This window comes from Engystomops pustulosus, chromosome 8, assembly GCF_040894005.1.
Source record: "Engystomops pustulosus chromosome 8, aEngPut4.maternal, whole genome shotgun sequence".
Classification (NCBI taxonomy): Eukaryota; Metazoa; Chordata; class Amphibia; order Anura; family Leptodactylidae; genus Engystomops; species Engystomops pustulosus.
Window position 1 is genome coordinate 9,817,990 of NC_092418.1, and position 144,179 is coordinate 9,962,168.

General features: G+C 47.7%; 6 protein-coding genes across 12 annotated transcripts; 3 read left to right on the forward strand and 3 right to left on the reverse strand.

Moving 5' to 3' along the window:
- Window positions 1-1,838: 1,838 nt before the first annotated feature.
- On the forward strand, window positions 1,839-19,229 carry LOC140074610 (uncharacterized). The gene is made up of 11 exons (XM_072119629.1): window positions 1,839-1,906; window positions 4,568-4,624; window positions 7,659-7,860; window positions 8,686-8,795; window positions 10,022-10,232; window positions 10,386-10,495; window positions 12,705-12,927; window positions 13,353-13,457; window positions 14,813-14,897; window positions 14,981-15,085; window positions 16,959-19,229. Exons 3-11 carry the CDS (start codon window positions 7,665-7,667, stop codon window positions 17,107-17,109), a joined length of 1,296 nt encoding a protein of 431 aa, XP_071975730.1. The 5' UTR covers window positions 1,839-1,906; window positions 4,568-4,624; window positions 7,659-7,664; the 3' UTR covers window positions 17,110-19,229.
- A 7,249-nt stretch (window positions 19,230-26,478) lies between these two features.
- On the reverse strand, window positions 26,479-70,277 carry LOC140074614 (uncharacterized). Of its 3 annotated transcripts, XM_072119638.1 has the most exons (6): window positions 70,067-70,277; window positions 51,611-51,708; window positions 37,670-38,021; window positions 36,151-36,271; window positions 31,821-31,894; window positions 26,479-27,061 (listed from the first exon to the last, which is right to left on the reverse strand). In XM_072119638.1, exons 2-6 carry the CDS (start codon window positions 51,695-51,697, stop codon window positions 26,652-26,654), a joined length of 1,044 nt encoding a protein of 347 aa, XP_071975739.1. In that variant the 5' UTR covers window positions 51,698-51,708; window positions 70,067-70,277; the 3' UTR covers window positions 26,479-26,651. The 3 variants fall into 3 exon arrangements, with proteins under 3 accessions (XP_071975739.1, XP_071975738.1, XP_071975740.1); XM_072119637.1 differs by lacking the exons at window positions 51,611-51,708; window positions 70,067-70,277 and adding an exon at window positions 41,622-41,716 and having other exon boundaries at window positions 26,480-27,061; XM_072119639.1 differs by lacking the exon at window positions 51,611-51,708 and having other exon boundaries at window positions 26,482-27,061; window positions 70,067-70,275.
- A 15,743-nt stretch (window positions 70,278-86,020) lies between these two features.
- Window positions 86,021-96,519, reverse strand: LOC140076017 (uncharacterized). Its single transcript, XM_072122549.1, has 5 exons — window positions 96,432-96,519; window positions 95,964-96,294; window positions 94,551-94,671; window positions 86,690-86,763; window positions 86,021-86,533 (listed from the first exon to the last, which is right to left on the reverse strand). Exons 2-5 carry the CDS (start codon window positions 96,268-96,270, stop codon window positions 86,082-86,084), a joined length of 954 nt encoding a protein of 317 aa, XP_071978650.1. The 5' UTR covers window positions 96,271-96,294; window positions 96,432-96,519; the 3' UTR covers window positions 86,021-86,081.
- A 1,575-nt stretch (window positions 96,520-98,094) lies between these two features.
- RABEP2 (rabaptin, RAB GTPase binding effector protein 2) lies at window positions 98,095-103,392 on the reverse strand. Its single transcript, XM_072119640.1, has 11 exons — window positions 103,084-103,392; window positions 102,294-102,568; window positions 101,882-101,998; window positions 101,705-101,803; window positions 101,389-101,520; window positions 100,535-100,673; window positions 99,879-99,890; window positions 99,752-99,807; window positions 99,389-99,487; window positions 99,150-99,266; window positions 98,095-98,394 (listed from the first exon to the last, which is right to left on the reverse strand). Exons 2-11 carry the CDS (start codon window positions 102,549-102,551, stop codon window positions 98,293-98,295), a joined length of 1,131 nt encoding a protein of 376 aa, XP_071975741.1. The 5' UTR covers window positions 102,552-102,568; window positions 103,084-103,392; the 3' UTR covers window positions 98,095-98,292.
- Window positions 103,393-105,894: 2,502 nt separating this feature from the next.
- Window positions 105,895-115,163, forward strand: CD19 (CD19 molecule). 2 transcript variants are annotated; one of them, XM_072119641.1, is made up of 13 exons: window positions 105,895-106,192; window positions 107,697-107,930; window positions 110,097-110,360; window positions 110,991-111,098; window positions 111,624-111,654; window positions 111,961-112,022; window positions 112,575-112,676; window positions 113,406-113,459; window positions 113,539-113,595; window positions 113,669-113,719; window positions 113,800-113,889; window positions 114,332-114,499; window positions 114,837-115,163. In XM_072119641.1, exons 1-13 carry the CDS (start codon window positions 106,105-106,107, stop codon window positions 114,875-114,877), a joined length of 1,350 nt encoding a protein of 449 aa, XP_071975742.1. In that variant the 5' UTR covers window positions 105,895-106,104; the 3' UTR covers window positions 114,878-115,163. The 2 variants fall into 2 exon arrangements, with proteins under 2 accessions (XP_071975742.1, XP_071975743.1); XM_072119642.1 differs by having other exon boundaries at window positions 113,542-113,595.
- A 2,836-nt stretch (window positions 115,164-117,999) lies between these two features.
- On the forward strand, window positions 118,000-141,717 carry TCTN3 (tectonic family member 3). Of its 4 annotated transcripts, none has more exons than XM_072119644.1 (14): window positions 118,001-118,161; window positions 118,594-118,717; window positions 120,060-120,175; window positions 120,272-120,402; window positions 120,486-120,591; window positions 125,603-125,718; window positions 125,802-125,837; window positions 125,915-125,986; window positions 126,187-126,309; window positions 135,060-135,152; window positions 135,325-135,413; window positions 135,487-135,643; window positions 140,252-140,386; window positions 140,456-141,710. In XM_072119644.1, the coding sequence occupies exons 1-14, from the start codon at window positions 118,071-118,073 to the stop codon at window positions 140,651-140,653; spliced, it is 1,587 nt and encodes a 528-aa protein (XP_071975745.1). In that variant the 5' UTR covers window positions 118,001-118,070; the 3' UTR covers window positions 140,654-141,710. The 4 variants fall into 4 exon arrangements, with proteins under 4 accessions (XP_071975746.1, XP_071975745.1, XP_071975748.1 ...); XM_072119647.1 differs by lacking the exon at window positions 118,001-118,161 and adding an exon at window positions 118,193-118,415 and having other exon boundaries at window positions 120,013-120,175; window positions 140,456-141,712; XM_072119646.1 differs by lacking the exon at window positions 118,001-118,161 and adding an exon at window positions 118,194-118,415 and having other exon boundaries at window positions 140,456-141,711.
- The last annotated feature ends 2,462 nt before the right edge of the window (window positions 141,718-144,179 follow it).

The window sequence follows — 144,179 nt, forward strand, 5'->3', positions numbered from 1 at the left end:
GCTTTGTCTGCGCTTGCAAACGCAAACAAAGTCGCGCCCACCTGGGCGGGCCTCGGCCCGATCGCACCGGCGTTTCTATGGAAACGCCTGTGATCGGGAACGAGCCGCCGGTGTTTTGCGTTAATTTAGGCCGTATTTGGGCCGTTTTAAGTTATTGCGTTTTCAGATCGTTAAAAATGCATGCGTTTTTGGCAGGTTTGACCAATTATCTTAATTCAAACTGGTCAAAAACGCATGCGTTTTTTACTATCTGAGAACGCACTAACAAAAAACGGCCCAAAAACGGCCTAAAAACGCCACGTGTGTCTTCACCCTTAAAACGCCATGTGTGACATGACCCTTAGGGTGCAATAACACGTGGCGTTTTGGCCCACTTTTAAGCCGTCCGTGCGTTTTTTTAACGGACTGCTTAAAAAACGGGTTCAAAATGCCATGTGTGATCGCACCCTAAGGGTGGAGTCACACGTTCGCGTTCAGATTCTGTTTTGTAACGCGATCAAAACGCACTGGGCCGGCTGAGAGCTGATTGTAGATTGCATGCGGGTATAGGACTGTCCGCGCCCCGGCGCAGTGCGTTTTGGTTCTGTTACATAACGTGTGACAGCTCCCTGGATATGTAAAGATGTTTATAAGTTATAACCACATAAATGACATCTGTAGGAATTGAAAAAAAAATGGCCGGCGTGAGGCTGCGGTCACACGTGCCGTTTTGAACCAGTTTTTGGCCCGTTTTTAAGCAGTCCGTTAAAAAACGCATGCTTTTAGAACAGTTTTAATTAAGATAATTGGTAAAACCTGTGAAAAACGCATGCGTTTTTTAACGGACTGCTTAAAAACAGGCCAAAAACGTGTTCACCACCCTGAAGCTGCGTTCTGTCAGGGTGATGTCACACATGGCGTTTTTAGGATGTTTTTAGGCCGATTTAGTTAGTGCGTTTTCAGATTGTAAAAAAAGCATGCGTTTTTGTCTGGTTTTCCAAATTTGCGCAATTAAAAACGGACAAAAACGGATGCGTTTTTTAAGATCTGAAAACGCACTAGCTAAAAATGGACCAAAAACGGCCTAAAGACGCCACGTGTGATATCACACCCTCAGTTTTGCATTCTTTATGTGACAAACAACGTGAGCTTATTACCGATTGTAACGCGTTTCTGTTTACACGGCCCGATCTCCTCCTCGTTTCATCTGGATTGTGTTTTGAAACGCAATCTAGACGGAACGTGTGAACACAGCCTAAGAGGTTAATAAAACATTTAAAAATATATATATATATTTATTATTGACAAAATGAATTAATGATCAATTAACAATCACCTCCTAACTCATAATTACTTTTTTTTTAATGAAGGTGTAGAGGATTAATATGAGGGACTGATCTAGCAGCATTATCGTACAAGGGGGGTGCACTGCCGCCATTTTGCTGAATAACTGAGGTGATGATTCCTCTGAGGAGACTTGTACTCGTCCTTGTCAGGAGAACAAGTCTCAGGATAAGGACATGATGGTAAAACAACAACCTCCAGCCAAGCGCTGGATGTAAATTACCTCAGGATGTGGCGCGCAGTGGCCGGAAGTAGATGTTCCCGCCTCACAGAGCCCTCCTCAGAGGAGCGGGACACAGCGGCGCGGCTCTCCTCTCCGGGACGGAGGTGAACGGCTTCCACCTCTGAGGTGACTGTGATTTACCATTGTAGACATATATATGACTCTAAGGGGCTGCGGGATGTGTGACAGGAGGGCGAGGATTCCCGCGCGGTGCCGGTGGGCGGGGCTTAGCGTCCATGTTGTGTGACTGTGAATGTGCCACCTAAGATGGCGGCCAGTCTGCTGTGCTATACTGTATATATGTCCCCTATGCAGCCCAAGACCTGGCCTGTGCCTGGTTATCACATATTATTATCTGTGGTAGGAGGCAGCACACTGTATGGACTCTTCAGCACCAGTATTTATCAGTGCACATACTGTAGGGAGTATAAGTACATTTTCTTGGCCACGGTTTCCTACTCAGGCTGAGGGACGAGTATTGCCACGTGCATTGTCACTTCTGTAACTAAAAGCAGTCCATTAAAAAAACGTGTGCGTTTTTGACCAGTTTTGATTAAGATAATTGCTAAAACCAGTCAAAAAAACATGCATTTTTTTTTAACGGACAGCTTAAATACGGGCCAAAAACAGGTTCAAAATGCCAGGTGTGACTGTAGCCTAAGGGTGATGCCACACATGGCTTTTTGAACCCGTTTTTGGTCCGTTTTTAAGCAGTCTGTTAAAAAAATGCATCTGTTTTTTTACCATAATTTTGAAGATAATTGGTAAGACCTATCAAAACCGCATCCGTTTTTTAACGGACAGCTTAAAAACGGACCAAAAACGTGTTCAGAACGGACAGCTTAGGGTGTGGCATCACCCTAAGGCCAGCGCCACACGTGGCGCTTTGTCTGCGCTTGCAAACGCAGTCAAAGTCGTGCCCACCGGGGCGGGCCTCGGCCCGATCGCATCGGCGTTTCTATGGAAACGCCTGCGATCGGGAATGAGCCGCCGGTGTTTTGCGTTCCCGTTGCATTTGCATTCAGTTTAGAAACTCAATGTAAATCTACGTGGGTGGATCTCGGTCAGTCGCATATTGGTTTCCATAGAAACACATTTGACTGGTAGCACGGACCCGCTGCCAAAACATTGGGTGCTTATTACCCATCACGTTCATTTCTATGAAACCGCATGTGCACTGCCCGTTGCAAGGTAAACGCCATGTGGAGTAACATAATGTAAATGTACGAGGGCAGAGCTCAGCCCAATCGCATATATATGATATGCATGGGATCGGTAAGTAGCACCCGAGAGACATTCATCTTAAAAGGACATCTCCCACCAGGATGAAGGATTGTAAACCAAGCACTGACATACTGGTGTGCTCCCCTCTCTGGTAGGATCTGATCTTCTTTGAGCTTCTTATACCCTTGGCTTTAAGAAAAAGAGGCTTTCAAAATTATGCAAATAAGGCTGAGGGACTTCTAAAAGAAGAGCGGATCCTGCCAGAGGGGGGCACACACCAGTACATCAGTGTGCTTGGTTTACAATCCTTCATCCTGGTGGTAGATGTCCTTAAATTCTGGAAACTTTTGTCTATTTTTGGGGATTTTTTTAAGGTTATAGGCCTGTGTTATCTTCAGGCTGCTTTCAAACTGAAGGTATGGGCCTGTTGGTTGGTTGTTAACGCCACACGTGAAGGCTCCCCTACATTGTAAAGAGCCAGCATGGGCGCTGCCAGCTTGGAGTAGATTGTCGCTCCTCGCGACTCCATCGGGGAGCGGCGATCAGTCGCCATGACAGCCTGGGGTCTTCCGAAGACCCGAGGCTCTCGTTTTAACCCATTGATTATATTGTGCGATTCACACTTTGTAATGAATGAGGAGGAAAATCCACATATACTGTATATATTGTGGTATGGCAGTATATGGTAGAATCAATCAGACAACGTAGGGTTAAAGTACCCTAGGGGGTCTGAAAAATAGTAGTAAAAAAAAAAAAAATTTTAAAAGTTAAAAAATATATCAAAAATTCAAATCACCCCCCTTTCCGTAGAACTGATATTAATATTAATAAACAGTAAAAATCATAAACACATCAGGTATTGCCGCGTCCGAAAATGCCCGGTCGATCAAAATATAATAAGGTTTTTCCACTGTGTTTTACCCCGTAACAAAAAATAGTCCTAAAAAATAATAGCATTGAAAACGTAATCAAAAGTCTCAAAATAAGACCCCCACCCACAGCTCCGGGCACCTAAGTATGAAAAAGCTATTAGCGCCAGAAGACGGCAAAATAAAAAAATATGTTTTTGTACAGGAGGTTATAATTTTTGTAAATGTCCAAAAACATTATAAATGTGACATCCCCGTGACAGCGCCGACCCAAAGTATAAAGCAGACCTGTGATTTGTGGCGCACAGGGAAAGCCGTAAAATCCAAGCCCACAAGAAAACGCCGCAAATGCGTTTTCTTTTCTACAATTTCACTGCATTTGGAATGTTTTTCCCGGTTCCCAGTACACGGCATGGAATATAGGAAGTGCAATTTGTTACACAGAAAACAAGCCCTCGCACCGCTCTGTACATGTAAGAATAATAAAGTTATAGATTTTTGAAGGTGGGGCGTGAAAAATGGAAATGAATAAACAAAAAAGGGCCAAACCTTTAAAGGGTTAACAAACTCTGCATGTGTACCCAGCCCCAAACATATGGAGGGGGGGTTGTATTGAGCATGCACTGTGTGTAGCGGTGTCATTTTGTGTAGGTCCAAAAAAATCCATCACCAGACATCAGACCAGACGTAAAAACCAAACCCATGGAAAGCGATGCCCCCTCCCGATAAGCCAAGTCCCTGCCACGTAGAGAAGAACAAAGCACTTTGGGTTTTTTTGCACAGACTTTTGTGACTTGTCTCCCCGGTTGAGGCGTGTGACTATAGGAGATAATATTGGGCACGCAGTCGTGTGGCTGCACACAGTGACGTCTCTCGGAGGCGCGGTCTCACTGACTCAATAAGGAAGTGACTGTATTTTCATTTTCAGGAACCTCGTCTGTGACTGAAGAAGCAGAAGCTGCCGCTCTTCTCGTCTACAGAACTTGTGAGTATTCATATTACATTCCTTACATAATCACCGCACACTATCAGGACGGGATCAGTAGATCACTGGTTGATATGTCTGATCCGTCCTGGCAGTAGCATGCAGGGGCTAAGCTCTCCCCACATACCCACAGCTGCAGAAGCTGCCCACACATTTCTCATTTTATGTTTAGCCCCAGTCCTGGTTTAGTAGTATTTATCCCTATCGTTACAATGTGAGGAAGGGACTCCTTGCATCATCTGTCAATATGATTCAAGGAGTCCCATCCCTCGCAGCAGTCAAGAACCGACTACATCTGGTGTGTGGGAGCCTTAAAGCAGGACGAAGGACTGTATGCAAATGAGCCTGAGGGGCATTAACACCTATGGAGCCTGGAGCCCCTGAGGCTCATTTGCATACAGTCATTCATCCTGGTGGTAGATGCCCTTTAAGGCTTCCTGCACACAAACACTTTGGGGCAGATTTATCAAGCAGTCTGAAAGTCAGAATATTTCCAATTGCCCATGGCAACCAATCACAGCTCCCCTTTAAAATATTCATGAGCACTGGTGAAATGAAAGCTGAGCTGTGATTGGTTGCCATGGGCAACTGGAAATATTCTGACTTTCAGACTGCTTGATAAATCTGCCCCTTTATCTTGACTGTGTGTCTCCCGTTACTTCCACAGATAGCACACGGTCGTGTGAATGGTTAAAGGGGTCGTCCACTTCCTTCCAATGTTAAAGGGGTCGTCCACTTTTAGCAAATAATTGATATGGTTTGTGTAGGGAAAAGTTATACAGTTTTCCAATACACTTTCTGTATCAATTCTTCACTGTTTTCTACATCTCTGCTTGCTGTCCTGCTATAGAAGCTTCTGTGTTTATTTTCAGTGGATAGAAATCTGTCCCTGGTTATGTGATAGACACTTGGGTGCAGGAGCCATGAGTATAACTCGGCTCTGATTATTCTGTGTGATATCACGGCTGGTGCACCTGTGTGACATCACATGACCAGGGATACAATGTATTGTGCACCTGTGTGACATCACATGACCAGGGATATCATGTATTGTGCACCTGTGTGACATCACACGACCAGGGATATCATGTATTGTGCACCTGTGTGACATCACACGACCAGGGATATCATGTATTGTGCACCTGTGTGACATCACATGACCAGAGATATAACGTACTGTGAACCTGTGTGACATCACACGACCAGGGATATCATGTATTGTGCATCTGTGTGACATCACATGACCAGGGATATCATGTATTGTGCACCTGTGTGACATCACATGACCAGGGATATAATGTATTGTGCACCTGTGTGACATCACATGACCAGGGATATAATGTATTGTGCACCTGTGTGACATCACACGACCAGGGATATCATGTATTGTGCACCTGTGTGACATAACACGACCAGGGATATCATGTATTGTGCACCTGTGTGACATCACATGACCAGGGATATAATGTATTGTGCACCTGTGTGACATCACATGACCAGGGATACAATGTATTGTGCACCTGTGTGACATCACATGACCAGGGACAGATTTCTATCCACTGGAAGTAGCATAGAAGCTTTCTATAGAATAACAGCAAGCAGAGATCTAGAAAAACTGTGATGAATTGATACAGAAAGTGTATTGGAAAAGTGGAAAACTTTTCCTTACACAAACCACATCAATTATTTGCTGAAAGTGGACGACCCCTTTAAGGCAATGGTATCACATTGTAATTGGGTTTACAAGGCTTTCACAGACACGGGGTGTGCTCAGCCTCAGCCACGTGCAACCAAACAGATGGGGGTCCGACCCCGAAGGCTGGCACCTATCACCAGGAACCTATGAAGAAGCATCTGCCTCCACACAAAGTATAGTGGCCGCCCCAGGGAACTGCAGCTCCTCAGCAGCTAAAATCAGGAAATGAAATTCATGGGATAAGAGGAGGAAACGAAAGCCCGGAGCTACACCGGAGAGAGAGAAAGCAAAAGCAACAGGACGGGGGAAAAACATCCCGGGGATTTCTTATTCCGTCATCTGTGACAAGTTTCCCATCTCCTAGGGAAGAATATGTCTGATCCTGTGTACACTCCCCTGTATCCTGTGTATACTGGGCTTTTATTACACTACAATCTAACAGTTGTAACCAGTATATAAGTATATTACATGTGCTGGAGCCCATTCACACATGGGGCCACCTGACTGCACCCGTATTCTCTCTCTTTTAATAGCAGGAGCCTCCCGGAGGTGACAGCTACATGTATCAGACAGTTATGTCATACCTGTAAATATGTAGTAATAAAATACACACTTGGGCTATATTCACACACACGGCGGCGCACGGGAGAGGGGGATGGGGTGAGCACGGCGCCATATTACAGGAAAAGACAGGACATGTACTATCTTTTCCCGGACACGGTACGGTACCACGCCGCGTGGCCATTGCCGGCCTATGGGGGACGTATATATATACGTCTCCAAGCGCCCGTGTGAATGTAGCCTTAAAGGGAAATTTTCACTTGGGATTCACATTGAATTTCATTCATCTGCCATGTATACACATTTCTTTAATTGAATGTTTTGTTTTTTTTAAATGTCCCTGTGTGAAGATAATTTCCCATAAATGTCGCTATGTTGTCCCTTAGAAATGAGATGGCCGTCCTTGGATACAACCACCACCATTTTTCAGTTTTCTTAACCACAGGACGACATAAGTAAATAGTGGATCTTGACCCCCCTCTCGCAGCCTTTGCGTTGCGTTTCAGAACACAACACGCCCCATCACCTCTTGCGGTTAGACCTAAACGATTGCAGCCGGTAACAAGCACCACGTGTCGTGTATCGTTTACATGCAAAACAGGAGGTGCTTGTTCCTGATCACATGCGCTATTCAATCGACACGTGTGAACGTGACCTTAGGCTCCATGCCCCTGGCTGTGTGACAGGGAAATCCTCTGACTGTACATGACGTGTCTGGAGCGTTTGTGATGCTTCCGCTGCTTCCTTTTCATGTGTAACTTTTGGTTACTTTTGTAGAAAGTGATGGCGTCCTCCGAATCCATGAAGCGTGTGTGCAGACTCCTCTACGAGCGTCTGGTCATCCTGTTTCACAATCATAAATGTGAGAAATGTTACAGTACAGAAGGCATCACCCAGTACAGCGCAGTGCCCCTGTGCCACGGCGTGGATGCCATTCTCAGCCACATGAAGTATTGCCGAGCCGGGATGTCCTGTCAATGTAAGGTCACTTATGGATGTGTTATATAGTGAATATAACATGACACATAATGCAGGGGCATCCGTTATATCAACACTAATTGTGCTGGGACTCTACTATTATAATATGCTGGAGACATTGTTAGTAATAACGTCCTGGAATACCCCTCTTAGGACACAGAGCAGCATTAAGGTAAGCATGAAAGTGAGAAATCCTGCAAGCCCCTGCAGTGAGTTTTCAGATTGGACTCAATTGTGGGCAACTGGACTTGGGGCTCTTGCACACAAACCTGTGCACCCTGCGTATGTGTGCCATATGGTTACACGATCCTGTGAGCTGCACACAGAGCAGAGGACCGGAGTACCTGCGTTATACAGAAATTATACAAGAACGTTCCCTGAACAACAGCACCAGAACTGTAATAGTTAGTATAGTCTTGGTGCTTCTGTTCGGCTGGCAGAGGGAACGCCATGCATTATATTTCTATATAACGCAGGGACCCCTGACCACTGCTCTGTGTGCAGCCTGTGGGATCGTGCCACCATACGGTATGTATACACAGGCCGCACTCGTTTGTACTGATACCTTCCTAGTTCTGCGGCTCCCAGGACCTGCAAAGTGGGTGAAGAAAGCTGGAGTCCTACTCCCTGGCTTCATGTGCGTGAATTCAGGCACAAAGATAAGTGACGCTAAGGTTTACTTGCCCAACTATACTGAGTTACCCTGAAGGTGTCAGGAGCACCAGAGAGCAGGTCAGATGCGACTCACTAGAACAGTATAGGACAGTAAGTATATAGGTAGATAAGGACCTATCTACCTGACAGGTTCCCTGTGTTTTCTCTATAGTTCCTGCATGTCCTTCTGTAAGAGTAATTATGTCACACGGGAAGATCTGCAGAAATAAAGACTGTCCTGTTGTCATCAATCTAAGTAAGGATCGCAAGAGAAAGATCCAGGTGAGATGTAAATCCAGGCTCGCACCGTGGCTCATGCACAATTTAACACGGCCCCTTTACATTTACATACAGTTTTTTTGCGGTGCAGCCGTGAACACAACTTCATGTGTTCCCAAGTCAGTTGTAGATTCCAGAGAACCATCAGTGGGGGTGCGTTCACTCGTCTCACTAGAGTGGCCGTCAGTAACCAGCACCCAGCGTCTTGCATTTCAAGGGTGCTGGTTACCGAACACATGAGTTTCACTGAAAACGCATATGCAAACCGCGGCCTGCCCAACCCCCCCCCCCTACCCCCCGGGCACTAGCGCTGTGTTGGTAAACACAATTCTAGTGCAACGTACCCTGAGGGCGCGTTCACACGTTGCGTTTTGACCTGCGTTTTCATTGCGTTTGAAACGCATATACAACAGCTGAGGAGAGGTGATTTGCCTAATTACATCACTGTTAACGTTTCCGTTTACAAAACGCATCATAAACGCGATGTTAACACATGTGTTAACATTGCGTTAACAAACGTAAACGGTAATTAGGCAAATCAGCTGTTGTAATGCGTTTCAAACGCAATGAAAACGCAACCAAAACGCACCGTGTGAACGCGCCCTGAGAGGTGTGAGCATCCGATGTACACAATCTAAAATCCCTGTGAACAATGCAAAACACATGCTCCCCGTTCAGAATAAACGCATGTACGGTTGGCTGTAAATTGCGTTTCAAAACATCATTAAAAAGCAGCGTTAAGGGTGGTGGCACACGTGGCGTTTTGAACCCGTTTTTAGTCATGCGTTTTCAGTTCGTTAAAAACCGCATCCGTTTTTGTTATCTTAACTAAAACTAGTGTTTTAACAGACTGAAATTGCATGACTAAAAAACAAGTTCAAAACGCCACGTGTGCCACCACCCTAGGGCGACTGATGTTGCAGCCGTACAGTCTTAGAGCTCATTTACTCCCTGATGAGAATTCTGGGAAAAGGAATATGCAGAAAATGTATTTCTGGGTGGGAAAAGAGAAATGAGACATTGTTTTTCTACCTTATAGATGATGTCTCACTATAGATCATTGCCTGACTTTTCAGAAGCCTTGGGACATGACCTGTGACTAGTTTCCCTTTCCACATCCCTGAAACCTTTTCTGCATATTCATTCCTTTTACTGTCATCTGATGAAATCCTTGTGAGAGGGGATCGTGTTGTCTGCTTTCTGTAAACGAGTTTCCTGTCGTTATTCAGTTGCACTTACAATCAGAGGTGAAATCCTTCTTGTCTGTGGAAAGCCCCTGCCAAAACCTCTATCGCCAGCTGATACATCAGTTCCACAAACACAAATGTGAGCTGTGCATGAAGACGCCATTGCAGCAGTACAGCGACCTGCCCCTGTGCCGCAGTGTGGACACCGTGCTCAGCCACATGAAGTACTGCAGAGCCGGCATGTCCTGCCAGAGTAAGTGCTACACACGTAGGAACATGTGGACTCCAGGACCACCAGCCTTGGGGTTGTTGCAGGTCACTTTAGAGTCATATTTCCAGTATATGGTTATGTTAAATACTTTCACTTTGGTTTCCATTATGATGTAATGGTCTTTCGTATTCGTAGTTCCTGGATGTGCTGCCTCTCGTGCTATCATTTCCCATTGGAAGGTCTGCAGTAATAAGGATTGTCTTCTGGTCCAGAATCTGAGAGAAGATCGCAAGCAAAAGACTTTGGTAAAAAGTTCCTCCCCTCCCCAGTCTCCAAAGGAAGCTGCGCGGCCGGGCTGCAAATCTGGGCTGGGATAGGACCTGCCCTACATTTTGTGGCACGGCCGTCTGCTCGGTCACAGAGCTCCATGTCTGAGTATAATGGACCTCTATTGGGGCTTTGTTCTGGGCACAATATGTGCTCCAGATTACGGCCCCAGTTAGGGTTGTGATCATGTGGCCGTACCCATAGTGAGTTGTGGGGCAGCTGGTATAATTCGTGCAAGGGTTTTTAGTCCCTGGAGACGTAATGGTGCTTTATCTGGACGGATGCACTGCAAATATCTTTGTTGGGAAGAGGAGGTGAGAGAAGGGATAAGGAGGAGAATGGGGAGATTTGGTGATCTCTCTGCAACGCTGCGTAATCTGTGTGCACTATATAAATAAAGGAATTATTATTAATTATTATTATTAGGGAGGGTAGTCATAAGGAGAAGCAGTGGTTTTTGGTTCTCCAGAAAATTAAATACATTTTAATTAAAAGTCACACAAGTTAAATAAAACCCCTATGAGGTGGAGGCCAATCATCCCATAATAGATAATAAAAGCTTTACCTGGTGGAATGATTTACCTTGAAGAGCCCGGGTATGAATGAGGCTTGGAAGGATTTCCAATGAAGCCAACAGTGTCTTTTTCATAGTTTCCCAGGTCATCTCTTGATATATTCTTCATTTTTAGCACCCAGTCCCCATAGAGCATAGTACATACACTGCCAAAGAGTTATTGTATACAAAATAGGTTTTACAGCCTAGTCACACAGCACATGGCATTGGAAGGTACTATATATCTTTTTTTTCTGTAAAACCTATTTTTTATACATTAACTCTTTGGCAGTGTATGTACTATGCTCTATGGGTACTGGGGGAGTGCTTAAAATGGTTCTCCTGGTGACAGGTTCCCTTTAAAATCATAAATATAAAACACACTGTGAACCCCACGGGTATTCATAGCGTGGTTTCTATTTATGATTTTACATTTTTAGATATATGTATATTTATTATATATAATTTTTAATCGAGTAAAGTAATTACCGTATTTTCCGGACTATAAGGCACTTAAAAGCCTTGGATTTCCTTGGAAATCCAAAGTGCGCCTTATAGTCCGGTGCGCCCTATGTATGGCGCTGGGCAGCGGACCATACCGGAGACAGCAGATCTCCAGCGGGAACTGCAGACCACGCGGCACGAACAACTTCTGCCGCGTGGTCTGCAGTTCCCGCTGGAGATCTGCTGTCTCCGGTAGCGGGGACCTATGTAAGTATGGTCCGCTGCCCTCCTCCACCTCCCCCTCACCTTCCCCACTCACCTTCCCCGCGTCTCCGCGTCGCTCCGCCCCCGGACCTCCGCCACGCCCCCGGACCCCGCGACTTATAGTCCGATGCGCCTTATATATGGAATTATTACATATATAAGGCGCATCGGACTAATGCGCCTTATATTCCGGTGCGCCTAATGGCCCGGAAAATACGGTATTATCCACGGTCGAGCACTGGATAGTATTTTATGTGAGCCAAGCATTGCTCGTTTTCTGTATTGGATATATGAAAACACCCTCCGGATTCTGGCGATTGGGTCACCAAGGGGCTGCCCCGTGGATGGGATGAATAAGCGAGATTAGTTGGTTGTAGCTACTACACAACCACAGAAGCTGAGCCTCCACCTACAACTATACAACAAATGACATAAAAATACTACACCATATCAGAGCTTTTCTCCTTGTATGTGTATACAGGCGGTCCCCTACTTAAGAACAGCCGACTTACAGACGACCCCAAGTTACAGACGCTCCTCTGGATGTTGGTTATTACCGTACTTTAGCCTTCGGCTACAATAAACCGCTATACATCAGTTATCACAGGTGTCTGCAATTAAGCTTTATTGTAATTCCTGGTTCTTATGGCAATCCTACATTTTAAAATTCCAGTTGGGATTACTTTTACTAAAATCCAATTCTGCCTGGGGTTACTTTTATAAAATATACAGTTCCGACTTGCATACAAATTCAACTTAAGAACAAACCTACAGAACCTATCCTGTACCTAACCCGGGGGCTGCCTGTATATCTTTCTCTAAAGGGGCACAGCAACAGGCGGGGTGCTGCTGCTTCTTGTGGAGGTCCCTATCGGAGATCCTTGTATCTCCTATTGTGTTTGATAATCTTCTGACATTCTTCACAGGAGCGGATACACCAGAAGAACATGTTGCCATCCGTCATGCGTGTAAATCGTCAGACCGCCAAGAAATTCCGCCAGATGCTGTTTGTGTTGTTCCACACCTGGAGCTGCATGAATCGCCAAAAGTCCAACGAAAATTCTCATCAATGTGACCTGACCCAGTGCCAGACAGTGCAGAAACGTATCAAACACACCGTGTCGTGTACAAGGGGACGTCACTGCCAGTGTAAGAAACATGGTCACATATGTTTACTGTAATGTATGCATAACAGCAGACAGTGGTATGAACTAGCTACATATGTACAAAGCTTCTGCAGGTGCACAGGGGAACATCCTCGCACTGCTGTGCTCTGTGCTTTCTGCATTACACCACAGTGAGGTGTGTCTGCATGTATACAGACATATCCCATCCTTTATGTAAAACATTTCTAAAGCAAAGGCCCGGACTGCAAAATAGAAGCTGAGTAGAAGTCACTGCGGTGTTCCACCCTCGTATCTCTGCGATTCCTTTACGAGGGTGTGACCATCGGGACTCCCTTTATCAGATCATGGATAGAGAAAAAGTTGTGATCCCAGCGAAAACCTTCTAGTGCTGTCCACAAATTTTATGTGTAACCCCTTAATTTGTGACCTTTAACTTGTATCTTCCAGATCCGGATTGTGCCATTACAAGACTCATCTTTATACATTACATGGCCTGCATACGACATGACTGTGAGATATGTTGGCCTGTGAGGAGCGTCATAAGGCAGCTCTGTGAGTGGTACATTTATGTAAGGCTGGGTTCACATCACGTTTATGGTATATACGCTCAGCCTATACATCGGGATTGCTTCCAAAGTATCTGCTCAGTGTACCCATTGACATATACTGGCAGACATAGTTGTTACCTTTGTCTTCTCGGCACTGTATGTAAGGTATCTGCTGTAAAAGACAGGATGGAAAGACGTCGCAAACTTACGGAGCTCATCAAGAGGGAGGACGCCCTCACTGTCCATATATCTGTCTATACATTTCTGCCTATATTGATTTCTCTAGTTCTGTATTTCTGTGCCATGTGAATCTGTATGTATTTCATCCGTATGTGCACATGTCACTGTATCCGTACAATAACTTGCACTGGTTCTTGTCTCCCAGGATACTGCCCGTATATACGGCAGCATACGGTGCACAAACCATATTTTAATCGTCCCATAGACTTTACGGAACGGAAATACTGTAGCAAATAGGACATGTTCAATATTATGTCTTGCTCCCAGTATGGAGGACAATACGGCCATGTAAGTGGATGGCTGTATTTCTTATTGAAATGAATGTGGCGGCATGCTACCCGTGTGATAACGGTGCGAGTAGCATACATCCGCTTTCATAGGTGTGTGGGAAAGAGGCCTAACAGATAGCGGTCACTCACTTATTTCTTCAGTTCACTCCCCCTAGTGGTCAGGTTACGCTGCAAAGTGTTGATTTAGCAAATCTGTGCACATAATAAATACTAAGCTCCAGATTTACCTATCCAGTATAACTTGTAGACAGAGTAAACAAAGAGTGATCACAGTACAGGCAGTCCCCGGGTTACATACAAGATAGGTTCTGCAGGTTTGTGCTTAAGTTGAATTTGTATGTAAGTCGGGACTGTATATTTTATAATTGTAACTCTAGACAAATATTTTTTGGTCTCTGTGACAATTGGATTTTAAAAATGTTGTATAGTCATAAGAACCAGGAGTAATAATAAAGCTTCATTGCTGACAATTTGAAAACTGTTACAGCTTTAGGGTTAAAGTACAGTAAATGACCAACATTTACTGTAACTAGGGGTCGTCTGTAAGTCGGGTGTTTTTAAGTAGGGGACCGCCTGTAACTGATGTTGGATGATATATTGGGCCAATCTTTAGACTCCTCTCATATCATCTCATAAATCGCGCCAATTTGTGGTCTTGGTTTGTACAAAAAAATTATTGCTGGTTCAATCTGCATCACTTTTTGCACCAGAATTCAGCTTCATAAGTGTTTCTAAATACGGGCAGATGTTGCCAAAAGAGAACAGAAAAGAAGACAGAAAAAAATTAGGATTGGTTTGTTGTGATGCATAAACGTGTTTGATATTGCAGGTGGCACAGAGGAGCGCTCCACCAGCTGCCCCTCTTACAGGATCTGGGAGGGGATACCCCTGACCCCCGCTACTACCTCTGATGAGTAAGTGACAGACAGCAGCTTTATGTATGGCATCATGTCCACTACACAGAATCTCTGTACTGATATTTGTCTTTCTTCATCAGGGTAACAGAGCCGTGGTTTACTGCCCAGATCTACAGATGGATCCTAACTCAGGATAAACCAATGATCGGACCACCTCTGTTCCAGAGAAGAAGTCTGGCTAAGAGGTCAGTGGAGAATGTAGGGTCACCCACTGCTTAAAGGAAGTCATCTCATCACATCTGATTGGTTGGATTATATCTTGTGCAGGGCCTGAAGGGAGGAGCAGGACTTTAGGGTCTAAGAATACAAAGAAAATAAGCCCTGCTCCTCCCTCGGGGCCCCACACCAGGTAATATTCACTGAAGTAGCTCTGACTTTGAATTTAGCTTTGATCCTTTAAATTGAATAGTTTTTTGGCCGCCACTTTCTCAGGTTTCCTGATGTTGACCACTTAATCATTGCAATGTATCTTATTTTTTTTCCGCTTTGTAATACATGCGATGAGTTGCCTGTTTAGTCTCGTTTTTTGCGACTTTTTGTTGTGGTGACTTTTAAATCCCAAATAGTAGCTCCCAAAAGTAAGTCTGGGTCTAGTGTGCTCTGTTTTGTACATGGTCCCCGGGTTACGTACAAGATATGTTCCATAAGTTTGTTCTTAAAGGACACCTGTCATCAGGTCTCTGCCACTAGTCCTGTCACTACTACCTGATGGAGCAGCTCACAAGGATCCCACCCCAGCCTTTATCTAGTTATTTCATACATTAATCATTGTAAAATCATCTATTCTTTATCATGTAAATGAGGCTGGTCACATGGTCAGAGAGGCAGTGATGTCACCCCTGTTACCCCTCCCCTCTCCTCCCCCTGCTCATGTCTGTGTGTAATGTATAGTAAAGCATTGCTAGTGTGTGTGCTGCATCTGCTGACATGCTGCATCCTCCTAATATACAGGTGAGAGACACAGACATCAGCTACACATGAATCTGACATGTTCTGCTATAACATGGCTGCAGCCTGGAGCTGCTGTATCTCTCCTAAACACACACACATGCACACACAGGCTGCAGGGGGCGTGGCCACCAGCACCAGGAAGCACATCATTATACAGCCTCACATCATTATACAGGCTGTCAGTCAAGCACTGGGGGTGTGGCTGTGCCTCCCACTCATGAATAAGGTGGACAGCTTGAATATGCTAATGACTCATTGGACATTTCACAGGTCATTTGCATACAGCTTTAGGACCTCATTGCTTAGGATTACAGGCATGTAGAGGGACAATGAAGGGATAGAGGCAATGCTCTCTAATGGCAGTTTATGAAAATAGATTTAGTTTAGGGGGGTTATTTTGCATGACGGGTTCTCTTTAAGTTGAATTTGTATGTACGTTGAAACTGTATATTTTATAATTGTAGATCCAGACAAAAAAATTTTTTGCCCTCTGTGACAATTGGAGTTTCAAAATTTTATGCTGTAATTGGACCAAGGATTATCAGTAAAGCTTCATTATAGACACCTTACAGCCTGGGACTATAGTAACATCCAGAGAGGTCACAGGGGGCAGAGGGGCCTATCTGTAACTAGGGGTCGTCTGTAAGTCGGGTGTCCTTAAGTGGGAAGCGCCTGTAATAGGCAAAAGAATGGGACCATTTCAGGGCCCACAAGTTGAACAAACATCCGGGCTACAGAGATAAATACGGCAACTGCATTAAATCCATGAGGCAGATAACTGTGGTACGCTGCTAAATTCTTCGCCTAAAAAGTCTCAAACTGCGAAAAGTCTCACAAAAAGAAAGCAATAGGAGTGATACCTGACCCCCATGTGTGTACGTGGTATTAGGACAGATAGAGGTGAAGCCCCCTCTCCACTAAGTCTCCTATACCATAAACAGGTCTGATTAAAGATACTTATTAATATTTTGTGTGCCGCCCCCTCCCCCCCCCCCGTTACATTTTTGATTCATGTGTGTTCACATAGATCTGCGCTCTCACCCGATGTAAAGTCTGATTTTGTTATTACTGTAATAGATATCTGATTGTTGCATTACTTTGTTCTAGGGTCTCCACTTCTAGGAGGTGGAAGAAGAAATCCAGACTCGTCTGCAGCTATGTGAGGAAGCATCCATACAAACGGAGACAATACTCGTCCCCACGTCTGCAGCTCCGGACCAGAGGGAAAGACCCCGGCGCCGTCCCTTCCCCTCTGTAAGAGGGAGTCAGCCAGGATGTTGTATTGGCAGGGAATCAGGTCATGTAATTGTTAGGACGCGGTCACACGGTGCGTTTTCATTGCATTTTGTAACGCATTACAACAGCTGAGGAGGGGGGATCTGCCTAATTACATTGCTATTAACATTTGCGTTTACAAAACGCAGAATAAATGAGATGTTAACACATGTTAACAAACCGTACAGGTGTTAATGCTGCGTTTCCTTTATTTTTTGTAAACACAAATGTTAACAGTAATGTAATTCGGCAAATCACCTCCCCTCAGCTGTTGTAATGCGTTTCAAAACCCACCGTGTGACCGTGTCCTCAGGATATTCTGTTTCATGATTACTGAAGGATAAAGATTTCCAGAGTCTTCAGAAAAAGTCAAGGAATTAAGTTGTTTAATTTGCAAGTTAATCAGTAAGTTTATGTGAGCAAATGAGGAGACCATGACACCCAGTATAGAGATGTAGCTGGCACCATACAATGTATCACACGCCTCAGATCAATGTAGCTCTGCGGAAATGGTTCTGTTGGGTTTGGAGTTTATATAACAATTGTACTAAAATGAAGGGACTGATGAGGGAGCTCTCTTTAGCGACTCCCTGTGCCATGCACCTTTCAAACTGACCGTGGATGGTTACCAGGATCATACATCCTTTGCTTAAAGGTCTTAAAGGAGTTTCCAAGTTATCCCCAATCCTGTGAATGGGGAGCAGCATGCTGATCAGGGGAGGTCTGACTGCTCGCATGCGCCATGTTACTCTTTTCAGTGGTATGGGAGTGAGGGAATTGTGGAGCACAGCGCTCGGGTAGCTCCAGCACTCTCTTTCACGGTCTGGAAATAGTATTAGGGTGATGCCACGCATGGCGTTTTTAGTTAGTGCGTTTTCAGATCGTAAAAAGCGCATGCGGTTATTACGATCTGAAAACTAAAAGCGGCCTAAAAACGCCGTGGCATCACCCTTGGGGCGCAGTCACTTGGTGCATTTTGGTTGTGTTTTCATAGCTGAGGATTTGCCTAATTACATTGCTGTTAACATTTGCATTTACAAACGCAATGCTGACATGCGTGTTAATGTGTTAACAAAAAGTAAATGTAAACGCATTGTTAACACATGCATTAACATCGTGTTTACATTGTGTTTTGTAAGCGCAAATGTTATCAGATATGTTTATCAGATAAATCAGCTCTCCTCATCTGTTTTAATGCGTTTCAAAATTCAACCAAAAGGCCACGCGTGCCACCACCCTAAGGATGGTGGCACATGTGGAATTTTGAACCCGTTTTTGGCCCGTTTTTAAGTAGTCCATTAAAAACCGCATCCATTTTTGACCGGTTTTAATTAAGATAATTGGGAAAACTGGACAAAAACGGACGCGGTTTTTAATGGACTGCTTAAAAGCGGGCCAAAACCCGAGTTCAAAACGTCACATGTGTCACCGGCCTTAGGGCGCCTTCCCATGTGCCGTTTTTGTCACGTTTTTAAACGCATCCAAAACGTCTATCAAATGGAGAAGCAAGATGCAATGCTCGACCTGCTGCTCCACTCATTAGTGAGAACAGGACCCCTGTACCCTGGATCACTGGGGGTCTGGTAGTCAGACCCTCACGGATTAGCTTGTCATCCCCAATCCACAGGATATGAAACAACTTGCAAACTTAATACAAATCCTTTAAGAAAACTATTTACAGCTTTGTGCTCAAATACATTCAAATACATACCCTGAAACACTGTTAGACACCTTTGTTGCTTCCCTGACGGTTCCTATAGAGATCTCTACTGCAGCCACAGCTAAAACATGCAGTAGTAGCTTTATCAAGGCCCTGGACTACACCTTTAAGGAGTCATTTCCACTCCCTCAAGAATTGGGATTAAAGGGTCACATGTAATCTAGGAGTCCACAAGCTCGGATAGTCCTGGGAATCCCAGAGCCCCATTTCTGCAAAACCAGCGCCAGCATCTATACCCAGTATATAGAGGATTGTGTGGATACACCATGTACAGCTCTGATGGATATAAACTCCTTTAGGCTCAGTCCACTGTTACGTTGCCTTTTGGAGCCCTCTGATTCTCTATTTCTCCAGAGGATAGAACAGTTGTGTTTACATTGTTTTTTGTTACTGTTATTTGTTCACTGTGAACAAATTAAACCTGTTCTTTACAGTTGTTGTGGCTAAGTATCCGGTGTGGATTTTGCATAAGAGTACCTAATATAAGAGATGATCGATAAAATCCCACCCACAATCCCCCATGATGTCCTGCACGTTCTTTACCTTTCACTGTCGGTTCTAAATACCTATTGGGGGGGGTTATTCTTTTGCCATCATGTCCTGGACTGAGAGCAAGAGCTAAAGTTATTGGAGCAATGATGATTGAGCAGAATGGGGGTCATTTACTAAGGGCTCGATTCACGTTTTTCCGATGTGTTACCCGAATATTTCCGATTTGCGACGATTTCCCCTGAATTGCCCCGGGATTTTGGCACACGCGATCGGATTGTGGCGCATCAGCGCTGGCATGCACGCGACGGAAATTGGGGGGCGTGGCCGAACGAAAACCTGACGGATTCAGAAACACCACCGCATTTAAAAAAAAAAAAAATGTGTTGCGAAACTTGCACTTACCTTCACTAGGAATAGGCCGGTGAACTTCAGTGCATTCCGGGGAACTTCAGTGCATTCCGGGGAACTTCAGCGCAGGAACTACCTTAGTGAATCCCGGCTGGACCCGAATCCACCACAGAGAACGCGCCGCTGGATCGCGAATGGACCAGGTAAGTAAATCTGCCCCAATGAGTTTCATTATGTCCAATCATTTGCTCCCCTCGGGTAGAGGAGAGGTATTGGGGCGTTATTATTAGGCAGGCTCCTTGCTATAGTTTTCAGATCATCTTAGGAGCTCTGCAGCCTGTTAGATTTACCAGAGTGGCTTTAGATACTTGATACATTTGGCTTCTGATGTTTTATGGTTTTTAAGTAGCATTTTTGGATGCATGAGGGTTTTTATTACTTCACCTTGTGACTTTTTGTAAAGTCGCACTTTTAAATGAATCTATTATAGTGTGCTCATATGTCTAGGGGGCGTTTTATGACCTGTGTGACTATTTGAGGGCAAAAAGATACCAAAAATGTGATGCAAATTTTTGACCCCTGCTCTGAATTATGCAAGAAAGAGTTATTTACAAACTTTAAAACATAACTTGATGTACAAATATTGAACATGTGTTAAAATGATAAAAGTACAGTCCATAGGAAGCTTCCCTCCAAATCCTAGCGGTGGTTTATGTTATTGTATTCGTAGCATACGATGCACATGCTCTGTCCTGACAGTAGAGGACGTGAACATCCACAACATTACATGTTGTGGATCCTTTCCCTTCTAGATTTTGTTCAGCAAAGTAGCTCAGGATCATGCAGGGGTTTCTTAACTGCACAATCTATACTGCAGTTTACCACAGTCCTAAGCCATCACTGGGCTGTAATGGGTCTTTTGAGAAAAGAAGCCTGATGACATCATTCTTCACTAGAGATGATGTCACAGCTTATCTCCTCCCCCTCCCTGCACAATGACCTCTATATAGATAGCACTGACCCATCATTACATCACTACTGACAATAGATGATGTCACAGCTTATCTCCTCCCCCTCCCTGTACAATGACCTCTATATAGATAACACTGACCCATCATTACATCACTACTGACAATAGATGATGTCACTGCTAATCTCCTCCCCCTCCCTGTACAATGACCTCTATATAGATAACACTGACCCATCATTACATCACTACTGACAATAGATGATGTCACAGCCTATCTCCTCCTCCCTGTACAATGACCTCTATATACATAACACTGACCCATCATTACATCACTACTGACAATAGATGATGTCACAGCTTATCTCCTCCCCCCTCCTGTACAATGACCTCTATATAAATAACACTGACCCATCATTACATCACTACTGACAATAGATGATGTCACAGCTTATCTCCTCCCCCTCCCTGTACAATGACCACTATATAGATAGCACTGACCCATCATTACATCACTACTGACAATAGATGATGTCACAGCTTATCTCCTCTTCCTCCATGTACAATGACCTCTATATACATAACACTGACCCATCATTACATCACTTCTGACAATAGATGATGTCACAGCTTATCTCCTCCCCCTCCCTGTACAATGTCCTCTGTATAGATAACACTGACCCATCATCACATCACTACTGACAATAGATGATGTCACAGCTTATCTCCTCCTCCTCCCTGTACAATGACCTCTATATAGATAGCACTGACCCATCATTACATCACTACTGACAATAGATGATGTCACAGCTTATCTCCTCTTCCTCCATGTACAATGTCCTCTATATAGATAACACTGACCCATCATTACATCACTACTGACAATAGATGATGTCACAGCTTATCTCCTCCATGTACAATGACCTCTATATAGATAACACTGACCCATCATTACATCACTACTGACAATAGATGATGTCACAGCTTTTCCTCTCCCACTCCCTGTACAATGTCCTCTATATAGATAACACTGACCCATCATTACATCACTACTGACAATAGATGATGTCACACCTTATCACCTCCTCTCCCTGTACAATAACCTCTATATAAATAACACTGACCCATCATTACATCACTACTGACAATAGATGATGTCACAGCTTATCTCCTCCCCCCTCCTGTACAATGACCTCTATATACATAACACTGACCCATCATTACATCACTTCTGACAATAGATGATGTCACAGCTTATCTCCTCCCCCTCCCTGTACAATGACCTCTATATAGATAACACTGACCCATCATGACATCACTACTGACAATAGATGATGTCACAGCTTATCTCCTCCCCCTCCCTGTACAATGACCTTTATATAGATAACACTGACCCATCATTACATCACTACTGACAATAGATGATGCCACAGCTTATCTCCTCCCCCTCCCTGTACAATGTCCTCTATATAGATAACACTGACCCATCATTACATCACTACTGACAATAGATGATGTCACAGCTTATCCTCTCCCACTCCCTGTACAATGTCCTCTATATAGATAACACTGACCCATCATTACATCACTACTGACAATAGATGATGTCACAGCTTATCTCCTCCCCCTCCCTGTACAATGACCTCTATATAGATAACACTGACCCATCATTACATCACTACTGACAATAGATGATGTCACAGCTTATCCTCTCCCACTCCCTGTACAATGTCCTCTATATAGATAACACTGACCCATCATTACATCACTACTGACAATAGATGATGTCACAGCTTATCCCCTCCTCCTCCCTGTACAATGTCCTCTATATAGATAACACTGACCCATCATTACATCACTACTGACAATAGATGATGTCACAGCTTACCTCCTCCCCCTCCCTGTACAATGTCCTCTATATAGATAACACTGACCCATCATTACATCACTACTGACAATAGATGATGTCACAGCTTATCTCCTCCCCCTCCCTGTACAATGACCTCTATATAGATAACACTGACCCATCATTACATCACTACAGACAATAGATGATGTCACAGCTTATCTCCTCCCCCTCCGTGTACAATGACCTATATATAGATAACACTGACCCATTATTACATCACTACTGACAATAGATGATGTCACAGCTTATCTCCTCCCCTCCCTGTACAATGACCTCAATATAGATAACACTGACCCATCATTACATCACTACTGACAATAGATAATGTCACAGCTTATCCCCTCCCCCTCCTGTACAATGACCTCTATACAGATAACACTGACCCATCATTACATCACTACTGACAATAGATGATGTCACAGCTTATCTCCTCCATGTACAATGACCTCTATACAGATAACACTGACCCATCATTACATCACTACTGACAATAGATGATGTCACAGCTTATCTCCTCCATGTACAATGACCTATATATAGATAACACTGACCCATTATTACATCACTACTGACAATAGATGATGTCACAGCTTATCTCCTCCCCTCCCTGTACAATGACCTCTATATAGATAACACTGACCCATCATTACATCACTACTGACAATAGATAATGTCACAGCTTATCCCCTCCCCCTCCTGTACAATGACCTATATATAGATAACACTGACCCATTATTACATCACTACTGACAATAGATGATGTCACAGCTTATCTCCTCCCCTCCCTGTACAATGACCTCTATATAGATAACACTGACCCATCATTACATCACTACAGACAATAGATGATGTCACAGCTTATCTCCTCCCCCTCCCTGTACAATGACCTCTATATAGATAACACTGACCCATCATTACATCACTACTGACAATAGATGATGTCACAGCTTATCTCCTCCCCCTCCCTGTACAATGACCTCTATATAGATAACATTGACCCATCATTACATCACTACTGACAATAGATGATGTCACAGCTTATCCCCTCCTCCCTGTACAATGACCTCTATATAAATAACACTGACCCATCATTACATCACTACTGACAATAGATGATGTCACAGCTTATCTCCTCCCCCTCCCTGTACAATGACCTCTATATAGATAACACTGACCCATCATTACATCACTACTGACAATAGATGATGTCACAGCTTATCTCCTCCTCCTCCATGTACAATGTTCTCTATATAGATAACACTGACCCATCATTACATCACTACTGACAATAGATGATGTCACAGCTTATCTCCTCCTCCTCCCTGTACAATGTTCTCTATATAGATAACACTGACCCATCATTACATCACTACTGACAATAGATGATGTCACAGCTTATCTCCTCCTCCCTGTACAATGACCTCTATATAAATAACACTGACCCATCATTACATCACTACTGACAATAGATGATGTCACAGCTTATCTCCTCCTCCCTGTACAATGACCTCTATATAAATAACACTGACCCATCATTACTGACAATAGATGATGTCACAGCTTATCTCCTCCTCCTCCCTGTACAATGTTCTCTATATAGATAACACTGACCCATCATTACATCACTACTGACAATAGATGATGTCACAGCTTATCTCCTCCCCCTCCCTGTACAATGACCTCTATATAGATAACACTGACCCATCATTACATCACTACAGACAATAGATGATGTCACAGCTTATCGCCTCCCCCTCCGTGTACAATGACCTATATATAGATAACACTGACCCATTATTACATCACTACTGACAATAGATGATGTCACAGCTTATCTCCTTCCCCTCCCTGTACAATGACCTCTATATAGATAACACTGACCCATCATTACATCACTACAGACAATAGATGATGTCACAGCTTATCTCCTCCCCCTCCCTGTACAATGACCTCTATATAGATAACACTGACCCATCATTACATCACTACTGACAATAGATGATGTCACAGCTTATCTCCTCCCCCTCCCTGTACAATGACCTCTATATAGATAACATTGACCCATCATTACATCACTACTGACAATAGATGATGTCACAGCTTATCCCCTCCTCCCTGTACAATGACCTCTATATAAATAACACTGACCCATCATTACATCACTACTGACAATAGATGATGTCACAGCTTATCTCCTCCCCCTCCCTGTACAATGACCTCTATATAGATAACACTGACCCATCATTACATCACTACTGACAATAGATGATGTCACAGCTTATCTCCTCCTCCTCCATGTACAATGTTCTCTATATAGATAACACTGACCCATCATTACATCACTACTGACAATAGATGATGTCACAGCTTATCTCCTCCTCCTCCCTGTACAATGTTCTCTATATAGATAACACTGACCCATCATTACATCACTACTGACAATAGATGATGTCACAGCTTATCTCCTCCTCCCTGTACAATGACCTCTATATAAATAACACTGACCCATCATTACATCATTACTGACAATAGATGATGTCACAGCTTATCTCCTCCTCCTCCCTGTACAATGTTCTCTATATAGATAACACTGACCCATCATTACATCACTACTGACAATAGATGATGTCACAGCTTATCTCCTCCTCCCTGTACAATGACCTCTATATAAATAACACTGACCCATCATTACATCACTACTGACAATAGATGATGTCACAGCTTATCCCCTCCCCCTCCCTGTACAATGTCCTCTATATAAATAACACTGACCCATCATTACATCACTACTGACAATAGATGATGTCACAGCTTATCTCCTCCCCCTCCCTGTACAATGTCCTCTGTATAGATAACACTGACCCATCATTACATCACTACTGACCATAGATGATGTCACAGCTTATCTCCTCCCCCTCCCTGTACAATGTCCTCTGTATAGATAACACTGACCCATCATTACATCACTACTGACAATAGATGATGTCACAGCTTATCTCCTCCCCCTCACTGTACAATGACCTCTATATAGATAACACTGACCCATCATTACATCACTACTGACAATAGATGATGTCACAGCTTATCTCCTCCTCCTCCATGTACAATGTCCTCTATATAGATAACACTGACCCATCATTACATCACTACTGACAATAGATGATGTCACAGCTTATCTCCTCCCCCTCCGTGTACAATGACCTCTATATAGATAACACTGACCCATCATTACATCACTACTGACAATAGATGATGTCACAGCTTATCTCCTCCCCCTCCGTGTACAATGACCTCTATATAGATAACACTGACCCATCATTACATCACTACTGACAATAGATGATGTCACAGCTTATCCCCTCCCCCTCCCTGTACAATGTCCTCTGTAAAGATAACACTGACCCATCATTACATCACTACTGACAATAGATGATGTCACAGCTTATCTCCTCCCCCTCCCTGTACAATGACCTCTATATAAATAACACTGACCCATCATTACATCACTACTGACAATAGATGATGTCACAGCTTATCTCCTCCTCCTCCCTGTACAATGTTCTCTATATAGATAACACTGACCCATCATTACATCACTACTGACAATAGATGATGTCACAGCTTATCTCCTCCTCCCTGTACAATGACCTCTATATAAATAACACTGACCCATCATTACATCACTACTGACAATAGATGATGTCACAGCTTATCCCCTCCCCCTCCCTGTACAATGTCCTCTATATAAATAACACTGACCCATCATTACATCACTACTGACAATAGATGATGTCACAGCTTATCTCCTCCCCCTCCCTGTACAATGTCCTCTGTATAGATAACACTGACCCATCATTACATCACTACTGACCATGGACAGAAGATCAAAACAGAAAGTAGGCAGAAGTGATTAGTGACACTAAGTGGTTTTATTGAGTCACAGAGAACGTGTCAGGTCATAATGGAAGTGAATGCAGTTGCATTGTTAGATATTAATAGTATAACTGAGATACAGCAGTCACAGGAGAGGCTTCTAGTGACTGTAGTGTTGTGGTCACCCACATGAGCAGAACATGTAGTGAATTCCTTTCAGTTTCTGCTGCCAAATGTAAAACTTTGTGTAGGATTTGATCCGAATAATGTTTGGGATGGTTGATTTTCCTTCTGATTTAAGTGTATGTGATGCTTCAGGCCTGCCTTTTCCTCCTGGATCTCTCTTTGCCTCCTCATCTCGGCTTTAATCTGTTCAGCCGCCTGTTTTATGAACTGGGACTGAATATTTGAGGGCTTCTTCCTCTGGATCCCTCGATCGGCCTCTCGCAGACACGTGTCCAGAAATTTTAGAACTTTAGAGTCCGTGTCGACACTTCGAGCAGAATTCGTGGTGCTGTAATTATCAAGAATGAAGATGTGATGACAGCCCAGTTCTTGTATTGTCCTCAGGGGTTCTTCATTATCTGGGAGTTTCGGTTTTGTGAGAACCACAATAGGGAAAATTCCTACCAAGAAAATAAAAATTGAAAGTGAGTGCAGCTCTGGAGTATAATACGGGATGTAACTCAGGATCAGTACAGGATAAGTAATGTCATGTATGTACACAGTGACTGCACCAGCAGCAGAATAGTGAGTGCAGCTCTGGAGTATAATACGGGATGTAACTCAGGATCAGTACAGGATAAGTAATGTCATGTATGTACACAGTGACTGCACCAGCAGCAGAATAGTGAGTGCAGCTCTGGGGTATAATACAGGATGTAACTCAGGATCAGTACAGGATAAGTCATGTCATGTATGTACACAGTGACTGCACCAGCAGCAGAATAGTGAGTGCAGCTCTGGGGTATAATACAGGATGTAACTCAGGATCCGTACAGGATAAGTAATGTCATGTACACTCACCGGCCACTTTATTAGGTACACCTGTCCAACTGCTCGTTAACACTTAATTTCTAATCAGCCAATCACATGGCGGCAACTCAGTGCATTTAGGCATGTAGACATGGTCAAGACAATCTCCTGCAGTTCAAACCGAGCATCAGTATGGGGAAGAAAGGTGATTTGTGGCCTTTGAACGTGGCATGGTTGTTGGTGCCAGAAGGGCTGGTCTGAGTATTTCAGAAACTGCTGATCTACTGGGATTTCACGCACAACCATCTCTAGGGTTTACAGAGAATGGTCCGAAAAAGAAATAACATCCAGTGAGCGGCAGTTCTGTGGGCGGAAATGCCTTGTTGATGCCAGAGGTCAGAGGAGAATGGGCAGACTGGTTTGAGCTGATAGAAACAGTGACTCAAATCGCCACTCGTTACAACCAAGGTAGGCAGAAGAGCATCTCTGAACGCACAGTACGTCGAACTTTGAGGCAGATGGGCTACAGCAGCAGAAGACCACACCGGGTGCCACTCCTATCAGCTAAGAACAGGAAACTGAGGCTACAATTTGCACAAGCTCATCGAAATTGGACAGTAGAAGATTGGAAAAACGTTGCCTGGTCTGATGTGTCTCGATTTCTGCTGCGACATTCGGATGGTAGGGTCAGAATTTGGCGTCAACAACATGAAAGCATGGATCCATCCTGCCTTGTATCAACAGTTCAGGCTGCTGGTGGTAGTGTCATGGTGTGGGGAATATTTTCTTGGCACTCTTTGGGCCCCTTGGTACCAATTGAGCATTGTTGCAACGCCACAGCCTACCTGAGTATTGTTGCTGACCATGTCCATCCCTTTATGAGCACAATGTACCCTGTAACATCTGATGGCTACTTTCAGCAGGATAATGCGCCATGTCATAAAGCTGGAATCATCTCAGACTGGTTTCTTGAACATGACAATGAGGTCACTGGACACAAATGGCCTCCACAGTCACCAGATCTCAATCCAATAGAGCATCTTTGGGATGTGGTGGAACGGGAGATTCGCATCATGGATGTGCAGCCGAAAAATCTGCGGCAACTGTGTGATGCCATCATGTCAATATGGACCAAAATCTCTGAGGAGCTTCCAGCACCTTGTTGAATCTATGTCACGAAGAATTGAGGCAGTTCTGAAGGCAAAAGGGGGTCCAACCCGTTACTAGCATGGTGTACCTAATAAAGTGGCCGGTGAGTGTATGTACACAGTGACTGCACCAGCAGCAGAATAGTGAGTGCTGCTCTGGAGTATAATACGGGATGTAACTCAGGATCAGTACAGGATAAGTAATGTCATGTATGTACACAGTGACTGCACCAGCAGCAGAATAGTGAGTGCTGCTCTGGGGTATAATACAGGATGTAACTCAGGATCAGTACAGGATAAGTAATGTCATGTATGTACACAGTGACTGCACCAGCAGCAGAATAGTGAGTGCAGTTCTGGAGTATAATACAGGATGTAACTCAGGATCAGTACAGGATAAGTAATGTCATGTATGTACACAGTGACTGCACCAGCAGCAGAATAGTGAGTGCAGCTCTGGGGTATAATACAGGATGTAACTCAGGATCAGTACAGGATAAGTAATGTCATGTATGTACACAGTGACTGCACCAGCAGCAGAATAGTGAGTGCAGCTCTGGAGTATAATACAGGATGTAACTCAGGATCAGTACAGGATAAGTAATGTCATGTATGTACACAGTGACTGCACCAGCAGCAGAATAGTGAGTGCAGCTCTGGGGTATAATACAGGATGTAACTCAGGATCAGTACAGCATAAGTAATGTCATGTATGTGCACAGTGACTGCACCAGCAGCAGAATAGTGAGTGCAGCTCTGGTGTATAATACAGGATGTAACTCAGGATCAGCACAGGATAAGTAATGTCATGTATGTACACAGTGACTGCACTAGCAGAATAGTGAGTGCTGCTCTGGGGTATAATACAGGATGTAACTCAGGATCAGTACAGGATAAGTAATGTCATGTATGTACACAGTGACTGCACCAGCAGCAGAATAGTGAGTGCAGCTCTGGGGTATAATACAGGATGTAACTCAGGATCAGTACAGGATAAGTAATGTCATGTATGTACACAGTGACTGCACCAGCAGCAGAATAGTGAGTGCAGCTCTGGAGTATAATACAGGATGTAACTCAGGATCAGTACAGGATAAGTAATGTCATGTATGTACACAGTGACTGCACCAGCAGCAGAATAGTGAGTGCAGCTCTGGGGTATAATACAGGATGTAACTCAGGATCAGTACAGCATAAGTAATGTCATGTATGTACACAGTGACTGCACCAGCAGCAGAATAGTGAGTGCAGCTCTGGTGTATAATACAGGATGTAACTCAGGATCAGTACAGGATAAGTAATGTCATGTATGTACACAGTGACTGCACTAGCAGAATAGTGAGTGCTGCTCTGGGGTATAATACAGGATGAAACTCAGGATCAGTACAGGATAAGTAATGTCATGTATGTACACAGTGACTGCACCAGCAGCAGAATAGTGAGTGCAGCTCTGGGGTATAATACAGGATGTAACTCAGGATCAGTACAGGATAAGTAATGTCATGTATGTACACAGTGACTGCACCAGCAGCAGACTAGTGAGTGCAGCTCTGGAGTATAATACAGGATGTAACTCAGGATCAGTACAGGATAAGTAATGTCATGTATGTGCACAGTGACTTCACCAGCAGCAGAATAGTGAGTGCAGCTCTGGAGTATAATACAGGATGTAACTCAGGATCAGTACAGGATAAGTAATGTCATGTATGTACACAGTGACTGCACCAGCAGCAGAATAGTGAGTGCAGCTCTGGAGTATAATACAGGATGTAACTCAGGATCACTACAGGATAAGTAATGTCATGTATGTACACAGTGACTGCACCAGCAGCAGAATAGTGAGTGCAGCTCTGGAGTATAATACAGGATGTAACTCAGGATCAGTACAGGATAAGTAATGTCATGTATGTACACAGTGACTGCACCAGCAGCAGAATAGTGAGTGCAGCTCTGGAGTATAATACAGGATGTAACTCAGGATCAGTACAGGATAAGTAATGTCATGTATGTACACAGTGACTGCACCAGCAGCAGAATAGTGAGTGCAGCTCTGGAGTATAATACAGGATGTAACTCAGGATCAGTACAGGATAAGTAATGTCATGTATGTACAGTGACTGCACCAGCAGCAGAATAGTGAGTGCAGCTCTGGAGTATAATACAGGATGTAACTCAGGATCACTACAGGATAAGTAATGTCATGTATGTACACAGTGACTGCACCAGCAGCAGAATAGTGAGTGCAGCTCTGGAGTATAATACAGGATGTAACTCAGGATCAGTACAGGATAAGTAATGTCATGTATGTACACAGTGACTGCACCAGCAGCAGAATAGTGAGTGCAGCTCTGGGGTATAATACAGGATGTAACTCAGGATCAGTACAGGATAAGTAATGTCATGTATGTACACAGTGACTGCACCAGCAGCAGAATAGTGAGTGCAGCTCTTGAGACATCCATATTTTGCCCCATATCACCTAGTCCTAGAACATGTATTTTCAATCCTAAAGAAAACAAAACCACAACCCATTTGAAAGATGAGATAATCTATAAAATGCCACCACAGCATGTTTGGGGTGTTATAGAAGCCTCTTTTTTTCTTATCTAAAATATGTTTTAGTATTACCTCTTCAAATTGAAAAAAGTTTAAAAAAAATTCCATGTATCTAATCCCTGCACTCCTATCTCGTCTGAGAGACACCAGAGATGCCTATTTCAAAAATGCAAGAGCATTAGTGGTATGCTCCTGCCAACTACAAGGAGTGCACAGGAAGAATGGTATGTGTGCCGCCCTCAAGTTACTGTGTGTAACGGTTATAGTTTACATACATATTTCGGCAGACATACTCCTTATCACATCAGCACTCATTTAGGTCTGTATCAGCAGATGTGATAGGTTGGATTTTGATACACGGAAATTTATAACTTCATTCCCGTTTCTATCCTAATCCTGTAACAGATCTTTATTGCTTGCCCTTAGGGTGGTAAATGCCGTACAGGCATGACACCTAGTGGCAAGGTTAGGAACTAGTCTCTCAGTTTTTGTGTTTTCACTGTTATCTGTAGCCATTACACAAGTCACATTATGAAGGCTCATCGTTAAGGGGGTTCCCCTTAGGTTTTACCTAGATGTCTAATTAAAAGTAAAGCTGGCCTATTGTAGGTAAGGTCCTATAAAACCCAAATGTTCCAGGCCCATTCATGTGATTCTCTTCCCATGTTTGTGTCACTGATTCTCTCTTTGTGTTTGAGGCACTTACCATTTATTTCATAGGCGTCTCTTATATAAGGACTGAGCTTCTTCATGACGTTCTTATCAACTGTACGGTCAATGCTGAAAGCAGAAAGAAAGAAATCTTTACTCAATATCTCATTTTAGGGCTTGTACATAGGGGGCAGTATTATAGTAGTTATATTCCTGTACATAGGGGGCAGTATTATAGTAGTTATATTCTTGTACATAGGGGGCAGTATTATAGTAGTTATATTCCTGTACATAGGGGGCAGTATTATAGTAGTTATATTCCTGTACATAGGGGGCAGTATTATAGTAGTTATATTCCTGTACATAGGGGGCAGTATTATAGTAGTTATATTCTTGTACATAGGGGGCAGTATTATAGTAGTTATATTCTTGTACATAGGGAGCAGTATTATAGTAGTTATATTCTTGTACATAGGGAGCAGTATTATAGTAGTTATATTCTTGTACATAGGGGGCAGTATTATAGTAGTTATATTCCTGTACATAGGGGGCAGTATTATAGTAGTTATATTCCTGTACATAGGGGGCAGTATTATAGTAGTTATATTCCTGTACATAGGGGGCAGTATTATGGTAGTTATATTCTTGTACATAGGGGGCAGTATTATAGTAGTTATATTCCTGTACATAGGAGGCAGTATTATAGTAATTATATTCTTGTACATAGGGAGCAGTATTATAGTAGTTATATTCCTGTACATAGGGGGCAGTATTATAGTAGTTATATTCTTGTACATAGGGGGCAGTATTATAGTAGTTATATTCTTGTACATAGGGAGCAGTATTATAGTAGTTATATTCTTGTACATAGGGAGCAGTATTATAGTAGTTATATTCTTGTACATAGGGGGCAGTATTATAGTAGTTATATTCCTGTACATAGGGGGCAGTATTATAGTAGTTATATTCCTGTACATAGGGGGCAGTATTATGGTAGTTATATTCTTGTACATAGGGGGCAGTATTATAGTAGTTATATTCCTGTACATAGGAGGCAGTATTATAGTAATTATATTCTTGTACATAGGGAGCAGTATTATAGTAGTTATATTCCTGTACATAGGGGGCAGTATTATAGTAGTTATATTCTTGTACATAGGGGGCAGTATTATAGTAGTTATATTCTTGTACATAGGGAGCAGTATTATAGTAGTTATATTCTTGTACATAGGGAGCAGTATTATAGTAGTTATATTCTTGTACATAGGGGGCAGTATTATAGTAGTTATATTCCTGTACATAGGGGGCAGTATTATAGTAGTTATATTCTTGTACATAGGGGGCAGTATTATAGTAGTTATATTCTTGTACATAGGGGGCAGTATTATGGTAGTTATATTCTTGTACATAGAGGGCAGTACTATAGTAGTTATATTCCTGTACATAGGGGGCAGTATTATAGTAGTTATATTCCTGTACATAGGGGGCGGTATTATAGTAGTTATATTACTGTACATAGAGGGCAGTATTATAGTAGTTATATTCCTGTGCATAGGGGCAGTATTATAGTAGTTATATTCCTGTACATAGGGGGCGGTATTATAGTAGTTATATTCTTGTACATAGGGGGCGGTATTATAGTAGTTATATTCCTGTACATAGGGGGCGGTATTATAGTAGTTATATTCTTGTACATAGGGGGCAGTATTATAGTAGTTATATTCTTGTACATAGGGGGCAGTATTATAGTAGTTATATTCCTGTACATAGGGGGCGGTATTATAGTAGTTATATTCTTGTACATAGGGGGCAGTATTATAGTAGTTATATTCCTGTACATAGGGGGCAGTATTATAGTAGTTATATTCTTGTACATAGGGGGCAGTATTATAGTAGTTATATTCTTGTACATAGGGGGCAGTATTATAGTAGTTATATTCTTGTACATAGGGGGCAGTAATATAGTAGTTATATTCCTGTACATAGGGGGCAGTATTATAGTAGTTATATTCTTGTACATAGGGGGCAGTATTATAGTAGTTATATTCCTGTACATAGGGGCAGTATTATAGTAGTTATATTCTTGTACATAGGGGGCAGTATTATAGTAGTTATATTCTTGTACATAGGGGGCAGTATTATAGTAGTTATATTCTTGTACATAGGGGGCAGTATTATAGTAGTTATATTCCTGTACATAGGGGGCAGTATTATAGTAGTTATATTCTTGTACATAGGGGCAGTATTATAGTAGTTATATTCCTGTACATAGGGGGCAGTATTATAGTAGTTATATTCTTGTACATAGGGGGCAGTATTATAGTAGTTATATTCTTGTACATAGGGAGCAGTATTATAGTAGTTATATTCTTGTACATAGGGAGCAGTATTATAGTAGTTATATTCTTGTACATAGGGAGCAGTATTATAGTAGTTATATTCTTGTACATAGGGGGCAGTATTATAGTAGTTATATTCCTGTACATAGGGGGCAGTATTATAGTAGTTATATTCCTGTACATAGGGGGCAGTATTATAGTAGTTATATTCCTGTACATAGGGGGCAGTATTATGGTAGTTATATTCTTGTACATAGGGGGCAGTATTATAGTAGTTATATACCTGTACATAGGAGGCAGTATTATAGTAATTATATTCTTGTACATAGGGAGCAGTATTATAGTAGTTATATTCCTGTACATAGGGGGCAGTATTATAGTAGTTATATTCTTGTACATAGGGGGCAGTATTATAGTAGTTATATTCTTGTACATAGGGAGCAGTATTATAGTAGTTATATTCTTGTACATAGGGAGCAGTATTATAGTAGTTATATTCTTGTACATAGGGGGCAGTATTATAGTAGTTATATTCCTGTACATAGGGGGCAGTATTATAGTAGTTATATTCCTGTACATAGGGGGCAGTATTATGGTAGTTATATTCTTGTACATAGGGGGCAGTATTATAGTAGTTATATTCCTGTACATAGGAGGCAGTATTATAGTAATTATATTCTTGTACATAGGGAGCAGTATTATAGTAGTTATATTCCTGTACATAGGGGGCAGTATTATAGTAGTTATATTCTTGTACATAGGGGGCAGTATTATAGTAGTTATATTCTTGTACATAGGGAGCAGTATTATAGTAGTTATATTCTTGTACATAGGGAGCAGTATTATAGTAGTTATATTCTTGTACATAGGGGGCAGTATTATAGTAGTTATATTCCTGTACATAGGGGGCAGTATTATAGTAGTTATATTCTTGTACATAGGGGGCAGTATTATAGTAGTTATATTCTTGTACATAGGGGGCAGTATTATGGTAGTTATATTCTTGTACATAGAGGGCAGTACTATAGTAGTTATATTCCTGTACATAGGGGGCAGTATTATAGTAGTTATATTCCTGTACATAGGGGGCGGTATTATAGTAGTTATATTACTGTACATAGAGGGCAGTATTATAGTAGTTATATTCCTGTGCATAGGGGCAGTATTATAGTAGTTATATTCCTGTACATAGGGGGCGGTATTATAGTAGTTATATTCTTGTACATAGGGGGCAGTATTATAGTAGTTATATTCCTGTACATAGGGGGCGGTATTATAGTAGTTATATTCTTGTACATAGGGGGCAGTATTATAGTAGTTATATTCTTGTACATAGGGGGCAGTATTATAGTAGTTATATTCCTGTACATAGGGGGCGGTATTATAGTAGTTATATTCTTGTACATAGGGGGCAGTATTATAGTAGTTATATTCCTGTACATAGGGGGCAGTATTATAGTAGTTATATTCTTGTACATAGGGGGCAGTATTATAGTAGTTATATTCTTGTACATAGGGGGCAGTATTATAGTAGTTATATTCTTGTACATAGGGGGCAGTAATATAGTAGTTATATTCCTGTACATAGGGGGCAGTATTATAGTAGTTATATTCTTGTACATAGGGGGCAGTATTATAGTAGTTATATTCCTGTACATAGGGGCAGTATTATAGTAGTTATATTCTTGTACATAGGGGGCAGTATTATAGTAGTTATATTCTTGTACATAGGGGGCAGTATTATAGTAGTTATATTCCTGTACATAGGAGCAGTATTATAGTAGTTATATTCCTGTACATAGGGGGCAGTATTATAGTAGTTATATTCTTGTACATAGGGGGCAGTATTATAGTAGTTATATTCCTGTACATAGGGGGCAGTATTATAGTAGTTATATTCTTGTACATAGGGGCAGTATTATAGTAGTTATATTCTTGTACATAGGGGCAGTATTATAGTAGTTATGGTACTATTTTTTTTCTTGTTACATGGAATGTAGAATAGGTTGGATATGCGATATAGGTGACTATAATATAATGATATACCTGCATACTAGCACGGGCAGTATAAAATCCATAGAATGGTTGTTGAACCTGTCTTCAAGCTGATCTACTGTTCTCTCGAGTTCAAACTCCCAAACCACCTTGGATGTAGAGCGCAGATTACCTGTGTGTAAACAAGGAGAGTAAACCTCACAGCTCTTTAAAAAAAAAAGACATATTTTCATCACTAATGTCAGCATAAGGTTCAGACTTAGCTTCAGAAAGGGAGATTGGGTCATGCTGGACCACCCTCTGACTACTGTCAACCCTCCAGAAAATGAGTGAGTTTATACACACACACACAATAACTTGCATAAATTATGCCCAAATACAATAGAACACTCGCTAATAAATCAATTAATTTAGTTAGTATCTCTTCTAAAATATGGCATTGCTAGAACACAAAAAGGATCTTATTAAATTTAAGTTTTAATATAAAATAGGACAGTGCTTACAAACAAAAGGGTTGTCATACAAAAAGGGTAAAAGTTAAACAGACATATACAGGCAGTACTTAAATAACACACCTAAAGAACCTACTTTTGAAAAGATTCCCCATCTGGGTATCAGCTGCATCCCTTATTTCACTAATTCTTGGATGCAGCTGCTGCCGATATGACAATTAAACTTTATTTCGGCAGCAGCTGCATCTAAGAATTAGTTAAAAACAGGATGCAGTTGCTATCCAGATCGAAAATCTACCATGGGGAATAATTTCAAAAGTAGATTCTCCATGGTACATTTCCTTTAAAGGGACCTCATTTTCAGTAAAGAGAGATTGCATTAGTCCATTACACCCGCAGTGCACATTTGCCTTTCTGCCTTTCTAAGCATAATTTACCTTGCACCCAACAGAATCCTCTGTGTAGTCCCAGGGGTTGGGCTTTAGTTTGGATGCATTTAAAAAAAAAACAGGCTAACCAGGCTGTGAGCTCTGTGTAGGAGCAGTAGGGAGGAGCTGTACAGAAGCACAAAGGTGGGGGCTAAGATCTGATTAGCGAGAAACACACAAGTCACATGTTGTTTTTAATATTTTATAATTGTAGATCCACACCAAATGTTTTTTTTTTTTTTGCCCCAGTTAAAAATTGGAGTTTCAAAATTTTGTACTGTAATGGGACCAAGGATGATCAATAAAGCTTCATTACAGACACTTAGCAGCTGATTATTGCAGCCTGGGACTATAGTAACATCCAAAGAGGTCACAGTGGGCAGAGGGGTTCGTCTGTAACTAGGGGTCGTCTGCAAGTAGGGGACCTCCTATATTCCTACTTTCCACCACAACTAGTAATTACAGGAAGAGAATTTATGAAGAGGTTTTTTTTGTTTTTTTTTTACAATACCCAGTGAAACAACGTGATGTGAGATGTTGCGCATGCGCTGCTGTCTGAACTCACCGGACCTGTGTTACTTTTATATTTTAGGATGACCCCCAACAGATGGCTGTAAATTAAACAGATATTAAAGCGTTCCTTCTTCCATACATGCTGGTGGTCTAAGGACCAGCGTCTTGGCTACTTACGAAACTGCGCCGATATCTCCAGTCTCTCATCTGTTGTCATGTGACTTAGCCCCCGGTTGTCCATCATGTAGACGGTGTCGGTCAGTTTGTATTCCTTTCTTGCTGTGGTCAAGGCCTCAGAGGATGTTCCGGCTCCGGCCTCGTTGCTGAATGGCCAGCTGTGCACCACGGACAGGCAGGAGTTAATGAGTGAGGATTTACCATCACCCTCCATGCCAAAAAGTTGCAGACAGACTCTTCTAAAGCCGTGTCCCTCAATATTTCTGGTTGATCCAGGCTTGTAGTTAGACAGAGTGTTTCGCATAAGCCCATTCATATCTTCTACGTCAGTGACTGGTGACTGCATGTCTCCCTGCACACAATCATTAGGAAAACCAAATTATAATTCTGCAAATTAGACTATATTCAGATCATTAAGAGTATGGAGGGAAAAAGCTTTGGAGTCCAACAAGTGTTTAGTGGCTCATTACTGGATGTGTTTATGGACTCCTACTGTAATGCACAAGGTATTTACATTTATCTGGGCTGTTTAATGCATTGAATACTGATGGGATCTATAGAGTTAACCAGACTGAGGGCGGTACAGTGCCCTCTCTCATTACCATAGCTGTGTGCCTATTATGCTTAATACTGAACACTGTGCACATACATGACATCAATGATCCTGAGATACATCCTGTAAATCTTTTATTTTATATAAAAGTAAAAAACATAACAATAATAAACATAAATAAAGCCATAACTTCTGGCAAAAGAATTACAAAAGAACAAATATAAACGAAAATAAACTTACAAAACCTCCTGGCCCAGCCACACACACACCACACACTCAGCATGAAAACAAACAAAACCCTCACCCATTCCCACCACCTAATAATTATTTTTTTTTTTTTTATATCGAAATACACAGCAAACTACACATAAATAAATAAATAAACAAGAAATAACAATGAATATAACGGAAATAACATTAAATAACATAAAATATAACTAACTAAATCCCACGCCCATCACCCTCCCCCCAGACACTGGTCTAACGTCCAAAGTTTGCGCTATATAGTCCAGACCAGTGCCCAGGATCGTATAGTCCAAATCCCGTCCACCCCCCTCCCAACCTAACACCCTAACACCAACACCCCAAAACCAACCAGCCTATATACACAAGAACTATAACTACATATAACTATAAATAAATACACACTGTACACAAGATACAAACACATTAAACAAATCAACATAACAAAACCAAACCACATAAAGCCCAGGTTCGGCGCCTGCAAGCCCCACATCACTACACGCTCAGATACAAAACAAAAATCTACTGTGCAGCATCAGCCCCAACACCAGGAGTGGAGATGACAGACTAAGGGACACTAAAGGAGAACCCCCTCCAAAGGAGAGAGGCCCTCCCCGTGCCCAGCCTCTCATACTCCAGAGAGCGCACCTTCACCAGGTCACCCAGAATGTTCCTAACCACCTCATCCACCGGGAGGATTTTACGCTGCGTCGATACTAAACACCGTGCGTTCCACGTGTGGTACCTGACCACTAGACTGACTAGAAATAACGTGCAGCGGTCCCGGCCACCCAGGCCTCTGAATGCTCCATAGGCCCACTCCGCATAGGAGAGACCGGCCAACCCGGGCCAATGGATGGAAGCGCCCACCCGGTTGTACACCTCTGTGTTAAAGGGGCACTGAAGCAGGAAGTGGTCCATGCTCTCCAGCAGGCCACCGCACTCCTCCCGGGGACAACCCCTTTCCTCAGAGCTCCTACACTTCAGATTGTCCCTCACACACAGCTTTCCATGGAAGCAGCGCCAAGTCAAGTCCCAAAACTTCAAGGGGATCCTGATGGAATTCAAAAGACCTAAACCCACCCCCAGATCCCGACTTGGGCAATCCCTGAGGGCCAAAGGCTTCTGGAAATGGGTCAACAGAACCCTTTTGTCAAGGACTTTCCTTGACATGGTCCTGATCTCCCACATTCCCAGACCCCACCGGCGAATCACCTTCAGAACCGGGGTAGCATAAGCCGGAAGATGCCCATGCGGTGTACGAAGATCCTTCACTCGCCCTCCTGTCTCCCATTCCTGGAAGAAAGGCCAAAACCATCCCCTGCAGGAGTATACCCACGGAGGAGCCCTCTCTTTCCAGAGGTTTGCAACATTGATCTTAAGAAAGGTATTCACTAGGAACACCACAGGGTTGACCATACACAACCCTCCTTGTCTCCTCGTGCGGTAAGTAACCTCCCTCTTGATTAGGTTCAGCCTATTCCCCCATAACAGCTGGAAGAACAGACTGTACACTCGAGTCCAGAGGGGTTCTGGCAACATGCACACACTGCCCAGATATATCAGCAATGGGAGCAGGTAAGTTTTAATCAAGTTCACCCTTTCCCTGAGGGTCAAAGACCAACCCTTCCACTGGTCCACCTTCTGGGCGGCGATCTTAAGCCTGCCATCCCAGTTTTGCATGGGGTAATCCCCCTGGCCAAATTCGATGCCGAGAACTTTGGCAGAATCTTGGGGCCCTGGAAGAGTGTCCGGGAGATCAAAGCCTGGATCCCCCTCTCCCAGCCAGAGACTCTCACACTTATCCCGGTTGATCTTGGACCCAGAAGCCTCTGAGTAGCGGTCAACCTCTGACATCACCCATTGCGCCTCCCCTCTCGAGGACACAAAAACGGTGACATCATCGGCATACGCTACCACCCTTAGAGTGGCTTCCGGTGCCGCCTGGTCCATCCCGACTCCCACCAACGGCCCACGATCAACCCTCCTAAGGAATGGGTCAATCGCGAACACGTATAAAAGTGGGCTCAGAGGACAACCCTGGCGAACACCAGACCCGACCTCAAAAGAGCGGCCAATCCAACCGTTCACAAGCGGGAAACTCTCTGCCCCTGTGTACAAAACCTTAAGCCAATTGACAAACTCCCCCGGCAGGCCATACCTCAGAAGGACAGACCAGAGGTACTCGTGGTTAACCCGATCAAACGCTTTTGCCTGATCCAAGGACAGCAAGTACCCCTTCCAGTTACCAGCCCTGCCCTGCTCCACTGCCTCCCGAACACAAAGCACAGCACTAAATGTACTGCGGCCTGGAACAGAGCAGTGCTGGGTCCCCGAAAGGAGCCGGGGCGCAAACTGCACCAGCCGATTAAACAGCACCTTTGCCAAAACCTTTCTGTCCGTATTGAGAAGCGCTATGGGACGCCAGTTCTCAATACGAGATCGGTCCTTACCCTTTGACAGGATGATCAGGGCAGACCTCCTCATTGACTTCGGCAGAGCGCCCGAGGAAAGACACTCATTGAATACCTCAGTCAAGAGGGGAACCAAGGCGTCCTTAAAGGTTTTATAAAACTCAGATGTTAAGCCATCCGGACCTGGCGATTTCTTGAGGGCGAGCCCTTCAATCGCCAGGCTGACTTCCTCTTCCCTGATCATCTCTGTCAAAACATCAAGAGAGGGGTCTACTCCTGGCTCAGGGACAGTTTCAGCCAGGAAAGCCGACATCACATCCCGATCTAGATCCTTCCTGCCCAAGAGGTGCGAGTAGAAGGATCTGACGACCTCCAGAATCCCTGATCTGGACCTTTTCAGGGATCCCGTACTGTCAACCAGTCCTGTGACAACTTTACCATTCACTGACATCTTGCAGTTTCTGTAAGGGTCGGGCGAGCGGTATTTCCCGTAATCCCTCTCAAAAACCAAAGATGCGTGTCTATCGTACTGACACCTCTTCAGCAAGGATTTCACTCTGGAGATGTCCTCACGACTACCCCCAGTCGAGACGAGATGCTCGAGTTTCCTCCTCAGGCCCTGATACAGGCGGTACCTGTCCAGGCTCCTGAGGCTCGAGAGCTGGCGGAAGAATCTCGCCACCCTTTTCTTGAGCATCTCCCACCACTCTGACTTACTGCTACAAAGGCCCAGCAATGGTACCTGGCTCTGAAGAAAGTCCTCAAAGGATTGTCTTATCTCTGCTTCTTCCAGGAGAGACGAATTGAGCTTCCAGTAGCCTCTTCCCATCCGGGGGGTCTCTGTAACATTCAGAGAAAACAAAATTAAACAGTGGTCGGAGAACTCCACCTCAACAACGGACACTGCTGAAGAAATGGCTTCCTCCTTTAAATAAAACCTGTCTATTCTAGACCTGCAGCTACCCCTATAATAGGTGAACCCCGCGTGGCCTGGGGTGTGCCGGATGTGGACATCCACCAGGCGAGCCTCACTGGCTATGCTATTAAGAGCGACGCTATCATAAGTCAGCTTGTCTCTGGAACCTCCCCTATCCTGGGACCTCGTGACAGCATTGAAGTCCCCTCCAAAGACCACCTGCCGACTTGTAAAAAGGTAGGGCTTGATCCTCATAAAGAGACACTTCCTGTCCCACTTGGACTGGGGACCATAGATGTTAATAAGACGAAGTTCTTGTCCCTTCATGAGGACATCCAGGATCAGGCACCTCCCCATTTCTAACTCAATAACTCGTCGGCATTCTACCGGTGCGGTAAAAAGGACCGCCACTCCGCTATACGGCTCGGCCGCAAGAGACCAATAGGAAGGCCCGTGTCTCCATTCCCTCTTAGCTTTAAACACGGCCGCCAAATCTGGCAGCCTGGTCTCCTGCAAAAATAAAATGTCGGCTTCAACACGGCCGAGAAAATCAAAGGCCGCAAATCTAGCCGCATCAGACTTAATGCTGGCGACATTAATGGACGCCAGCGTCAACGGAGTGGGTGCCGCCATCATGAGTGATTGAGTTAGACGGCTTTTTTCTTACTACCTCCCTTCCCTCTACTGTCCTCTGAGGATGATCCCTTTTCCCTTTTCCCTTCAGAATTGGGGCAACTTCTTTTTAACGAAATTGAGGTGTCCATGTTATTACTGGCCCCCAAGGACCCACCCGGACCACCCTCTCCTTCGTCCTTGTCTCCTGACTCTGAGTCAGTCTCCCACTCTGAGGACCCAGCATCCCCAGAGGATAGAGACTCGGCGCCCCCTGCAGGCTGCTCCGCCGCCACCTCCAGAACCCCACCCTCAGCCCCTCCTTCCGAGGAGGCGATCTCATCGAGGGTGAGGAACCGGTTGGAAAGCTCAACCAGAGGGGAGGAAGTTTTCCCTTCCTTAGGTACCTTAGATACGCCGCGCTTTTTCTTTTTCTGCTTGCGCTTATTTTCTAGCCAAATCCTGTTATCCTCATCCATACTCTCATAATGGGAGGATGTGGAGGACATGGCACCTTTCTCGCGCTCCATCCTCCTGACCTCCTCATCCAACTCATCATCCCTCAGGGCCTCAGTAGCATGATCAGCCTCTGAGGAAGGACCAAGGGTCACCCCAGCAACCTGAGGCTTCCCCAGTTCTCTCCCATTTTGTCTGGCTTCAAGCCGCCTCAACTGAGAAGGTGACTTATTCTTACTTTTCTTCACAGGCCCCTCAGCTCCTCCACCTCTGCTGGTACCTTCCCCAGCAGAAGCAACCTCATGGCTCTCCTCCACTGGGGTCACAACCGCATTGGCAAAGGAGCGAGGACAACGGCTGAAAGGGTGACCGAGCTCACCACACAGGTTACACCTAATGTCCTTACAGGATGCAGCGAGATGACCTAGCCCACCACACAAAGCGCACTTCTGCACTTGGCAGCTGGCGCTAAAGTGTGTGGGGTCACCGCACCTGTGACAGACCTTCGGCTGCCCCTGGTAGAAAATCAGGATTCTGTCCCGTCCAAGAAAGGCTGAAGAAGGAATGTGGGCGACTGTGCCGCCTGAACACTTCAACTTCATCATGAAGGTCCAGGCTCCAGACCAAATGCCAAATTCATCGCGGTTTTTCTGAGGTACCTGAACTACTTCGCCATAACGACTCAGCCAAGTCATGATGTCCATGCAAGAAAGTGACTCGTTACGGGTCAAAACGGTCACTTTCTTGACTGTGTTTTGGCGAGACACTGCTTGCACAGCAAAGTCTCGCCATGCGGGCTCGTTCTTTGCCAGCTCATAATTCGACCAGAAGAGCTCTAAGCCCTCCGGCCGAACAAAGCTGACATCGAACTCCGGAGTACCATAAGGATGTATCAGGGCAAAGATGTCACTAGCCCTAAAGTTCATCTTCAGGAGGAGCTCCACCACCCTTGACCTGGGTGGGCATGCGTCACTGCCCCTCCAGCGAAGACGAACCACATTCCTACGGGAAGCTCCGGGCCCGGTTGTGGGTAAAGACCATACAGTCTCTCCCCCCCTTTTCTCTTGGAAGGCTGCCAGGCCATGCCTCTCTGTCCAGAAGGACAGATCAACCTCTCTCCCCTCTACATTGATTGACTTTTCCCCTCTCCTGAGAGCCTCCAGAAGACGCCTTTGCAAAACGCTGTTCCCAGAGCCAGGAGACAAGGAGTTAACCCCACTTGCCCCAGCGGTGACACTCGCATAGCTCCTTATGGGAGCGGCCACCACTGGGGGTGCAGATGGATCAGCACTCCTACCAGGATCCCCCCCATCACCATTCACCACCCCCACATTCACCACACTATGTACATTACTGCCTCGCTTCCTTGCATCACTGCCTCGCTTCCTTGCATCACTCACACCAGCTGGGCCAGGAGGACCTGGGGTTGCCTCGGCGTCACTGGGCACTGGGGGTAGAGCCACCTCCATAGCTGATACAGCCTGAGAAGAGGCAGCTCCAACCCCGATCTTACTTGTGCCCTCTGCCTCATTGGCATTAACCCCTTGTTGTCCAGTAGTTTTTCGCTGCTCGCTGGATGCAAGAGGCCTCTTGTCTTTATTAACTCCGGACAGTCTCTTATGGTCATCTCCAGGGTCAGATGCACCAATACAAAATAACACTTTTCCTGTGCCCTTTCCCACAGGCTGCACAGGACGATTGGGAGGCGCTGCACCACAAGCCCCAGCAGCCCCATCACACTGCCGCTGCTCACCGGAGCTAGATGCAGCCACAGCGCTAGGGGCCACAGGAGCCACCGTCCCTGGCACCGGGCCACCCCCCCTCCCACTGGGGGGCAGCGCACAGTACCAGGACCTGCTGGATCGCCCTCACTGTCCGGCCTTTCAGCCGATGCCTTCCCTGCACCATCCTTGCTACTACAAACAAGGCTGGTGCTCTGCGCCATGATGGAACGTGGCTTTGCACTCTCCCCGCACCCTGGCACCGAGTCCACTGCAGGATTCGTGCTGGGCTGGGTAACGGGGCCTACACGACAGGCTGGCACTGCTGCCTGCCCGGAGGAAACAGGGAGGGGACGAAACACCAGATTCACCTCCTGAGACGCCTTGGTCTTCCTGGCTCTCTTCTTTCTCTTTAGGTCGTCATCTGGCATATCATCGCCGAAGGAAAAGTTCTGGAGGTGAACTGGGGACTCAAGCTGACGTATTTGAGCCATTAGCGCCCCTCCCTGACCGCTGCCATCACTTTCCTCCTCCAGGTTGGCAGAGCCGCAGCCTGATGGTAATGGCGCTTGCTCTGCAGGCAGCCTGTCGTGCGAGGCCTGCTGGTGTTGGCGCAGGCCACCAGACGGACACGGCAGGTCTTCCTCATCCTCCTCATCATCGCCATCATCCGCCTGGATCTCAAGCCCCTTCAGCTTTCTCAGCTGCTCCTGGCGCATTTCTTCAAACCTCATGTCGTTCTCCAGCTTTTCCCGGAACGGACCGCTGTTGTCACGGATAAGCCGACGCTTCTCCTCCAGAGCGGTGACCTCGGCTTTAAGCCTGTTGATGGTGATAAGAAGATCAGGTTTCTTCTTCTTAGTGGCCACCCCCGCTAGGGCCAAGGTCTCCCTTATCTCCTCCTGGAGCCTCCTCAGCGCTTTTCCAGCTTCCTCGTACTCACGGAGGTGCTCAGCAATCCGGGAGCCATAGATGGTAGCAGACTCCCGGGTTTTTAGATCTCCCCATGCCTTTTCCACACCTCCGTGAGCACCCAGCTTTCCAGCTGAACCACCCAGCTTTCCCGCACATACACCCAGCTTTCCAGGAGGAGCACTTAGGCTGATGTCACTTGCCTTGATCTTTTGTGTTCCGGAGACCTTGCGGCTTCCCTGGGTCTTGGGGGTGGCAGCCGAGGTCACATCGCTGCGTCCTTGGCTCCGGGCAGATCTTCTCACGCCATCAGTTTTGGCCGGTAACTGGCTTCTCCTGCCCCCCGCCGGCCTGGTCCGGGAGACAGGAGCCTGGGACTTTCCTGCAGGATTCATCCCAGTGAACCCACTCCCTCCCTGGGGAGGAGAGAGCAGGCCTGGGTGGATCGGTCTTCCACCAGGTGGTGCAGGAGCTCAGCAGCACACAGCCACACCCTTCAGTAGCACACAGCAGAATGAGATTGCACTCACTATTCTGCTGCTGGTGCAGTCACTGTGTACATACATGACATTACTTATCCTGTACTGATCCTGAGTTACATCCTGTATTATACCCCAGAGCTGCACTCACTATTCTGCTGCTGGTACAGTCACTGAGTACATACATGACATTACTTATCCTGTACTGATCCTGAGTTACATCCTGTATTATACCCCAGAGCTGCACTCACTATTCTGCTGCTGGTGCAGTCACTGTACATACATGACATTACTTATCCTGTACTGATCCCGAGTTACATCCTGTATTATACCCCAGAGCTGCACTCACTATTCTGCTGCTGGTGCAGTCACTGTGTACATACATGCCATTACTTATCCTGTACTGATCCTGAGTTACATCCTGTATTATACTCCAGAGCTGCACTCACTATTCTGCTGCTGGTGCAGTCACTGTGTACATACATGACATTACTTATCCTGTACTGATCCTGAGTTACATCCTGTATTATACTCCAGAGCTGCACTCACTATTCTGCTGCTGGTACAGTCACTGTGTACATACATGACATTACTTATCCTGTACTGATCCTGAATTACATCCTGTATTATACCCCAGAGCTGCACTCACTATTCTGCTGCTGGTGCAGTCACTGTGTACATATATGACATTACTTAGGCTACATTCACACTAACGTGTGGGGGACGTATATACGGCCGACGTATATACGGCCGATATACATCCCCCATAGGCAGCAATGGGCGCACGGCACCCTACGGGAGCGGTACGGTGCCGCACACGTGCGGCACCGTACCATTCCGTACCCGGGAAAAAGATAGGACCTGTCCTATCTTTTCCCGTAATACGGCACCGTGCGCCATAGGTTGCTATGGAGAGGGGCGGGGGTGAGCTGCGCTCACCTCCTCCTCCTCTCCCCGTGCACTGCCGTTGTCCGCTACGGTACGGTACGGGCGGGCAACGGCAGTGTGAATATAGCCTTATCCTGTACTGATCCTGAGTTACATCCTGTATTATACTCCAAAGCTGCACTCACTATTCTGCTGCTGGTGCAGTCACTGTGTACATACATGACATTACTTATCCTGTACTGATCCTGAGTTACATCCTGTATTATACTCCAGAGCTGCACTCACTATTCTGCTGCTGGTGCAGTCACTGTGTACATACATGACATTACTTATCCTGTACTGATCCTGAGTTACATCCTGTATTATACTCCAGAGCTGCACTCACTATTCTGCTGCTGGTGCAGTCACTGTGTACATACATGACATTATTTATCCTGTACTGATCCTGAGTTACATTGTGTATTATACTCCAGAGCTGCACTCACTATTCTGCTGCTGGTGCAGTCACTGTGTACATACATGACATTACTTATCCTGTACTGATCCTGAGTTACATCCTGTATTATACTCCAGAGCTGCACTCACTATTCTGCTGCTGCTGCAGTCACTGTGTACATACATGACATTATTTATCCTGTACTGATCCTGAGTTACATCCTGTATTATACCCCAGAGCTGCACTCACTATTCTGCTGCTGGTGCAGTCACTGTGTACATACATGACATTACTTATCCTGTACTGATCCTGAGTTACATCCCGTATTATACCCCAGAGCTGCACTCACTATTCTGCTGCTGGTGCAGTCACTGTGTACATACATGACATTACTTATCCTGTACTGATCCTGAGTTACATCCTGTATTATACCCCAGAGCTGCACTCACTATTCTGCTGCTGGTGCAGTCACTGTGTACATACATGACATTACTTATCCTGTACTGATCCTGAGTTACATCCTGTATTATACTCCTGAGCTGCACTCACTATTCTGCTGCTGGTGCAGTCACTGTGTACATACATGACATTACTTATCCTGTACTGATCCTGAGTTACATCCTGTATTATACCCCAGAGCTGCACTCACTATTCTGCTGCTGGTGCAGTCACTGTGTACATACATGACGTTACTTATCCTGTACTGATCCTGAGTTACATCCTGTATTATACTCCTGAGCTGCACTCACTATTCTGCTGCTGGTGCAGTCACTGTGTACATACATGACATTACTTATCCTGTACTGATCCTGAGTTACATCCTGTATTATACCCCAGAGCTGCACTCACTATTCTGCTGCTGGTGCAGTCACTGTGTACATACATGACATTACTTATCCTGTACTGATCCTGAGTTACATCCTGTATTATACTCCAGAGCTGCACTCACTATTCTGCTGCTGGTGCAGTCACTGTGTACATGCATGACATTACTTATCCTGTACTGATCCTGAGTTACATCCTGTAGATCTTTTATTTTATATAAAAGTAAAAAACATAACAATACAAACAAAACATAATATACAATATATACAATATCTTGCCTGCTGGTCCAGCCCCATTCATACCTAACAAAAAACAATAACTTACAATACACCGAAATGATTAAACACCAAATACCACAACCCCCACCCAACCGATTATCACAATCTAAACCAAACCAATAAACAAAGACAAGACACACCCACAAATAAACATAAATGACTATAAATATACATAAACCCACCCCACACCCTCTAATAACAAACCACCCCACACCCATTTATTTTTTTTTTTTTTAATATAATAACAAATACACACAACACTACACTAAACTAAATCCCTCGCCCACAGCCTCCCCTTCCCCCCAGACACTGGTCTAACGTCCAAAGTTTGCGTTAAGTAGTCCAGACCAGTGCCCAGGGACATAGAGTCCAAGGTCAGTTCGTTAATTCCACCACCATCACCCCCCTCCCAACCTAACACTGTGTCCCAAACCCAACTATATACAATATATACACTGATTACAACATAACAAAGAAAACAGAATACAAATAAAATCTGAACAACATCAATCAAAACCACATAAAGCCCAGGTTCGGCGCCTGCAAGCCCCTACATCACTACATGCCCAGATACAAAACAAAAATCTACAGTGCAGCATCAGCCCAACACCAGGAGCGGAGATGACAGACTAGGGGACACTAAAGGAGAACCCCCTCCAAAGGAGAGAGGCCCTCCCCGTGCCCAGCCTCTCATACTCCAGAGAGCGCACCTTCACCAGGTCACCCAGAATTTTCCTAACCACCTCATCCACCGGGAGGATTTTACGCTGCGTCGAAACTAAGCACCGTGCATTCCACGTGTGGTACCTGACCACTAGGCTAACTAGGAATAACGTGCAGCGGTCCCGGCCACCCAGGCCTCTGAATGCTCCATAGGCCCACTCCGCATAGGAGAGACCGGCCTACCCGGGCCAATGGATGGAAGTGCCCACCCGGTTGTACACCTCTGTGTTAAAGGGGCACTGAAGCAGGAAGTGGTCCATGCTCTCCAGCAGGCCACCGCAATCCTCCCGGGGACAACCCCTTTCCTCAGAGCTCCTACACTTCAGATTGTCCCTCACACACAGCTTTCCATGGAAGCAGCGCCAAGCCAAGTCCCAAAACTTCAAGGGGATCCTGATGGAATTCAATAAACTCAAACCCACCCTCAGATCCTGACTTGGGCAATCCCTGAGGGCCAGAGGCTTCTGGAAACGGGCAAACAGAACCCTCTTGTCAAGGAGTTTCCTCGACATGGTCCTGATCTCCCACATTCCCAGACCCCACCGGCGAATCACCTTCAGAACCGGGGTAGCGTAAGCCGGAAGATGCCCATGAGGTGTACGGAGATCCTTCACTTGCCCTCCTGTCTCCCATTCCTGGAAGAAAGGCCGAAACCATCCTCTACAGGAGTATACCCACGGAGGAGCCCTCTCTTTCCAGAGGTTTGCAACATTGATCTTAAGAAAGGTATTCACTAGGAACACCACAGGGTTGACCATACACAACCCTCCTTGTCTCCTCGTGCGGTAAGTAACCTCCCTCTTGATTAGGTTCAGCCTATTCCCCCATAACAGCTGGAAGAACAGACTGTACACCCGAGTCCAGAGGGGTTCTGGCAACATGCACACACTGCCCAGGTAAATCAGCAACGGGAGCAGGTAAGTTTTAATCAGGTTAACCCTTTCTCTGAGGGTCAAAGACCAACCCTTCCACTGGTCCACCCTCTGAGCGGCGATCTTAAGCCTGTTTTGCATGGGGTAATCCCCCTGGCCAAATTCGATGCCGAGAACTTTGGCAGAGTCCTGGGGCCCTGGAAGAGTGTCCGGGAGATCAAAGCCCGGACCTCCCTCTCCCAGCCAGAGACTCTCACACTTATCCCGGTTGATCTTGGACCAAAAGCCTCTGAGTAGCGGTCAACCTCTCACATCACCCATTGCGCCTCCCCTCCCGAGGACACGAAAACGGTGACATCATCAGCATACGCTACCACCCTTAGAGTGGCTTCCGGTGCTGCCCGATCCATCCCGACTCCCACCAACGGCCCACGATCAACCCTCCTAAGGAATGGGTCAAGCGCGAACACATACAGTAGTGGGCTCAGAGGACAACCCTGGCGAACACCAGACCCGACCTCAAAAGAGCGGCCAATCCAACCGTTCACAAGCGGGAAACTCTCTGCCCCTGCGTACAAAACTTTCAGCCAATTGACAAACTCCCCCGGCAGGCTATACCTCAGAAGGACAGACCAGAGGTACTCGTGGTTAACCCGATCAAACGCTTTTGCCTGATCCAAGGACAGCAAGTACCCCTTCCAGTTACCAGCCCTGCCCTGCTCCACTGCCTCCCGGACACAAAGCACAGCACTAAATGTACTGCGGCCTGGAACAGAGCAGTGCTGGGTCCCCGAAAGGAGCCGGGGCACAAACTGCACCAGCCGATTAAATAGCACCTTTGCCAAAACCATTCTGTCCGCATTGAGAAGCGCTATGGGACGCCAGTTCTCAACACGAGATCGGTCCTTACCCTTTGACAGAATGATCAGGGCTGACCTCCTCATTGACTTCGGCAGAGTGCCTGAGGAAAGACACTCATTGAATACCTCAGTCAAGAGGGGAACCAAGGTATCCCTAAAGGTCTTATAGAACTCAGATGTTAAGCCATCCGGACCTGGCGATTTCTTGAGAGCGAGCCCTTCAATCGCCCGGCTGACTTCCTCATTCCTGATCATCTCTGTCAAAACATCAAGAGTGGGGTCTACTCCTGGCTCAGGGACAGTTTCAGACAGGAAAGCCGACATCACATCCCGATCTAGATCCTTCCTGCCCAAGAGGTGTGAGTAGAAAGATCTGACGACCTCCAGGATCCCTGATCTGGACCTTTTCAGGGACCCCGTACTGTCAACCAGTCCTGTGACAACTTTACCATTCACTGACATCTTGCAGTTTCTGTAAGAGTCGGGCGAGCGGTATTTCCCGTAATCCCTCTCAAAAACCAAAGATGCGTGTCTATCGTACTGACACCTCTTCAGCAAAGATTTCACTGTGGAGATGTCCTCACGACTACCTCCAGTCGAGACGAGATGCTCGAGTTTCCTCCTCAGGCCCTGATACAGGCGGTACCTGTCCAGGCTCCTGAGGCTCGAGAGCTGGCGGAAGAATCTCGTCACCCTTTTCTTGAGCATCTCCCACCACTCTGACTTACTGCTACAAAGGCCCAGCAAAGGTACCTGGCTCTGAAGAAAGTCCTCAAAGGATTGTCTTATCTCTGCTTCTTCCAGGAGAAACGAATTGAGCTTCCAGTAGCCTCTTCCCATCCGGGGAGTCTCTGTAACATTCAGAGAAAACAAAATTAGACAGTGGTCGGAGAACTCCACCTCAACAACGGACACTGCTGAAGAGATGGCTTCCTCCTTTAAATAAAACCTGTCTATTCTAGACCTGCAGCTACCCCTATAATAGGTGAACCCCACATGGCCTGGGGTGTGCCGGATGTGAACATCCACCAGGCGAGCCTCACTAGCTATGCTATTAAGAGCGACGCTATCATAAGTCAGCTTGTCTCTGGAACCTCCCCTATCCTGGGACCTCGTGACAGCATTGAAGTCCCCTCCAAAGACCACCTGCTGACTTGTAAAAAGGTAGGGCTTGATTCTCATAAAGAGACACTTCCTGTCCCACTTGGACTGGGGACCATAGATGTTAATTAGGCGAAGTTCTCGTCCCTTCATGAGGACATCCAGGATCAGGCACCTCCCCATTTCTAACTCAATAACCCGTCGGCCTTCTACCGGTGCGGTAAAAAGGACCGCCACTCCGCTATACGGCTCGGCCGCAAGAGACCAATAGGAAGGCCCTCTTAGCTTTAAACACGGCCGCCAAATCTGGCAGCCTGGTCTCCTGCAAAAATAAAATGTCAGCTTCAACACGGCCGAGAAAATCAAAGGCCGCAAATCTAGCCGCATCAGACTTAATGCTGGCGACATTAATGGACGCTAGCGTCAACAGAGTGGGTGCCGCCATCATGAGTGATTGAGTTAGACGGCTTTCTTTTTACCCATCTTACCACCACCCTCGGGAAATGAACACCCCCTTTTTAGACATATTGTGGTGTCCATCTCCCGCACCTCTGATGCTTCGGGGGCAGATCCAGGACCTGCCCCCTCATCCTCGTCTCCAGACTCTGGGCCAGTCTCCCCTCCTGAGGACCCTGACTCCCCAGGGGGAGACTCGGCACCCCCTGCAGGCTCCGCCACCTCTGGCCCTTCACCCTCAGCCCCTCCATCGGCAGGAGAGGCTCCATCCAGGGCCAGGAATCGATTTGAAAGTTCGACCAGCGGGGGGTCGGTTGCACCTTCCTTGGGTACCTTAATCAGGGAGGGAGAAGATCTTACACCTCCCTTCTTTTTACCCTTTTTCTTCTTTTTGGCGCCACGCTTACGCTTTTCCTCTAGCCACGCCCTATTATCCTCGTCCATACTCTCATAATGGGAGGAGTCTGAGGACGTGGCACCTTCCTCTCTCTCGATCCTCCTGACCTCCTCATCCAGTACATCATTCCCTGGGGCCTCAGCGACAGGTGTGGTCTCCAGGACAGCGCCAGAGGTTGTCCAAGCAGCCCGAGACTCCCCCCGCTCTCTCTCCTGTTGACGCTTCTCTAGACGCCTTAGCTGGGCAGGCGTCTTTTTCCTGTCTTTCTTCCCTGGCCCCTCCATTCCTCCGCCTCTGCTTGTCCCCTCCCCAGCAGATTCAGCCTAATGGCTTTCATCCGCTGAGGTTGAGCCCGCATTAGCGAAGGAAAGAGGACAACGACTGTATGGGTGACCGAGATCACCACACAGGTTACACCTAATCTGCCCTGTACAGGACGCAGCGAGATGGCCGACACCCCAGTCACCGCACCTGTGACACAGCTTAGGCTGCCCCCGGTAGAAGATCAGGATCCGATCCCTCCCCAGGAAGGCTGATGAAGGGATGTGGGCGACTGCGTTACCTGAACGCCTCAACTTCACCATGAAGGTCCAGGCCCCTGACCAGATACCAAACTCGTCTCGATTTTTCTCTGGTACTCCCAGTACCTCTCCATAACGATTCATCCAGGTCATGATGTCAAAGCAAGATAGTGATTCGTTACGGGTAAGAACGGTCACGTTCTTGAGTTCGCTCTGGCGGGACACTGCTTGCACAGCAAAGTCCCGTCACTCGGGCTCGTTGTATCTCAGCTCATAGTTGGACCAGAAGAGCTCAAGCCCCTCCGGCCGAACAAAGCTGATATCAAACTCAGATGTACCATAGGGATGGATCAAGGCAAAGATGTCAGCTGCCTTGAAGTCCATATTCAGCAGCAGCTCAACTACCTGTGCCCGAGGGGGACACACATCACTGCCACGCCACCGAAGACGGACCACATTCCTACGGTTAGTGACCATGATGTCTCCCTGCCTCTTTGCTCTCGGAAGGCAGACAGGCCGTGCCTCTCTATCCAAAACGACAAATCAACCTCCTGCCCCGCTACATTGATCGTCCTTTCTCCCTTCTGTAAGGCCTGCAGGAGGCGCCGTTGCAAAAAGCCGTCCCCAGAGCCCAGAGACGAGGATGATGGAACCCTACTTCCCCCAGCAGCGACACTGGCATAGCTCTTAATAGGGGCCACCACTGGAGGAGCAACCGGACCAACCCCTGTACCCACCACATTAACACTACCCACCTCCATGCCACCCACACCACCAGCCACTCCATCACTCACTCCCATAACTGCTAATGTTTTTGCACCACTCACACTAGCCACCACAACATTACTGACACCACTCACACTGGCTGGACCAGCAGAAACATTAGGGGCCATAAGGGAAATAGGGGGCATAACCACCTCCGCATCTTCAGGCACAAGGGACGAGGGTCCCCCTTTAGGGCATTGCCCCGAGGGGACCCCAACTTTTGTCACACTTGTGCCCTCCGCATCATCAGTAGCAGATGTTAAAGGAAACCTACCATTTCAAATGGTAGGTTTAAGCTGTAAACACCGAGCACCAGCTCAGGGTGAGCTGGTGCCGGTGCTTAGTTTCGTTAGTGTTAAAACCGCGGTATCGCGGTTTTAACACTTTTTAAACTTTATAGCATAAACTGCTTCGGCGCTGCGCGCCTACATAGGAAATGCCGCAGGCGTTGCGCGCGCACGGTCGAGCGCAGCGCCGAAGCGGCTTCTGCTATAAAGTTTAAAAAGTGTTAAAACCGCGATACCGCGGTTTTAACACTAACGAAACTAAGCACCGGCACCAGCTCACCCTGAGCTGGTGCTCGGTGTTTACAGCTTAAACCTACCATTTGAAATGGTAGGTTTCCTTTAATTTAGCTTTCTTATAATTGGGTAGAATTCGCCGCTTTTCTTCACCTGCATCCGGACTTGGATCATCCCCAACACCAACACAAAATAAAATTTTACTGTCCTGTCTGGGAGGTCCGGAGCCCTCAGCCTCAGCGACCCCTCCACGCTGCCGCCGCCCCCCCCCCCCACCTAAGTGATCAGCGGCAACAGCATGAAGAGGCGCCGAGGCACCGGAAGCTGCCACCAGTGCCGGGCTATCCCCCCCTCCCACTGGGGGACGCACAACAGCACTGGATTTTGATCGTATCGCCACATCCGAGCCGCCCTGACTGTCCGGCCTTGCGGCCGATGCTTCCCCTGCTCCCCCACTGTTACCACAGAGACGGAGCCCATCGCCACATCAGATGTCACACCTGTAATCTCCCCGCTCCCTGGCACTGAGTCCACTGCAGGACCCGCGCTGGGCTGGGTAACGGGGCTCGCACAGTGAGCTGACCCTGCGGCCGACTCGGGTTTTATGGGGAGGGGGCTGTAGACTAGACTCACCACTTCCACGGATTTGGTCTTTTTCCTTCGTGGTTTGCTGCCCCCCGGTGCATCCTCCGGCAGATCGTCTCCAAAAGTAAAGTCCTGGAGGTGCACGGGGGACTCGAGCCGTCTGATCTCCTCCATCAGCGCCCCTCCCTGGTGGCTGTCACTATCCTCACCCGGGCCGGCAGAACCGCAGCCAGATGACATGGCCGCTTGTCCTGCAGGGGGCCCACTGTACGGCACCGGGCTTTCCTCCTCCGTCTGACTCTCAGGCTGAAGCCCCATCAGCCGCCTCTGCTTCTCCTCCTCCATCTCCCGGAACCGCTCATCATTAAGGATTTTTTCTTTAAACGGACCGCTCCTCTCCAGCAGGTAAGCCTTCCTCTCCTCCAAGGCCTGGATGTCAGTCTGGAGCCTGGAAATCTCTGCCAGAATCTGCTCCTTCCTCCTCTTCTGGGCAGAGCTTGCCCTGGCATGGGCGCACTTGATCTCCTCCCGCAGTCTCCTCACCGTCTTGCTGGCTTCTTCGTACTCAGAGAGGTGGCCCAGAGCCCGGGAGGAATAGGTGGAAATAGACTCCCGGGTCCTCAGCATTCCCCAGCCCTCTTCACTGAGGTCAGCCTCACCTCTCTGAGCACTCAGCTTTCCCGCGGTATCCAGCTTTTCCGAGGTACCCAGCTTTCCCGAGGTATTCAGCTTTCCTGGGGTTTTGGCGCTTTTTGAAGCCTTAGCTGGCCTGGGGGTACTTGGAGCAGCATTGCTGCTGTTCCTTGCAGATCTTCTTACCCCCAAGGCTTTCGCAGCGCTTGGGGCCGGTTCCTGGCTACCCCTGCCTCCCGCCGGCCTAGACCGGGAAGCAGGAGCCTGGGACTTGCTGCCCTGGCTCATGCCTGGAAACCCACTCCCTCCCTGGGAGAGGAGAGAGCAGGCCCCAGGTGGAGGTGGTTTTCCCTGGAGCTCAGGAGCAGCAGCAGCACACAGCCTCTCACAGCAACAGACAGCTAACGAGGTAACGAGGCACACCAGAGATGCACTCACTATCTGCTGCTGGTGCAGTCACTGTGTACATACATGACATTACTTATCCTGTACTGATCCTGAGTTACATCCTGTATTATACTCCAGAGCTGCACTCACTATTCTGCTGTTGGTGCAGTCACTGTGTACATACATGACATTACTTATCCTGTACTGATCCTGAATTACATCCTGTATTATACCCCAGAGATGCACTCACTATCTGCTGCTGGTGCAGTCACTGTGTACATACATGACATTACTTATCCTGTACTGATCCTGAGTTACATCCTGTATTATACTCCAGAGCTGCACTCACTATTCTGCTGCTGGTGCAGTCACTGTGTACATACATGACATTACTTATCCTGTACTGATCCTGAGTTACATCATGTATTATACTCCAGAGCTGCACTCACTATTCTGCTGCTGGTGCAGTCACTGTGTACATACATGACATTACTTATCCTGTACTGATCCTGAGTTACATCCTGTATTATACCCCAGAGCTGCACTCACTATTCTGCTGCTGGTGCAGTCACTGTGTACATACATGACATTACTTATCCTGTACTGATCCTGAGTTACATCCTGTATTATACTCCAGAGCTGCACTCACTATTCTGCTGCTGGTGCAGTCACTGTGTACATACATGACATTACTTATCCTGTACTGATCCTGAGTTACATCCTGTATTATACCCCAGAGCTGCACTCACTATTCTGCTGCTGGTGAAGTCACTGTGCACATACATGACATTACTTATCCTGTACTGATCCTGAGTTACATCCTGTATTATACCCCAGAGCTGCACTCACTATTCTGCTGCTGGTGCAGTCACTGTGTACATACATGACATTACTTATCCTGTACTGATCCTGAGTTATATCCTGTATTATACCCCAGAGCTGCACTCACTATTCTGCTGCTGGTGCAGTCACTGTGTACATACATGACATTACTTATCCTGTACTGGTCCTGAGTTACATCCTGTATTATACTCCAGAGCTGCACTCACTATTCTGCTGCTGGTGCAGTCACTGTGTACATACATGACATTACTTATGCTGTACTGATCCTGAGTTACATCCTGTATTATACCCCAGAGATGCACTCACTATCTGCTGCTGGTGCAGTCACTGTGTACATACATGACATTACTTATCCTGTAGTGATCCTGAGTTACATCCTGTATTATACTCCAGAGCTGCACTCACTATTCTGCTGCTGGTGCAGTCACTGTGTACATACATGACATTACTTATCCCGTACTGATCCTGAGTTACATCCTGTATTATACTCCAGAGCTGCACTCACTATTCTGCTGCTGGTGCAGTCACTGTGTACATACATGGCATTACTTATCCTGTACTGGTCCTGAGTTACATCCTGTATTATACTCCAGAGCTGCACTCACTATTCTGCTGCTGGTGCAGTCACTGTGTACATACATGACATTACTTATGCTGTACTGATCCTGAGTTACATCCTGTATTATACCCCAGAGCTGCACTCACTACTCTGCTGCTGGTGCTGTCACTGTGTACATACATGACATTACTTATCCTGTACTGATCCTGAGTTACATCCTGTATTATACCCCAGAGCTGCACTCACTATTCTGCTGCTGGTGCAGTCAATGTGTACATACATGACATTACTTATCCTGTACTGATCCTGAGTTACATCCTGTATTATACTCCAGAGCTGCACTCACTATTCTGCTGCTGGTGCAGTCACTGTGTACATACATGACATTACTTATCCTGTACTGATCCTGAGTTATATCCTGTATTATACCCCAGAGCTGCACTCACTATTCTGCTGCTGGTGCAGTCACTGTGTACATACATGACATTACTTATCCTGTACTGGTCCTGAGTTACATCCTGTATTATACTCCAGAGCTGCACTCACTATTCTGCTGCTGGTGCAGTCACTGTGTACATACACGACATTACTTATCCTGTACTGATCCTGAGTTACATCCTGTATTACACCCCAGAGATGCACTCACTATCTGCTGCTGGTGCAGTCACTGTGTACATACATGACATTACTTATCCTGTACTGATCCTGAGTTACATCCTGTATTATACTCCAGAGCTGCACTCACTATTCTGCTGCTGGTGCAGTCACTGTGTACATACATGGCATTACTTATCCTGTACTGGTCCTGAGTTACATCCTGTATTATACTCCAGAGCTGCACTCACTATTCTGCTGCTGGTGCAGTCACTGTGTACATACATGACATTACTTATGCTGTACTGATCCTGAGTTACATCCTGTATTATACCCCAGAGCTGCACTCACTACTCTGCTGCTGGTGCAGTCACTGTGTACATACATGACATTACTTATCCTGTACTGATCCTGAGTTACATCCTGTATTATACCCCAGAGCTGCACTCACTATTCTGCTGCTGGTGCAGTCACTGTGTACATACATGACATTACTTATCCTGTACTGGTCCTGAGTTACATCCTGTATTATACTCCAGAGCTGCACTCACTATTCTGCTGCTGGTGCAGTCACTGTGTACATACACGACATTACTTATCCTGTACTGATCCTGAGTTACATCCTGTATTACACCCCAGAGATGCACTCACTATCTGCTGCTGGTGCAGTCACTGTGTACATACATGACATTACTTATCCTGTACTGATCCTGAGTTACATCCTGTAAATCTTTTATTTTATATAAAAGTAAAAAACATAACACAAACCAAACATAATATACAATATATACAAAATATATACAATATCTTACCTGCTGGTCCAGCCCCATTCATACCTAGCAAAAATAATAACTTACAATACACCAAAATGAATAAACACCAAATACCACAACCCCCACCCAACCGATTATTACATCCTAAACCAAACCAATAACAAAACACAAGCCACACCCACAAATAAACATAAATGACCATAAATATACATAAACCCACCCCGCACCCTCTAATAACAAACCACCCCACACCCATTTATTATTTTTTTTTTTTTTTTTTTTTTTTTTTTTTTTTTTAAATATATATAATAACAAACACAGAATACACATAACACTACACTAAACTAAATCCCTCACCCGCACCCTCCCCTTCCCCCCAGACACTGGTCTAACGTCCAAAGTTTGCGTTAAGTAGTCCAGACCAGTGCCCAGGTCAGTTCATAAGTCCCACCACCATCACCCCCCTCCCAACCTAACGCTATGCCCCAAACCCCACTATATACAATATATACAATATATACAGTAATTACAACATAACATAAAGAAAACAGAATACAAATAAAGTCTAAACAACATCAATCCAAACCACATAAAGCCCAGGTTCGGCGCCTGCAAGCCCAACATCACTACATGCCCAGATACAAAACAAAAATCTACTGTGCAGCATCAGCCCAACACCAGGAGAGGAGATGACAGACTAAGGGACACTAAAGGAGAACCCCCTCCAAAGGAGAGAGGCCCTCCCCGTGCCCAGCCTCTCATACTCCAGAGAGCGCACCTTCACCAGGTCACCCAGAATGTTCCTAACCACCTCATCCACCGGGAGGATTTTACGCTGCGTCGAAACTAAGCACCGTGCGTTCCACGTGTGGTACCTGACCACTAGACTGACTAGGAATAACGTGCATCGGTCCCGGCCACCCAGGCCTCTGAGTGCTCCATAGGCCCACTCCGCATAGGAGAGACCGGCCAACCCGGGCCAATGGATGGAAGCGCCCACCCGGTTGTACACCTCTGTGTTAAAGGGGCACTGAAGCAGGAAGTGGTCCATGCTCTCCAGCAGGCCACCGCACTCCTCCCGGGGACAACCCCTTTCCTCAGAGCTCCTACACTTCAGATTGTCCCTCACACACAGCTTTCCATGGAAGCAGCGCCAAGTCAAGTCCCAAAACTTCAAGGGGATCCTGATGGAATTCAATAAACTCAAACCCACCCCCAGATCCCGACTTGGGCAATCCCTGAGGGCCAGGGGCTTCTGGAAATGGGTCAACAGAACCCTTTTGTCAAGGATTTTCCTCGACATGGTCCTGATCTCCCACATTCCCAGACCCCACCGGCGAATCACCTTCAGAACCGGGGTAGCGTAAGCCGGAAGATGCCCATGCGGTGTGCGAAGATCCTTCACTTGCCCTCCTGTCTCCCATTCCTGGAAGAAAGGCCGAAACCATCCCCTGCAGGAGTATACCCACGGAGGAGCCCTCTCTTTCCAGAGGTTTGCTACATTGATCTTAAGAAAGGTATTCACTAGGAACACCACAGGGTTGACCATACACAACCCTCCTTGTCTCCTCGTGCGGTAAGTAACCTCCCTCTTGATAAGGTTCAGCCTATTCCCCCATAACAGCTGGAAGAACAGACTGTAGACCCGAGTCCAGAGGGGTTCTGGCAACATGCACACACTGCCCAGATAAATCAGTAACGGGAGCAGGTAAGTTTTGATCAGATTAACCCTTTCTCTGAGGGTCAAAGACCAACCCTTCCACTGGTCCACCTTCTGAGCGGCGATCTTAAGCCTGCCGTCCCAGTTTTGCATGGGGTAATCCCCCTGGCCGAATTCGATGCCGAGAACTTTGGCAGAGTCCTGGGGCCCTGGAAGAGTGTCCGGGAGATCAAAGCCTGGATCCCCCTCTCCCAGCCAGAGACTCTCACACTTATCCCGGTTGATCTTGGACCCAGAAACCTCTGAGTAGCGGTCAACCTCTGACATCACCCATTGCGCCTCCCCTCCCGAGGACACGAAAACGGTGACATCATCGGCATACGCTACCACCCTTAGAGTGGCTTCCGGTGCTGCCCGATCCATCCCGACTCCCACCAACGGCCCACGATCAACCCTCCTAAGGAATGGGTCAATCGCGAACACGTATAAAAGTGGGCTCAGAGGACAACCCTGGCGAACACCAGACCCGACCTCAAAAGAGCGGCCAATCCAACCGTTCACAAGCGGGAAACTCTCTGCCCCTGCGTACAAAACTTTCAGCCAATTGACAAACTCCCCAGGCAGGCCATACCTCAGAAGGACAGACCAGAGGTACTCGTGGTTAACCCGATCAAACGCTTTTGCCTGATCCAAGGACAGCAAGTACCCCTTCCAGTTACCAGCCCGGCCCTGCTCCACTGCCTCCCGGACACAAAGCACAGCACTAAATGTACTGCGGCCTGGAACAGAGCAGTGCTGGGTCCCCGAAAGGAGCCGGGGCGCAAACTGCACCAGCCGATTAAACAGCACCTTTGCCAAAACCTTTCTGTCCGTATTGAGAAGCGCTATGGGACGCCAGTTCTCAATACGAGATCGGTCCTTACCTTTTGACAGGATGATCAGGGCAGACCTCCTCATTGACTTCGGCAGAGCGCCCGAGGAAAGACACTCATTGAATACCTCAGTCAAGAGGGGAACCAAGGCGTCCTTAAAGGTCTTATAAAACTCAGATGTTAAGCCATCCGGACCTGGCGATTTCTTGAGGGCGAGCCCTTCAATCCCCCGGCTGACTTCCTCTTCACTGATCATCTCTGTCAAAACATCAAGAGAGGGGTCTACTCCTGGCTCAGGGACAGTTTCAGCCAGGAAATCCAACATCACATCCCGATCTAGATCCTTCCTGCCCAAGAGGTGCGAGTAGAAGGATCTGACGATCTCCAGAATCCCTGATCTGGACCTTTTCAGGGATCCCGTACTGTCAACCAGTCCCGTGACAACTTTACCATTCACTGACATCTTGCAGTTTCTGTAAGGGTCGGGCGAGCGGTATTTCCCGTAATCCCTCTCAAAAACCAAAGATGCGTGTCTATCGTACTGACACCTCTTCAGCAAGGATTTCACTCTGGAGATGTCCTCACGACTACCCCCAGTCGAGACGAGATGCTCGAGTTTCCTCCTCAGGCCCTGATACAGGCGGTACCTGTCCAGGCTCCTGAGGCTCGAGAGCTGGCGGAAGAATCTCGCCACCCTTTTCTTGAGCATCTCCCACCACTCTGACTTACTGCTACAAAGGCCCAGCAATGGTACCTGGCTCTGAAGAAAGTCCTCAAAGGATTGTCTGATCTCCGCTTCCTCCAGGAGAGACGAATTGAGCTTCCAGTAGCCTCTTCCCATCCGGGGGGTCTCTGTAACATTCAGAGAAAACAAAATTAAACAGTGGTCGGAGAACTCCACCTCAACAACGGACACTGCTGAAGAAATGGCTTCCTCCTTTAAATAAAACCTGTCTATTCTAGACCTGCAGCTACCCCTATAATAGGTGAACCCCGCGTGGCCTGGGGTGTGCCGGATGTGGACATCCACCAGGCGAGCCTCACTAGCTATGCTATTAAGAGCGACGCTATCATAAGTCAGCTTGTCTCTGGAACCTCCCCTATCCTGGGACCTCGTGACAGCATTGAAGTCCCCTCCAAAGACCACCTGCCGACTTGTAAAAAGGTAGGGCTTGATCCTCATAAAGAGACACTTCCTGTCCCACTTGGACTGGGGACCATAGATGTTAATTAGGCGAAGTTCTTGTCCCTTCATGAGGACATCCAGGATCAGGCACCTCCCCATTTCTAACTCAATAACTCGTCGGCATTCTACCGGTGCGGTAAAAAGGACCGCCACTCCGCTATACGGCTCGGCCGCAAGAGACCAATAGGAAGGCCCGTGTCTCCATTCCCTCTTAGCTTTAAACACGGCCGCCAAATCTGGCAGCCTGGTCTCCTGCAAAAATAAAATGTCGGCTTCAACACGGCCAAGAAAATCAAAGGCCGCAAATCTAGCCGCATCAGACTTAATGCTGGCGACATTAATGGACGCCAGCGTCAACGGAGTGGGTGCCGCCATCATGAGTGATTGAGTTAGACGGCTTTCTTTTTACCCATCTTACCACCACCCTCGGGAAATGAACACCCCCTTTTTAGACATATTGTGGTGTCCATCTCCCGCACCTCTGATGCTTCAGGGGCAGATCCAGGACCTGCCCCCTCATCCTCGTCTCCAGACTCTGGGCCAGTCTCCCCTCCTGAGGACCCTGACTCCCCAGGGAGAGACTCGGCACCCCCTGCAGGCTCCGCCACCTCTGGCCCTTCACCCTCAGCCCCTCCATCGGCAGGAGAGGCTCCATCCAGGGCCAGGAATCGATTTGAAAGTTCGACCAGCGGGGGGTCGGTTGCACCTTCCTTGGGTACCTTAGTCAGGGAGGGAGAAGATCTTACACCTCCCTTCTTTTTACCCTTTTTCTTCTTTTTGGCGCCACGCTTACGCTTTTCCTCTAGCCACGCCCTATTATCCTCGTCCATACTCTCATAATGGGAGGAGTCTGAGGACGTGGCACCTTCCTCTCTCTCGATCCTCCTGACCTCCTCATCCAGTACATCATCCCCTGGGGCCTCAGCGACAGGTGTGGTCTCCAGGACAGCGCCAGAGGTTGTCCCAGCAGCCCGAGACTCCCCCCGCTCTCTCTCCTGTTGACGCTTCTCTAGACGCCTTAGCTGGGCAGGCGTCTTTTTCCTGTCTTTCTTCCCTGGCCCCTCCATTCCTCCGCCTCTGCTAGTCCCCTCCCCAGCAGATTCAGCCTCATGGCTTTCATCCGCTGAGGCTGAGCCCGCATTAGCGAAGGAAAGAGGACAACGACTGTACGGGTGACCGAGATCACCACACAGGTTACACCTAATCTGCCCTGTACAGGATGCAGCGAGATGGCCGACACCCCCACACAACGCACACTTCTGCACGGTGCAGTTTGCGCTGAAATGTGTGGGGTCACCGCACCTGTGACACAGCTTAGGCTGCCCCCGGTAGAAGATCAGGATCCGATCCCTCCCCAGGAAGGCTGATGAAGGGATGTGGGCGACTGAGTTACCTGAACGCCTCAACTTTACCATGAAGGTCCAGGCCCCTGACCAGATACCAAACTCGTCTCGATTTTTCTCGGGTACTCCCAGTACCTCTCCATAACGATTCATCCAGGTCATGATGTCAAAGCAAGATAGTGATTCGTTACGGGTAAGAACAGTCACTTTCTTGAGTTCGCTCTGGCGGGACACTGCTTGCACAGCAAAGTCCCGCCACTCGGGCTCGTTGTATCTCAGCTCATAGTTGGACCAGAAGAGCTCAAGCCCCTCCGGCCGAACAAAGCTGACATCAAACTCAGATGTACCATAGGGATGGATCAAGGCAAAGATGTCAGCCGCCTTGAAGTCCATCTTCAGCAGCAGCTCAACTACCCGTGCCCGAGGGGGACACACATCACTGCCACGCCACCGAAGACGGACCACATTCCTACGGTTAGCACCCGGCCCGGTTGTCGGGAGCGACCATGGTGTCTCCCTGCCTCTTTGCTCTCGGAAGGCAGACAGGCCGTGCCTCTCTATCCAAAACGACAAATCAACCTCCTGCCCCGCTACATTGATCGTCCTTTCTCCCTTCTGTAAGGCCTGCAGGAGGCGCCGTTGCAAAAAGCCGTCCCCAGAGCCCAGAGACGAGGATGATGGACCCCTACTTCCCCCAGCAGCGACACTGGCATAGCTCTTAACGGGGGCCGCCACTGGGGGAGCAACCGGACCAACCCCTGCACCCATCACATTAACACTACCCACCTGCATGTTACACTCAGCCGCGCCACTCACACCCCCAGTCACTCCATCACCCACCCCCAAAGCTGGAAAAGATTCTCCACCACTCACACCCCCAGTCACTCCATCACTCACCCCCATAACTGGTAACGGTTCTCCACCACTCACACCATTCACATTATCCACCACAACATTACTGACTCCACTCACTCTGGCTGGACCAGCAACAACATCAGGGGACATGACCACCTCCGCATCTTCAGGCACAAGGGACGGGGATCCCCCCGCAGAGCATCGCCCAGAGGGGACCACAACTCTTGTCACACCTGTGCCCTCCGCATCATCGGTAGCAGATGTTATTTTACTTCTCCTAGGGCTTGGTAACATTCGCCGCTGTTCTTTAGCCGGTGTGAGGCGCCGCTGATCTCCAATTTCCGTAGAATTCACATTATCCCCAACACCAACACAGAATAACACTTTTTGTCTGGGAGGTCCGGAGCCCTCAGCCTCAGCGACCCCTCCACACTGCCGCCGCCCCATAACCAAGTGATCAGCGGCAACAGCATGAAGAGGCGCCGAGGCACCGGAAGCTGCCACCAGTGCCGGGCTATCCCCCCCTCCCAGCGGGGGACGCACCGCAGCACTGGATTTTGATGTTATCGCCACTGCCGAGCCGCCCTGACTGTCCGGCCTTGCGGCCGATGCCTCCTCTGCTCCCCCACTGTTACCACAAACAGAGACGGAGCCCATCGCCACATCAGATGTCACACCTGTAATCTCCCTGCACCTTTGCACCGGGTCCACTGCAGAACTCGGGGGGGTTTGGGTAGCAGGGCTTGCACAGTGAGCTGACCCTGCGCTTTGCCCGGGGGGGTTTACAGGGAGGGGGGTAAAGATGAAACGTACCTCTTCTTGCTGCTTGGGCCTGGTCTTCTTACTCTTCCTCCGGCTGCTCCCCCCAGTGGCTTCCTCTGGGAGTTCGTCACCAAAAGAAAAGTTCTCCATGCGCACTGGGGACTCAAGCAGCCGGATCTCCGCCATGAGCGCCCCTCCCTGGCTGCCGGTGTCACTGTCCTCCCCCGAGCGAGGTGTTACTGCTGGCTGTCCTGCAGGGGGCGCACTGCACGAGGCCTGCTGATCTTCCTGCAGGCCGCCAGGTGGGAACTGCTGCTCGTTATCATCATCATCATCCTCCTCCTCCACCTGGCTTGCAGGCTGCAACCCCTTCAGCCTTTGCTCTCTGGTATCAGCCATTTCTGAAAATCTCTCATCATTTAAAAGTTTTTCTTTAAATGGACCGCTGTTATTACAAATAAAGTTCTTTCTCTTCATCAGCTTATCAATGTCAGCTTTAAGTTTGTTAATTTCACAATAAATTTCTGTTTTCCGTTTTTTTTGCGCTGTGTTCGCCCTGGCGCGGGCACATCGCAGCTCCTCCCGGAGCCTCCTGATGGTCTTTGTCGCCTCTTCGTACTCACAGAGGTGGCTCTGGACCCGGGAGGCATAGGTGGACAAAGACTCCCGGGGCCCCTGCACCGCCCAGCCTCCCCCCGCATGGTCAGCCTTACCTCTGTGAGCACTCCGCTTCATGGCTCCAGCCCCGGAAGGACCGCTCTCACCCGCACCCACATCCAGGTTCTTAGGGTGTTGCTTCACATTAGACTCAGGGGGGGTGGGAGTCACACTGCTGCGACTCCTGGTGGACCGTCTCACCCCTGAGTCCTCCATCGCGCTGGCCGGTTGCTGTCCTCTCCTGCCTCCCGCCGGCCTAGACCGGGAAGCAGGAGCCTGGGAGTCGGCTCCCTCGCTCATCCCCAGGAACCCAACTCCCTCCCTGGGAGAGGAGAGAGCAGGCCCTGGGTAGGTAGATGGATCCTCCAGGAGCTCAGGAGCACAAGCACAGAGCAGCTTCACACACAGCCACACCCTCCTCTAACGAGGTAACCGCCTCCAGAGCTGCTCTCACTATTCTGCCGCTGGTGCAGTCACTGTGTACATACATGACATTACTTATCCTGTACTGATCCTGAGTTACATCCTGTATTATACCCCAGAGCTGCACTCACTACTCTGCTGCTGGTGCAGTCACTGTGTACATACATGACATTACTTATCCTGTACTGATCCTGAGTTACATCCTGTATTATACCCCAGAGCTGCACTCACTATTCTGCTGCTGGTGCAGTCACTGTGTACATACATGGCATTACTTATCCTGTACTGGTCCTGAGTTACATCCTGTATTATACTCCAGAGCTGCACTCACTATTCTGCTGCTGGTGCAGTCACTGTGTACATACATGGCATTACTTATCCTGTACTGGTCCTGAGTTACATCCTGTATTATACTCCAGAGCTGCACTCACTATTCTGCTGCTGGTGCAGTCACTGTGTACATACATGACATTACTTATGCTGTACTGATCCTGAGTTACATCCTGTATTATACCCCAGAGCTGCACTCACTACTCTGCTGCTGGTGCAGTCACTGTGTACATACATGACATTACTTATCCTGTACTGATCCTGAGTTACATCCTGTATTATACTCCAGAGCTGCACTCACTATTCTGCTGCTGGTGCAGTCACTGTGTACATACATGGCATTACTTATCCTGTACTGGTCCTGAGTTACATCCTGTATTATACTCCAGAGCTGCACTCACTATTCTGCTGCTGGTGCAGTCACTGTGTACATACATGACATTACTTATGCTGTACTGATCCTGAGTTACATCCTGTATTATACCCCAGAGCTGCACTCACTACTCTGCTGCTGGTGCAGTCACTGTGTACATACATGACATTACTTATCCTGTACTGATCCTGAGTTACATCCTGTATTATACCCCAGAGCTGCACTCACTATTCTGCTGCTGGTGCAGTCACTGTGTACATACATGACATTACTTATCCTGTACTGATCCTGAGTTACATCCTGTATTATACACCAGAGTTGCACTCACTATTCTGCTGCTGGTGCAGTCACTGTGTACATACATGACATTACTTATGCTGTACTGATCCTGAGTTACATCCTGTATTATACCCCAGAGCTGCACTCACTACTCTGCTGCTGGTGCTGTCACTGTGTACATACATGACATTACTTATCCTGTACTGATCCTGAGTTACATCCTGTATTATACCCCAGAGCTGCACTCACTATTCTGCTGCTGGTGCAGTCAATGTGTACATACATGACATTACTTATCCTGTACTGATCCTGAGTTACATCCTGTATTATACTCCAGAGCTGCACTCACTATTCTGCTGCTGGTGCAGTCACTGTGTACATACATGACATTACTTATCCTGTACTGATCCTGAGTTATATCCTGTATTATACCCCAGAGCTGCACTCACTATTCTGCTGCTGGTGCAGTCACTGTGTACATACATGACATTACTTATCCTGTACTGGTCCTGAGTTACATCCTGTATTATACTCCAGAGCTGCACTCACTATTCTGCTGCTGGTGCAGTCACTGTGTACATACACGACATTACTTATCCTGTACTGATCCTGAGTTACATCCTGTATTACACCCCAGAGATGCACTCACTATCTGCTGCTGGTGCAGTCACTGTGTACATACATGACATTACTTATCCTGTACTGATCCTGAGTTACATCCTGTATTATACTCCAGAGCTGCACTCACTATTCTGCTGCTGGTGCAGTCACTGTGTACATACATGGCATTACTTATCCTGTACTGGTCCTGAGTTACATCCTGTATTATACTCCAGAGCTGCACTCACTATTCTGCTGCTGGTGCAGTCACTGTGTACATACATGACATTACTTATGCTGTACTGATCCTGAGTTACATCCTGTATTATACCCCAGAGCTGCACTCACTACTCTGCTGCTGGTGCAGTCACTGTGTACATACATGACATTACTTATCCTGTACTGATCCTGAGTTACATCCTGTATTATACCCCAGAGCTGCACTCACTATTCTGCTGCTGGTGCAGTCACTGTGTACATACATGACATTACTTATCCTGTACTGGTCCTGAGTTACATCCTGTATTATACTCCAGAGCTGCACTCACTATTCTGCTGCTGGTGCAGTCACTGTGTACATACACGACATTACTTATCCTGTACTGATCCTGAGTTACATCCTGTATTACACCCCAGAGATGCACTCACTATCTGCTGCTGGTGCAGTCACTGTGTACATACATGACATTACTTATCCTGTACTGATCCTGAGTTACATCCTGTATTATACTCCAGAGCTGCACTCACTATTCTGCTGCTGGTGCAGTCACTGTGTACATACATGGCATTACTTATCCTGTACTGGTCCTGAGTTACATCCTGTATTATACTCCAGAGCTGCACTCACTATTCTGCTGCTGGTGCAGTCACTGTGTACATACATGACATTACTTATGCTGTACTGATCCTGAGTTACATCCTGTATTATACCCCAGAGCTGCACTCACTACTCTGCTGCTGGTGCAGTCACTGTGTACATACATGACATTACTTATCCTGTACTGATCCTGAGTTACATCCTGTATTATACCCCAGAGCTGCACTCACTATTCTGCTGCTGGTGCAGTCACTGTGTACATACATGACATTACTTATCCTGTACTGATCCTGAGTTACATCCTGTATTATACACCAGAGTTGCACTCCGGACTGAAAATGTATGCTTTAAAACGATCCAAAAAAATGTGACGTGTGGCATCACCCACAGGGTGCAGTCACACGTGGCATTTAACGCTTATGTTTCAAAATAATTTGCAACAGTTTGCCTAATTAAACAGCTGTTAACACTTGCATTTACAAAACGCAACTGTTAGATGCATTGTTTTACGCATGCGTTAAACGCGACATGTGACTGCGTCCTTAGAAAACGCAAGCATTAACGCAGGTCTGGATCATAATGGATGAGAACATATCAGTTAGAGAAGCTTCTGTTCAGTTTTTCATTACAATCCTGTTTTTTATTTTAGCGTAACGCTAGCGGATCATGTGACGGCGGCCTTACCCTACAGCAGTTATTAAAGTCATTTGGATATCTGGCAAGTCCTTATACAGAGCCCTGTAGCTTTACGTCAATGATGATCAAAGAGTTTACTTGATTTTGTAAGCAATCATAATCAGGATCATAAGAGCGACAGTAAAAGGACACAAACTACATATAAAAACTTGTGTGTGTGAATATTACACCCTCAGGGGCCCAGAGCTCACAATGTGCCTAAGACAATAGAAACTTCTTACCTGCTGATTGTTACGACCACCAGAACTTAGTTTCGCTTTCTTCTAATGTGACTTTCACTTCCTGGTGGAGAAGCGGTATATAGGCGGAGGCTCTACATGTAAACATTAACTCTTTATGGATTGCAGTGATCTTTGAACCCCTTCAGGGGTAACGATAGGGCTTAGGACGGGGAGGGAGAGAGAGGTCAGTGGGCTTTTTGGCGGGCAAAGCAGGAGGGAGCTGATTGGAGGTTTGGACACTGCAGAGGAGGGGCCTTAATCATGCCCGGGTCACGCCCCATATATTTACCATAATATCATAATAAAAAATCATTGTCTCAATTATAATAAAATGAAATAAATTTATGACCAGGCTCGGATTTGAACCCACAACTTCCACAATCCACCTGCCATAGCCTCTATGCACTACGCTATGGGCTTAGTGGTTGTTAATGTGAGGATTAAATGTAACCAAGAGATTCACGGTGACACAGGCTCCATGCACTGGCATATACAGATACATTTTCTCAAAGATTATTATTGTAATTATTGAGACAATTATTATTTTTATTATTATTATGGAGACGATTATTATTAATGATAATAATTGTCTCCATGGCAAAAATAATAACAAAATTAAATTATAATTATTATTATTATCGTCTCCATAATAATAATAATAATTGTCTTAACAATTACAATAATAATCTCTGAGAAAATTCCTCTCTATACACCAGTGCATGGAGCCTGTGTAACAGTAAAGCTCTTAGTAAATCCTCCTATAGACAACCACTAAGCCCATAGCCTAGTGCAGCGATGGCGAACCTATGGCACGCGTGCCACAGACGGCACGCGAAGCCGTTTCTGTTGGCACGCGTACCGTCGCCGGTAAACCTCTGCCCGCTGCCCGTAAAAGTTTGTCTATGTGAGCGGCGGAACTACACGCCGCTCCATAGACAGAACTGCAGAGTTTTCGCGCATGCGCAGTATTTATTGCTGACTGACAGGGAGCGCTGACTGAATTTCCGCTCACATAGAACCAGGGGCGCACCTGCGCCCGCCGTCCATGCTGCCTCCCGCCAGTCCGCCTATGCTGCGCCGGAAATCCCCGCCCGTACTACGTGCGCCCGCCTGCAAATCCTCTTTCCCGCTCCGCTCTGCTCCCGCCCGGTCTGCTTCGCACTGCTCTGCTCCCTCCCTGTCCGCTCTGCTCTGTCCTGGTCCGCTCCGCACTGCTCTGCTTACTCTGTCCCGTTCCGCTCCGTAGCCCCCCTCTCCTCCGCTCCGTAGCCCCCCTCTCCTCTCCTCCGCTCCGCTCCCCCCTCTCCTCCGCTCTGTAGCCCCCCTCTCCTCCGCTCCGTAGCCCCCCTCTCCTCCGCTCCGTAGCCCCCCTCTCCTCCGCTCCGTAGCCCCCCTCTCCTCCGCTCCGTAGCCCCCCTCTCCTCCGCTCAGCTCCCCAACCTGTAGAATAAAAGAAAATAAAGTAAGTTTATCTGTGTATATGTATGTAATGTGTATATGTATATGTATGTAATGTATATATGTATGTAATGTGTGTGTGTGTATGTTATGTCTATGTGTATGTAATGTGTATATGTATGTGTATATGTATGTGATGTGCATATGTGGGTGTATATGTATATATGTGATGTGTATATGTATGTGATGTGTATATGTATGTGATGTGTATATGTATGTGTTTATATGTGTATACATATACATATATATACACACACATTATATATATATATATATATATATATATATATATATTCTGTATGTATTTTATACTACATGGTGATAAGCTATATGCATTTTATACTACATGGCGACACGCTGTATGCATTTTATACCACATGGCGACAAGCTGTATGCATTTTATACTACATGGCGACACGCTGTATGCATTTTATACTACATGGCGACACGCTGTATGCATTTTATACTACATGGCGACACGCTGTATGCATTTTATACTACATGGCGACACGCTGTATGCATTTTATACTACAAAGCGGTACGCTGTTGATAGTGTTTTTATTGTAATACAAAAGATTGTAACGTTTGAGCTATGTTTTCTTAATTAAAACCTTGTTATTCTAGTTACATTTTTGTGGTGGCACTTCGCTTCAAGTCAGAAGGGTTTGGGTTGCATTTTGGGCACTCGGCCTCTAAAAGGTTCGCCATCACTGGCCTAGTGGATAGAGGCTCTGTCTCTCTATAGCAGCTGGAGTCTGGAAGTTGTGGGTTTAAATCCCAGGCTGGGCAAAAATGTACTTAATTGAATTAAATAGAGACCTTGTGTCTGGGGAAGCCCTGAGAGGTGAAGAAACCATATATGGACACATGGTGATGTCTCTCTGATGATGTGGACCCTGCTCTGCGCTAACCCCACACATCTCTCAAAAGGATTCCCTGCCCGATGTCTGTAGAAGTCATTCAGTATTTTGGGCTTTACTAGGCGGGACACAGAGCCGGGACAACTCCAGCCAGTGCGGGACCTGGAGGGAATATCCGGGACAATCTCCCAACTGCCCATGATGGTGGGACAGAGGTAAAAAAAACTGGACTGTCCTGGAAAATCTGGGACAGTTGGGAGCTATGGTAAGTTGTCTTACCTTTCCAATAGTCAGGATGCCCACACCCTCCCCAAAAATGGTAACGGCTTTCTACAATGTAAATGTTGCTGTTATTTGGGTACTGGGTCAGCCATACAACGACATGCGATAATTGAGAGTGTGGTACAAGAAGCTGGCCATGCACATCATTCAGATAGCAGTATATAATGCTTTCGTGCTAGAGTCTCTAATGCGTAGTTAGAAATGGATCCATTTTTTTTCCCCTTTTAGTCTGCTAAGTTCCGTTAACTTTAATCATACAGAACATAGATAACTGGACGGACCCATTCCAGATAACCCAAATTTAGCTGAACATTAATACGACTAATTGGTCAACTCAGTTGTAATGTTCGAAATAAATGTCCATTGACTATTGCATTCACTATGCAATCAAGTATGTTGTTAGGTTGCAACACAAATTACTGTATGTAACTTTATTGTTTTGTTAAACATAAATAAAAAATATATATATTTATGTGCAGGCCAGAGTAGTATATAGAGGATGTGTCTCCTGTGTGGTGTAGTATATAGAGGATGTGTCTCCTGTGTGGTGTAGTATATAGAGGATGTGTCTCCTGTGTGGTGTAGTATATAGAGGATGTGTCTCCTGTGTGGTGTAGTATATAGAGGATGTGTCTCCTGTGTGGTGTAGTATATAGAGGATGTGTCTCCTGTGTGGTGTAGTATATAGAGGATGTGTCTCCTGTGTGGTGTAGTATATAGAGGATGTGCCTCCTGTGTTGTGTAGTATATAGAGGATGTGTCTCCTGTGTGGTGTAGTATATAGAGGATGTGTCTCCTGTGTGGTGTAGTATATAGAGGAAGTGTCTCCTGTGTGGTGTAGTATATAGAGGATGTGTCTCCTGTGTGGTGTAGTATATAGAGGATGTGTCCCCTGTGTGGTGTAGTATATAGAGGATGTGTCTCCTGTGTGGTGTAGTATATAGAGGATGTGTCTCCTGTGTGGTGTAGTATATAGAGGATGTGTCTCCTGTGTGGTGTAGTATATAGAGGATGTGTCTCCTGTGTGGTGTAGTATAGAGAGCATGTGTCTCCGGTGTGTAGTATATAGAGGATGCGTCTCCAGTGTGGTGTAGTATATAGAGGATGCGTCTCCAGTGTGGTGTAGTATATAGAGGATGTGTCTCCTGTGTGGTGTAGTATATAGAGGATGTGTCTCCTGTGTGGTGTAGTATATAGAGGATGTGTCTCCTGTGTGGTGTAGTATATAGAGGAGGTGTCTCCTGTGTGGTGTAGTATATAGAGGAGGTGTCTCCTGTGTGGTGTAGTATATAGAGGAGGTGTCTCCTGTGTGGTGTAGTATATAGAGGATGTGTCTCCTGTGTGGTGTAGTATATAGAGGAGGTGTCTCCTGTGTGGTGTAGTATATAGAGGAGGTGTCTCCTGTGTGGTGTAGTATATAGAGGAGGTGTCTCCTGTGTGGTGTAGTATATAGAGGATGTGTCTCCTGTGTGGTGTAGTATATAGAGGATGTGTCTCCTGTGTGGTGTAGTATATAGATGAGGTGTCTCCTGTGTGGTGTAGTATATAGAGGATGTGTCTCCTGTGTGCTGTAGTATATAGAGGATGTGTCTCCTGTGTGCTGTAGTATATAGAGGATGTGTCTCCTGTGTGCTGTAGTATATAGAGGATGTGTCTCCTGTGTGGTGTAGTATATAGAGGAGGTGTCTCCTGTGTGGTGTAGTATATAGAGGAGGTGTCTCCTGTGTGGTGTAGTATATAGAGGATGTGTCTCCTGTGTGGTGTAGTATATAGAGGATGTGTCTCCTGTGTGGTGTAGTATATAGAGGAGGTGTCTCCTGTGTGGTGTAGTATATAGAGGATGTGCCTCCTGTGTTGTGTAGTATATAGAGGATGTGTCTCCTGTGTGGTGTAGTATATAGAGGATGTGTCTCCTGTGTGGTGTAGTATATAGAGGAAGTGTCTCCTGTGTGGTGTAGTATATAGAGGATGTGTCTCCTGTGTGGTGTAGTATATAGAGGATGTGTCCCCTGTGTGGTGTAGTATATAGAGGATGTGTCTCCTGTGTGGTGTAGTATATAGAGGATGTGTCTCCTGTGTGGTGTAGTATATAGAGGATGTGTCTCCTGTGTGGTGTAGTATAGAGAGCATGTGTCTCCGGTGTGTAGTATATAGAGGATGTGTCTCCTGTGTGGTGTAGTATATAGAGGATGCGTCTCCAGTGTGGTGTAGTATACAGAGGATGTGTCTCCTGTGTGGTGTAGTATATAGAGGATGTGTCTCCTGTGTGGTGTAGTATATAGAGGATGTGTCTCCTGTGTGGTGTAGTATATAGAGGATGTGTCTCCTGTGTGGTGTAGTATATAGAGGAGGTGTCTCCTGTGTGGTGTAGTATATAGAGGAGGTGTCTCCTGTGTGGTGTAGTATATAGAGGATGTGTCTCCTGTGTGGTGTAGTATATAGAGGATGTGTCTCCTGTGTGGTGTAGTATATAGAGGAGGTGTCTCCTGTGTGGTGTCCCCCCCCTCCCTGTGTAATGTGCTACCCCTATGTTAATGTCCTGCCCCCGTCCTTGTGTTTCTGTCCCTGTGCAATGTGCTCCCCCTGTGTTAATGCCCCTGTGTAATGTGCTGCCCCTGTGGTAATGTCCCGCCCCCGTGTTTCTGCCCCCTGCTTACCTGTCCGGCGCCGCGTTGGTCCACCCACCTTCTGCAACTCCTCTGGCTCCTCCAGGCTGCAATGCGCGCTGCTCGTCACGTGACTGAGGCGACCTGACGTCAGGTCACGTCAGTCACGTGACCCGAGGCGCGCGGTGCAACCTGGATTTGCCGAGCTGCCTGCAGTAAAGCTACAGGGAAGAAGACATCACTGGGTAAGTATGTAAGGGAGGGCGCTAGGGGTATTTTAGTAGTAAAGGGAGGGTGCTAGGGGTAATTTAGTAGTAAAGGGAGGGTGCTAGGGGTATTTTAATAGTAAAGGGAGGCCACTAGGGGTATTTTAGTAGTAAAGGAAGGCCGCTAGGGGTATTTTAGTAGTAAAGGGAGGCCGCTAGGGGTATTTTAGTAGTAAAGGGAGGCCGCTAGGGGTATTTAAGTAGTAAAGGGAGGCCGCTAGGGGTATTTTAGTAGTAAAGGGAGGCCGCTAGGGGTATTTAAGTAGTAAAGGGAGGCCGCTAGGGGTATTGTAGTAGTAAAGGGAGACCGCTAGGGGTATTCTAGTAGTAAAGGGAGGCTGCTAGGGGTATTTTAGTAGTAAAGGGAGGCCGCTAGGGGTATTTTAGTAGTAAAGGGAGGCCGCTAGGGGTATTGTAGTAGTAAAGGGAGGCCGCTAGGGGTATTTTAGTAGTAAAGGGAGGCCGCTAGGGGTATTTTAGTAGTAAAGGGAGGCCGCTAGGGGTATTTTAGTAGTAAAGGGAGGCCGCTAGGGGTATTTTAGTAGTAAAGGGAGGCCGCTGCTGGACATGTTATTAATAAGGGGAGGCCGCTGCTGGACATGTTATTAATAAGGGGAGGCCGCTGCTGGACATGTTATTAATAAGGGGAGGCCGCTGCTGGACATGTTATTAATAAGGGGAGGCCGCTGCTGGACATGTTATTACAAAATTAGGTTTTTCCTAAAGGTGACACAGCACCCGAGTTATGCTCGTTTTTTTGGCGAATTTTGACACACCTAGCTCAAAAGGTTGCCCATCACTGATATAGAGGATGTGTCAGCTCTCCTGTGTGGTGTAGTATACAGAGGATGTGTCAGCTCTCCTGTGTGGTGTAGTATATAGACGATGTATCAGCTCTCCTGTGTGGTGTAGTATATAGAAGATGTGTCGGCTCTCCTCCTGTGTGGTGTAGTATATAGACGATGTATCAGCTCTCCTGTGTGGTGTAGTATATAGTGGATGAGTTGGCTCTCCTGTGTGGTGTAGTGTACAGAGGATGTGTCAGCTCTCCTGTGTGGTGTAGTATATAGACGATGTGTCAGCTCTCCCCCTTGTGGTGTAGTATACAGAGGATGTGTCAGCTCTCCTCCTGTGTGGTGTAGTATATAGAGGATGTGTCAGCTCTCCTCCTGTGTGGGGTAGTATATAGAAGATGTGTCAGCTCTCCTGTGTGGTGTAGTATATAGACGATGTATCAGCTCTCCTCCTGTGTGGTGTAGTATACAGAGGATGTGTCAGCTCTCTTGTGTGGTGTAGTATACAGACGATGTATCAGCTCTCCTCCTGTGTGGTGTAGTATATAGAGGATGTGTCATCTCTCCTGTGTGGTGTAGTATATAGAGGATGTGTCAGCTCTCCTGTGTGGTGTAGCATATAGAGGATGTGTCAGCTCTCCTGTGTGGTGTATTATATAGTGGATGTGTCGGCTCTCCTGTGTGGTGTAGTATACAGAGGATGTGTCAGCTCTCCTGTGTGGTGTAGTATATAGACGATGTATCAGCTCTCCTCCTGTGTGGTGTAGTATATAGAGGATGTGTCATCTCTCCTGTGTGGTGTAGTATATAGACGATGTATCAGCTCCCCTCGTGTGTGGTGTAGTATATAGAGGATGTGTCATCTCTCCTGTGTGGTGTAGTATATAGAGGATGTGTCAGCTCTCCTCCTGTGTGGTGTAATATATAGAGGATGTGTCAGCTCTCCTCCTGTGTGGTGTAGCATATAGAGGATGTGTTGGTTCTCCTCTTGTGTGGTGTAGTATATAGACGATGTATCAGCTCTCCTCCTGTGTGGTGTAGTATATAGAGGATGTGTCAGCTCTCCTCCTGTGTGGTGTAGTATATATACGATGTATCAGCTCTCCTCCTGTGTGGTGTAGTATATAGACGATGTATCAGCTCTCCTCCTGTGTGGTGTAGTATATAGAGGATGTGTCAGCTCTCTCCTCCTGTGTGGTGTAGTATATAGAGGATGTGTCGGCTCTCTCCTCCTGTGTGGTGTACTGTATAGAGGATGTGTCAGCTCTCTCCTCCTGTGTGGTGTAGTATATAGAGGATGTGTCGGCTCTCCTCCTGTGTGGTGTAGTATATAGAGGATGTGTCGGCTCTCCTCCTGTGTGGTGTAGTATATAGAGGATGTGTCAGCTCTCCTCCTGTGTGGTGTAATATATAGAGGATGTGTCAGCTCTCCTCCTGTGTGGTGTAGCATATAGAGGATGTGTCGGCTCTCCTCCTGTGTGGTGTAGTATATAGACGATGTATCAGCTCTCCTCCTGTGTGGTGTAGTATATAGAGGATGTGTCAGCTCTCCTCCTGTGTGGTGTAGTATATAGAGGATGTGTCAGCTCTCTCCTCCTGTGTGGTGTAGTATATAGAGGATGTGTCAGCTCTCTCCTCCTGTGTGGTGTAGTATATAGAGGATGTGTCTGCTCTACTCTGTGGTGTAGTATATAGAGGATGTGTCAGCTCTCCTCCTCTGTGGTGTAGTATATAGAGGATGTGTCAGCTCTCTCCTCCTGTTTGGTGTAGTATATAGAGGATGTGTCTGCTCTCCTCCTGTGTGGTGTAGTATATAGAGGATGTGTCAGCTCTCCTCCTCTGTGGTGTAGTATATAGAGGATGTGTCGGCTCTCCTACTGTGTGGTGTAGTATATAGAGGATGTGTCGGCTCTCCTCCTGTGTGGTGTAGTATATACAGGATGTGTCTCCTGTGTGGTGTAGTATATATAGAGGATGTGCCGGCTCTCCTCCTGTGTGGTGTAATATATAGAGGATGTGCAGGCTCTCCTCCTGTGTGGTGTAGTATATAGAAGATGTGTTGGCTCTCCTCCTGTGTGGTGTAGTATATAGAGGATGTGCCGGCTCTCCTCCTGTGTGGTGTAGTATATAGAGGATGTGTCGGCTCTCCTCCTGTGTGGTGTAGCATATAGAGGATGTGTCGGCTCTCCTCCTGTGTGGTGTTGTATAAAAAGATTGTGTCGGCTCTCCTCCTGTGTGGTGTAGTATATAGACGATGTATCACCTCTCCTCCTGTGTGGTGTAGTATATAGAGGATGTGTCAGCTCTCCTCCTGTGTGGTGTAGTATATAGAGGATGTGTCAGCTCTCCTCCTGTGTGGTGTAATATATAGAGGATGTGTCAGCTCTCTCCTCCTGTGTGGTGTAGTATATAGAGGATGTGTCTGCTCTACTCTGTGGTGTAGTATATAGAGGATGTGTCAGCTCTCCTCCTCTGTGGTGTAGTATATAGAGGATGTGTCGGCTCTCCTCCTGTGTGGTGTAGTATATAGAGGATGTGTCAGCTCTCCTCCTGTGTGGTGTAGTATATAGAGGATGTGTCGGCTCTCCTCCTGTGTGGTGTAGTATATAGAGGATGTGTCTCCTGTGTGGTGTAGTATATATAGAGGATGTGGAGGCTCTTCTCCTGTGTGGTGTAGTAGATAGAGGATGTGCAGGCTCTCCTCCTGTGTGGTGTAGTATATAGAGGATGTGCAGGCTCTCCTCCTGTGTGGTGTAGTATATAGAAGATGTGTTGGCTCTCCTCCTGTGTGGTGTAGTATATAGAGGATGTGTCAGCTCTCCTTCTGTGTGGTGTAGTATATAGAGGATGTGTCAGCTCTCCTCCTGTGTGGTGTTGTATAAAAAGATTGTGTCGGCTCTCCTCCTGTGTGGTGTAGTATATAGACGATGTGTCGGCTCTCCTCCTGTGTGGTGTTGTATAAAAAGATTGTGTCGGCTCTCCTCCTGTGTGGTGTAGTATATAGACGATGTATCAGCTCTCCTCCTCTGTGGTGTAGTATATAGAGGATGTGTCAGCTCTCCTTCTGTGTGGTGTAATATATAGAGGATGTGTCAGCTCTCCTCCTGTGTGGTGTAGCATATAGAGGATGTGTCGGCTCTCCTCCTGTGTGGTGTAGTATATAGAGGATGTGTCGGCTCTCCTCTTGTGTGGTGTAGTATATAGACGATGTATCAGCTCTCCTCCTGTGTGGTGTAGTATATAGAGGATGTGTCAGCTCTCCTCCTGTGTGGTGTAGTATATAGAGGATGTGTCAGCTCTCCTCCTGTGTGGTGTAGTATATAGAGGATGTGTCAGCTCTCTCCTCCTGTGTGGTGTAGTATATAGAGCAGCGGTGGCGAACCTATGGCACGCGTGCCAGAGAGGGCACGCAGAGCCCTCACTGCTGGCACGCGCCCCATCCTCCCAACCACTGCCAGGTGCGGACAACCACTGTCCACACCTAGTTGTCATGGCTGCTAGCAGTATCGGAGCTGCGCTCCGATACTGCTAACAGCCATGACAGAGCAGGGCGCTGACACTGCCTGCTGTCACTCTGATCACTGCAGCGCACAGGACGGTAAGCATCCTCGCGCTGGCAGCGAAATGATGTCATTACGCTGCCAGCGCTGGGCACCTTACTCCGTGTGCGCTGCAGTGATCAGCCGGAGGAACGAGTCTGAGGTGAGTGTATTTATTTTTTTAATTCAGCGCATCCATCCTGCCCGCTCCCGCACCTCCCATAAAACTCCGCCCGCAACCGGGCCGAAACTCACGGCCCAAACTGTGCCCGCTAACACAAGACCCCCCCCCCCCCCCGCACGCCCGAACCCCAGCCTGTTATGCCCGCTGCCGCAACCCGCCGCCCCCCCCGGAAGAACTCCGGCCGCTCTCACTACAACCCCCCCCCCCCCCCCCCCGCTCAACTCCGGTCACTGTCCCCCATCACCCCCTCCCCTGGAACTCATGCCTCATAACCACACTGAACCGAACTCCAGATGCTGCACACCCCCCCCCCCCCTGGAACAACAGACACCTGAGCAAGAGTAAGTAACATATGTATTTTTATTTATGTATTTATGTATATGCATATTATATTATACATTTATATGTGCATTTATATATACCTGTCTGAGGGCTTATTTTTTGCATAACATATTTTACTTCTCATTTATTATTCCATGTCGTGTTCTGGGAAGCTGGATTTTAATACTTTCGCTGTGCGCTCCAAATCATTTGTGTCCTTTATTCTTTGGTTCGGTCCTATCACAGTGATACCAGATTTGTAGGTTTTATTGTGTTTTAATGCTTTTTCTATAATTAACCCCTACGGGACGCAGCCTCTTTTGGCCTAAAGGACGCGGCCCCATTTTTCAAATCTGGCCTGTGTCACTATAAGTGGTTATAGCGTGGGAACGCTATGAGATATCCAGGGGATTTTGAGACTGTTTTCTCGTGACACATAGTACTTCAAATTAGTTTAAAAATTTGGATGAAATCTTTTGCGTTTAGTTATGAAAAAAAACAAAATTTGGAAAAAATTTGGAAAAATTCTTTATTTTCAACGTTCTAAATTCTCTACTTTTGATGCAGATAGTCAAAGCTCCCAAATAAATTCATAACTTACATTTCCCAAATGTCTGCTTTATGTTGGCATGGTTTTTTAAGATTCCACATATTTTACTAGAATGTTATGAGGCTCAGAATTTGGGGCCATTTTTCACATTTTTTGTAAAATCACCAAAACCCGTATTTAGATGGACTTGCTCAACATCTAATTGACATTGAGAGGCCTAAATAATAGCGAGACTCATAAATTATCCCATTGTGGAAACTACACCCCTCAACGTATGAAAAACCACTTTTAAGAAGTTTGTTAACCCTTTACGTGTTTTATAGGGGTTAAAACAAAATGGAGGTGCAGTCTGCAAATTGCAATATTTTTTCACAATACACTCATTTTGGGTGGAAAATTAAACATTTACAATGGATTAAATGAAAAAAGGCTCCACAAAGTTTGTTACCCAATCTCTCCCGAGTACACGGATACCCCATATGTGGTGGTAACCTGCTGTATGGGCGCACGCCTGGGCATAGGAGGGAAGGAGGCGCCATCCAGATCAGATTTGCTATGTCACATTGTACAGGCTATAATTTTTTTCTTTTTTTTATTGTGGACCTATATGGGCTTATTTCTTTTGCCACATGAGATGCACTTTTCTGGTACGTAATTTTGGGGCATCTATAGCTAATTGGTGAGATTTAATTAACTCTTTGTTGGTGGAGGAAATGAAAATCATCAATTTTTAGGAAAATTTTTATGTGTTTTTTTTTTGGCCGTTAACCATACCATAAAAACAGTTTTCTATTTTTATTCTATGGGTCGCCACGATTACGAAAATACTTCATTTATATATATTTTTTATTTTTTCCCATTTGTACTGAATAAAAAGTAATTTGCGAAATTGTTGTTAATTTTAGCATCACCGACTTTCATATGCATAACTTTTTTATTTTTCACCTCACATATTGGTTTAAGGGCTTATTTTTTGCGAGAAGGATGCTTCTTTTTAGTGGTCTTATTTTAGATTGCGTAACTTTTTAAAATCACTTTTTAGAGCATTTTTAAAGGGCATTAATAAAAAATCATCTTTTTTTCAGAGAGAGTTTTTTGAGGTTGTTTTTTACGGGGTTCACTTTGCGGATCTAATAACGATTCTGTTTTATTATGCAGATTGTTACGGACGCAGGGATACCAAATATGTGGGGGTTTTGTGTATTTTATTCAATTGTACTGAATAAAAACTAATGTGGAGAAAATCTTATTCATTTTAGCATCACCATCTTTTCATATGCATAACTTTTTTATTTTTTGGCTGACAAATCTGGTTAGGGGCTTATTTTTTGCGAGAACAGTTGTTCTTTTTAGTGGGCTTATTTTAGAGTGCATAAAACTTTTTAAATCACTTTTTAGAGCATTTTTTATAGGGTATTAATTAAAAATTATCTTTTTTCGGACCGTTTTTTGCGTTTTTTTCCTCCGGCGTTTACCGTACGGGTCCAGTTTTGATTCTGTTTTATTATGCAGATTGTTACGGACGTGGCAATATCAAATATGCGGGGGGTTTTTGTGTTTTTATGGTTTTTATACTTTATTAAGTGTTTTTATGGGAAAGTGACATTTTAGGGGTTTATATTTTTATGTATTTATTTTTTATTTATTATAATGTGTAGTGTTAAGTGTTTTTGCATATTTTTACTTATACATACTTGAACTTGAACCAGAGATGCTCTGATCACTGGTTTAAGTTCAATACACTGCTCTACAATACTATTTTATTGTAGAGCAGTGTAAACTGTCTGAGCAAGCTTGCGCATGCTCAGACAGTTTGCAGTCAGACCCGGAAGGGGTCTGGCTGCCATGGCAACCGGGCAGCTCCGGGGCACATGCCAGTCCTCGGAGCTGCCCAGAAGTGGATCGGATCCCCCGGTAAGCGGCACGGGGGATCCGATCCATAGGGGGAAGACCCTTACACGCCGCGGTCATGCTTGACTGCGGCGTGTAAGGGGTTAACACCCGCGATCGGAGTCGGCTCCGATCGCGGGTGTTAGCGCAGGCTGTCAGCTGTACTAGACAGCTGACAGCCGCTGCTTCTGGTACCGGCTCCGTTCGTGAGCCGGTGCCAGAAGCAGGACGTTATACTACGTCCCGGTGCGCTAAGCATGTAGCACCGAGGACGTAGTATAACGTCTTGGTGCGCCTAGGGGTTAAAACAGTGTACGAAAAATAGTTTCGCCATCTTGTGACGCTAATAACTTTAGTGCACGGAGCTGGGGAGATTTGGGTTTTTTTGCTTAATGAGCCGTTGTTTTCATTGCTACCATTTTGAGGTATGCGTAACCTTTTGATAACTTTTTATTACTCTTTTATGTGATGTAAAATGGTGTAAAAGTGGCATTTCAGTGTGTATAGGACTGCTGGAATCCGAGCTCAGACAGTCCTGTGTAAATTGATTCTAAACTAAACCGTCAGTTTTCTGGTTAAATTGCCGTGCTGGCACTTTGCGATAAGTAATTAGGTTTTGGGTTGCAGTTTGGGCACTCGGTCTCTAAAAGGTTCGCCATCACTGATATAGAGGATGTGTCAGCTCTCTCCTCCTGTGTGGTGTAGTATATAGAGGATGTGTCAGCTCTCTCCTCCTGTGTGGTGTAGTATATAGAGGATGTGTCAGCTCTCTCCTCCTGTGTGGTGTAGTATATAGAGGATGTGTCAGCTCTCTCCTCCTGTGTGGTGTAGTATATAGAGGATGTGTCAGCTCTCTCCTCCTGTGTGGTGTAGTATATAGAGGATGTGTCAGCTCTCTCCTCCTGTGAGGTGTAGTATATAGAGGATGTGTCAGCTCTCCTCCTGTGTGCTGTAGTATATAGAGGATGTGTCAGCTCTCTCCTCCTGTGTGGTGTAGTATATAGAGGATGTGTCAGCTCTCCTCCTGTGTGGTGTAGTATATAGAGGATGTGTCAGCTCTCTCCTCCTGTGTGGTGTAGTATATAGAGGATGTGTCAGCTCTCTCCTCCTGTGTGGTGTAGTATATAGAGGATGTGTCAGCTCTCTCCTCCTGTGTGGTGTAGTATATAGAGGATGTGTCGGCTCTCCTCCTGTGTGGTGTAGTATATAGAGGATGTGTCAGCTCTCTCCTCCTGTGTGGTGTAGTATATAGAGGATGTGTCAGCTCTCTCCTCCTGTGTGGTGTAGTATATAGAGGATGTGTCAGCTCTCTCCTCCTGTGTGGTGTAGTATATAGAGGATGTGTCAGCTCTCTCCTCCTGTGTGGTGTAGTATATAGAGGATGTGTCGGCTCTCCTCCTGTGTGGTGTAGTATATAGAGGATGTGTCAGCTCTCTCCTCCTGTGTGCTGTAGTATATAGAGGATGTGTCGGCTCTCCTCCTGTGTGGTGTAGTATATAGAGGATGTGTCAGCTCTCTCCTCCTGTGTGCTGTAGTATATAGAGGATGTGTCGGCTCTCCTCCTGTGTGGTGTAGTATATAGAGGATGTGTCGGCTCTCCCTTGTAATGTAGCATATGCAGTGCCCTGTTAAGGGGTTGCCCTGCTGGACCCCCAGGACACTGTTGAAGTGTCAGTTCTGCTCTTTGAAAGGGAAGGTGAGGCATGAAGCACCCATATGAGAAATTAGTCCAGAGAGCCCGGGTCTGCAGAGAATAGTCGGCTTCTATACTGAAGAAATAAGGTGCAAAACATTGGACTGACTTCTCCAGTCTCCTCGATGGTAGAAGGCAGAAAAGGGTTTTACACTGAAGACAGACCTGGGCTAGAACTGGGCTGTACCCTGACTGAAGGCCAGGAGCCCAGGCTCCTCTGAGACTATCCCTCAGATTCTTCTTCTTTTTTAGATCAGATAATTTTTTATTGAATTGGAAAACAATTTCCATTTTCATGACAAACATAAAACACACAGAGAGTAGTGAATCCAAGAGTATGACCAGAACCCGAAACAACCCAAAAAAATCTAATAAAATCTGGACACAGACAGTAAACTACGTGCCCCTCCCTCTCAGTAGAACAGCTAGCCCAAAATCCAACCCACCCCATCCTCTAGTCAGATGTCTCGGCTATGTCAAAAGGAAAAGGTGACAGGGTGACCATTTCAGTAATCCTGTAATGATAAAGTTCTGTCTGGACCAGTACCATATTGTGATATCGATAACCTCTTTTTTATTAGTGAAATCAGCTTCTTCTGGTCATTTCAGGCAGTCTTGCAGAGGACCTGCGACTGCCCTATTTATATAACTTCTATTTTTGGGGAGGACTGGAGAAATTTAGCACAAACAATGACAAAACAATCTATGGCAATGACATGGCAAGTTTCTAAAGAGGTAAACAAGTTTCCAGACAGTGTCTGACATCAGGCTGTCTGGTTTTGTGGTAAACAATTCTACGTTTTTTTCCCTCCAAAACATGTTCTGGAAATGTCCAACCTTCTCTTTAGTTACAGATTAAAGTCTCTCACTATTCATTGTACAGTTATATACATAGAAGAGATAAACATAATGGGGCAGATTTACTTACCCGGTCCATTCGCGATCCAGCGGCGCGTTCTCTGTGGTGGATTCGGGTCCGGCCGGGATTCATTAAGGCAGTTCCTCCGACGTCCACCAGGTGGCGCTGCTGCGCTGAAGAGCATCGGAACGCACGCAAGTTCACTGGCCTATTCCTAGTGAAGGTGAGTGCAAGCTCCGCGACACTTTTCTTTTTTTAAATGCGGCGGTTTTTCCGAATCCGTTGGGCTTTCGTTCGGCCACGCCCCCCGATTTCCGTCATATGCATGCCGGCGCCGATGCGCCACAATCCGATCGCGTGCGCCAAAATCCCGGGGCAATACAGGGGAAATCGGCGCAAATCGGAAATATTTGGGTAACACGTCGGGAAAACGCGAATCGGGCCCTTAGTAAATGATCCCCAATGTATATCACATCATGCCGTATAGATCAATGCAAGTTAACCCTCTATGTGAAATACAACATGAAGTTGATGACTCTGTATAGAGAAAATATATGCAAATTCATGAATGTCCAAAGTTCAATGCTCCCCTGCTCCAGACCCTATACATATATATATATAGAGAGAGAGGATCTGTTGGCTCCTGTGTGAATGGATTTAAAGCAGTGATAATATAAGACTATCTCTGACAAGTCCTCTGTACGGGGATATCCTCACATCACTCTGCACTTGTTTTTTTTCCTCTTTATCCCTCTCTGTAGTTCTTGTTCTTGGTCCTCACACTTTTGTCTCAGTCGTCCTATTTCCTCTTTGTTCGTCTCCATCGTCTCCTCCAGATCTCGGATCCTGGCCTCATTTATGTTCTCTCTTGCTTGGTGCCTTTCATCTGTTCTCTGTATAATATCGTGGACGGCCTCCATGGCACCATGAATGAATTCATACTGTGGATCTCTGCTGGTTCTCCTGTTATCCGCCTCCTGTAGGCACGTGATGAGAAATGTCAGGATTTGGCTCTCGGTCTCGGGGTTGCGTTCGTGTTTTTCCACCGTGTAGTTTTCTACTTGGAAGATGTTTGTGGCTCCAATTTTCCTAAACTTGTTGAAATTATCGGACGCCAAATCTCTGTTTTCTCCAACTTTGGTCAGGACAACAATGGGATAGATACCTAGAAGAAATATCCATTCATCAGCAATACTTTAGCATTCTGGATTCCTAACCATAAAGTGGATCCTATTACGTTCTAGATCTGATCTAGTTACATAATGATTATACTTGTTACTTCTTAATCTGGGTGGAAGTTTCACAGATTTTATGGTTTTACCTGTGATGTTGTGAGATTGTCGGATGAAAGGTTCCAGCTCCTCGTATCGTTCATTTGTAAGTAAACTTTCTACACTGGGGAAAAAGTAGAAAAACATTGTTATACATCTGTCCCCTTATAAACTACTAGATTCACAACAGCCCACAGAACCCTGGGACCTACTGGAAGGTGTCAAAGGAAGGAAGTCCCAGACACAAACAGATACAATATAACAACCTGGCTACATTGTGTTATTATGTGGCTCCCTATGGCAGCATTACGTTAGGTCCTTAATAGAGATGAGCGAACACTAAAATGCTTGGGTACTCGTTATTCGAGACGAACTTTTCCCGATGCTCGAGTGCTCGTCTCGAATAACGAACCCCATTGAAGTCAATGGGAGACTCGAGCATTTTTCAAGGGGACCAAGGCTCTGCACAGGGAAGCTTGGCCAAACACCTGGGAACCTCAGAAAAGGATGGAAACACCACGGAAATGGACAGGAAACAGCAGGGGCAGCATGCATGGATGCCTCTGAGGCTGCTTAATCGCACCATTATGCCAAAATTATGGGCAACAGCATGGCCATGACAGAGTGACAGAATGAAGCTAGATAGCATCTAAAACATGCAATAATTGACCCTGACACTATAGGGGACGGCATGCAGAGGCAGCGGCAGCAGGCTAGAGAGTGGCATGGCGACATACCCTAAATGGACTCAGGCTTCAAACCAATGGGTGGCAGAGAGGAACCAAAGGAGGTGAGCAAGAAGCGCTCAAATAATATCGGTACATGATAAAAGTTTGCCAGTATATTTTGTGGATTACACAGCAGGGTGGCGACAAAGTTAACATGGAAGCCATGAAAACAACCCAAAATTCTGCCTGACACAGCTCGTTTGATAAGGGGACCATGTATGGAGGCAGTGAACTAGTAGTAGATTAAAGGTGCTGCAGTTAAAACTATGTTAGTTGGATCTTGGCATGGAGCTGGCGCTCCGCTGCCAGGCGAGCTTTCGCCAATCCAAGCCCCTGTCTCTAGGCTACTCCCCAAACAGCACTTCTAAGAACCTTTTGTATAAGATCAAGTGTAGTAGCGTTCTTATAAGTTTAGGATATGGCGGGTGAGGGGAATGTAAACAGATGCGCAAGAAGCGCTGAAATAATATCGGTAAATGATAAAAGTTTGCAAGTATATTTTGTGGATTACACAGCAGGGTGGCGACAAAGTTAACAACTTTGATGTGGAATGCCCTGTAATAGCTCTTGGGCGGTGTGCCTTTTATCGCCTAGGCTCAGCAGTTTGAGCACCGCCTGCTGTCGCTTAGCGACGGCACTGCTGCTGTGCCTAGAGCTACCGACTGATGGCGCCATGCCCTTGGATGGTAATTCGGAGGAGGAGGAGGTGGAGGAGGGTTGGGAGGAGGTATAGTAGGCCTTTGAGACCTGGACCGAGGTAGGCCCCGCAATTCTCTGCGTCGGCAGTATATGACCAGCCCCAGGGTCAGACTCGGTCCCAGCCTGCACCAAGTTAAGTGTAGTAGCGTTCTTATAAGTTTGGGATATGGCGGGTGAGGGGAATGTAAACAGATGCGCAAGAAGCGCTGAAATAATATTGGTAAATGATAAAAGTTTGCCAGTATATTTTGTGGATAACACAGCAGGGTGGCGACAAAGTTAACAACTTTGATGTGGAATCCATGAAAACAACCCAAATTTCTGCCTGACACACCTCGTTTGATAAAGGGACGATGTATGGAGGCAGCTATATGGACGACTTTTGGAGGTAGCAATGGAGACAACGTGTGGAGGCTGCTATGGAGACAATTTAATTTGGATAGTGCCTGTATGTGGCAGTCCCAAAAATTTTTCAAACCAGAGGAGCAGGTAGGTGGCCCTCCAGTAAAATGGAATAGATTGAGTGCCTGTATGTGGCAGTCCAAAAAAATTTTCAAACCAGAGGAGCAGGTAGGTGGCCCTCCAGAAAAATTGAATAGATTGAGTGCCTGTATGTGGCACTCCCAAAAATTGTTTAAAACAGAGGACCGGGTAGGTGGCCCTCCAGAAAAATTAAATGCATAAAGTACTATAGCTAGAGCCAGTGGGCCCTGTCAAAAAATAGCCAGTTTCCTCTGCTTTACTGTACAAAGAGGAGGAGAAGGAGGAAAATGAGGAGGAGGAGGAGTGGATCAATTATTCAGGTTGAGCTTCCTTCACCTGGTGGAGATTGGATTTTTATGAGAAATCCAGGCTTTATTCATCTTAATAAGCGTCAGCCTGTCAGCGCTGTCAGTCGACAGGCGTGTACGCTTATCTGTGATGATGCCACCAGCTGCACTGAAAACCCGCTCGGACAAGACGCTAGCGGCAGGGCAGGCAAGAACCTCCAAGGCGTACAGCGCCAGTTCGTGCCACATGTCCAGCTTTGAAACCCAGTAGTTGTAGGGAGCTGTGTGATCATTTAGGACGATGGTATGGTCAGCTACGTACTCCCTCACCATCTTTCTGTAAAGATCAGCCCTACTCTGCCGAGACTGGGGACAGGTGACAGTGTCTTGCTGGGGTGACATAAAGCTGGCAAAAGCCTTGTAAAGCGTACCCTTGCCAGTGCTGGACAAGCTGCCTGCTCGCCTACTCTCCCTCGCTACTTGTCCCGCAGAACTACGCACTCTGCCGCTAGTGCTGTCAAAAGGGAAATACTGTTTCAGCTTGTGCACCAGGGCCTGCTGGTATTCATGCATTCTCACACTCCTTTCCTCTGCAGGGATGAGAGTGGAAAGATTTTGCTTGTACCGTGGGTCCAGGAGAGTGAACACCCAGTAATCGGTGCTGGAATAAATTCTTTGAACGCGAGGGTCACGGGATAGGCAGCCTAGCATGAAATCTGCCATATGCGCCAGAGTACCAACGCGTAAGAATTCACTCCCCTCACTGGCCTGACTGTCCATTTCCTCCTCCTCCAACTCCTCCAACTCCTCTTCTTCTGCCCATACACGCTGAACAGTGAAGGACTCAACAATGGTCCCCTCTTGTGTCTCGCCAACATTCTCCTCCTATTCCTCCTCATCCTCCTCCACCTCCACCTCCTCCGATATGCGCTGAGAAACAGACCTGAGGGTGCTTTGGCTATCAACAAGGGAATCTTCTTCCCCCGTCTCTTGTGACGAGCGCAAAGCTTCCGACTTCATGCTGATCAGAGAGTTTTTCAACAGGCCAAGCAGCGGGATGGTGAGGCTGATGATGGCGGCATCGCCACTGACCATCTGTGTTGACTCCTCAAAGTTACTCAGCACCTGACAGATATCAGACATCCACGTCCACTCCTCATTGTAGACTTGAGGAAGCTGACTGACCTGACTACCAGTTCTGGTGGAAGTTGACATCTGGCAGTCTACAATCGCTCTGCGCTGCTGGTAAACACTGGATAACATGGTTAGTGTTGAATTCCACCTCGTGGGCACGTCACACAACAGTCGGTGAGCGGGCAGTTGGAGGCGGCGCTGCGCTGCCCTGAGAGTGGCAGCATCTGTGCCGGACTTCCTGAAATGCGCACAGATGCGGCGCACCTTCGTGAGCAAATAAGACAGATTGGGGTATGTCTTGAGGAAACGCTGAACTATCAGATTTAACACATGGGCCAGGCATGGCACATGTGTCAGTCTGCCGAGTTGCAGAGCCGCCACCAGGTTACGGCCGTTGTCACACACAACCATGCCTGGCTTCAGGTTCAGCGGTGCCAGCCACAGATCAGTCTGCGCCGTGATGCCCTGTAATAGCTCTTGGGCGGTGTGCCTTTTATCGCCTAGGCTCAGCAGTTTGAGCACCGCCTGCTGTCGCTTAGCGACGGCACTGCTGCTGTGCCTAGAGCTACCGACTGATGGCGCCGTGCCCACGGATGGTAGTTCGGAGGAGGGGTGGGAGGAGGAGGAGGCATAGTAGGCCTGAAACACCTGGACCGAGGTAGGCCCCGCAATCCTCGGCGTCGGCAGTATATGACCAGCCGCAGGGTCAGACTCGCTCCCAGCCTCCACCAAGTTAACCCAATGTGCCGTCAGCGATATATAGTGGCCCTGCCCGGCAGCACTCGTCCACGTGTCCGTGGTCAGGTGGACCTTGTCAGAAACGGCGTTGGTCAGGGCACGGATGATGTTGTCTGACACGTGCTGGTGCAGGGCTGGGACGGCACATCGGGAAAAGTAGTGGCGGCTGGGGACCGAATACCGAGGGGCGGCCGCCGCCATGAGGTTGCGAAAGGCCTCGGTCTCTACTAGCCTATAGGGCAGCATCTCCAGGCTAAGCAATCTGGAGATGTGCACATTAAGGGCTTGGGCGTGCGGGTGGGTTGCACTATATTTGCGTTTCCGCTCCAGCGTCTGGGGTATGGAGAGCTGAACGCTGGTGGATGCTGTGGAGGATCGTGGAGGCGACGATGGGGTTTTTGTGGCAGGGTCCTGGGCAGGGGGCTGACTATCAGCTGACACAGGGGAAGGAGCAGTGGTGTGCACGGCCGGAGGTGAACGGGCTTGTTGCCACTGAGTGGGGTGTTTAGCATTCATATGCCTGCGCATACTGGTGGTAGTTAAGCTAGTAGTGGTGGAACCCCTGCTGAGCCTGGTTTGGCAAATGTTGCACACCACAGTCCGTCGGTCATCCGGTGTTTCCTTAAAGAACCTCCAGACTTCTGAAAATCTAGCCCTCGCCGCAAGAGCCCTCGCCACGGGAGCTTCACTAGTTGACACATTTGGCGCTGATGCACCAGCTCTGGCCCTGCCTCTCCGTCTGGCCCCACCACTGCCTCTTCCAACCTGTTCTGGTCGAGAACTCTCCTCCGTCTCAGAAGCACTGTGTTCACCCGGCCTCTCAACCCAGCTTGGGTCTGTCACCTCATCATCCTCCGATCCCTCAGTCTGCTCCCCCCTCGCACTTCCTGCCCTGACAACAACTTCCCCAATGTCTGACAACCGTGTCTCCTCATCGTCGGACACCTCTTTACACACTTCCACTACGTCAAGAAGGTCATCATCACCCACAGACTGTGACTGGTGGAAAACCTGGGCATCGGAAAATTGCTCAGCAGCAACCGGACAAGTGGTTTGTGAGTGTGGGAAGGGTCCAGAAAACAGTTCCTCAGAGTATGCCGGTTCAAATGCCAAATTTTCCTGGGAGGGGGCAGACTGGGGGGGAGGAGGCTGAGGTGCAGGAGCTGGAGGAGTGGCGATTTCGGTGACATGGGTGGACTGCGTGGAAGACTGACTGGTGGACAAATTGCTCGAAGCATTGTCAGCAATCCACGACATCACCTGTTCGCACTGTTCTGGCCTCAACAGTGCTCTACCACGAGTCCCAGTAACTTCAGACATGAACCTAGGGAGTGTAGCTCTGCGGCGTTCCCCTGCTCCCTCATAAGCAGGTGGTGTCTCACCCCGCCCAGGACCACGGCCTCTGACCCCTGCAGTAGTTGGACGCCCACGTCCCCGCTCTCGTCCTCTACCCCTAGCCCTCGGGTTAAACATTTTTAAAATGAGAGTTATAACTTTAATTTTTTTTTAACTTTTTTTTGTGTTTTTGAGTTTTTAAAACCAAACGATGCTATCCTATTGCTATGGCTATTTTCTAGCCAAGTATGAAAGCACACTACTATGCCAGATGAGATGACACTGAGTTATTAAACAAAATAAACGTAAAATAAAAAAGGACAAATGGAAGACTGTGCCTAATTGAAATCCAACCCCTACTAAATTTTCCCACTTCGGTCTTTGCGATGGATATGTGCGTCACTAAGCGCAAAACACAGCGGTCGCAAGTCTCACTACAAATTGCTCACAATTGGCTAGTAGATGCACTGCAGCAAGTACAGCCACCAGCAGATCAACCAGAAATCAAATATATAACGCTACTGTAGGCGTAAGTAAGCCGTTTGGATTCTCCTATGGCTATTTTCTAGCCAAGTATGAAAGCACACTACTATGCCAGATGAGATGACGCAGAGTTATTAAACAAAATAAACGTAAAATAAAAAAGGACAAATGGCAGACTGTGCCTAATTGAAATCCAACCCCTACTAAATTGTCCCACTTTGGTGTTTGAGGTGGATATGTGTGCCACTAAGAGCTAAACACAACGGTAGCAAGTCCCCCTGCTAATTCCTCACAAAATGGTACTAGATGCAAATAAAAAAAAAAAAAAGTAGAACGTTATTGTAGCCCTAAGAAGGGCTGTTGGGTTCTTGGAGAATCACTCCTGCCTAACACTATTCTAATTGAACAGCCTAACGCTTTCCCTGACCAGCAGCAGCTCTCTCCCTAGCGGCATCCAGACACAGAATGATCCGAGCAGCGCGGGCAGCGGCTAGTCTATCCCAGGGTCACCTGATCTGGCCAGCCAACCACTGCTATCGACGTGTAAGGGTACCACGTCATGCTGGGTGGAGTGCACAGTCTCCTGGCTTGTGATTGGCTCTGTTTCTGGCCGCCAAAAAGCAAAACGGCGGGAGCTGCCATTTTCTCGAGCGGGCGAAGTATTCGTCCGAGCAACGAGCAGTTTCGAGTACCCTAATGCTCGACCGAGCATCAAGCTCGGACGAGCATGTTCGCTCATCTCTAGTCCTTAACATTTTGGCATCGTAAATATATGGCATAGCTATAGTGTGAGCTACCATGTCATCGGCAGAGTGCTGGGGCAGATTAAGACTGTGACTGTTTGGCTGTTTTGACTGTTCGGTACCAGAACCAAGCTTCTTGGGAAACTAGGACGGTCAATTCTGTCTGCTTTCAGTTCCTATTCCTTTAAAGGTCTTGTATACCTGTTTGTCCAGGGATAGACTGGATTACCAATGTTCCTCCAGGCTATAAATAAAAGAATTGGATTCAGAGGTTCTGCAATAGGCAACCAAATTTGAAGGCTGTAAGGAGTTCAAGAAGGTTAGCCCTGGTGGGTCCAAAAAACACTGGCCCAGATATCTGAAAACTGTTGAAATCAGTCGTAGTGCAGTTTGCCTCAGTAATGTCCACTTGGCGCCAGATAATCCAGTAGTAAGGCTTAGTAAGGCTTCTTGTGCTATGCCTGGACCGTGACCTGGGTGTAGACTACATTTGGCTAAAGTGGCGGAGGGATGGGCACTGCTCTCCCCTCCCCTCTCCATAGGGATGCCGTGTGCTCGGCCGTACTTACGTATGTGCTCACCTTACTGTGGCAGATCGCTATAGGCGCCTATGGGGATGTAGAGTCGGGTGCACAATTTGTTTTCAGGATGGAGATCCCTCTCTTTATTTTCTTTGATGGGTGTTTTGATTGCCCTTAAAGGGGTTGTCCGAGTTTTTGAAAAAAGCTAAAAGTGGCCGGGACAGGGCTGCTTAAAAAAAATAAAGATGTACTTACCTCCCAGTGCCCTCTCGTATCCAGCGCTGCTGTCACTCCGGTCCGGGCGCCATGTAAACAAACATGGCCGCCGGAGCAGCGCTGGACTCAGTTCCGGCCGAACCTGACAACCTTCCGGCCCCCATACACAATGCTGTGTATAGGGACGGATAGGCGTGCCCGGCCACGGACGGCCGGAAGCTGAATCCAGCGCTGCTCCGGCGGCCATGTTTGTTTACATGGCGCCCGGACCAGAGTGACAGCAGCGCTGGATACGGGAGGGCACCGGGAGGTAAGTACATCTTTATTTTTTTTAAGCAGCCCTGTCCCGGCCACTTTTATCTTTTTTTCAAAAACTCGGACAACCCCTTTAAACCCTGGATGGCCGCCCATTCCGCCTGTATTATGATCCGCTATTGGCTGTGTGTGTGTCGTGTGTGTATATATACATCTACGGTATCTATATACTATATATATGTATATGTATGTGTGTGTGAAACCCTGTCAATGGAATAAATGGAAGTACCTGTATACAAACACAGGGACAATGATTTCCGTGGGGCGATGGTGGAATTGTTCCGGGATCAGGTCTAATTTTTCTCGAATGCTTCGGTTCCACTCCACCCGACTATAACTCCGCAATTGACCTGTACACAGTTTAGAGACCATTCATTATCAATGACTTCAGCAGATGTTAGTTCCAGCATCTATATAACATTATGGGGCACATTTACTTACCTGTCCCTGCGCGATCCCCGAGGTGCGTTGTCCGACGATCCTGCACAGCTGCCGTGATTCACTACCAGCGTGCACGCGATTTCCTTGATCTGTCGCTTCCCTGCTCAGTTCACCTTCTTCTTCCCGGTGCATGTAAGTGCTTGGCTTGTGACACAATTTTAAATGTTAAATACCGCGCTCTGTCAGAATCTGTCGGATCGTCCGACAGCCGCCCCCCGATTTGTGTCGCATGAAAGCTGGGGCTATTGCGACACAATCCGATCGCGTGCGATGCAATCCCCGGCGCAATCCCCCAAAACAATGGAATACCTGCAGGGGGCGCCGGATTCAGGATTTGTGGTGCCCGTTCTTCATGAATCTAGTGCCCCCCTGCACTGCTCCACTATTCTTCTGGTGCACCGTTAACATGGGGCGTGCGCAAGTTTTCATATTAAATGTGGCACAGAACAGGCAGTTTGCGCCTAAAAGATGCAAAGTCCGACAGAAAACTGGCCACAGTAAATGAGGCCCACCACACATTACCACTGCCTCTGATACCAAGGGCTCCGGGTTTAAATCCCACCTACAATATAGAATTAAAACTTCCTGGAATGTAATTTAGCATCTCATGAGCCCAGGTCGGCTCCAGGTTTCAGTAGGCACCTGGGCAACAGAGCATCAGTGGCCCCTGGGCATCAGAGCATCAGTGGCCCCTGGGCAACAGAGCATCAGTGGCCCCTGGGCAACAGAGCATCAGTGGCCCCTGGGCAACAGAGCATCAGTGGCCCCTGGGCAACAGAGCATCAGTGGCCCCTGGGCAACAGAGCATCAGTGGCCCCTTTGCAGTGATATCACATTGCAGCATTCAAAATTCATGTCCTAAAATACCCTAGTTTTCCATATCAGACAGCCCCCTCATGGTTATTTTATATAAAGTCCCCCTCACCCCCTATGGATTCAGTAGATACAGCCCCCCTAACCCAAATGGATTTCTTATATACAGCCCCGCTCACCCAAATGGATTCCTTATATACAGCCTTATGTGGGCCCCCCAGCAGCTGTGGGCCCCAGCACTTGCTCAGTTCTACCAAGTGCTGGAGCTGTGTGAGTGCTGAGAGGAGACCGTACCCGCTGCGTCATAGAGAAATTATGTAGGATTTCACAATTTTAATGATTTTTTTTTAATTTTACGTATCTAAGGAATGTGTTTATTAGGACCTACTCATCTGTGCGGATATCCCTTCCAGCTCTTCCGGGGTCATCATATTCAGCCCTCGGTTATCAGTGATGTGCACCTTAGGGGTCAGTATGTAGTCGTTCCTCTCCATCGTGATTGGAAAGTTAGACTTCCCCGATCCAGCAACATTTCGGAAGTCTCCTCGTCGGACAACATACAGGCAGGTGTTAACAAGGGAAGATTTACCGTGCCCCAACATCCCGAATAACTGGAGGCTGACCCATTCATACGGGGGGTTTGGAGTGTAAAGATGGATCCGGTTTAATAACGATTCATGTTTTGACAGCGCCATCTCACCGAAAAAGAAACGTAAAATCTACAAAGCAATGAATAAAGCAGTTACTATAATAGATAGGACATGACATTGTATATAACTACATACACCAGTAACATGGGTCTACTATAGACATGACTGGCCGGGGATGCTGGGAGTTGTAGTGACAGATCACTTACCTACAACAAGCCTGTGTCCAGTACAACCTGAGAATGAACCAAATCTCAGAGAATATCCAAGGAAAGTGGAAAATAGCTGCCGACCTTGGGGGAATTTGCATAACCTACAATTAATGTCAAAGTCTGTTACAGTCCTGTGCACAGGAATCCAGGAGAGGGATATACTGGTATATATCATACACTCAACTTTATAAAGGGATTTTCCCCAAATATACAGCTACCTGTATTGTCTCCTAATGTGTATCACTCATCTTCCTCCATGTTAAATGTTATTACAGCAATGTCTTTGCATATTACAGTGATGTCTATTCACTGTCAGGAAGCAGAGATCCAGAAAATGGTAAGGAATTGACATGGAGAGATATAAGCGCCTCTTGTGGTCTCGCCACTTTCTGTGATTCGTGATATCCCAAAGATATGAGACAAAGGGGAGGGTTATGCCAATAATACGGCAAACGTGGGGATTTTTCGGTGTTTTGTTCCGTATGTTGCCTCCTCTCTCCTTTCCCACAAGTGGATCTAAAAAGTTGATCATTTTTGTAAGTTCCTTGTAGCAGAAATGTTTCCGATTATTATCTCCCAACACTCCCAGAAAAAGATCGTTTCCTGACTACGATACCTCTATGTTCATACAGTGGAATTACTCGAAAATTTTTGAGAGGTTTCTAATCCCTTGAATTTGGCTACAGTGATTTGCGTTAACAATCTTCCTAAAAGCTCAATTCGGAAAATCCGGAAAAGCGCTATTCGATTTGTAAGCCGCGTGACATCAAAATAAATTCTCCAGACATCTCAAAAATGATGAAAATGTAAAGTAGACAAATGGGAAATGTTATTCAGCAACTTATTTAGGTGGTAAATGTATCTGCCTGATGATTTAGAATTTTTTTTTTTCAAAAAAATGAATCATTTTTTTCCTTTTTGTAAATAAATGCAAAACTTATCAGCCAAAATGCACCGCACTAATGAAGTACAACATGTGGTGGTGGTGGTGGTGGTGCGGAACAATCTCAGAATCGTTTAGATAAGTAACAGTATTCAAAAGTTATAACCATATAAAGCGCCGCAAGTCAGAATCCAAAAATGGGGCTGAGCCTTAAGCTGTAAAATGGGTTAACATTGCTCAGATAGCGCCACCTAGCAACAGAGAAAGTGTTTATAACCACGAGATACAATGTAGCCCTAGGTGTGTATCAGACGATTACAATGTAGATATATGTTACATCGCTGCTGTGAGGGCGGCTACCAGTAGATGGCGTAATTACAATACAAGATGATTGGCTCGTAGAAGCTCCCATGATACCACGGCCACGTTCTATTCACTTCACCGGGGGCTGTAGTTACCTGGCCGAAGCAACCAATTACAGCTCAGCTTTAAAATATTCATGAGCACTGGTAAAATGAAAGCTGAGCTGTGATTGGTTGCCACAGGCAACTCAGAACATTCTTCCTCTGAGGCAGCTTGATAAGGCCTGATCACTGTCACTGGCTACCAGGAAGTGCTATGAGGGGAAGAGGGCGGAGCCTCTGGTAACATGAGGTTTTAGGTCCTAGTTCACACATCACGAATTTGATCCAGATTCCTGTCACAATCTGCGTCGAGGTGAATGGCGTCTCTGCCTCCCCTTTTGTGTGATACAAAAAATAAGGTCTGACAATCACGTAATATAAAAAGATCCTTTATTAAAGTGTAACAGCAGTTAGTGGTCGTTAGTAGTCACATGACCTAACAAGGTCTCTTAATGTCCCATAATCCTTCATTCCCCGGATCACTGATCTCCTCGCTGCATTGGGAGGACGCCGTTATTACGTTAATCGCTCCGGATTATATACACAGTATACACATCATGGCGGCAGGTCATCAGGGGTCGCTGAGCTGGCTGGCGTCCGTCAGACGCGTCCCCTCCAGTATGTCGTGGACGTCCTGCAGGGAGGTGGCTTGTCGGATCTTCTCCAGGCTGACCTGTCATGTAATCAGGAAGTTACTGGAAAGCCCAGAGCAGCGTATTCCTGTCTCCCTATGACAACACTGCCTGTCACAGCTGTTATACTGCAAATGTAAAATTCTACTTTTCTGGAAAGGAGCGCAGAGAATTGGGACTTAGTATATACCTAAAGTAGTCGACTGGTCCTGCCGAAATAACCAGAGACCCCTATAACTGATTATGTTGGGGTAGAGAATCCCTATAAGAATCCGCATAGCACTATTACATTGTACGACATCACCAGACACCGTACGACATCACCAGACACCGTACGACATCACCAGACACCGTACGACATCACCAGACACCGTACGACATCACCAAACACCGTACGACATCACCAGACACCGTACGACATCACCAGACACCGTACGACATCACCAGACACCATGACATCACCAGATACTGTATGACATCACCAGACACCATGACATCACCAGACACCGTACGACATCACCAGACACCGTATGACATCACCAGACACCGTATGACATCACCAGACACCGTACGACATCACCAGACACCGTACGACATCACCAAACACCGTACGACATCACCAGACACCGTACGACATCACCAGACACCATGACATCACCAGACACCATGACATCACCAGATACTGTATGACATCACCAGACACCATATGACATCACCAGACACCGTACGACATCACCAAACACCGTATGACATCACCAGACACCGTATGACATCACCAGACACCGTATGACATCACCTGCAGCTTCTGTGATAAGCGCACAAAGTCCCGCTGCACTTCCTCGCTCGTCTTCAGCTCCGTCTGGAGCCGCAACATCTTGTTCCTTTCATCGCTGAGAGTCCGTTCCAGAGACGCCTGAAGACAACATGAAACATCCACCATATGAAGCGCCGCCACACTGACCGCCACCCAGCTTTCCCGGGAACAGAAAAAACATCCATAATGAGACTTTAGTTACTAGACGGGATGTGACGCACCTTCTCCTCCTGCTCCTTCTGCAGAGACTTCTCCAGGTCTCCCAGAGACTCCCAAAGCTTCTGGACCTGACCCTCAGACTCCTGCAGCTGCACCTCGGCCTGCGGAGAGCAAAGGAGAGAAATTACCTGGAGGGAGAACGAGGGAACATAGTGCATCCTGCAGAGCTGAAGTGTAAAGCATGGGGGACAGCTACCACAACCTCCAACAATGCAGGACTCTAATAACGGAGAAAGATGTATTACAGGACAGTTGTATAAGCTACAGGATAATCCAGGCAGAGCTGCAGTGTAAAGCATGGAGGAGCAAACACTGAGGACACAAGCCTGAAAGTGAAGGAAGAAGCGGCTCCTCCGTGTCCTCACCTGCTTCCTGTCCTGCTGTATCCGCTCCATCTCCGTCCTCAGGCTGGAGAGAGTGGCTGCAAAACCACAGAGAGACAGTCAGGGACGTCCACCCCAGCCCTGCCCCCGCCCCGAGCACCCAACCTACCTTCCATGATCTCTGTCACAGCGAAATACGGGTAGAGGAGGGAGAAGAGGCACAGTCAGTATCCACAGCATGTATATACTGTATACACCAACTACTGTATAATCAGGTACATTATACCCACCTACCATATACTGCACACCTACCTACCATATATATATATACTGTATACACCAACTACTGTATAATCAGGTACATTATACCCACCTACCATATACTGCACACCTACCTACCATATATATACTGTATACACCAACTACTGTATACTGCACACCTACCTACCATATATATACTGTATACACCAACTACTGTATACCCACCTAACATATACTGCACACCTACCTACCATATATATACTTTATACACCAACTACTGTATAACCATGTAAAATATACTCTACTACCATATATATATATACATACACTGAATACCCACCTACCATATACTGCACACCTACATACTGTATATATACTGTATACCCACCTATTGTATATCCATGTACATTATACCCACCTACCATATTCCCGTATACTGCACATTCACTTACTGTATACCCGCTCACTATATATCATCAGGATCCCTCCTAGTTCTTATCCCACCTGACATAGGACCCCCTATTGATCGCAGTGACCCCGGCAGTACAGATTGAGGTCATTCACCCCTCTCCTCGGTGTGAGCGTCCATCGTCCTCCTCAGCTGCTCCTCCACCTCTTGCTTCGCCACTTGTTCTGTCTTCAGCTCTTCTTGTAGAGATACAATCTCGATAAACAATCGCTCCTGTCTGTGCTGCGCCGCTCGCTGGGAACAATGGGAAAGATTATAGAGATGCCCCGGGACCACCTCCCGCACTGCCCCGATACCACCTCCCGCACTGCCACGGTACCACCTCCCGCAACGCCACGGTACCACCTCCCGCAACGCCACGGTACCACCTCCCGCAACGCCACGGTACCACCTCCCGCAACGCCACGGTACCACCTCCCGCAACGCCACGGTACCACCTCCCGCAACGCCACGGTACCACCTCCCGCAACGCCACGGTACCACCTCCCGCAACGCCACGGTACCACCTCCCGCAACGCCACGGTACCACCTCCCGCAACGCCACGGTACCACCTCCCGCAACGCCACGGTACCACCTCCCGCAACGCCACGGTACCACCTCCCGCAACGCCACGGTACCACCTCCCGCAACGCCACGGTACCACCTCCCGCAACGCCACGGTACCACCTCCCGCAACGCCACGGTACCACCTCCAGCAACGGCACGGTACCACCTCCAGCAATGCACGGTACCACCTCCAGCAATGCACGGTACCACCTCCCGCAATGCACGGTACCACCTCCCGCAATGCACGGTACCACCTCCCGCAATGCACGGTACCACCTCCCGCAATGCACGGTACCACCTCCCGCAATGCACGGTACCACCTCCCGCAATGCACAGTACAACCTACAAGTGGATAAGACTTTAGTGGTCAGTCTGACACAGCGAGTACATGTCAGCGTTTACCTGCGGGGGTGACAGCGGCGTGGTCTGTCCTGCGGGGGGCGCTTGTACACTCAGGCCCCGCAGCTTCTCGTTCTCATCACTGAGACAGTTCACCTCCTGGTACAAGCGGCTGAAGGAGGCCGTCAGAGCCGCCTGGGTATAAAACATGACAAATCATATAAAACACCACAAACAGAGGACACACCATCATAGACAGTATAAAACAAGAGGAGGGGAGGAGCTGCAGCGTCACCACAGATGATCCATGTTATCAGCAGACAGACGTCATCACTCAGCTCAGTGCCAGGCGGCTGCTGGAAAGCAGTGGAGATCTCACCATTTTCTGCGCAGTCTTCTGCTGAGTGTCCGCCATGTTTTTCTGTAGACTCTGTAGGATTTCTTCTGAGTTCTTGATCTGCTCGAGCAGCTGCTTGACCTGGAGGAGAGGCGGCGGTGACTACAGAGCTATATATTATATATGCATGTGGTGGGATACACCTGTATAATGCCTCACCTGGTTGGCGCAGTCCTCCGAGCTGCACCTCAGAGCCTCCTGTAGGTCCTCCTTCTCCTGCACCACCTTCTCCAGACGCTCGCTCACGCTTTGTAGCTCCGCCTTCTGCTGTGCAAACTGAAGGAGGAAGAAATGTACCTAAAAAAAACCTAAAATTATCCCCCCCCCCCATTATATATCACCAATCACAGCCCTATTATTGCTCCTTCACATCTAAAACGAAGAATGAAACAATGTTACACCTATACAGGTCTGTGTCTCCATAGTAACAGACTACAAATAAATCTCTGTGTAGTCTGACCCTCCCCTCATACATACAGAAACTGTATACACGGAAGGATTGCTCCAGTTCCATCCTTTTATTGATGGATTTATGGTCAGAAGGAATGAGGGGATCAGTTGGATCACTTACCTCCTGCTCGGATAGTAGTTGGTAGCCCGCGGGGGGGATGTATATGCACTCAGGGACCAGGGTGGCTGTAGATATAAGGGACGCCGTGTCCTCCTGGCCGTGGATCAGCCGCTCTCCGGGATACGAGGAAATGGAGACACAATCATAGCCCCGGGCAAAGGCCTCCACAGTAGCCAGGAGCTCCGGGTCGTCTGTGGGGCTCTCCGGAGAAGACGAGAGGGGGTCCGACCCAAAGCTGCCATCTTCTGGCTGAGACATCAATACACAAAGCTTCCCTGCAAAAGAGGAGTCCGAGAATTATTCCTGGAATGTGAATGGAGACTCCGGAATGGTAATCGCCTGCAGCGCCCCCTTCAGTCACAGGCGACTATGTAAATTGTATATAAAAGTGACTTTTTACAGATAATTCAGCATTTTTAATGACTTTTTCAGAAACTACTGAAGGTCGAACACTAGATAGAGAATATACAATGACCCTGCAGGCTGAGGAGTGGAGGAGGGGGCTTTAGATTGTCAGCTCTTGGGCCCAGTGCACTCACATGTGACTCTGCTGACACCAAATTACATTCAAAAGCAACAAATCTGCATTTTATGTGTCCTCCCATTAAACTTCTCCCTGCAGGACACAGTATAGAGAAGACAGGCATTAAAGTGTCAGCTCCTGGGCCCAGTGCAGTCATTTAGACTCAAGATCACTGGTCTGCTGCAGGACTACAACTCTCAGCATCCTCTGACCCCCCCAGCACACTGCAGGTTATAGTTCTGTATCAGTATCACAGTGTGTACTGACCCCTGTGGCGGCTCCTCCGTGACCTCAGGAGATCCCTCCACTTCTATCCCGACTCCCAACTTTCCTCCTCGGCAGATCCGCATCCGCATGGGACACGTTTCCGTATCCGCTCGGGAATCTCCGTCAGCGCTCGGCTTTGTGGGCTGCAGAGGCTTCGGTTGTTTCCGCCAGCGCTCGGCATCAGACTGTTACAATTGTCTCCTATTGTGTTGGTGGCGGTTCGGGGATTTCCACCTGCGCTCGGCTCCGAGTCTTCGGCAATGACGCCTTGTCCTGTGCCCTGGTGTCCGGAGGTGTCACCTCTAGATCCTGTATCATGTGGCCAATGGTTACGCAATCGTGTACAGTGTGAACAGAGGCAAATAATAGGACAGATTGCTTTACACCATGACAGCAAAGTCGGTGTATGTTCACACTGCAGAAACACACTGGGGCTGAGTCTGACACAAGAGCTTACAGTCTATGAGGATGAGGGGGTGACACAAGAGCTTACAGTCTATGAGGATGAGAGGGTGACACAAGAGCTTACAGTCTATGAGGATGAGGGGTGACACAAGAGCTTACAGTCTATGAGGATGAGGGGGTGACACAAGAGCTTACAGTCTATTAGGATGAGGAGGTGACACAAGAGCTTACAGTCTATGAGGATGAGGGGGTGACACAAGAGCTTACAGTCTATGAGGATGAGGGGGTGACACAAGAGCTTACAGTCTATGAGGATGAGGGGGTGACACAAGAGCTTACAGTCTATGAGGATGAGGGGGTGACACAAGAGCTTACAGTCTATGAGGATGAGGGGTGACACAAGAGCTTACAGTCTATGAGGATGAGGGGGTGACACAAGAGCTTACAGTCTATTAGGATGAGGAGGTGACACAAGAGCTTACAGTCTATGAGGATGAGGGGATGACACAAGAGCTTACAGTCTATGAGGATGAGGGGTTGACACAAGAGCTTACAGTCTATGAGGATGAGGGAGGGACACAAGAGCTTACAGTCTATGAGGATGAAGGGGGGACTTGTACAATGCTTCAGCCATTCTGTAATGGATAAAATATTTAAATAAAGAGATAATTAATGCAGAGTGAATCAGTCACCAGCGCTTATCGATAGAAACCAGGGTGCAATGGTCTGCAGAGAAAACTGTGTAATGGTATCAGTGATGAGAGACATAGAAGGGAGGAGAAATAAGTGGAGTTTAAGAGAAAAGAAAGTGAAAGGAAGTTCCATGCAGTTAGGGAGTGTGATAGATCTGCCTGAAAAAATGGGATTTTAGGGCAAGTTTTCAAAGTTTAATAGATAGGTATTAGCCTGATAGGTAGTGCAGTCCGGAGTATAGGGGCAGCTCGGGAGAAGTCCGGGAGATGTGAGCGGGAGGTTGGAATGAAGGAGGAATTCTTAGATTCCTGCAGGATGGAGGAGCACAGGGATAGACTGAGATGCGGATGAGGATCTGTATGCAGAGAGCTCCCCCTAGTGGTGGGAAACCTGTACAAAAGTGATTGTTCTGATTCTTCTTTTTGCAGTAGGTATGAAAATAATTGAATGTCTGTACAGTGTGAACAGCACAACGACGTAAACACTTCTTTCACACTGAAAAACATGGCTGAAGTCAGGAAATCAGACAGCAAACACATCCTGCGCTGACTGATAACTACTAACAGGATGCAGCTGGGGGGAGAGGAAGACCCTCCACACTCCAATAACTCTACACAAAGAGAGAGGCCTCACGCTGGGATATATAAGACTATGACATCATCAAAGGACACTATTACATCACTCATCATGGCGGCTATAGCTGGGTAGTCACCGACATCCTGGATCCCTGTGGGTCTGTTGCTATGTCCATCTCATTATTGAAGAAGCAGGAAAAGTCCTCACAGGCTGTTCTGTCACTAAATGTTAGGCTATGGCATGTATGGAAATGGTCATCCCCTTTAATTAAGCTTTAAAAGGACATATAATTCCCTGATACAGAGATCCATATTCCCTGCACAGAATTATATAATAAAGTAATGACTGCCAGCAGCCACTAGAGGGAGCCCACTGTATGATGTAGGATCTGTATGCAGTGAGCTCCCCCTAGTGGTGCCTAATGATGGATATAATAGAATAATTCAAGACGTAGCCAGACTGCAGCCAGTGTTATGTGGAGAGATGTAATCATACAATTTTGTATGTTTTTAGTAGCAGCAGGACTGTGAAATATGAATTACTGGAGTGTAGTGCACTGAAGGTGTGTCCTCACACTGCTGTGCTCTGTGCTCTCTGCATGCAACTTCGCAACCTGCTCTTGCTTCTGAGGCTGGCTGCAATGTTTAACCACATAGCAGTGTGATCACACACCCCCAGTGCACTACACAGAAGCTACACATCTGAAATATAAACCCAAATTTTACAGTCCTGCTGCTACTAACGACATACAGAAAGGACTGATTACACATCTCTCCAGTGACAATACCCAACACTGGCAGATGGTCGCAGCTGCTGACAGGTCCCTTGGATCTATGGCTGCCACTAGGGGAAGCTCACTCCACATTGTGGATTTGTATACAGTGAGAGCTCCCCCTAATGGCGGCTGCAGGAAAACAAAACATTATAACAAGTTGATGCAGAGGGTTTGGAGCTCTGTATCACTAGAAAGACTGAATTTTGGATAAAGATCTAGTCTACAAGGCTGGAAATCTACTTTTGGAGTGAATGGAGCTTTATTGTAGTAGCAGGCACAATCCATGGAGGGGGAGGGGGCGCTATTTCTGGTTAATATTTTCTTCTTATCCTGTTACAACCCCTTTAAGTTAAGTAGATTGTGATGTTGCTGATTTAGGACGTGACTGAACTTCCCATAAGTTCTGGTTTCGCTGTAGTAGCTGAGATCTTCGGAGGGTTCCCCGCAGCAGATCTGTCGCCCTCCCCCCACCCGCAGGTGCTGCCGCCTCTCCCAGGGGACCCAGTTGTTGAGAATTTTCTGCTCCTGTGACTTTGTGACATCAGTTACTGGTTATCAGTGCAGGGACCATCATGCGGCTTCTCCTCGTCCTCTGCCTGCAGATCACCTGCTCATCCCTACAGCCGGATTACACCGGGATTACCACTGCACCTGCCCAAGGTGAGAGAATCCCATCCATAATCCCTACTGAGAATCCTGAATGCTCCAGACCTGTACAATGTCGGATCTACCGCCGCCTGTTATTCCAGATATTACTTTTTCTTTGTTCTGTAAATCTGGAATGTCCTTACTTTAATATATGTTCATCCCTACTCTACCTGTACTAATCCCTATATAATTACTGCTTCCTTTACAAGTATAATACCTCATTCTGTCCCACAGTTATCCTTCCTGCCTATACTGATATTAAAATAATCCCTACTCTTACTGCACTATGGGGACCCCCACTGATACAGCACTGTTATGTTAATCTGTATTGTTACTGCAAACTCTATTGTTACTCTTACTGCACTGATCCCTACTCTTTCTGCAATATGGTGTTACCTGTTTTTAATGTGCTATTGAGATTCACACTCTTACTGCACTATGGAGATCCCTACTCCTACTTCACTATGGTCATCCCTACTCTTACAAAACCTTGGTGATCCCTACTGTTACTGCAATATGCTGATCCATTCTCTGATCCCTTCTCTTACTACACGTTGGTGTTCCCTACTCCTACTTCACTATGGCCATCCCTACTCTTAGAACACCTTTGTGATCCCTACTGTTACTGCAATATGGTGATCCATTTTGTGATCCCTACTCTTACTACACTTTGGTGTTTCCTGCTCTTACTGCACTATGGAGATCCCTACTCCTCCTTCAATATGGTCATCCCTACTCTTACAACACCATGGAGATCCCTACTGTTACTGCAATATGGTGATCCATTCTCTGATCCCTACTCTTACTACACTTTGGTGTTCCCTACTCTTACTGCAGTATAGAGATCCCTACTCCTTCTGCACTATGGTGATCCCTACTTTGATCCCTACTCTTACTAGACCTTAGTGTTCCCTGCTCTTACTTCACTATGGTGATCCTTGCTCTTACTGTACAATGATTATCTGTGTGACTATCTTTTATGAAAATCCCTACTTCACTTACTTCACTTTGGCGATCCCTACTTTTACTGCACTATGGAGATCCCTACTCCTCCTTCACTATGGTCATCCCTACTCTTACAACACCATGGAGATCCCTACTGTTACTGCAATATGGTGATCCATTCTCTGATCCCTACTCTTACTACACTTTGGTGTTCCCTACTCTTACTGCAGTATAGAGATCCCCACTCCTTCTGCACTATGGTGATCCCTACTTTGATCCCTACTCTTACTAGACCTTAGTGTTCCCTGCTCTTACTTCACTATGGTGATCCTTGCTCTTACTGTACAATGATTATCTGTGTGATTATCTTTTATGAAAATCCCTACTTCACTTACTTCACTTTGGCGATCCCTACTTTTACTGCACTATGGTGATCTGTGATTCCTACACTATAATAATCTCTAGTTGGAATACAATTATAATCTACATGTGATGTGCAGCCTATAACAATCTCTACATGAGGGGGATCCTTTCTTGTCCTGCATCCTATGATATGTCCTGTGTCTGTCAGGTTCTGCGTCTGTGCCCTGCGGTTCTGACCCGTCTCGCCCGGCCCCGCTGGTGCTGAAGCTGCAGATGGAGGAGTACAGCAATGACTCGTGGGTAGTAGTGGGGATGACACCCATCGTCCTCCGGTTAAACACCAGCGCTCCGTCTCTTCTGGTCGCTCCCAATGACAACACTGCCAGCAACTATTCCTGCACTGTGGACACCAGCAGCAATACTTACCTAACATCACACAGAGGTAGGTCGCCCTCTGCAGCAATACAGTAAATCTGCAGCATATCTGCTATTTGTGAACAGATCACCTCTGCAGGCCAGGGATATAGAAGATGTTGAAGTATACAGATTCTGCAGCTTGGTGCCTGAAGTTGTAGCAGACCCTCAGCTGTGAGAAGTCTGCATATGGTTTCACCTACATCAAAGAGAGAACCCAAAAAATTAAAAGGAAAGTGTATTGGGAACATTACATTATATAATAAATTAGTTTAGTTTAAATTAAAGTGGGGAATCACTTTAAATGGAACCTGTCAGCAGTTTTGCACAGGGAAATGTCCTCACACTGCTGTGCTCTGTCCTCTCTGCAGCCAGTGTTAGGTTATGTCCCTGTATTCATGTGTAATCAGACCTTCCTGTATGTTGTTAGTAGCAGCAGGACGCTGAAATATGGATTTATATTGTCAGATTGTACTGGGGGCGTATCCTCACACGGCTGTTCTCTGTGCTCTCTGCAGTCAGAGTTAGGTATTATCTCTGTAGAGATGAGTAATCAGACCTCACACTGCTGTGCTCTGTGCTCTCTGCATTTAGAGTTAGGTATGATCTCTGTAGAGACATGTAATCATACCCTTGTGTATAATGTTAGTAGCAGCAGGACTGTGATATATGGATTTATGTTACAAGATTGTACTGGGGGCGTGTCCTCACACTGCTGTGTACTGTGCAGCCAGTGTTATGTATTGTCCCTGTAGAGAATTGTAATCATACCTTTGTTTATGTTGTTAGTAGCGGCAGGATAGTGATAATGGATTTCTATTCCAGGATTGTAGCTCCTTCAGTGTCCTCACACTGCTGTGCTATTAACTCTTTGTATTAAACTGCACAGCGCTTCCCCTATGATTGACTGCTGTAGTATCCAACCAGGAGGTTGATAGAGGTTTTACTCAAAGCATAGTAAGAGCTATGGAGCAGCTTGAGGTAAGAGCACAGCAGTGTGAGGACTTACACCTAGATGGGTCATTTGTACACCGTCATGTATCTTCTCCTTGTACCTTCACCTCACGTGTCTCTGAAAGGTTATTATTAGGACAGGATGTTGTGGGACTACAAAAAGCAATTTTCACATCTCCAAAAATGAAGCTTATTGCGTTATGACACAGCAAAACACTGAAATCACATGATATGTTGTGAAATAACATGATGATCCTTCAGAATATCTGGGAGAATCTGATTAATAATGCAGAATCAGAAGGTTTTTAGTCCAGTTACTATGGAGATGTTACAAAATGTGTCGAAAAAAAGTCGCCTTAACTGTTGGTCTACAGGGCGTGACCTTCTAGAGCAGTGGTTCTCAACCTTTGTAATGCTGTGACCCCGCAATACAGTTACTCAAGTTGCGGTGACCCCAAACCATGCGATTTGCAGTAGAAACACAATTAAAATAGTGGCTCCAAAGGCTTTAAGCGACCCCTGTGTTTTGGTCGTTCGACCCCTGCTGGGGTCATGACCCACAGGTTGAGAACCACTGCTCTAGAAGAAGAGACCGGGAGGCTGAGACCTTCTCCTTCTTATTGCCTTATTAATCAGATTTCTGTTTGACTGGTGAATTCCCTTGAAGTTTTGGTCCCCGGGTTACGTACAAGATAGGTTCCATAAGTTTGTTCTTAAGTTGAATTTGTATGTAAGTCGGAACTGTATATTTTATTGTAGATCCAGACAAATTTTTTTTTGCCTGGGGACAATTGGAGTTTCAAAATGTTTTGCTGTAATGGGACCAAGGATTATCAATAAAGCTTCATTACAGACACCTTACAGCTGATCATTGCAGCCTAGGAATATAGTAACATCCAGAGAGGTCACAGGGGGCAGAGGGGTGCCTCTTTAAGTAGGGGTCGTCTGTAAGTCGGGTGTCTTTAAGTAGGGGACCGCCTGTATAACTATTATAATAAAGTGTAGATTTTGGGAGGTGACTGAATGGGCAGGCGATGTCTCATACATCAGATGTGATGACCTATCCCTTGCACTTTGGGTCATCATGGTTGATCACCCCCAAGATGGTCAGTAAGTGATGTCATCATTCACAAAAGTGACATCACTGACCCCAGAGTAGGTACATAGCCCTTCTCTAGTGGCATCCGCACAATAACCAAGATATAGCAGGATAACCCAAATCTCCTTTTCTTGAAAACAGGTAACGGGATGAACACGAATGAAATGATTGACTGCCACTGTCCTCACAACTGGACCCTACTGCGGTGGTCTAGAGGTAACGTAGGGATCGCCACGGTGCACAGAGCAGTGAATCAGCTCCACGTCCTGGTGGAGAGGAGGGACTCGTCATTCTCCATCACATCAATCATTGAGGACGAGGCCGGGAATTACTCCTGCCTGGATGAACCAACTATAAAGAGGTTAAACGCGACATGTCACTGGTCGCCTCCATACAACAGGAGAGGTGAGGGATCCGAAAGGTTAAAGGTCATGGGGAGTGTCCAGGGGGTGGAGCTTAAATATCCTTATTTTATGAACTATTACGTTTCGAAGTATCCTGATTTATCATGTTCCATCTCCCACTGGTCCAAATCTATCAGTCCTGTGTTTTTTCTCTTGATCCACTGGAGCGGGTGAGACCGGCTGGTTCTGTGCCACCCGCTAATAAGGCAGAGCACAGCAGTGAGTTCTCACCCGGTCCCGGTCCTTCATTGCACATGCATTAGACTTCTTGGTTCGTGTTTTAGGTTGGGTGGGTCACCAACATCTTGGTCTACCCCTGGCGCAGACCCTTCTACTACTTGTGGGCCAACCCCGTCATGGATTCCCACTTCCCTGAGACCTTCTCCCAAAGGACCCCCTGCCCACCATGTGCCCACCCATGAGAAGGTGACGTGCCAAGCGATTAGGTGAATGAAGGGGTGGAGTGGGAGGAGCCAATTGTTTTCCTCCAACCTGAGCTAGAGGCACCAATCAGCTCCAAGCCAATACTGGACACCTTCCCACCTCAAGGCCTTCCCAGCCCACCCCAAGTCCTGTCCTGTTGTATGTTATACTATGATGGATGCTCTAAGTGGCTTTTTTTCCCTTGCAGATTGGGACTGGATCCCGAAAGAGAATAATTGGATCATCATTGTGGTGGCGCCATCCTGCGCGCTGCTCTGCCTGCTGCTCGTCGGCTGCTTCCTATTTATAAAACGAAGTGCGTGTTACATTACTTACCATGTCATCACCTGTAGCATCAGATATCAAATTCTGCAACTTTTTGATACAGTTTTCTCGATATGATTGATTAAAAAGGGGGGGAATCGCTACAAAGAATCTGATTAATAAGGCAGAATGAGATGGGACAGCCGTTGCTATGGAGACATAACATAACTGATACAATATTACAGCTGTCAGGGGGGGTGTCTATAGCCACCAATATGTAAGTAGCTGAGGATAAAGATAAGAGAGGAGTCTTAGATGTTCACAGCTCTGGTTTTTCTCTCTTTCTTTCTGCCATATTAATCAGATTTTCTCCATTATGAGATCTAGGAGGATTTCAGAATAATGCTGAAAGATACAGGGCAGCTGTTTGTAGTAACCAGTAAGTAGTCAGGCAACTACCTCTAGTATTCTCTGCCATCTCATCCCTATAGCCAGCCATGTCCTAATCCAGCCATGATATCAGGTTGTTGTGTCTCAGAACCCAAAGAATGTGAATATGTTTCATGTTTTCCTGCAGGGAGGAGAGCGAGAAGACCGGCCCACAGCAGGTGAGTGCCCCCTATGTCTGTCATGTTGGTAATAATAATAATAATAATTCCTTTATTTATATAGCGCACACAGATTATGCAGCGCTGCACAGAGCTGCCCGATCAGTCCCTGTCCCCAATGGACTCACAATCTAATCAACCTACCAGTATGTTTTGGAGTGTGGGAGGAAACCGGAGGCAACCCATGCAAACACTTTGCAGATGTTGACCCTGGGACTTGAACCCAGGACCCCAGCGCTTCAAGGTTGTAGTGCTAACCACTGAGCCACTGTGCTGCCCACAATGTTCTTCTCGCTTTCTTTCTAGGTTCTTCAAGGTGAGCACAGCCTCCAGGAATCTCTACACAAACTCCATGACCCCAGAGACAGGTGACACTACGTGCCAGGACTCCTCGTATTCCTCCTCCTTCTCCTGTTCTCATCCTGCTTTTACTTCTCTTTTCATTTCAGCTTCTCTTATTTCTTTTTATTTTCTGTTTCCCTGATTAGTTTTTTCTCATATTTCCTTATCCCTTCATCTTCCTTTGCATTGTGTCCTTTGTTCTCCTTATAATTTTCTTCTTCTTTATCTCCCTTGGTTTTTTTTCTTCTTTTTTTTTGCTTGTGTCCTTCTCTTTCTTTCTCTTGTTTTTTTTTCTTCACTTCCTTCTTCTGCTCTTTCCCTGTATCTCTCTTCTCTCCCTTCTTTATTTTGTTTCTCTTCCTCCATCTCGTTATTTATCTCTATTTTCTTCTTGTGACCCTTTTTTCTTCTTCTTCTCCATTCATTTATTTTTCTCTGTTTCCTTCTCGTATCTCTTCTTCTTTCCTCTTTCTCTTCCTTCTTTTTTTCTTATTTCTCCTTTTCCTAATTTTTCTTATTTCTTAGTTTCTTTTTCTCCCCTAATCTCTTTTCCTTTGTCTTGTATCTCCATGGGTCAGATGTCACCAACAAAGATCAGGACTTCACTTATCAGAATGTTTCTCTGTCTAAAGTCACCAGTGATGATCATTACTCGGACAAGAGCTCCTTCCTGTCTATGGGTGAGTGCGGTGGGATCCCTTTATGTATCAGGGGTCCTGGGTGACAAGATATTCCTATGAGCTGCAGGAATCAGGTCACAGAGAGCTTCTAGAGCAGCACTGCATCCCCAGGGCGTAATAACACCGCCTCTTAGTAATGGTGCTCATCATAATGTCCCTGGTGGTCTAGGGCAATGTATGCGGACTGAAGGTAAACAGAATTAAGAAAGCGACTTTTACTTAATTGCAAGCTCCCGGGACAATCAGACTACAGTGCACATGGTGAACACTTTGATGCAGAAGCTATAATCAACAAGTTCCAACACTTGTAAGTTTGGGGTAGCGGTGGAGCCCATGGCGGTCCCTCTCATGGCTGAGTATAGTCAGTATATTCTCTTGATGCAGACAACACAAGTCTTGTACTCCATATTACAGCCCTGAGTGATAACGGATATAACATGGTCCATATATATAGAGGATGGGGGTGATTTTTGAAACGTTGAAGCGCTTTCTCTCGTTTCCCCATGTCTTGCATCCATCCCCTCCCCAATATTTTGTCACTTTTATTTTTAATGTGAGAGTCAGAACAGAAGAGGAAATGAAATTATTCCCTCCGTCGTGGAGTCGCTGTGAGTCACGCTTCCCCCTTCTTCCCCTTAAGCACCGAAACCATTTCTGCAGCGCTCGGCTCTATGGTGGTATGAATGGAGCAGAATAATCAATGGCCACTGATTTCTATGTGATCCACAGGTGGGGACTCTTATCTGGAGCCAATAGCGGAGGCAGGTGATCAGGTGTCTGACGGTGAGTCTTATGCATCCCCCAGCCAGTCACATCCTTTCTTGTTCACCCTTATCGGAGTGTAATACCATCTATTCACCAGCAGGTGACTGCTATGAGAACCCCAGCGAGGAGCCGGATGACCACGTGGACTCTCTAGGTGACGTGACCTCAGTGATGGTCAGGAGGATGATGTGATGGTGACACTGCTGACCCTCCGTTCTGTTTTCCAGATGGCGACTGCTATGAAAACACCAACGAGGAAATCAAAGATGGATCTGAAGGTGCGGGTATTAACAATTGTGAGGCCAGTGATGTCAAACATTCATGGATTCACGTCATATATGTTCTTTCCGGGTCTCAGGGTCCCAGTCTTATGAAGACATGAAAGGGTCCATCTGCGTCCATACGAAAACTGAGGCGTCTCCAGAGGAGGGGATAACACAAGACGAAGGTCAGGATCTTCTGCCATTGTGGCCCTCAGCACCCATCATTTGGATGTGGCCCTCAGCACCCATCATTTGGATGTGGCCATCAGCCCCCATTATATGGATGGTCGTAGAGTCACGACAAGAGAGGCTTCTCAAATTCTGCAGGTCGTCCTTGGAAACAGACAGCGGGTTATCTCCACCCGTTGTCAGACATGTGACTGTCACTCCAAGCTCCCACAATGGCGGCAGGACAGAAGCAGATTCCAGCTTTCACTATGTCTGGAGCAGAAACGCACATATAGAGATATATACAGGGGAAAATCCTATACGTATTTTACTTATAAAGGATAAGAGCTGATTTCTGTTTTACCCAAAATTTACATGTAACCACATCCACTCACAGGGGAAATTCCTGCCTTTGCTTAGGGCCGCGCCATGAATAACCACTCGCCTTGTCTCTTACAGACGCAGACTCCTATGAGAACATGCAGACTCCTCTCTACACCCAACTAAATCGTCTCATTAACCCCCCAAACAAATCCACCGAGGACCTGGAGGGCAGGAAGGCAAGTCTGACGGACCCCCCCAACCATCAGAACCCCTGGAAAGTGTCCACACAGCTCCAAGAGCAAAGTAGGTCTCACCCTGTGAAATAGGGATCAAGTAGTAATGATTAACGGAATGGCCTAAAGTAGTAATGATTAAAGGGATGGCATGACTGAAGACCTTAATGCCCCATGACCATCCTCCTACATTATTACATATAGTTCAGGCTCAGTCGCTTACTATATGGCAGTATTATATGGCCCTGTACTGCAGCATTATTGATTAGTTGCCTGGTGCTGATTGTATGGGCAGGGTATACGGGTATATTGTATACTGCAGAGCACTGTATACATACAGTATTGTTGTGCTGTGGTTATAACTATTTACTCTCCGCCTGATCCTCTCCCTTTCTCTGCTCTGACAGATGGAGACTTTTACCTTTCCTATGAAGCCAACAACCTGTGACAGGAGCTGAATACTGAAGGTGAACCCCGGAGCAACAACACCGAGCGTCGTCATCAGTGCAGGCTGTGGGGGGTCAGGACTCGGATTTGCAGTCTTGGGCTGAAGAGCTTGCAATTGACAAGTTACTGTCCTCAACTTGTAATGTGGATATCAGAGACTTTCCAACTGTGTTTAGTGACGAGGAGGTGACATGGACATCGTGTGACAAGGACGATGCCATCAAAGAAGAAGAAACATTGTATTCTTTCATTTTTCTCTTCATTATACATAAAACATTGAAACATTGCAGTTTCACAATGTCCACTAGATGGCGACATGTCAGTCATAAGGCAGAGTCTCGCTTTACAGCTGCTGTGAAGCAGCACGTGTGATCAGCACTGATACTGACAAGGCTTTTTATTGCCAGATCTCTTGGTTTTTTTAGTTTTAAACTTAGCGGCTGATCCCTAAATCCGAAATCTGACAGTCCTGTAAGGAGAACTCTGTGTTACATCGGGAAAGGGGTCTCACTGGTCACTAATCTTGATCCTTACATCTTTGATGCTGAATTAAAGGGGTTTTATTTTATTAAAGGGATGTTATACACTCACCGGCCACTTTATTAGGTACACCTGTCCAACTGCACGTTAACACTTAATTTCTAATCAGCCAATCACATGGCGGCAGTGCATTTAGGCATGTAGACATGGTCTAGACAATCTCCTGCAGTTCTCCCGAGCATCAGTATGGGGAAGAAAGGTGATTTGAGGCCTTTGAACGTGGCATGGTTGTTGGTGCCAGAAGGGCTGGTCTGAGTATTTCAGAAACTGCTGATCTACTGGGATTTTCACGCACAACCATCTCTAGGGTTTACAGAGAATGGTCCGAAAAAGAAAAAACATCCAGTGAGCGGCAGTTCTGTGGGCGGAAATGCCTTGTTGATGCCAGAGGTCAGAGGAGAATGGGCAGACTGGTTCGAGCTGATAGAAAGGCAACAGTGACTCAAATCACCACCCGTTCCAACCAAGGTAGGCAGAAGAGCATCTCTGAACGCACAGTACGTCCAACTTTGAGGCAGATGGGCTACAGCAGCAGAAGACCACACCGGGTGCCACTCCTTTCAGCTAAGAACAGGAAACTGAGGCTACAATTTGCACAAGCTCATCGAAATTGGACAGTAGAAGATTGGAAAAACGTTGCCTGGTCTGATGAGTCTCGATTTCTGCTGTGACATTCGGATGGTAGGGTCAGAATTTGGCGTCAACAACATGAAAGCATGGATCCATCCTGCCTTGTATCAGCGGGTCAGGCTGGTGGTGGTGGTGTCATGGTGTCTTTGGGCCCCTTGGTAACGCCACAGCCTACCTGAGTATTGTTGCTGACCATGTCCATCCCTTTATGACCACAATGTACCCTGTAACATCTGATGGCTACTTTCAGCAGGATAATGCGCCATGTCATAAAGCTGGAATCATCTCAGACTGGTTTCTTGAACATGACAATGAGGTCACTGGACACAAATGGCTCCACAGTCACCAGATCTCAATCCAATAGAGCATCTTTGGGATGTGGTGGAACGGGAGATTCGCATCATGGATGTGCAGCCGACAAATCTGCGGCAACTGTGTGATGCCATCATGTCACTATGGAGCAAAATCTCTGAGGAGCTTCCAGCACCTTGTTGTATCAATGCCACGAAGAATTGAGGCAGTTCTGAAGGCAAAAGGGGGTCCAACCCGTTACTAGCATGGTGTACCTAATAAAGTGGTTGGTGAGTGTATAATATAATGTACAGTCATACAGGACATGAGCGGATGTAGTGACCGGGCCTAGAGGAACTACAAGAAATGGGACAAAAATGGAGGAGATCACTCATGACATCACTGACTATTGTAGAGTTAAAAGTTTAATAAATTCTATTTTATCAGATTTCCTCTGACGAGTCTTTGTGCAAAGAGGAAATTAAAGGAGCTCAGGGGGCGGATTGTGATGATCCTTTAGGTCAGTGGTCCACAACCTTTTTTTGCCCAGGGACCGGCTGTAAACATATATTTTCTCCAGGGACCAGTAGGTGGGGGGATACAGTCTGGTTTCTGTTTCATAGCCAAAAATGTAAGTTTGCATGCCCCACATAACTCCCTGTGTGCCTAGCTTATATTGTCCAATTTCCTGAAGAAGCCCCCCGACCTTCTACTATCCCAGCTGAACTAAAAACAAAAAAAATACTCACCTTCCCTGTTCCCCTGCAGCAGTCTTCTCTTCGCTCACCGTCAATAGAACAGTGCATTTACATGGAAATTAAGTAATGGGAGAGAAGACTGCTGCAGGGGAACGGGGAAGGTGAGTATATTTTCTTTTGTTTGTTTTTACAGAGGTCCAGCGCGGCCTGGAACCAGGTGTTCCATGGCCAGGTCTTGGGCCATGGACCGGTGGTTGGGGAACACTGCTTTAGGTGATCGGGGAATCCTTTACACGTCCTATTAGAGGTCTTACAAATCTGATACATTTCTGTAACATATATGTCTCGTCTAAATTCCAGGAAGGGGTGGGGTTTATGCAAATTGACCTTAAAAAAAAAGGTTAGAGGTGGGGCTTAATTGTTCTAATTGTAGCCAATGAAAAGCAGGTAAACTTGACTTAAAATCGGCACATTGCGCCTTAAATTAGATGAAATTAGGCGACAGACGTAGAGGCCTCATCACAAGTGAAGCCGTCGTGTGACAATTTGGGCAAATCTCACATGATGTTCTGCATAATTGTGTCTGTCACCTCCCTGGTTCCTCTATAAAGATATTTTGGGGTATAAATGACACATTATTATTGCACCTGGTGTATTATACGACATATTCACCCATCTCAGACCCTGAGGCTCCACACGATCCATACATTTTATATGCAGATTCTGCTTTCACGCTGCAAATTCCTGTAGTTTAATTAGGTGGAATCCCGGAGACATTCCCTGTCTGCTATTTTAATTTGCAATGTGTGAATTCAGGCTTTAAAAGTTGAAGCGTTTGTTGCCGCAGCCATAGCGCCCCCTAGTGACGCCCCCAATATAATATCATCCGCACTGTGAAGGAGAGGACTACAGCTCCCGGGATGCACCGCGCGCGCCAAGCGGACGCTGCTCCCTTATTGGCTGAGACCCACCTGGCGCCGGCCAGTGACGTCACGCGACGCGGTTTCTCTAGCAACCTGACGCTCCGGCCTAGTGATGGCGCCGGAGCTGGTGACTCCTGGGTTTTTAGTAGTTTTGATAATAACCTTCTATGGTGGGAGCCGGGCGGCGACCGGAGCTACAGGCGGTAAGTGACACCTACAGCCTGACGTTACCGCGCGGAGGTCTGTATGACGTCATCTACATTAAAGAAAATAGGGACAGTGTGACGTCATCTGCGGAGCAATAGAGGCAAGGTGACGTCATTTGTTAGAGGGCCGCTATTATTTGTGACGTCACGTGTAAGCACAGTATCTGCGTGACAGAGGGAGCGTTCAGGTGTGATGTCATCTGCATGACGTCATCTGTTAGAGGGAAAGTATCCAAGAGAAGATAATGCAGGTAGCTGCTCCTGATTCCTATCAGATCAGAGGGGTCTGACAATCTGCTACTCCATTAGGCCCGGACCCCCATGATGACTTTAGCCCTCACACACCTCCCCCATCATTCATTCCCCTTCCCATAATGCAGCTGTAACTTGTTTAGATGAATCCAAAGTTAACCCTTCCCTTTCCTATAGGTGTGACAATTTGCTCGTGTGACCTTTCACCTGGAAGTTGTGACATTAACTGCTGCTGTGACCCCGACTGTTCGTCCAGTGACCCCACAAACGTCTTCTCCTTCTGCTTACCCGGAAGCACCAAGTAAGAAGAACCTCAGGACAAGCAACGTTATATAATATATTGATAAAGTTTTATTATATTGTATGGGGAGGTGTTAAAGGGGCAGAACAGTATATTATAGTATAAAAGTCTATAAGTACAGTATTCTGCTGACAGCCGATAACAGAGAGTAAGAGATTGTATCCCCACTGTACAGTCTCCTCTCCCCGGGGTGTAATGGCTGATAACAGAGAGTAATAGATTGTATCCCCCCCTGTACAGTCTCCTCTCCCCGGGGTGTAATGGCTGATAACAGAGAGTAATAGATTGTATCCCCCCTATACAGTCTCCTCTCCCCGGGATGTAATGGCTGATAACAGAGAGTAATAGATTGTATCCCCCCTGTACAGTCTCCTCTCCCCGGGGTGTAATGGCTGATAACAGAGAGTAATAGATTGTATCCCCCCCCTGTACAGTCTCCTCTCCCCGGAGTGTAATGGCTGATAACAGAGAGTAATAGATTGTATCCCCCTGTACAGTCTCCTCTCCCCGGGATGTAATGGCTGATAACAGAGAGTAATAGATTGTATCCCCCCCTGTACAGTCTCCTCTCCCCGGGATGTAATGGCTGATAACAGAGAGTAATAGATTGTATCCCCCCTGTACAGTCTCCTCTCTCCGGGATGTAATGGCTGATAACAGAGAGTAATAGATTGTATCCCCCCTGTACAGTCTCCTCTCCCCGGGGTGTAATGGCTGATAACAGAGAGTAATAGATTGTATCCCCCCTGTACAGTCTCCTCTCCCCGGGATGTAATGGCTGATAACAGAGAGTAATAGATTGTATCCCCCCTGTACAGTCTCCTCTCCCCGGGGTGTAATGGCTGATAACAGAGAGTAATAGATTGTATCCCCCCTGTACAGTCTCCTCTCCCCGGGATGTAATGGCTGATAACAGAGAGTAATAGATTGTATCCCCCCCCTGTACAGTCTCCTCTCCCCGGGGTGTAATGGCTGATAACAGAGAGTAATAGATTGTATCCCCCCCTGTACAGTCCCCTCTCCCCGGGATGTAATGGCTGATAACAGAGAGTAATAGATTGTATCCCCCTGTACAGTCTCCTCTCCCCGGGATGTAATGGCTGATAACAGAGACAGTCTGTGAAGCTGCAGCACAGAGGGGCTCTGGTAACACCCCAATAGCCCATCAGACTCATTAGCATAATCATTAAAGTAGATTTTAGAAGACAGGAGACCATTGAATAAAACTATAAGAAGATCACCACAGTCCCGGTTGTCTCTGGTTTATCATGATGGATTATGATTATTCCTTTAAGTGGCTGATAACAGAGAACAGTAGCCGATGGGTGTTGTTGATACGCAGGGCAGAGCGTTGGTCGTGCCTCCCTAATTGGCTGATGTTCCGGAATAACGCTCCGTACAGCTCCACGGTCCTGGGTGCGGCCCCTGCTCAGCTCCTCTGTGTCTCCGCGGCTGATGGTAAGTACCTCCGGATTATTCCCGCCTCCTCCCGTGGATCTTCCCGCCTCTTTCTGTGGATCTTCCTGTCTCTTGACGTCTCTTCTGTATTTGCAGCCTCCTTGAATTACTTTGTGACTCCTCAGAAGGTGGATGCAGGAAACTTCTCCTCTGTCAGTGACCCCTATAGAGGGGCGTCCTTCTCTCCGGCCTCCGCCCGTGCACCCGCATTCTCCTCCTTCTACCAGGTGAGAGACGTGACCCCCAGCAGCCCGGACACAGCGCCCCCCACAGCTCTGCACCTGTCACTACAACTTCTTATCCCTCACAGAGCGGAGACCCTGTGCTCACCCTCTCCACATCTAATGTGCTGGGAGTGATGAGACTGCCCGGACCCCTGGGGGATCAGAGGCTGTGCACAGACCCCAACCCTGCACGTAAGTAATGTCACCTGCTGTTACTCTCTGGTATCAGCCACTACACCCCGGGGAGAGGAGACTGTACAGGGGGGGATACAATCTATTACTCTCTGTTATCAGCCATTACATCCCGGGGAGAGGAGACTGTACAGGGGGGATACAATCTATTACTCTCTGTTATCAGCCATTACATCCCGGGGAGAGGAGACTGTACAGGGGGATACAATCTATTACTCTCTGTTATCAGCCATTACATCCCGGGGAGAGGAGACTGTACAGGGGGGATACAATCTATTACTCTCTGTTATCAGCCATTACACCCCGGGGAGAGGAGACTGTACAGGGGGGATACAATCTATTACTCTCTGTTATCAGCCATTACACCCCGGGGAGAGGAGACTGTACAGGGGGGATACAATCTATTACTCTCTGTTATCAGCCATTACACCCCGGGGAGAGGAGACTGTACAGGGGGATACAATCTATTACTCTCTGTTATCAGCCATTACACCCCGGGGAGAGGAGACTGTACAGGGGGGATACAATCTATTACTCTCTGTTATCAGCCATTACATCCCGGGGAGAGGAGACTGTACAGGGGGATACAATCTATTACTCTCTGTTATCAGCCATTACACCCCGGGGAGAGGGGACTGTACAGGGGGGGGGGGGGGATACAATCTATTACTCTCTGTTATCAGCCATTACATCCCGGGGAGAGGAGACTGTACAGGGGGGATACAATCTATTACTCTCTGTTATCAGCCATTACATCCCGGGGAGAGGAGACTGTACAGGGGGGGGATACAATCTATTACTCTCTGTTATCAGCCATTACATCCCGGGGAGAGGAGTCTGTACAGGGGGGGGATACAATCTATTACTCTCTGTTATCAGCCATTACACCCTGGGGAGAGGAGACTGTACAGGGGGGATACAATCTATTACTCTCTGTTATCAGCCATTACATCCCGGGGAGAGGAGACTGTACAGGGGGGGGGGGGGATACAATCTATTACTCTCTGTTATCAGCCATTACACCCCGGGGAGAGGAGACTGTACAGGGGGGGATACAATCTATTACTCTCTGTTATCAGCCATTACACCCCAGGGAGAGGAGACTGTACAGGGGGATACAATCTATTACTCTCTGTTATCAGCCATTACACCCCGGGGAGAGGAGACTGTACAGGGGGGGATACAATCTATTACTCTCTGTTATCAGCCATTACACCCCGGGGAGAGGAGACTGTACAGGGGGATACAATCTATTACTCTCTGTTATCAGCCATTACATCCCGGGGAGAGGAGACTGTACAGGGGGGGATACAATCTATTACTCTCTGTTATCAGCCATTACATCCCGGGGAGAGGAGTCTGTACAGGGGGGGGATACAATCTATTACTCTCTGTTATCAGCCATTACACCCTGGGGAGAGGAGACTGTACAGGGGGGATACAATCTATTACTCTCTGTTATCAGCCATTACATCCCGGGATGAGGAAACTGTACAGGGGGATACAATCTATTACTCTCTGTTATCAGCCATTACACCCCGGGGAGAGGAGACTGTACAGGGGGGATACAATCTATTACTCTCTGTTATCAGCCATTACATCCCGGGGAGAGGAGACTGTACAGGGGGATACAATCTATTACTCTCTGTTATCAGCCATTACATCCCGGGGAGAGGAGACTGTACAGGGGGGGATACAATCTATTACTCTCTGTTATCAGCCATTACATCCCGGGGAGAGGAGTCTGTACAGGGGGGGGATACAATCTATTACTCTCTGTTATCAGCCATTACACCCTGGGGAGAGGAGACTGTACAGGGGGGATACAATCTATTACTCTCTGTTATCAGCCATTACATCCCGGGATGAGGAAACTGTACAGGGGGATACAATCTATTACTCTCTGTTATCAGCCATTACACCCCGGGGAGAGGAGACTGTACAGGGGGGATACAATCTATTACTCTCTGTTATCAGCCATTACATCCCGGGATGAGGAAACTGTACAGGGGGATACAATCTATTACTCTCTGTTATCAGCCATTACACCCCGGGGAGAAGAGACTGTACAGGGGGGGATACAATCTATTACTCTCTGTTATCAGCCATTACATCCCGGGGAGAGGAGACTGTACAGGGGGATACAATCTATTACTCTCTGTTATCAGCCATTACACCCCGGGGGGAGGAGACTGTACAGGGGGGGGATACAATCTATCACTCTCTGTTATCAGCCACTACACCCCGGGGAGAGGAGACTGTACAGGGGGGGATACAATCTATTACTCTCTGTTATCAGCCATTACACCCCGGGGAGAGGAGACTGTACAGGGGGATACAATCTATTACTCTCTGTTATCAGCCATTACATCCCGGGGAGAGGAGACTGTACAGGGGGGGGGGGATACAATCTATTACTCTCTGTTATCAGCCATTACATCCCGGGGAGAGGAGTCTGTACAGGGGGGGGATACAATCTATTACTCTCTGTTATCAGCCATTACACCCTGGGGAGAGGAGACTGTACAGGGGGGATACAATCTATTACTCTCTGTTATCAGCCATTACATCCCGGGGAGAGGAGACTGTACAGGGGGGGGGGGGGATACAATCTATTACTCTCTGTTATCAGCCATTACACCCCGGGGAGAGGAGACTGTACAGGGGGGATACAATCTATTACTCTCTGTTATCAGCCATTACATCCCGGAGAGAGGAGACTGTACAGGGGGGATACAATCTATTACTCTCTGTTATCAGCCATTTCATCCTGGAGAGAGGAGACTGTACAGGGGGGGATACAATCTATTACTCTCTGTTATCAGCCATTACACCCCGGGGAGAGGGGACTGTACAGGGGGGGATACAATCTATTACTCTCTGTTATCAGCCATTACACCCCGGGGAGAGGAGACTGTACAGGGGGGATACAATCTATTACTCTCTGTTATCAGCCATTACATCCCGGGGAGAGGAGACTGTACAGGAGGGGGATACAATCTATTACTCTCTGGTATCAGCCATTACATCCCGGGGAGAGGAGACTGTACAGGGGGGGATACAATCTATTACTTTCTGTTATCAGCCATTACATCCCGGGGAGAGGAGACTGTACAGGGGGGATACAATCTATTACTCTCTGTTATCAGCCGTTACATCCCGGGGAGAGGAGACTGTACAGGGGGGGATACAATCTATTACTCTCTGTTATCAGCCATTACATCCCGGGGAGAGGAGACTGTACAGGGGGGGATACAATCTATTACTCTCTGTTATCAGCCATTACATCCCGGGGAGAGGAGACTGTACAGGGGGGGATACAATCTATTACTCTCTGTTATCAGCCATTACATCCCGGGGAGAGGAGACTGTACAGGGGGATACAATCTATTACTCTCTGTTATCAGCCATTACATCCCGGGGAGAGGAGTCTGTACAGGGGGGGGGGATACAATCTATCACTCTCTGTTATCAGCCACTACACCCCGGGGAGAGGAGACTGTACAGGGGGGGATACAATCTATTACTCTCTGTTATCAGCCATTACACCCCGGGGAGAGGAGACTGTACAGGGGGATACAATCTATTACTCTCTGTTATCAGCCATTACATCCCGGGGAGAGGAGACTGTACAGGGGGGGGGGGGGGATACAATCTATTACTCTCTGTTATCAGCCATTACATCCCGGGGAGAGGAGTCTGTACAGGGGGGGGATACAATCTATTACTCTCTGTTATCAGCCATTACACCCTGGGGAGAGGAGACTGTACAGGAGGATACAATCTATTACTCTCTGGTATCAGCCATTACATCCCGGGGAGAGGAGACTGTACAGGGGGGGATACAATCTATTACTTTCTGTTATCAGCCATTACACCCTGGGGAGAGGAGACTGTACAGGAGGGGGATACAATCTATTACTCTCTGGTATCAGCCATTACATCCCGGGGAGAGGAGACTGTACAGGGGGGGATACAATCTATTACTTTCTGTTATCAGCCATTACATCCCGGGGAGAGGAGACTGTACAGGGGGGATACAATCTATTACTCTCTGTTATCAGCCGTTACATCCCGGGGAGAGGAGACTGTACAGGGGGGGATACAATCTATTACTCTCTGTTATCAGCCATTACATCCCGGGGAGAGGAGACTGTACAGGGGGGGATACAATCTATTACTCTCTGTTATCAGCCATTACATCCCGGGGAGAGGAGACGGTACAGGGGGGGATACAATCTATTACTCTCTGTTATCAGCCATTACATCCCGGGGAGAGGAGACTGTACAGGGGGATACCATCTATTACTCTCTGTTATCAGCCATTACACCCCGGGGAGAGGAGACTGTACAGGGGGGTACAATCTATTACTCTCTGTTATCAGCCATTACATCCCGGGGAGAGGAGACTGTACAGGGGGGGATACAATCTATTACTCTCTGTTATCAGCCATTACATCCCGGGGAGAGGAGACTGTACAGGGGGATACCATCTATTACTCTCTGTTATCAGCCATTACACCCCGGGGAGAGGAGACTGTACAGGGGGGTACAATCTATTACTCTCTGTTATCAGCCATTACATCCCGGGGAGAGGAGACTGTACAGGGGGGGATACAATCTATTACTCTCTGTTATCAGCCATTACACCCCGGGGAGAGGAGACTGTACAGGGGGGATACAATCTATTACTCTCTGTTATCAGCCATTACACCCCGGGGAGAGGAGACTGTACAGGGGAGGATACAATCTATTACTCTCTGTTATCAGCCGTTACATCCCGGGGAGAGGAGACTGTACAGGAGGGGGATACAATCTATTACACTCTGGTATCAGCCATTACATCCCGGGGAGAGGAGACTGTACAGGGGGGATACAATCTATTACTCTCTGTTATCAGCCATTACATCCCGGGGAGAGGAGACTGTACAGGAGGTATACAATCTATTACTCTCTGTTATCAGCCATGTCCGGCTCGGCTCTTGGTATAACACATGTATTTATTTCCCAGGATTCCTCCTGGATGACATCACTTCCTGTGTGCGGCGGTTCAGTAACCTTTCCGTCAGCTGTGAGACTGATCGTTCCCTGTCGGTGTTGTATTATCAGGACATGGCGGTTCTGCGGGTGAGATCTTGGGGTTATATACAATGTGGGGGTGTCTGTGCGTCGGGTATAATGACTGAATAATTTTGTTGTTCTGTGTGAAGGTCCCGGCAGACGTAATCGATCTGAACGCCATTAAGGTGAGAGCAGATTATGATGGAATAATGATGGGGGTTGTGCTCCGCTGTGTCTGCTCACAGGTCTGTTCTGTTCTCAGGTCCCTATAAGCAGCTCCGTGGCCAATGTTCCCATCCTGCAAGGAGACGTCTGTGAGAACGTGGTGACCCAGGTGACCGCTCCTGAGATACGGGAGTATTAGTATAGACATGGAGATCCTCTGATAGCGAGGATGGAAGCCATATTGCTGGAGGCAGATGGATAGTAAATCTGGCAATGTGACAGTAGAGGGCGACTCCAGGACGTAAGCTGAGATTCTAGAGCAACGTCTTGTACATTTGTGATGTCATCTCCATATTTTTGCTTTTTCAGGTAATATACACAGTGCTGTACAATGGCACCCAGGGAATCACAAATGTCAGCGTAGACTTCATCCTCAGCAACGTGTCCACTACAAGCGACGTCATCAGCCAGACCTTCTCCGTGCTCTACAAGGTGCGTCCTCTATAGAAGGGGTCGCGCAGCTACAAAGGGAGAGGTAAAAGAGAAAACGGGACATGGCAGCTCAAAGTTAGAGGGGTCAGAGCGCCCAAGCTGACCCCTGACCACTGCTGGCTATGATAGAAAGGTGTCAGGACACACAGGACATGGCAGCTCGCTGTGTATGGGGGTGTAGTCACAGAGGGGTCAGAGCACCCATGCTGACCCCAGACCACTGCTGGCTATGACAGAAAGGTGTCAGGACATACAGGACATGGCAGCTCGCTGTGTATGGGAGGTGTAGTCACAGAGGGGTCAGAGCGCCCATGCTGACCCCTGACCACTGCTGGCTATGATAGAAAGGTGTCAGGACATACAGGACATGGCAGCTCGCTGTGTATGGGAGGTGTAGTCACAGAGGGGTCAGAGCGCCCATGCTGACCCCTGACCACTGCTGGCTATGATAGAAAGGTGTCAGGACACACAGGACATGGCAGCTCGCTGTGTATGGGGGGTGTAGTCACAGAGGGGTCAGAGCGCCCATGCTGACCCCTGACCACTGCTGGCTATGATAGAAAGGTGTTAGGACACACAGGACATGGCAGCACGCTGTGTATGGGGGGTGTAGTCACAGAGGGGTCAGAGCGCCCATGCTGACCCCTGACCACTGCTGGCTATGATAGAAAGGTGTCAGGACACACAGGACATGGCAGCTCGCTGTGTATGGGGGGTGTAGTCACAGAGGGGTCAGAGCACCCATGCTGAACCCTGACCACTGCTGGCTATGATAGAAAGGTGTCAGGACACAGGACATGGCAGCTCGCTGTGTATGGGGGATGTAGTCACAGAGGGGTCAGAGCGCCCATGCTGACCCCTGACCACTGCTGGCTATGATAGAAAGGTGTCAGGACACACAGGACATGGCAGCTCGCTGTGTATGGGGGATGTAGTCACAGAGGGGTCAGAGCCCCCATGCTGACCCCTGACCACTGCTGGCTATGATAGAAAGGTGTCAGGACACACAGGACATGGCAGCTCGCTGTGTATGGGGGTGTAGTCACAGAGGGGTCAGAGCACCCATGCTGACCCCTGACCACTGCTGGCTATGATAGAAAGGTGTCAGGACACACAGGACATGGCAGCTCGCTGTGTATGGGGGGGTATAGTCACAGAGAGGTCAGAGTGCCCATGCTGACCCCTGACCACTGCTGGCTATGATAGAAAGGTGTCAGGACACACAGGACATGGCAGCTCCCTGTGTATGGGGGGTGTAGTCACAGAGGGGTCAGAGCACCCATGCTGACCCCAGACCACTGCTGGCTATGATAGAAAGGTGTCAGGACATACAGGACATGGCAGCTCGCTGTGTATGGGAGGTGTAGTCACAGAGGGGTCAGAGCGCCCATGCTGACCCCTGACCACTGCTGGCTATGATAGAAAGGTGTCAGGACACACAGGACATGGCAGCTCGCTGTGTATGGGGGGTGTAGTCACAGAGGGGTCAGAGCGCCCATGCTGACCCCTGACCACTGCTGGCTATGATAGAAAGGTGTTAGGACACACAGGACATGGCAGCACGCTGTGTATGGGGGGTGTAGTCACAGAGGGGTCAGAGCACCCATGCTGACCCCTGACCACTGCTGGCTATGATAGAAAGGTGTCAGGACATACAGGACATGGCAGCTCGCTGTGTATGGGAGGTGTAGTCACAGAGGGGTCAGAGCGCCCATGCTGACCCCTGACCACTGCTGGCTATGATAGAAAGGTGTCAGGGCACACAGGACATGGCAGCTCACTGTGTATGGGGGGAGTGTAGTCACAGAGGGGTCAGAGCACCCATGCTGACCCCTGACCACTGCTGGCTATGATAGAAAGGTGTCGGGACACACAGGACATGGCAGCTCGCTGTGTATGGGGGGTGTAGTCACAGAGGGGTCAGAGCGCCCATGCTGACCCCTGACCACTGCTGGCTATGATAGAAAGGTGTCAGGACACAGGACATGGCAGCTCGCTGTGTATGGGGGGTGTAGTCACAGAGGGGTCAGAGCAACCATGCTGACCCCTGACCACTGCTGGCTATGATAGAAAGGTGTCAGGACACAGGACATGGCAGCTCGCTGTGTATGCGGGATGTAGTCAGAGGGGTCAGAGCGCCCATGCTGACCCCTGACCACTGCTGGCTATGATAGAAAGGTGTCAGGACATACAGGACATGGCAGCTCGCTGTGTATGGGAGGTGTAGTCACAGAGGGGTCAGAGCGCCCATGCTGACCCCTGACCACTGCTGGCTATGATAGACAGGTGTCAGGACACACAGGACATGGCAGCTCGCTGTGTATGGGGGGTGTAGTCACAGAGGGGTCAGAGCACCCATGCTGACCCCTGACCACTGATGGCTATGATAGAAAGGTGTCAGGACACACAGGACATGGCAGCTCCCTGTGTATGGGGGGAGTAGTGACAGAGGGGTCAGAGCGCCCATGCTGACCCCTGACCACTGCTGGCTATGATAGAAAGGTGTCAGGACACACAGGACATGGCAGCTCGCTGTGTATGGGGGGTGTAGTCACAGAGGGGTCAGAGCGCCCATGCTGACCCCTGACCACTGATGGCTATGATAGAAAGGTGTCAGTACACAGGACATGGCAGCTCGCTGTGTATGGGGGGTGTAGTCACAGAGGGGTCAGAGCGCCCATGCTGACCCCTGACCACTACTGGCTATGATAGAAAGGTGTCAGGACACACAGGACATGGCAGCTCGCTGTGTATGGGGGGTGTAGTCACAGAGGGGTCAGAGCACCCATGCTGACCCCTGACCACTGCTGGCTATGATAGAAAGGTGTCAGGACACACAGGACATGGCAGCTCGCTGTGTATGGGGGGTGTAATCACAGAGGGGTCAGAGCGCCCATGCTGACCCCTGGCCACTGCTGGCTATGATAGAAAGGTGTCAGGACACACAGGACATGGCAGCTCACTGTGTATGGGGGGTGTAGTCACAGAGGGGTCAGAGTACCCATGCTGACCCCTGACCACTGCTGGCTATGATAGAAAGGTGTCAGGACACACAGGACATGGCAGCTCGCTGTGTATGGGGGATGTAGTCACAGAGAGGTCAGAGCGTCCATGCTGACTCCTGATCACTGCTGGCTATGATAGAAAGGTGTCAGGACACAGTACATGGCAGCTCGCTGTGTATGGGGGGTGTAGTCACAGAGGGGTCAGAGCGCCCATGCTGACCCCTGACCACTGCTGGCTATGATAGAAAGGTGTCAGGACACAGGATATGGCAGCTCGCTGTGTATGGGGGGTGTAGTCACAGAGAGGTCAGAGCGCCCATGCTGACCCCTGACCACTGCTGGCTATGATAGAAAGGTGTCAGGACACACAGGACATGGCAGCTCGCTGTGTATGGGGGGTGTAGTCACAGAGGGGTCAGAGCGCCCATGCTGACCCCTGACCACTGCTGGCTATGATAGAAAGGTATCAGGACACACAGGACATGGCAGCTCGCTGTGTATGGGGAGTGTAGTCACAGAGGGGTCAGAGCCCCCATGCTGACCCCTGACCACTGCTGGCTATGATAGAAAGGTGTCAGGACACACAGGACATGGCAGCGCGCTGTGTATGGGGGGTGTAGTCACAGAGGGGTCAGAGCGCCCATGCTGACCCCTGACCACTGCTGGCTATGATAGAAAGGTGTCAGGACACACAGGACATGGCAGCTCGCTGTGTATGGGGGGTGTAGTCACAGAGGGGTCAGAGCGCCCATGCTGACCCCTGACCACTGCTGGCTATGATAGAAAGGTGTCAGGACACACAGGACATGGCAGCTCGCTGTGTATGGGGGATGTAGTCACAGAGGGGTCAGAGCCCCCATGCTGACCCCTGACCACTGCTGGCTATGATAGAAAGGTGGCAGGACACACAGGACATGGCAGCTCGCTGTGTATGGGGGATGTAGTCACAGAGGGGTCAGAGCGCCCATGCTGACCCCTGACCACTGCTGGCTATGATAGACAGGTGTCAGGACACACAGGACATGGCAGCTCGCTGTGTATGGGGGTGTAGTCACAGAGGGGTCAGAGCGCCCATGCTGACCCCTGACCACTGCTGGCTATGATAGAAAGGTGTCAGGACACACAGGACATGGCAGCTCGCTGTGTATGGGGGGTGTAGTCACAGAGGGGTCAGAGCGCCCATGCTGACCCCTGACCACTGCTGGCTATGATAGAAAGGTGTCAGGAGACACAGGACATGGCAGCTCGCTGTGTATGGAGGGTGTAGTCACAGAGGGGTCAGAGCACCCATGCTGACCCCTGACCACTGCTGGCTATGATAGAAAGGTGTCAGGACACACAGGACATGGCAGCTCGCTGTGTATGGGGGGTGTAGTCACAGAGAGGTCAGAGCGCCCATGCTGACCCCTGACCACTGCTGGCTATGATAGAAAGGTGTCAGGACACACAGGACATGGCAGCTCCCTGTGTATGGGGGGTGTAGTCACAGAGGGGTCAGAGCAACCATGCTGACCCCTGACCACTGCTGGCTATGATAGAAAGGTGTCAGGACACACAGGACATGGCAGCTCGCTGTGTATGGGGGGTGTAGTCACAGAGGGGTCAGAGCACCCATGCTGAGCCCTGACCACTGCTGGCTATGATAGAAAGGTGTCAGGACACACAGGACATGGCAGCTCGCTGTGTATGGGGGGTGTAGTCATAGAGGGGTCAGAGCACCCATGCTGACCCCTGACCACTGCTGGCTATGATAGAAAGGAGTCAGGACACACAGGACATGGCAGCTCGCTGTGTATGGGGGATGTAGTCACAGAGGGGTCAGAGCGCCCATGCTGACCCCTGACCACTGCTGGCTATGATAGAAAGGTGTCAGGACACAGGACATGGCAGATCGCTGTGTATGGGGGGTGTAGTCACAGAGGGGTCAGAGCGCCCATGCTGACCCCTGACCACTGCTGGCTATGATAGAAAGGTGTCAGGACACACAGGACATGGCAGCTCGCTGTGTATGGAGGGTGTAGTCACAGAGGGGTCAGAGCGCCCATGCTGACCCCTGCTGGCTATGATAGAAAGGTGTCAGGACACAGGACATGGCAGCTCGCTGTGTATGGGGGGTGTAGTCACAGAGGGGTCAGAGCGCCCATGCTGACCCCTGACCACTGCTGGCTATGATAGAAAGGTGTCAGGACACACAGGACATGGCAGCTCGCTGTGTATGGGGGGTGTAGCACAGAGAGGTCAGAGCACCCATGACCCCTGACCACTGCTGGCTATGATAGAAAGGTGTCAGGACACACAGGACATGGCAGCTCGCTGTGTATGGGGGTGTAGTCACAGAGAGGTCAGAGCGCCCATGCTGACCCCTGACCACTGCTGGCTATGATAGAAAGGGGTCAGGACACACAGGACATGGCAGCTCGCTGTGTATGGGGGGGTGTAGTCACAGAGGGGTCAGAGCGCCCATGCTGACCCCTGACCACTGCTGGCTATGATAGAAAGGTGTCAGGACACACAGGACATGGCAGCTCGCTGTGTATGGGGGGGTGTAGTCACAGAGGGGTCAGAGCGCCCATGCTGACCCCTGACCACTGCTGGCTATGATAGAAAGGTGTCAGGACACAGGACATGGCAGCTCCTTGTGTATGGGGGATGTAGTCACAGAGGGGTCAGAGCACCCATGCTGACCCCTGACCACTGCTGGCTATGATAGACAGGTGTCAGGACACACAGGACATGGCAGCTCGCTGTGTATTGGGCGTGTAATCACAGAGGGGTCAGAGCGCCCATGCTGACCCCTGACCACTGCTGGCTATGATAGAAAGATGTCAGGACACATAGGACATGGCAGCTCCCTGTGTATGGGGGGAGTAGTGACAGAGAGGTCAGAGCGCCCATGCTGACCCCTGACCACTGCTGGCTATGATAGAAAGGTGTCAGGACACACAGGACATGGCAGCTCGCTGTGTACGGGGGGAGTAGTGACAGAGGGGTCAGAGCGCCCATGCTGACCCCTGACCACTGCTGGCTATGATAGAAAGGGGTCAGGACACACAGGACATGGCAGCTCCCTGTGTATGGGGGGTGTAGTCACAGAGGGGTCAGAGTGCCCATGCTGACCCCTGACCACTGCTGGCTATGATAGAAAGGTGTCAGGACACAGGACATGGCAGCTCGCTGTGTATGGGGGGTGTAGTCACAGAGGGGTCAGAGCACCCATGCTGACCCCTGACCACTGCTGGCTATGATAGAAAGGTTTCAGGACACACAGGACATGGCAGCTCGCTGTGTATGGGGGGTGTAGTCACAGAGGGGTCAGAGCGCCCATGCTGACCCCTGACCACTGCTGGCTATGATAGAAAGGTGTCAGGACACACAGGACATGGCAGCTCGCTGTGTATGGGGGATGTAGTCACAGAGCGGTCAGAGCACCCATGCTGACCCCTGACCCCTGCTGGCTATGATAGAAAGGTGTCAGGACACACAGGACATGGCAGCTCGCTGTGTATGGGGGGTGTAGTCACAGAGGGGTCAGAGCACCCATGCTGACCCCTGACCACTGCTGGCTATGATAGAAAGGTGTCAGGACACACAGGACATGGCAGCTCGCTGTGTATGGGGGGTGTAGTCACAGAGAGGTCAGAGCACCCATGCTGACCCCTGACCACTGCTGGCTATGATAGAAAGGTGTCAGGACACACAGGACATGGCAGCTCGCTGTGTATGGGGGGTGTAGTCACAGAGGGGTCAGAGCGCCCATGCTGACCCCTGACCACTGCTGGCTATGATAGAAAGGTGTCAGGACACACAGGACATGGCAGCTCGCTGTGTATGGGGGGTGTAGTCACAGAGGGGTCAGAGCGCCCATGCTGACCCCTGACCACTGCTGGCTATGATAGAAAGGTGTCAGGACACACAGGACATGGCAGCTCGCTGTGTATGGGGGGTGTAGTCACAGAGGGGTCAGAGCGCCCATGCTGACCCCTGACCACTGCTGGCTATGACAGAAAGGTGTCAGGACACAGGACATGGCAGCTCGCTGTGTATGGGGGGGTGTAGTCACAGAGGGGTCAGAGCGCCCATGCTGACCCCTGACCACTGCTGGCTATGATAGAAAGGTGTCAGGACACACAGGACATGGCAGCTCGCTGTGTATGGGGGGTGTAGTCACAGAGGGGTCAGAGCACCCATGCTGACCCCTGACCACTGCTGGCTATGATAGAAAGGTGTCAGGACACACAGGACATGGCAGCTCGCTGTGTATGGGGGGTGTAGTCACAGAGGGGTCAGAGCGCCCATGCTGACCCCTGACCACTGCTGGCTATGATAGAAAGGTGTCAGGACACACAGGACATGGCAGCTCGCTGTGTATGGGGGGTGTAGTCACAGAGGTGTCAGAGCGCCCATGCTGACCCCTGACCACTGCTGGCTATGATAGAAAGGTGTCAGGACACACAGGACATGGCAGCTCGCTGTGTATGGGGGATGTAGTCACAGAGGGGTCAGAGCGCCCATGCTGACCCCTGACCCCTGCTGGCTATGATAGAAAGGTGTCAGGACACACAGGACATGGCAGCTCGCTGTGTATGGGGGGTGTAGTCACAGAGGGGTCAGAGCGCCCATGCTGACCCCTGACCACTGCTGGCTATGATAGAAAGGTGTCAGGTCACACAGGACATGGCAGCTCGCTGTGTATGGGGGGTGTAGTCACAGAGGGGTCAGAGCGCCCATGCTGACCCCTGACCACTGCTGGCTATGATAGAAAGGTGTCAGGACACACAGGACATGGCAGCTCGCTGTGTATGGGGGGTGTAGTCACAGAGGGGTCAGAGCGCCCATGCTGACCCCTGACCACTGCTGGCTATGATAGAAAGGTGTCAGGACACACAGGACATGGCAGCTCGCTGTGTATGGGGGGTGTAGTCACAGAGAGGTCAGAGCCCCCATGCTGACCCCTGACCACTGCTGGCTATGATAGAAAGGTGTCAGGACACAGGACATGGCAGCTCGCTGTGTATGGGGGGTGTAGTCACAGAGGGGTCAGAGCCCCCATGCTGACCCCTGACCACTGCTGGCTATGATAGAAAGGTGTCAGGAGACACAGGACATGGCAGCTCGCTGTGTATGGGGGGTGTAGTCACAGAGGGGTCAGAGCGCCCATGCTGACCCCTGACCACTGCTGGCTATGATAGAAAGGTGTCAGGACACACAGGACATGGCAGCTCGCTGTGTATGGGGGGTGTAGTCACAGAGGGGTCAGAGCACCCATGCTGACCCCTGACCACTGCTGGCTATGATAGAAAGGTGTCAGGACACACAGGACATGGCAGCTCGCTGTGTATGGGGGGTGTAGTCACAGAGGGGTCAGAGCGCCCATGCTGACCCCTGGCCACTGCTGGCTATGATAGAAAGGTGTCAGGACACAGGACATGGCAGCTCGCTGTGTATGGGGGGTGTAGTCACAGAGAGGTCAGAGCCCCCATGCTGACCCCTGACCACTGCTGGCTATGATAGAAAGGTGTCAGGACACACAGGACATGGCAGCTCGCTGTGTATGGGGGTGTAGTCACAGAGAGGTCAGAGCGCCCATGCTGACCCCTGACCACTGCATGTCTGTCCTTTAGCTGTATATAGTGATTATAAAGGACAGTGACCCCCCCTGTAGCCCCCCACATGGAGACATCCCGGGCTCTACGAGTTACTCCTCCTTTCCCTCTGTATTTCACCATCTCATTGTCTCTCTTACAGCCGGTTACTTTGGCCTCTCAGGGATCGGTCCAGTCGAGGAGCGGGAACCCCGGATATCTTGTTGGTCTTCCTGTGCTGAGTGACATCGGTCGTGTATCCTTTATTAACCCTGTGCTGTCCACCCTCCGGCCTAATGTTCCAAAGCACCCCACTATGTCCTGCAGAACGCGCTCATCTGCTTGCTGTGCCATAGGTGATAGCTCAGTACTGCCGGCTCAGTGGCTCCCCCTGCTGTCACACTGTTATTACCCCTGACCCCCTGCAGCTGTCTCTCTTGAGGTCTCTGGTCGGGGACTCCTGCAGTCACAGTGACGTCCAGTTTGGAGTGAACGCAGTGAGCGGCTGTGTGATCCGGTGAGCGCCCAAGTCTCGTCTATGTTCTCATGTCTGGTGTGGAGGGAAGTTACATGTCATCTCTCCTCCATAGTGGCCAGGACCAGGAGACGTGTGCGGACCTCCAGGCTCGGGCTTACCAGCTGCTGCTCGGGGGAAGAGCACCAGGGAGCCTGGCAATGTTCGGTAACACCACAGCAGGACAGAGCGGGGACCGGACCTCCATCATATACCAGAACTGCAGCCTCCAGGTGAGTCTCAGCCTCCTATAGGATGTGTGCATTATAGTCCAGTATATGATGAGGCTGCTCCCGCTGCAGCCTCCAGGTGAGTCTCAGCCTCCTATAGGATGTGTGCATTATAGTCCAGTATATGATGAGGCTGCTCCCGCTGTGTCCTCAGGGTGACTGCAGCCTCCTATAGGATGTGTGCATTATAGTCCAGTATATGATGAGGCTGCTCCCGCTGTGTCCTCAGGGTGACTGCAGCCTCCTATAGGATGTGTGCATTATAGTCCAGTATATGATGAGGCTGCTCCCGCTGTGTCCTCAGGGTGACTGCAGCCTCCAGGTGAGTCTCAGCCTCCTATAGGATGTGTGCATTATAGTCCAGTATATGATGAGGCTGCTCCCGCTGTGTCCTCAGGGTGACTGCAGCCTCCTATAGGATGTGTGCATTATAGTCCAGTATATGATGAGGCTGCTCCCGCTGTGTCCTCAGGGTGACTGCAGCCTCCTATAGGATGTGTGCATTATAGTCCAGTATATGATGAGGCTGCTCCCGCTGTGTCCTCAGGGTGACTGCAGCCTCCAGGTGAGTCTCAGCCTCCTATAGGATGTGTGCATTATAGTCCAGTATATGATGAGGCTGCTCCCGCTGTGTCCTCAGGGTGACTGCAGCCTCCAGGTGAGTCTCGGCCTCCTATAGGATGTGTGTATATAGTCCAGTATATGATGAGGCTGCTCCCGCTGTGTCCTCAGGGTGACTGCGCCTCCAGGTGAGTCTCGGCCTCCTATAGGATGTGTGTATATAGTCCAGTATATGATGAGGCTGCTCCCGCTGTGTCCTCAGGGTGACTGCGCCTCCAGATGAGTCTCAGCCTCCTATAGGATGTGTGCATTATAGTCCAGTATATGATGAGGCTGCTCCTGCTGTGTCCTCAGGGTGACTGCAGCCTCCAGGTGAGTCTCAGCCTCCTATAGGATGTGTGTATTATAGTCCAGTATATGATGAGGCTGCTCCCGCTGTGTCCTCAGGGTGACTGCGCCTCCAGGTGAGTCTCAGCCTCCTATAGGATGTGTGCATTATAGTCCAGTATATGATGAGGCTGCTCCCGCTGTGTCCTCAGGGTGACTGCAGCCTCCAGGTGAGTCTCAGCCTCCTATAGGATGTGTGTATTATAGTCCAGTATATGATGAGGCTGCTCCCGCTGTGTCCTCAGGGTGACTGCGCCTCCAGGTGAGTCTCGGCCTCCTATAGGATGTGTGCATTATGGTCCAGTATATAATGCTGCTGCTCCCGCTGTGTCCTCAGGGTGACTGCAGCCTCCAGGTGAGTCTCAGCCTCCTATAGGATGTGTGCATTATAGTCCAGTATATGATGAGGCTGCTCCCGCTGTGTCCTCAGGGTGACTGCGCCTCCAGGTGAGTCTCGGCCTCCTATAGGATGTGTGCATTATGGTCCAGTATATAATGCTGCTGCTCCCGCTGTGTCCTCAGGGTGACTGCAGCCTCCAGGTGAGTCTCAGCCTCCTATAGGATGTGTGCATTATAGTCCAGTATATGATGAGGCTGCTCCCGCTGTGTCCTCAGGGTGACTGCGCCTCCAGGTGAGTCTCGGCCTCCTATAGGATGTGTGCATTATGGTCCAGTATATAATGCTGCTGCTCCCGCTGTGTCCTCAGGGTGACTGCAGCCTCCAGGTGAGTCTCAGCCTCCTATAGGATGTGTGCATTATAGTCCAGTATATGATGAGGCTGCTCCCGCTGTGTCCTCAGGGTGACTGTAGCCTCCAGGTGAGTCCGGGCCTCCTATAGGATGTGTGCATTATAGTCCAGTATTTGATGAGGCTGCTCCCGCTGTCCCCTCAGGGTGACTGCAGCCTCCAGGTGAGTCTCGGCCTCCTATAGGATGTGTGCATTATAGTCCAGTATATGATGAGGCTGCTCCCGCTGTGTCCTCAGGGTGACTGCAGCCTCCAGGTGAGTCTCAGCCTCCTATAGGATGTGTGCTTTATAGTCCAGTATATGATGAGGCTGCTCCCGCTGTGTCCTCAGGGTGACTGTAGCCTCCTATAGGATGTGTGCATTATAGTCCAGTATATGATGAGGCTGCTCCCGCTGTGTCCTCAGGGTGACTGTAGCCTCCAGGTGAGTCCGGGCCTCCTATAGGATGTGTGCATTATAGTCCAGTATATGATGAGGCTGCTCCCGCTGTGTCCTCAGGGTGACTGCGCCTCCAGGTGAGTCTCGGCCTCCTATAGGATGTGTGCATTATGGTCCAGTATATAATGCTGCTGCTCCCGCTGTGTCCTCAGGGTGACTGCAGCCTCCAGGTGAGTCTCAGCCTCCTATAGGATGTGTGCATTATAGTCCAGTATTTGATGAGGCTGCTCCCGCTGTCCCCTCAGGGTGACTGCAGCCTCCAGGTGAGTCTCAGCCTCCTATAGGATGTGTGCATTATAGTCCAGTATATGATGAGGCTGCTCCCGCTGTGTCCTCAGGGTGACTGCAGCCTCCAGGTGAGTCTCGGCCTCCTATAGGATGTGTGCATTATAGTCCAGTATATGATGAGGCTGCTCCCGCTGTGTCCTCAGGGTGACTGTAGCCTCCAGGTGAGTCTCGGCCTCCTATAGGATGTGTGCATTATAGTCCAGTATATGATGAGGCTGCTCCCGCTGTGTCCTCAGGGTGACTGCAGCCTCCAGGTGAGTCCGGGCCTCCTATAGGATGTGTGCATTATAGTCCAGTATATGATGAGGCTGCTCCCGCTGTGTCCTCAGGGTGACTGTAGCCTCCAGGTGAGTCTCAGCCTCCTATAGGATGTGTGCATTATAGTCCAGTATATGATGAGGCTGCTCCCGCTGTGTCCTCAGGGTGACTGTAGCCTCCAGGTGAGTCTCAGCCTCCTATAGGATGTGTGCATTATAGTCCAGTATATGATGAGGCTGCTCCCGCTGTGTCCTCAGGGTGACTGTAGCCTCCAGGTGAGTCTCGGCCTCCTATAGGATGTGTGCATTATAGTCCAGTATATGATGAGGCTGCTCCCGCTGTGTCCTCAGGGTGACTGTAGCCTCCAGGTGAGTCTCGGCCTCCTATAGGATGTGTGCATTATAGTCCAGTATATGATGAGGCTGCTCCCGCTGTGTCCTCAGGGTGACTGCAGCCTCCAGGTGAGTCTCGGCCTCCTATAGGATGTGTGCATTATGGTCCAGTATATAATGCTGCTGCTCCCGCTGTGTCCTCAGGGTGACTGCAGCCTCCAGGTGAGTCTCGGCCTCCTATAGGATGTGTGCATTATAGTCCAGTATATGATGAGGCTGCTCCCGCTGTGTCCTCAGGGTGACTGCAGCCTCCAGGTGAGTCTCAGCCTCCTATAGGATGTGTGCATTATAGTCCAGTATATGATGAGGCTGCTCCCGCTGTGTCCTCAGGGTGACTGCAGCCTCCAGGTGAGTCTCAGCCTCCTATAGGATGTGTGCATTATAGTCCAGTATATGATGAGGCTGCTCCCGCTGTGTCCTCAGGGTGACTGTAGCCTCCAGGTGAGTCCGGGCCTCCTATAGGATGTGTGCATTATAGTCCAGTATTTGATGAGGCTGCTCCCGCTGTCCCCTCAGGGTGACTGCAGCCTCCAGGTGAGTCTCGGCCTCCTATAGGATGTGTGCATTATAGTCCAGTATATGATGAGGCTGCTCCCGCTGTGTCCTCAGGGTGACTGCAGCCTCCAGGTGAGTCTCGGCCTCCTATAGGATGTGTGCATTATAGTCCAGTATATGATGAGGCTGCTCCCGCTGTGTCCTCAGGGTGACTGCAGCCTCCAGGTGAGTCTCAGCCTCCTATAGGATGTGTGCATTATAGTCCAGTATTTGATGAGGCTGCTCCCGCTGTCCCCTCAGGGTGACTGCAGCCTCCAGGTGAGTCTCGGCCTCCTATAGGATGTGTGCATTATAGTCCAGTATATGATGAGGCTGCTCCCGCTGTGTCCTCAGGGTGACTGCAGCCTCCAGGTGAGTCTCAGCCTCCTATAGGATGTGTGCATTATAGTCCAGTATTTGATGAGGCTGCTCCCGCTGTCCCCTCAGGGTGACTGCAGCCTCCAGGTGAGTCTCGGCCTCCTATAGGATGTGTGCATTATAGTCCAGTATATGATGAGGCTGCTCCCGCTGTGTCCTCAGGGTGACTGCAGCCTCCAGGTGAGTCTCGGCCTCCTATAGGATGTGTGCATTATAGTCCAGTATATGATGAGGCTGCTCCCGCTGTCCCCTCAGGGTGACTGCAGCCTCCAGGTGAGTCTCGGCCTCCTATAGGATGTGTGCATTATAGTCCAGTATATGATGAGGCTGCTCCCGCTGTGTCCTCAGGGTGACTGCGCCTCCAGGTGAGTCTCGGCCTCCTATAGGATGTGTGCATTATAGTCCAGTATTTGATGAGGCTGCTCCCGCTGTCCCCTCAGGGTGACTGCAGCCTCCAGGTGAGTCTCGGCCTCCTATAGGATGTGTGCATTATAGTCCAGTATATGATGAGGCTGCTCCCGCTGTGTCCTCAGGGTGACTGCAGCCTCCAGGTGAGTCTCGGCCTCCTATAGGATGTGTGCATTATAGTCCAGTATATGATGAGGCTGCTCCCGCTGTGTCCTCAGGGTGACTGCGCCTCCAGCTGCCTCCTCCCCACCTCCCTGCACATACAGATCCTGTGGGCCAGTGTCGGCCTCGTGTCTAATCCTCAGTCTCAGCTCCTCGGGGGTCGCTTTGTGTTCGGCTGTGAGTTTGTCCAGGTGAGTGTTCACACCATATCTGCAGCCAACTCCGGTTATCCGGCTCTGACAGACCCTTCTCTTCTGCAGTGTCGAGGGGCCACTGCTCTCCAGACTCGGGTGTCCTTCACGGATCTGACCAGACGCGGCCCATCCCCTCGCTCCAGCCCCGGTGTCACCAGCCGCGCGCCCCTGGAATTCTTCTCTCCGTTCCAGAGCAGCACAGCCGAGGGTCCGGCCATGAGCCTCCTATGTCTGACACTGGTCATGCTGCTCACCTGCCTCTAGGGGGCAGCAACGGTTGTATAGATGGGACTTTTATAAAGTATTTTTGTATTTAATTTATTCATGGACCCTTTTTCCATACCTGCTCAGGCCAAGAACATCTTCCTAGAGATTCAGGACGTATTCAAACATGGATGGATCAGTGTAACAATAGTGTGATGTAGGACCCTGGAGATTTAGATCATCAAGGAAATCTACCATTTGTTCTTATGCATTATTGTCTGGTAGGACCCCATAGCAGCTCCAGTGGGTGAATCTGTCCCATTTACAGCTCTATCTGTGACTACTATCAGTAAATTTAACCCCTTAATGACCGCCTTAACGGCTTTTTACGGCAGTTATTAAGGGTACTTCTTCTAAGGAATTTGAAAACGCAAACAAACCCGCACCCACCAGGCGGGCCGCCGCCCGATCGTATCGGTGTTTCAATGGAAACGCCTGCGATTGGGTGTTTTGCGCTAATTTAATGTGGCTCGTTCCCGATCGCAGGTCCGCCCCGGTGGGCTCGGCTTTGTTTGCGTTTTCAAACGCATACAAAGCGGTGCGTGTGGCACCAGCCTAAGGCGACATCAAGTCTGTGACACAGCCCAGACCCGACACCAACAACCAGCAGCGGGAAAACCCGCAGATCCTGGGTGTTTAACCCCTTACATGTCGTGGTCATGCCTTAGTGCGGTGTAAATGTCTCTTGATAATTTCTTTGTGCCCCCCTTGAAATAGTTAAAAGCTCATGAAAAAGCTAAGCCTTATAACACATTCCAACATGAAGCAGACAGACACTCCAGAAAATGTTTAACTACCCAAAAAGTTAGATTAGATTACTTTACTCCTGGAAAGCAGAACATTTCAAACTTTGCAAAATCTTAGAAAAATTCTTCATTTTCAAAGTTTTGATTTTTTTTCAGAATAAAGCGCAGAACATATCAGTTAAATTTTAAAACTAACATGAAGTACAATGTGTCCCGAGAAAAATCTCAAAATCACCTGGATATGTTAATGCGTTCTGAAGTTATAACCAAGTAGTGTGACTCACGTCAGATTTAAAAAAAAAATCTGGACAGTAATCTGAAAACAAGAGTCGATAAGGGGTTAATGGAAATCCACCATTTGTTTTCCTGCATTATTGACCAGGGTGTCTGGTGGGTCTACATCCACAGTTCTACTTACAGACAGTAGCTGGCGCCTATCCAGCTCTGATGTGGAGCAGGTCTGTACTGTCACCTTTCTGTGGGCTTTGACCCTAGGTGTCTGGTGGGACCCTATAGTAGTCCCTGTGGGTGAGATCTGCCCCATCTATAGCTCTACCGATGACTAATTTAAAGGAAACCTACCATTTGATGCATTATGAAGCAAACATACCTGTAGCTACACTGATGCATAAACATATCTTGTTTAATCCCTGAACCAAGTGGTTTTGCTGGAAAGAACATTTATAAAATGATAATGAGCCTCTGGTGCTCTCCTCACCCCAATTATGCCTTATCCCATCCAGCGTAAGCCAAGAATACGTCACTGTTGTCCCTGACAGGCAGAAGTAATTGCTGCACCATCCTCCCCACTCAGATCAGGTTGATTAGTCCTGTCTGGACAGTTCAGGCAGTTCCTGTGTATGTGGAAGTAATGTGTTTTAGGTATGGCACCCAGCTTTCCCAAGGTCCAGAATTTTACAATTGCTTTTTCAGCAAAATCACTTGGTTCAGGGATTAAATAAGATGTTTCTGCATCAGTGTAACTACAGCATTCTCAGGTAGGTTTGGTTCATACTGCATAATAACAAATGGTAAGTTTCCTTTAAATTAGTCAGAGCTATAGATGGGGCAGATCTCACCCACAGGGACTGCTATAGGGTCCCACCAGACACCTAGGGTCAAAGCGCACAGCAAGGTGATAGTACAGACCCGCTCCACAGGTGGAAGACGCCACAATCACAGAGCCGGATAGCCGCCAGCTACTGTCCCATTGTATATTCATCCTATTGGACTCCTAACCAGAGGACTTGTTACCCCAAAAACAGCCCCATAGTCTCCTATGAATGAAAGTCATCTATTCCCTACAGGTATCTACATCTATACATCTCATCACTGAAAGATGTGCACAACCTACCCCCTCCCCGCGTGGGCAATGATCTGATCCACAGGTTGTGGGGGAGATTTATTTAGCCCCCGTCACACTTTTATTGCAGATCTCATGAGCTGGTGAAACACTGACTTTTTTGACTGTGTTCGACACATTCATAAGCATTTAGCGCGCCCCCCCCAATGCGTTTTACACACAAAACGCATATTCCTGTGCTCTATTTTTTCTATCGCAATTGATCAGAGAGAAACACATTAGGCTGCGACCACACGTCCAGTTTTTCAGATGCAGTTTAATGACCGAACCAGGAGTGGAGCAAAAGTATTAGGAGCACTAATTATTTGTCTCTACCCATTATCCACACCCGCTTCTGGCTCCAAAAACAGCATCCGAAAAACTGAAGGTGTGGACACACCCTTACACCTGCACGAGTCCGAGTCTCTATAGAACTTGTATGGGGCGGGAGACAGTTTCCAGCATGGTAAAAAGACACAGCAAGTCTGACAAAACCCAATGATCGCAATGCTAGATCTGCACATCAAAACCCACTAGTGTGAACAAGGCCTTGGACTCTCCTGGATCACCAGATCTAAGGGCCAATCCTAAAACCAGGAGTGATCAGGTGCAAGTCTTTCCAGTGACTACTGGGGTATAAGGTGGTCCTGAAGACCTGAGGGTGGTGTCACAAAATGGAATCAAAACGCACAGGGGCGGCCCACAGACAATCGCATACGTGTTTGTATACAATCAGCAGCCGTGTCTTGCATTTACACAATACAAGACACCGGGCACTGATTACGTGCAACCCTGCTCATCTGGGGGCCATCCCTATGCGTTTTGATTTCTTTACAAAACAGTAATGTGTGCCACCACCTGCAGGGCGCTTTCACGTGATGCGTTTTTGACGCGTCCTTAAGCCTCGATCACGCGCTGAGGTTACATTGCATTTTAGCAGATGCAGTGGAAACACAACGTAACCACAGCCTGTGATCAAGGCCGAAACCTCTGCAATGCAAAAACGCATTGTGTGTACACCTACCGGCCCCGACTACACATGTCTCGTGTTGCAGTTTTTTTAATTTTTAAATACTTTTTTTCCTCTTGAGAAGGAAAAGTTATGGAGAATCTCCCAATGAATCCACAAGTGTCTTTCCTTCCCAATAAAGACGAGAGACTGATTATTTCTACATTCATTTAATTTCAGACAAAGATAAAAAGTTCTCATTAAAAAGCCAAATCTCAGCTTTTCAACAGGGAATAGACACACAGGAATGTTACCCCACCCCCGCCCGGCCTGCACATCCCTTCTTATAGAAACCGATATGTAAACTCTGCAGGCCGCAGGACTACTCTTCCCATCATTTACAATCAGGACCGACAGGATGAGCTGAATGCAGAGCGACAAGTTACCAGCCCCCCCCCCCCCCCCCCCGCTGCCATCCTCCGGGGGTCC

Coding starts and splice junctions, on each gene's coding strand:
- RABEP2 (XM_072119640.1), bottom strand. CDS start 102,551: ATGTCTCAGCCAGAAGATGGCAGCTTTGGGTCGGACCCCCTCTCGTCT. Junction 101,804..101,881: donor CGGAGGACTGCGCCAACCAG/GTGAGGCATTAT, acceptor CCTCTCCTCCAG/GTCAAGCAGCTGCTCGAGCA. Junction 100,674..101,388: donor CGCCGCTGTCACCCCCGCAG/GTAAACGCTGAC, acceptor CATTGTTCCCAG/CGAGCGGCGCAGCACAGACA.
- LOC140074610 (XM_072119629.1), top strand. CDS start 7,665: ATGGCGTCCTCCGAATCCATGAAGCGTGTGTGCAGACTCCTCTACGAG. Junction 7,861..8,685: donor AGCCGGGATGTCCTGTCAAT/GTAAGGTCACTT, acceptor TTTTCTCTATAG/TTCCTGCATGTCCTTCTGTA. Junction 14,898..14,980: donor CCCGCTACTACCTCTGATGA/GTAAGTGACAGA, acceptor TTTCTTCATCAG/GGTAACAGAGCCGTGGTTTA.
- LOC140076017 (XM_072122549.1), bottom strand. CDS start 96,270: ATGGCGCTGTCAAAACATGAATCGTTATTAAACCGGATCCATCTTTAC. Junction 86,764..94,550: donor GTCCCTGTGTTTGTATACAG/GTACTTCCATTT, acceptor CTTTTTCCCCAG/TGTAGAAAGTTTACTTACAA. Junction 86,534..86,689: donor ACAATCTCACAACATCACAG/GTAAAACCATAA, acceptor TATTTCTTCTAG/GTATCTATCCCATTGTTGTC.
- CD19 (XM_072119641.1), top strand. CDS start 106,105: ATGCGGCTTCTCCTCGTCCTCTGCCTGCAGATCACCTGCTCATCCCTA. Junction 106,193..107,696: donor TACCACTGCACCTGCCCAAG/GTGAGAGAATCC, acceptor TGTGTCTGTCAG/GTTCTGCGTCTGTGCCCTGC. Junction 112,677..113,405: donor GAGCTCCTTCCTGTCTATGG/GTGAGTGCGGTG, acceptor TGTGATCCACAG/GTGGGGACTCTTATCTGGAG.
- LOC140074614 (XM_072119638.1), bottom strand. CDS start 51,697: ATGGGAAGAGGCTACTGGAAGCTCAATTCGTTTCTCCTGGAAGAAGCA. Junction 36,272..37,669: donor GGAGATATCGGCGCAGTTTC/GTAAGTAGCCAA, acceptor GTTTACACACAG/GTAATCTGCGCTCTACATCC. Junction 31,895..36,150: donor CTGCCCGTGCTAGTATGCAG/GTATATCATTAT, acceptor TTCTGCTTTCAG/CATTGACCGTACAGTTGATA.
- TCTN3 (XM_072119644.1), top strand. CDS start 118,071: ATGGCGCCGGAGCTGGTGACTCCTGGGTTTTTAGTAGTTTTGATAATA. Junction 120,176..120,271: donor CTGTGTCTCCGCGGCTGATG/GTAAGTACCTCC, acceptor CTGTATTTGCAG/CCTCCTTGAATTACTTTGTG. Junction 125,987..126,186: donor GTGAGAACGTGGTGACCCAG/GTGACCGCTCCT, acceptor TTGCTTTTTCAG/GTAATATACACAGTGCTGTA.